Raw genomic sequence first — 121896 nt, 5'->3', positions numbered from 1 at the left:
CCATGGCAGATGGAGGGGGAAGGGATTAAAGATGCAGAGGAGTAGGAATGGGCTGGAGTGAAGGTAGTAGGTGAGGTCAGGAGGCCCAGAGGACACTCCATTTACCAAGCACCGGCATCAACAACAAGCTCAGAGCTGGGGCTGTCCCTGTAGGACGGGGTTGATGGGAGCGATGCCATTACAGAAGGGGGCTCCCTGGTGGCGCTGGAAGTCATATGATGCAGAAAGGAGAGGCCAGGTGCCTGCATGTGTCTGGCGAGTTAGTGCAGGCTGTGAGGAGGACGCCTCAGCTGCTCTCTACGTGGCCTCTCCACGGGGTGCCTGAATGTCCCCTGATGTGGCTGCTGGTTCCTCCAGAGTGAGTACTCCAGGAGAGGACATAATGACACCAGGCCAAGGCATTCACTTTAGTAAGGAGGTGTGACAGTGGGCACGTGACCATGGGGTCTGCTCCTCCTATTGTGAACCCAACAACCAGAAGCTGCTGGCCTGAGAGAGGAATGGAACAGCCAGCGGAAGGCTCATTTGAGCAGGGGGCTTGGACATGACACCTGTGACATTGGGGGACCGTCCTCTTGGAGGCATATACACCCCAAATCAATGGCCAATGCATGATGTACCCAGTGGGTAAAATATGTGAGATGGGAAAAGGAGGGACCTCATTTATCATCACTCCCAGTGACCTACTTGGGATTTGGAGTCTCATATACACAAGTCTGGACTCTGCAGGTTCAGAGGTTTGGGCATCCAAAGGGGGGATACTTCCACCAGGTAATGAGCTATTGCTTATCCTGGTCACTTTGGGCTACTGGTGCCATGAGATCAGCAGACAACTGGAAGAGTCAGCATCTAGAAAAGATCACTGACCCAGACCATGGGAGGAAGTAGGTCCAGTGGGCTGAACACAGGGAGGCAGAGAAGACTCGGTTTGGAGCTCATGTGGGCATCTCTGGACTTCTTATCCTGATCTGAATGGACAGGTGAGTACTGTGGCTCAGGAAGGCATGCTGGCCAGGGGTCAGGGCCCTCAGGAATGAGGCTCTGGGTACCCCACCAGGTCAGCCATCATGTTCAGCACAGATGCTCGTCGGAGTTGAAAGGCATGGAATGGGCAGTAGGTGGGAGGGCGGGGGTTATGAGTGTCAGATACAACCCCGAGGAGAGATACAGCAAGAACAGCTAATGCAAAGACCTGGAGGAAAGGACAAGAACGGACACCTACGTTACGTGGCATGAGGTCTCCATGTGGGTGCAGTCAGGTGGGGCTGGAGCTGGGACGGCAGGAGCTGGAGCAGCTGGGGCTGGCATGCCTCTCTCCCTTGAAGCGCTCTCAGGGCTTCTCCATGTCTCCTTCCCACGTGGCCTGGTTTGGGCTTCCTCACAGCCTGGAGGCTCTGAGCTCCACATGTGAGCACTCCAGTGACCAAGGCAAAGTCTGCCTTGCCATTTCTGACAGCCTCCAATCACACAGGACATTTTTTCTACATTCTGTTGGTTACTAGTGAGTCACAAGCCCACCAGCTACAAAGGGAGAAGACATAGACCCTGTTCTCAATGGGAGGAACATCAAGGTCAAGTCATGTCAAGGTGGGTCCCAGGGACAGGCATGGGACAGAGAAGGTGGAGACTTGCTTGGAGATCATATTCTCCAGCTGTATTTGCTGAATGAGTGGACAAGGTGGCCAGAAGGGGAGTGAGTCACAGCTCTGGCCACGATAGAAAGTGCCAGTCAGGCATTTGGATCTCAGGCAGAGAGCCTACACCACAGATCCCCTGTTCCTGGGTCACGGGGCACAGAGATAATGTCAGGCAACACTCTGGCCCCTCCAGGCTGCACCACGGTGACCAGACACCCTCCAGGAAGGAGACACTGAGGTTGTCATCTCATGTGCATTCTCTCACTGATCCCTGGCTCCCCTATGGCCCTCGCATTTTACTGATGGGCTGCTGAGACCCAGAGAGGTTAGGCATCTTGCCAAGGTCACTATCAGTGGCCCAGATCTAATTCTGAAAGTTTCAGGCCGTCTTGCTCCTCCAATAGCTTTGTGACCTTGGGTAAATCAGGTACTATTTGTGAAAGCCAGCTTTCCTCCTTGAAAGGGAGACAACAATCCCTGTTGCATGGCCCAGACTGGGGGTTTCTTGTGGGGGAGAATTTATCAGGGCAGGCTTCCTGGTGGTGGCACACCCCACACTAAGTGTTGAGTTTTGCAGGGCAGCCTCTGAGTTGAGGAGCCAGTCCAGAGGGGTGGGGTGGCGATGGGCACGATACCCAGTAGGAAAAACTGGGAGAGGTCTAAGGCAGGGGTGAGACCATTGGGGTGAGGAGAGCCATTCCCGGCCAGAGGGAATCTGGCAGGCTTCCATGGGGAGATGGTATTTGGGATTTGGCTAAAGGTGGACATGGATGGCCAGGACACTGCAGATGGGAGCACAGTTCTGAAAGGCAGTGGGCAAGCGCCACCGGCCTGCACTGCCCAGGTGACAGCATCTATGTGAGTGTCACTCCTCCTGTTTTCCTTCCCACTCCCTCCCCCAAGCGGTGGTGGCCCAGTCGGCTCCCTAGAGGCCAGGCCCTGTAGGCAGACTGAAGTCCTCCAGCCCCTGCCTGCTGGCTGGGGGGATGGAGTCGCTCAGCTGGCTGCCTCTGTTCATCCAGCTGGTGCTGCTGTGGCCCCAGGGGGCTCTGCCCACACCCCAAATCAGGGTCTTCGTGGTGCCCCACGGCCACATGGACGTGGGCTGGCTCCACAGGGTGGAGGTAGGTGCCCTGAGTGATCCCTGCACACCTCTTGAAGCTACAGCTTCCTTTTTCTTGCTGGATTCCAGTGTGAGTTTGTGTCCTGGGTCTGCACCATTGGGGATAGTCAGCCTGGGTTCTGGTTCTGCCTCTGCTATGGACCGGCTGTGTTGCAGACCTTGGGGTGGTCACTTTCTGTCTCTGATGTTTAGTTTCCCCACCTGTGCCAGGGAAAATTAAAGGCAGCAGAGATCAGAAGTGTGCATGGGCCTAAGGACGTGGCCACAGGCCTGATCCGGGGACCCTCTCTGCACCCTGATGTCCACTTCTGTAGGCAGGTGGGGTCCTCAGAGCATTTGCACTGGCTGTTCCCTCTGCCCCAAAGGCTTTCCTCCCAGATGCCTGTGGGACTCAGTCCCTCTCTTCCTCCTGGTTGTTCCTTTAAAAGTACCGTCTTTGTGAGGCCTTCCTGGCACCCCTACGTACTCCCCTATACACGTTCCCCCTACTCCCTTCAGTCCGTTTTACTTACCAGCTTGTGGGATGTCTGTTTCCCCCACTAGAGCACCGGCTCCACTGGGCAGGGGCTTCATCCACTGTGTCTACGGACATATTCTCAACCCACGGAGGGACAGAGTAGAGGCTCCATGAATATTTGTTGAATGAACGAAAGAATGAATGAATGAACAATGGCAGGAAGAAAAAGAGGGAAAGACTGATTTCCTTCAGTTTCTGGGGCAGTTGATTGTAAATTATTACCAAGGCTTCCTCAAGCTCTTTTATGGAAGGAGGAATGAAGTAAATAAATGAAGAACTCTCTCTGTGTTGATGTATAAAATACTTTACACGAGACGTTAATAAGTGAGTAGCTCATTATAAAGGGGAGGGGACAGCAAGAGGCCTTGAGGCTGAGTGTTAAGTCTGGTCCTGGGTGCACTGGGCAGCCTCTGTGGGTGGCCACCCACCTGCGTGTGGAGCTGCTGACGTGTAGGGAAGCATGCTTGCCACCCCCAGTTTATAGAAGGGGAAACTGAGGCCCAGAGAGGGTCGGCACTACCCAAGGTCACCAGATACAGCCGCCATGCCTGCTGACTCCCTACCCAGTGCTCTTCGCATTCTTTTAACAAGCATCTCTGGGCACCATGGTGTGCCAGCCTGACCCAGATGGGCAGCAGTCACGGCTCCATCCCTGGGGGCTCCCAGCCTGGGGGGAGGCAGGTAGATATGCAGGAACAACCCGGGAGGTCATTCCTCTCAGCTTCAGCTCTCGACACATGCATCCCCATCATTTCAGCCCAAGCAGGCCCTCTGGGTCCCTGTGCCTCATCCCCTGGGGCCCCTGGACTTGACTGTGCTGTCCCCCCATGGCAGCCTCAGGGCCACCCAGCACGCCCCTCTGGGAAGCTGTGCCTGACCCTGGGCAGGGCTGGCACGTCCCTCTGTCTCTTGAGTGCCACGGTCTGTCTCCTCATGTGTCTCCTCAGGGGGGCACCTTCCCATCAAAGGGGGTCCTCATGTGTCCTTCTCTCAGTGCAGCGCTCACCGTGCATCTGGAACAGAGTGGGCACCGGTGCTCCCTTGTTGGAAGAGCAGTCGGGGAACAGACGGCAGGGCCCTGGGCAGATGCAGTGTGAGTGCCAGGGGCCCCCAGACACTTTGTCACCCTGGAATTTCCTCCTTAGTTCCTGGGGCCAAGCCCTCCGGGAACCCCCATGGGGCTGGAGTGATGGTGTCACCCCTCTCCCGAGGAAAGCATGGGAGCTTATGTCACCAACGTGTATACCTCAGTGGTGGAGGGGCTGACCCGTAAGAGGCAGCACAGGTTCATCGTCGTGGAGCAGGAGTTTTTCCGGCTGTGGTGGGATGGCATCACCCCGGACAAAGAGAAACGCCAGGTCATGCTGCCCTCCAGGGTGGTCCTCACAGGGACAGCCGAGAGAGGAGTTATCTGGGTGTCCCAGGGACGACCCTTCAGGAAACTCCTGGGACAGTGTTCCCTGTGGCCAGGGCTGCCCTTCATAGACCAGGAGGCCCTAAACCCCGCTGGGCTGTTCCCAGGGTGTGTTTAGATCAGGTTTGTGGTCAGTCCCATGCCCAGGAGACAGGTTTGTGTTTTAATTGTGCCCTTCTGGCTATTCATGAAAAACTGCAGCTCTGGCAACCCAGCTGGGCACTCAGCTGGTATGAATGGGGTCACCTCTGACACTGGGCACTGCCGGGTGGCCCTGTGCCCACACCCTCTTCCTTCATTTACGCATCTACATGGCCCCCATGGGCACGGGAGCTGGTGACCCAGCCGGGGGTGCAACAGTCTCGTGGTTTAAAGGCCGGCAGCAGATTAGCTTCACATCACAGGGCGTCAGAGGCCCTGCTGCACGGAGGGGCAGCCTGCGACCGGGTCCTCTCCCCGACCTGCCCGTGTGATCACAGGCGGCGACTGGCCTCTGGCAGCTGCACGTCCCACATCTGTAAGTGGTAGTGACCTCCCCCCTCAGAGAGGCTGTGTCCAGAATACGCGCATGACATAAGCACCTAGGATGCCTCTCTGGAGCTTGTTCCCCTCCAGGCATCACCGTCCTTCAGAACAGTCACTGACGGTGAGGCTCAGAGGCCCAGAGACTTGCTCAAGGTAGCAAAGCTCAGAAGGTGAAGCAAGGCATCTACCAGGTCGCCCTGGAGGGGATGTGAACCTGCAGCCTGTGGAACCAAGAGGACGTGCCTCCCATTTGAGGGCTCTGCCACCTGCCAGGTGCGGGGCTAGGACTTCCTACACATTACTTCATTGACTCCTCCCAACAGCCAGTAAGGTAGGAATACTTACCCGCTGTACAGAGCTGGTCCAGGTTCAGAGAGGGCAGGAAACTAGCTCGTGGTCACAGAGCTTATACCCAACAGGCGGGATTCTGGGTCACATATCCTGACTCAAAGCATAACTCTCCAGGGTGTCCAGTGGGAGGTCCTCACTCCTTTACATGGACACCCCCAAACCCAATTGTCTTTCTCCTACCCCCAGGGTAAGGCATGTCTTGGCTATGAACTGGGCAGGCATCTCACTGGCATAGACCTGGAAGCTAGACTTTTTCTCTACTTTGTTTTGGCTGAATCCCCAGTGCCTGCACAGTGCCCAGTATGCAGTAGGTGTTCATTTAAAACAGTACATAGTAGGTGTCATTCAATATTTCTCAAGTGAATAAACTACAAATACTGCACCTTCAGAAATCAGATCAAAACTGCAGTCTATCAAGGGCATGGTGACCTCACTGTCACAGTCTTTGATTTTATTTGTGTTTCCATCCTTCCCTTCACTCATGTATTTTAAAATTTGTCATCCAGTCACGTGACAAATGCAAATTGAAGAACACTACAAAATAACTAGCCTGTAATCTTCAAAATTATTAATTACAGGAATTAAAAACAAAGGCTTATGAATTTTTGTAAATTACAGGATAATAAAGAAAAATGACATTAAAAGCAATCAAGGTCCTAGATTGAATCCTGCACCAGAGAAAGGACATTAGTGGATCAAGTGGCAAAATTTGAGTAAAGTTCAATAGTAGTGTTATTAATGTTAAATTTCTTGATTTTGATAATTACATAACAGTTGTAATTATGTTGTTCTTCCCAAACACATACTGAAGTATTAGGATAAAGGCATGCTGTTGCTAACTTGTACTTTCAAATGATTTGGGAAAAAAGCATGCTATGTACGTAAAGAGTTGGGAGAGTATTGAGTCAAATATGTAAAAAACGTTAGCAATGAGATAACCTGGGGAAAGGATATACGGGGCTCTGTACAATCCTAGCAAGTTTTCCATAAGTTTGAAATGATTTCAAAAGAAAAAATTTTAAACATATATACACATATACACATATATGTACACACATGTATACATACATATGTGTGTATGTGTGCATATATGTACACACATATACAGTGTCCTGCTTTTGCAGAATAAATGAAGGTGAGGAGTTTGAAGGAAGGACCGTGAGACGCTGTAGCCGTGTCCCCAGCAAACACAGCCAGGCTCAGCTCGGGGGTTGTAACCTGGCTTTCCTTCTGCCCGCAATGCCAAGTTCCGCCAGCTTCTGGCCCAAAGATGCCTGGAGTTTGTCCTCAGGGGCCAGGTCATGCACGATGAGGCTGTGACCCACTTTGATGACCAGATCCTATAGCTCACAGGTTTGATTACCCTTCCCCAGACCCAGGGTTCCTTGGGTCTCCTGTTGGGCTGGAACTGGGTGTCTGAGCCCTGGTCCTGGGCTCCATCTTCCCCTCTAAGCAGGAGACTGTGACCAGTAAAAACTGTGATTAGCTGGTGCCATATTCATGCCTCTGCCCTTGAGTGCAGGGGATAAGAGTGTGGATTCTAGACCAGCTGGTCTGGCTGCATCCTAACTCTGCTAATTCCCAACCCTGTTATCCAGGGCAAGAGATGTAACTGCATTAAGCCTCAGTTTCCTCCTCCATAAAGGAGTTTGATAATGAGGTAAAACCTACCTCAAAGGGTTGTCAAGATTAAATTAGGATAATTCAAATAGAGCACATTGAGTTCAGTGTGTGGGTCCCTAGTGAATGCTCAGCAAAGGTCAAATGCCATCACCCCACCCACCACCTACTCCACCAACCATCTCCAACACCACCATGACCTCCAACACAACCATCATTAAAAATACCACCACTGGATATATGTATATGTGTAGCTGATGCACTTTGTTATAAAGCAGAAACTAACACACCATTGTAAAGCAATTATACTCCAATAAAGATGTTAAAAAAAAAACTGTTGGGGAAGAAAAGAAAAAAAAAAAGAGCCTTGCCAATAACCTCTGAATGCTCAGACCACTCTTCGGAAGCTCCATTAAATGTCTCCAGTTACCTATTAAAAAAAAAAATACCACCACTTCCTCCATCACCTAGACCTTTATGACCACCACCAGCACACCAACTTCTTCTACAACCTAAGTAGCATCACCTCATCCAACACCACAACCACTACTATCACCATCATCACCACCAACACCATTTCAACAACACCTCCATCACCATCACCATTATCACTTTCAACACCACCACTACCATCTCCATAACCATCGTGGCCACGACCCTGACCATGAACACCACTACCTCCAGCACCACTGACACTACCACTATCAACACCACTACTACCGCCAGCAGCACCACCACCACCTCCACCATCGCCTCCGTCATCTCCATCTCCATGCATACTTGCCCTGGGACACAGTCCTCTCCCACTACCCAGTGATTTTCACAAGCAGCACTTCACCCGCCCCTAATGGTAGGCTGATGAGGGGCATCATGATTCTCAGTCTCATTTTGCAGAAGAGACACTGAGACCAAAAAAGGGCAAAACTCAGTGGATGAGCCAGAATTTTCTCCAGGATGTGACTGAATCTCTAGTTCCACCATCACTCCACAAACGAGGAATCGCAGTTACCCCCTATGTAAAACAACAAAATAGTATTGGATGTTGTCTAAGGATCTTCTTAGCATTTTCTCTCCCTGTCCCTCTTTAATCTGGGGTCCCTCACTCATCTGAGTTTCTACTGCCTTATTTCTAGACCTCATTCAACTCTGAGATTTGCCACTTCTGCCTAGAAGGTGGCGTTGCAGACAGAACCCTTTCTTCTCAGACCCTCACATCCTTTTCTTTTGATCATGATGACTGCCACAGAGCCCTCCTGTGTGCCAGGAGCTGGTCCTGTGCCCTCGTGCTTATTCACACCCTAGGAAGGGGGCTGTTACCCCCTGTGGCTGTGAAGGTGGTGAGGCTGAGAGAGTGAGCGTCTCCCACCAGGCGGGGCCACAGGATCGGTACTGAACCTGGTTCCCGGACTCCAAAGTCTGCGGCTTGTTCATTTCGAGCAAGCGCCTTTCAGTTTGAAGCCATAGCAAGGTAAGTGGGGACGTGGTGGCAATCTTTTAGTTATCTTCATAAGAATTTACCAGTCTACTTAATACAGCCTCAGGCCTCACCTCCTGGCCTCCTCCTCGTCCTTCTGCCTCCTGCTGCCCTTGACCTGCTCCAATGACAGCGCCTCCTGTGCTTCCAGGCACAAGGTTTCCTGTTGTTTCCATTCGAACAGCTTATCTCAGACTCAGCTGAGGAGTCTCGTGGTCCGGGAAACCTCCACAGGGGCCACAGTACCTTATCACCTCCCCTCTTCACCCCAAAACTACAGGTTGCCTCTGGCAGTGACTGGTGTCTGATTCTTCTCTGGGTCTCCAGGGCTCAGCCCAGGGTCTGGCCAGACAAGTGCTGGTGGCCATGGAGGGAGGGGATGGGTGCTGACCCGCCCTCCTCGGGGGGTGCCCACAGTGGGGATATCCCTCGCCTCTGGTCTCCGCCCACCATGCCCACCGCCCTGGACAGCCTAGAGCTGACCCTGCAACCCGACCTGCATGACAACTAGATCCCAGCAAACTCGGGTTCCCATCATTGGGGCAGGAGGGGCTGTGGACCCCTGCAGTGTGGTTTCTTCCCAGCGGATTCAGTGAGGCTTGCAGTACCCTCAGAGGATGGACACTCATTTCCTCTCACAATAACCTCCTGTTCTAAGAACAAGAGGTACACGTACTGGCTTCAGTCCTCAGGGATGTCCTAGAGATGGGTATTCTTAGAACACCCCACTCACAGAGGTTGGATTTGAGTCTCAAATTCTGCTGCAACTTACCTGAGTGATGCTGCCCTCAGGTGAAGGTCGCAGATCTGACCCGAGCCTGGCCCAGTAGTGAGGTGCTTGTTAGCTCAGCCCCACTCCCTGGTGGCTGAACCAAGTGCTTTCCCATCTATTCTCTCCTGGTTGCCTCAGAACAGCCTGGTGGCAGGTAGTATTGTTCACAGCCCCATTTTCCAGATGAGGAAACTGAGGCATAGACATATGCAAGTATTTGCATGCAGCCAGTAGCAGAGCTGGACTCCAGCCCAGGTCTGTCCTGGCCCTGCTCTGTCTCTAACTTGAGCCCCCAGGTGCAGGAGGGTGTGTGTAAGGGGGAGGAGGGGTGTGCATCAGACTCTCAGGAGGCCCTTTTCAAACCACTCATCTCTGATGTCCTGGACAACTGCCTGTGATTGTGTCCACAGTGGGCACTGTTTCTCAGATGTGTTGGGTGGGACGTGCCGGAACAGCCCTCACTGCTCCTGGATCCCTTTCCTCCTCCTCACCTTTGTTGATCCCCTGCAGCGACTCAGGAAGGAAGAATCAAGAGGTCACCATGGCCTCAGAGGTCAGGTCAAGATGGTTTCGCAGGTGGATCTCAGGATGATGAGGGTCTTAGGGGGCAGGCACGTTGAGGCCTCTGAACTTCTGCTGCTGTAGCTGGGCTTCTGAGGCATCTCTTCAACCAAAACCCCTGTGACTGCCCGCCAGGGCCAGGGAGCCGTCCAGCTTGCCCTGGAGCTCACTTTCTCACCTCTCCCTGCCCCATCTCCTGCGCTTTGCATCAGGCCAACACCCACCTTAACTGTGGACAGGACATTTCTACACAGTTTTTCCCCATGGCTCAGTGAATAGGAAAAGCTGAGTGTGGGCAGCAGCCCCTGGGGATGCGAGCTCATCCTCTCCTGGAGATGACAGCTCCCCAGCTGGGATTCTCAGCAGAGGCCTGGAAGAGTGGCAGGACACAGAGCGAGGTCTCCCCACCTACCCCATCCTGTGGGAGAGAGCCCAGCTCTGGCCTCAGAGGCCCTGGGGCTCCACTAGCTGTGGTGACAGAAAAGAAATGTCCTGGAGAGGGAAGAACACACCTGGGACTGTCCTGCGAGGGCCCTGCTGTCCTGGGTTATTCCAGCCCAAGCTCTGGCCTGTGCCCCAACGCTCTCCCCCTCCGGGTACCAGTAATCCCCTGTCTCCTGGGTTTTCCCCTCTGTTCCACCTCCCCCTTCTCTCTGTCTCTTCCCAGCAGTATTAAAACGTGCTGAACGTTCTCCTGAAAAGGAGGGAAGCAGGTCTCTCCAGCTGAGGTGGCAGCCACATTTCCTATGTCCTCTTGTCCTCCCCGTCACCTCGGCCCCTGCACTCTGGCCCTGCCCTCCATTCACTGGCCAGGTAGGTCTTGACCTGGTCATTGTGCTCATTTGGACACTGGTTCAGCTGCACTGAAGGTGACTGGGTGACAGTGGTTCAAGCAAGAGGGAAGGTTACTTCTCTCAGGGAGAAAAGTCTGTGGCTGCCGGCTGTTCTGGGCCATTGGGTGGCTCTGCTCCACAGAGTGATCCAGGCGTCCAAGTTGCTTGTGTCTTTTCTCTCTGCCATCCCCTAGGGTGTCTCTGCTCTCCTTGCATGGCTGAAGGTGGCTCACCCCACTGAAAAGCCATCCCAGCAGGGAAGGGGGAAAGGGAATGGTGGGAAGAGGGCAGACTGAAGCCTTGTGAAGGTGACCCAGAACTTACCCTCATCACTTCTAGTCACATCCATTAGTCAGCACCTAGTCACATGGTCTGTCTTCCAAGGGAGGCTGGGGAATGCAGTCTCCAGGTAGAAGTCTATTGTCCTGACCTAAGAGGCACTGTGTGGTTCTGTTACTGAAAGGCAGAGGGGAGAATGTATGTTGGGGGAAGATTAGCTATTTTATGCACCACTCACCTGTTCATTTGCATCTCAGGAATGTTTTCTCTTGGAATCCAGAAAACCTGAGTAACAGTGACTTGAGTCTTTAGGATATTTATTATTTGCTTTCAAAGAAGAGGGATGATTCAGGAATTGATTCTGCACCCCATTGATTTTTCTCATACTCTCATATCCTCTCCCACGTGATCACAGAATGGCTGCCACTGCTCCAGTCATCATGTGGCCATACTTCCACATTCAAGGAAGGAATGGGGTGCAAGGGGAATTTTCTTCCTGACTCTTTTTTTAAATTAAAAAGGTGGGAAATCCTGCCCTGAAACCCAAGTATGCTTAACCCACACATCTTTTTAACTGTAACCATAGCCCATGCTCACCTCTAGCTTCCACATGGGCTGTGAACACAAATATCTGACAGAGGTGAATGGTCTTGTCATGACTAATTAGACCAGTGATGTCATCCCTTGGGTCTGGGTCAGTGTCCCCTGAACAAAGTGAGGATTCTGTGAGTGAGGAATATGGGGCCACTGAGTCGGCAGCCATCAGGCCTGCCCTCCTCAGGCGGCCCGTCTGGGGAGAGGGTGTGCCCTCCACAGCTTACTTCCCCCCCCAGTGTGACGCTATTGACGATCCCCTTCCTCATCCCGGACCCAAGGTCCCCCAGGTCTTCCCCCTCCTCTCCAGCTGCTCCTTCTTGGTCTCCTCTGCTTCCTGCACTCCCTCTGCGGCTCCCACTGGCTCCTGAGGGCTCAGAGCCCCACCCAAGTCCAATTGCCTGGCTGAACCCCATTGTCTGCGCACCAGACCCTGAATCATCCTCCGGCCCACCCTAGCCTCCCAGCAGTCACTTCCCTCCTGGATGGGTCTTGTTTATGGATCTGATTATGGCTCTGTCCCAGAACCCTGGAATCTTCTGGGCCACAGCCAGTGTCCCAGACTGGGGAGCTCATCAGTGAAGGGCAGTTTGACTTAGCACCAGTCACTCGACCTCTCTGAGTCTTAGTTCTCTCTCCTTACAATGTAGACTTCAGCACCCAGCTCTCAGGGTGTTCAGAGATTATATTTGGGGGAAGCCCTTGGGGAACTTTAATCAATGGTTTATCAAGTCTGTGACCTTCTGCAGTCACTCTGACCTCTGGCTCATTGTGGTGGCTTATAAATCATGAATAAAGAATGAATATTTAGATGATGCTGGGATGGAGTCCTTTGTATTAGTATCTATTGCAGCAAGACCCTCCTTGCCTTGTAGATAGCACTCCAGCCCAGGAGAAGGGCAGGGGACCCTGAGGGAGTGAGGGGGTGAGGGGATACCCTCCTGTCAACAGCAAGGCTTATCTCTTTGCAGAAGGACATGGGTTTCTCTAGGAAACATTTGGGATCTGGCCGCAGTTCTCCTGGCAGGTCGACCCATTTGGCGCATCTGCCCTATTTGCCCTGGCAGGCTTCAGTGCCCACATCATCTCCTGGATCCACTGTGATCTGAAGGAAGCCATGGAGAAGCACCAGGTGAGCCACGTCCACTACTGCCGACTCGCCTATGCTTCTCCCCCTTTGTCCACTGCATCTTAGAGCCCCTGCCATTCTCCAGAGCATTCAGGATGCTTGGCGGCTACCTAGGCCATTGGATGTCCCAGGCCCATCCTCTGCTCTGCTGTGCCCTCAGCACGAGTGGCCCTCTCTTCCTGCATGTCTAGCTCCTGGTTGAGCTGCAGGCCCAGCTTGGTTGCCTGCTGCTCTGCGTCCCCTTCTCTGCTTCAGCTGGGCTGGGCTGGAGCCGCTTCCTTCTTTGAGTCTCCAAAGGGACTAGAGCAGACCTGCACTTAGGAAACCGTGCTCAGTGCAGAGAGGAGGTGGCCAGGGGTTCAGGTACCTGGGACATAATAACTCTTCCCACGTGTGGGCAGCTAGTAAGGAATGAATGTAACACTAAAAAACCACAGCAGACGCTGCCTGTCCCACCTACGAAGTGCCAAGCCTGGTGGGAGCCACTGCCCTCTTGGTTTCCTTTAATCCTCACAACAACCCTAAGACATGGTGAATTCGTTTCCTGGGGCAGACTTAAGAAGGTACCAGAACCTGGGAGCTTCCAACAATAGAAACGTGCTGTTCACAGGTCTGGAGGCCAGAAGTCCAAGATCAATCCTGGACAGGGCCATGCAACTTCTGAGGGTGTTACATCTGGTAAGACCTTATTTCCATATAACGTCATATGAGGTACTAAGAATAGGAATTAAATATATATTTTGGGGGACACCATTCAACCCATAACAGATAAGTAGTGCTATAAATATCTCATTTTACACATGGGGAAAATAAGGCCACAAACCTAGGGATTCTGTGCAGGGTCACTCACTCAGGTAATAAACTTCTGGACAACAGTGGTAGGATGGCCAGCCGGAGTTATCAAAGAGGATCTGGGCTCTAGGTAGACAAGAAAAGTAGCTTTTTAATGAGCCCCTTCTGAGTACCACACTGAACATTGCTCACACTTCCTATGGCAGCTTGTTTCTCCTGCAGATAATTCTGTGAGCTGGGTGTGGCTTCTGGAAATTCATGTGCAGAGACCAAATCACAGAGGAGTAGATGAACTGTGTATGGAGCAGGAGCTAGTGCCCATAGAAACAGGGTTTTATCCCTGCTTTGTAACCCTGAGCACTTTTTAACCATCAGAACTTGAAAAATGAACTGTACCCTTAGTGCGAGGTGATGAGCTCCCCGTGTCTGGGGGCATTCAAACAGAGTTTGAGAGAGAATGGCTGGCAGGCCCTGGCAGACCGAGTCCTGCCTTGAGGAGGAGTGGGGTGAGACTGCAGGCAGGCGCCTCCTGGAAGGCAAATTCCTCAACCCCCTGTGGCTTTGGGAGGTCAGGAGGAGCCCGCAGGGGGAGATCTTGTGCACGAACCAGTGAGAGAGAGCAGAGTGCGGGCAGCCACGACACTCAGGTGGGGACTAGGGAAGGGAGCCAGGGCAGCTGTGTTGCCCCTGGGCCCTCACTCTGTTCCCTCCAGGTTTGCAGGCGCTGCAGTTTGTGTGGCAATGGTCCAGGTCCCAGCTGGCACAGCAGGAAATCTTCACACACGTCCTGGACCAGTACAGCTATTGCTTGTGAGCACTTGCCTTGGGCCAGGCCCTGTTCCAAGCACTCTCTTTGTATTACCTCAGCCACAGCGCTCATGGCCACCCCTGAGGTTGACTCACTGAGCACCCATCTTACAGAAAGAGCAGCTGAGGCCTAGACACCCAGCCAAGTTCCCGTGGTACTTGGGGCAGCAACACTGAGCTCAGGCAGCAGCTCCAAGGCCTTCGAGTCTTGGGAACAGCCCTCCTGCGGGCTGTCTGGTTGGACGACCGGGAGTTCCATCCCCTTCTGCCCCTTGGTACCTGTGAGGCCGCAGGCAGTGGGGTGAGCCCCTCTTTGAACAAGGCAGGTTGCCAGGCAGGATGAAGGGGCAGCTGGGAGAAGAGGCCAGGTGGGGACTTACTACCAGGTTCTGGGCACCTGGCAGGGTGATGTGCCCGAGGTCCCAGAGGGCTGAAATGTGGCGCCTTCTGTCCACAAAGCTCTCATCTGCCAACCACTGACCTGTCCGTCCAACTGATGGGAGGCGGAGTTCCCGAGCAGGGTCTGCAGTCTCAGATACACTGTGGCCTTGCAGCGCCTTGCCTGCTCTCCCGGCAGGGTGGCCCCCTAACACTCCTTTCTCTCTCAGTGAAAGGTTTTACTAGGATGGAGAACCTGTCTTCACAGATCCACCCAGGGTTGGGATGTACCCCAAAATGGATGTATCCATCACTCAGGGTAACATCGAATGCTATGCTGACATCCTGGTTTACAATGTGAAGTGATGGGCCACCTGATTCCAGGCACCGTACGTCCTCTGGCCGTGGGTAGGTCGTGGGTCTCAGGCCCTGGTTCCTCAACTCTGCCCAGGGACTGCTGAGATGGGTCCGGCCCCTGTACCTAGGACCACCCTGGACTTGTGTCCACCTCTAACCAGGCCAGTCTCCATCCAGGCAGTGGGCCAGGCAGCCATCCCAGACGCGGCTCAGTCCTTCCCTGCCCCCCTAAGTCCTCACCCAGTCTACCAGCTCCTTCCCCCACCCTGGGTCACCCCCAGACTCTCCCACCTGAAATGCAGTTCCTCACGCAAGCGGGCCGCCAGGTTCTACCAAGCTCTCTCCTCCTTTTCCCTTTGCAATGCTGGGAACAGAAACCTCAGCCTGAATCCTGGCTCCCAACTCATCTGCTCTGAGACTTAGGACCCTCTGAGCCTCAGTTTCCTCATCTGTAAAATGGGATGATGACAGGACCTGCTTCACAGGCTCAATTTGATGTCAAGTGGGAAAGGCATTCCCAGGGGACGCTGCCCAACACCAAGCAGTCGTTGTTGTCATAGCTAAACTTTATGGGGCACCTATTGTGCACCAGGCACTGTTCTATGGGATATGTTTGTCTCACCCATTTAATGTGCCCCACTTGGCCTAGGGCAGTCACTATGGTATACCATTTGCACATGAGGGAACTGAGAGCCAGAGAGGTTAAGGAATCTTCCTGAGGCCACACAGCTACTTAGTAGGGCAGCTAAGAAAGTGGAATTTGTGTTCAGACCCCAACAGATAAGCTTCATAGCCTACTTTCTTTGCTCTTGACTGCCATTTTTTTTATGCTGTTTTAGTTTTTTTGCTGTTTTTGTTATTACATTTTTATATAGACGCATATATTAATAAAACATTTTTTAACCAATAAAATTCTATACATTAGGTCAATAGGCCAATTGGTATGATACATTAAGTCAAAATATATAAATTTATGTAACTTTATCTGTGGTTGAGGCATAAATGAAAATATCTGTAGGCAGTAAAGAAACAAAACAATGAAATATTTACTTTCTCAACAGTTCAAAATAGAATGTGATATTGGCAAAAGGAAAATAGAAACATCTCCCTAAAATAACTTGGGTCCAGATTACAAAATTTTATAAATACCATTGTGTGAGCTCCTACTTCTGATACTGTCAAAGTGGGGTCCTATAGGATTTATAAATCTAGGCTTGCCTGATCAATATATTATTCCAGTGCTCCTTTGTGGAGATGGCTCTGAGCACCCCTGCAGGCCTCCCTGAGATCCAGTCATGACCTTCTCTACGCTCTGACCAAAGCCCTTGACTTGGAATCGGGCAGTTTCTCTGGGGCTGCTTCAGCTCTGTCTCAGGGGGCTGTCCACCTGTGACAGGGAAGGTAAGTTGTTTATCATGCTGTCCATCCTCATCAGTTTTTGTGATTAGCTCATAACAAAATTCAGAAGAAAGGTGATAAATATAGACCTTATGAATTTATCTCTTTAGCCAACCTGTGAGCTGATAAATTCTGAAGGTCTCATCACTCTGGCCACTCATAGGACTAATTTTGTCTGGGCTCACCTGTCAAAACCTAAAGAGAACTTTCTTTGCTCTTATCTTGTTGTACTCGTGAGAGTCAGATAGAGATCTCCTCTGCAAAACATCTGTGAACCAAGAGTTGCAGATTGTAATATATCCAATCAGAGATGGCTGGGCATTAGATTGGGTCCAAGATTTGAGGTACACGTGCAATGCATATGAAAAACTTTATCCATTGTATGATTTCATCTCAGTCAAAATTAAGACTTTGCCTCCCATGAGCCCTGCCTCTTACATATATTCTCACTATAATTCTATTTTATGTATTCTTCTAAATGGCAAAATTTAAACAAAGATAATTTTGAATACTGTGACTATTTGGGGGAACCATTTTTATACTGTAGCTCTCTCTTTTTTATTGAGATATAATTAACATATAACATCATCTTAGTTATAAGTGTACATGATAATGATTCCAGACATGTATATGGAATACATGTATATGGCCATACATGTGTATGGCCACTCCCCATGGGGGACATCACACCCATTGATTCAATCTGCCTTCTTAAATATGGTGACCCTAACCTAATCAATCATCCTTTTTAATGGGTGTCAGGAGACTTAAGAAGCCAGATTGTATTAATGGGGTCAGGAAACCTAAGGGGGTTGATTGATTTAATTGGGGTCAGGAAACCTAAGGTGTTTGGTTGTTTTAATGAAAGTCAGGAGATTTAAGAAGGCCAGTTGATTTAAATGGGTTAACAATATTTAAGGGAGCTGATATAATCAATGGGAGTCATGTGATTTAGGGGGCTGATTGAATCATTTACAGCCCATGATTTGAGGGGACTGATTGAATCAAAGGCAAACACGTGAGTTAAGGGGGCCCTTTGTTTTAAGGGTGGTCAGGAGATTAAGAAGGGCGATTAATTTAATGGGGTTCAGGAGAATTAAGAAGGCAGAATGACTTAGTGCAGGTCTGGAGAGTTAAGAAGGCAGATTGATTGTTGGGGTGGGTTAGGAAACTTAAGAGGTTTAATTAGTAAAATGGGTGTCAGGAGATTTAAGAAGAAGGACTGATTTAACAGGGGTCGGGATATTTAATGGGGCTGATTTAATCAACTGGAGTCACCTGATTTAGGGGGCTGGTTTAATAATAGGAGTCATGTTCTCCAAGGGGCTGATTGAATCAGCCCAAGCACCCACCACACCCAGCAGGACAGCACCTATGTTTGCAACTGTGTATAGAATATGTGTACACAAAGGAACTTTGGGTACTCAATCATATACACGACAGTTTACATACTAGTGTCCACAAACTGTGGGTACATGCACACAGTCTTGGAGGTGAGACTTAAGGTCATAATGTGACCTCAAGTCTTCTGAGAAGTCAATTCCCAAAATTTACAGGAAGGCAATTCCTAAAATTGTGACAGGTGGTAAATTATTTACTTGGTGAGTAAGCATCTTTTGGACTGACAAGATTTAGAATTAAGCACAGAATTAATTTAGAATTAATTCTTTTGAATTAATATTCAAAAGAAGCAAAATTGAGATATTGATATTTTGGGGTTTAAAATCTGTGCATATTTATTATTTTAGGTATTGGTGATAATTAAGAGAGCTGGTCTGCTAGAGAAACAGGTCAGTCTCGCAATTTCGATTGATTTGGAATCATACTGTGTTTATAGACAGTGTTGGAAATTTGTCTAAAACAGGCACAGGGACCTCTCTGAGTGGCTGTGTCCCTCTCCAGCATTGTATCCTGAAATTGCTTTTCACTTTTGTGATTCCCTGTGTCTTGCCTAGCCTCCTTCTACCCATTTATGATTTCCAAATATATACCTGGCATAATGTATAACTTTTTGAAATTCATGTAGGTGATGTAGGTAAACACTCCACTCCCAGCAAGAATTTTCTAAATTGTGGTGCCTATTAGTAATGATTAATAATACAATATTTTGTTCTTTTATTTTGTATTAAACATTATATTTTCAGGAATATTGTTAGAACAAGAAACACTGAATTTGAGAAACACTGTTGTGGTAGGTGGAAAAATGCCCCTCAAAAGATGTCCTGGATTATCTGGGTGGGCCCAATGGAATCACAAGGATCCTTATGAGACGGAGACAGGAGGGTCGCAGTTATCAGAATCATCACCCTATGACTAAAGCAGAGGGTGGAGAGATGAGATTGCTAGGAAAGGGCCAGGAGCCAAGGAATGCAGGCAGCCTCTAGAAGCTGGAAAAGCAAGGAAACAAATTCTCCCTTAGAGCCTCCAGAAGGAACAAAGACTTGCCCACAGATTTATTTACCCCAGTGGCACATTTTGGACTTCTGACCTCCAAAACTCTTTAAGATAATAAATTCTTGTTGTTTTTATCTATCAAGTTTGTGTAATTTGCTACAGTCAGAAGAGGACACGTATCCAATCATCATTAGGATTATGTTGTAGACTTTTGTTAAAGAAACCATTAGCCCTGTTCATTTATCAACTACTGCTAAGTGCCCTTATGATTTAGAAAATGAATTTTATTTAGAATGGAAGAGCTAGTATTTTTTATTACATGCTTTTGGAAGTACGAAAAATTGTTTAATTAAATTTTCATAGTGTTTCATATTTTTCTCAAAAGAGAAAGAAGCATATTGTAATATGTCTACTCTGATTTGATATGGAAGGGTTCTTGCTATCCCAAGAATTAATATCCCAATATTAATTGTATATTTTATTGGTATATTTTTATTAATGAAAATGTGATGTGAATTGGGAGATTGGGATTGACATATATGCACTAATATGTATAAAATAGATAACTAATAAGAACCTGCTGTATAGCACAGGGAACTCCACTTCTCTGTACAGTAGAAACTAACACAACATTGTAAAACAACTATATCCCAATGTGATGTGGACTGTTTGTATCCCCCCAAAACTTAACCCCTAATGTGATGGTATTAAGGGGTGAGGCCTATAAGAGGTTAGGTCATGAGGGTGGCATCCTCATGAATGGGATTAGTGCCCTTACAAAAGAGACATGAGAGCTTGTTCTAGCTCTCTGCTCTCTGCCTTGTGAGGATACCATGAGAAGGTGGCTGTCTACAAGCCAGGAAGAGGGTCCTCACCAGACATGGGATCTGCTGGCACACTGATTACAGATTTCTAGCATCCAGAACTGTGAGAAATAAATTCCTGTTGTTTAAGCCACTCAGTCTATGGTGATTTGTGAGAGCAGCCTGAATGGGCTGAGACATCACATATTACTCTGATTTCACAGAGTGAACAAAGAGTAGGACTTTGTCTCATGGATAACTAATTACTTCTCTGAATTACAGTTTAAGTTTCCTTGGCTTTGGTCCCTACAGTTAGTGTTAGTAATAATCTGTCAATGTATGCATATGATAGTTACCTTTAAGGGACGTATGGAAATTAATCATCATTATCACAAGCTGATAAACAATGTCATAAAATAATATTATGATTAAGAGTTTGATTTTACATGGACTGGGGTGAGGCACTGTGAGCCCACCAGACACCTTGGTGAGCATGAGGAAAAGGCACCCTCTCTGGGTGGAAGCATCCGGAGGGTTCAGGCCATGAGAAGCCAGGGGAGGATGGGTTAGATTTGAGCTGTTATCCATCCCTTGGGTGAGGTGCAACCTGCACAGCCATCTGCCGGAGCCCTGGGAAGGCGCCTTAGAAGTCTTGCAAGAAGCACAATCCTGTAGTGGGAAAATGGTGACCTTGACATTACACAGATGGGGGCTGACTCCTTTCTCCATTGCTTATTAGTAATGTGGCCTGAGCAAGTTACTTATGTTCTCTGAACCTAAAACGGCCCATCTGTAAGATACAGACAGTAATATATATCTTGAATAATTGTGTTCAAAATTAGGGACAAAGTATGTCAAATGCCTGACTCACACTAGATAGTGGTCATTATCATGCAGTATAAGTTTCTCATTTAAAAAATGAGGAAATAGAAACCTCGAAAGGGCCAGGCTCACCTAAGGCATATTAAGAGGTTTTCCGTGTTTGACCTGCAGCCACTGTTGAGCCTCCTTGAAGCATTAAGTGAGTTTGGTGAATTTTTTTTCTAAGTGTGGGAAAAATATAACCATCTCAATGGGCTCTGAGTCTGAGGTTTTACTTTATACCAAATATATACTTACAGCTCTTTCTGGTGATTTTAAAAAACAAAAAGACTTAATTTTCATGTGTGTGTTTATTCTTTTTTATTTCTTTATTTTACTTCTTATTTATTAAAATTTTCAAACATGAAGAAAAATAGAATAATATAATGAATATCCATCATCTGAGTTTAACAATTGTTAATATTTTGCAGAGACTTAATTTTTTGAATAAAGTTTATCTCATATTTAGACTAGGCCATATTAGCAGCAGGGAACCTCTCAAGTCTGCAATTTTGGGGGAAATAAGAGCCTATAAATCACGTTAGTTACTTTGTGGGAGTGAATGGAGAGGTGTCTCCAGGACCCCCGGGGCAGGATGCTATGTTGACACCAGGTGAGGCTCCTAGGCTGCCAAGGCAGGTGGGCAGCTCTGCAGTGAAGCCTGGGTGTGGACCAGAGGACAGGTGAGCCGGAGGGAGGACTTGGTGGCCACTCGGGGGTCTGCAGCTGGTATGATCCAAGATGAGGACAAGTCTTCCAGGCAGTGATCGGGCTCTGACCAGTTGAAAGAACATTTCGTAAATTATTCCACCCTCAGGCTGCCCTGGGAAGGCTGGCAGGGCAAGCAGCAGCCAGGGGGATAGAAGCCCAATGAGCCCAGCCAGGGCACCCTCCCCCCAAGAACCATCAGGATACCAGGGGATGCTTCCCAGTGATCAGGAGTATATGTGTGCCTACCTTCCTCTCCCATAACCCCAGGACCTTCAGGAGAGAGGCAGGGGCAGAGAGCTTATCCGAGGAGCCAGCCATTTTATCCCAGAGAGCCTCAGCATTATCCCTAAGTATAAACAATCAGATCGGGTTAAATTTAAACTGAATCAGGCATTTATTATTAGTTTTTCTTTATTCATAAAATGACCAGATTAACTATAGTCAAAATAAATGAGCTACAATTTCTCCATATCTTTGAGTATCATGCGAGTGTATTGTGACCCGGATATGTATTTTCCCTCCTTCCTTCCTCCCTTCACGCCTAACAAAACTCGCTAAATTCCATATAGGAATCTCTTCTACAGTATCCCTGAGAGATGCCTTTCAGACCGAACCTGATTATCTCCAGCAACGTGAAGGTTGCTACCTGATGGGTCAGGGTTTGAAATTCTTAAGGTGTTACAGACGCTTCTGAAACATTTTGTAAAGCTATAGACTCTGTCACTGGAAAAATACACACTCACACAAAAGCTTGCACTTTGACACCATGGAACATATGCAGCTTGATCAAGGTTACCGCCTTGATAAGGTAATTCCACTATTAGAAGCAAAACCAGTTCACTCTGCCACCGCGCCACCTGATGGCCTGCACAGATCTGAGGCAGTGATCAGGGTGAAGGCTACAGCTGGGCTGGGATAACATTTTTAGTAGCTCACATGCTGTCTCAGTATGAATCCCCACTTCCCCCCAGCTGCTCGGAGAATGAAATCTCTGCAGGGCAGGAATTTTTGTCTGCTCGTTCACTGCTCTACTTCCAGAAGTTTCAATACTTGTTGAATGAATGAATAAATGTACTAAGACCCTCAGATGTTTATCATATAAACTGTTGCCAGAGTCTTGTGTTTATGTTATTGATTTTAAAGAAAAACTGTCAGCAGCACTTTATGTTAAACTTGATAGAACACTGACCTTTCCACTTGTTTTCAAGACAGCACTGCAGTGTGTCGTCACCTTTTGGACCCATCTCCTATCATGTTAACTCTCCCTTCCAGCCATGTGCCATCTGCGTATTTGATGAGTGACATCAGTCTGCTAAGTGAGACTGCAGCTGTGTCTGGGGTGGGGATAGAGGGCTGGAAGGGGCAGAAGAACACAGCAGGGAAGCAGAAGCAGTTAGAACAGAAGAGATTCCATGGAAACTTTCTGAAGCTCAGTGTTAAGCAAAGTAGAGTGAGTCCGAATCAACTGTCATTTTAGAAGAAGCTAATCTGGGGGGATTAGATAACTTTTACTTGGCATGAAGACAGGAGAGCTGGGAAAGGATTCACCCCAGCTGACATGGTGGGAAAATGAATTAAGAGAGTTGTGGACCTGCATGAGTGAGGGTTCTCAAAGAAATAGAACCAATAGGATGTGTGTGTGTGTCTGTGTGTATGAGAGAGAGAGAGAGATTTATTATAAGGAACTGGCTCACATGATTGTGGAGACTGGCAAACCCAAAATCTGCAGGGTAGGCTGGCAGTCTGGAGATCCAGGGAAGAGTTGCAGTTTGAGTCCAGTGGAAGTTTGCTGGCAGAATTCCCTCTCACTTGGGGGAGGTCAGTCTTTTTCTTAAGGCCTTCAACTGATTGGATGAGACCCTCCCATATTATGGACGGCAATCTGCTTTACTGAAAATCTACTGATAAACCCCGTTCAAAAAAACACCTTCACAAAAACATCTAGAATAGTGTTTGACCAATATCTAGGTACCGTGGCCTAACCAAGTTGACACATAAAATTAACTGTCACAGTACCACTCAGGAAAACCTAACACAAAACATCAGGGGTTTATCCAACAGCTGCATTAGAGCAATATTCTAACCCCACTGGGTATTCACATACTTCCAAGGCCCCTTTGTAAATTCATACCTTGTGCTTCCTCCTCATTACTGACTTATCCTGGAATGCCCTTCTCCAACCTTGCTTCCTTTACCACTGGAAAAAGTCTCCTCATCTTTCAAAGTTCAGATCAACTGTCAACTCTGAGACACTTTCTTTAATACCGCATCCCATCCTGAAGCATTAATTCCTTCTCAGGTCCTTTCTCCATGTGCTGTTATAACACTGATCACATTGCCTTGCAATTGCTTGTACACCAAACATCAGATCAGCAAAGGGGTTAAAAATGTAAACTCTGGCTCCAGACTCCCCTCCATTTAATTCCTGACCTCAGCAAGTTATCCAACTGCTTTATGCCTTAGTTTCTTCATCTATGAAATGGGACTAAAGTAGTACTATACCAACAAAGTTGTAGTGAGGACCTAATGACTTACTCTATGTAAAACTTTTAGAACTGCATGTAGTAACCACTCCAAAGAATGGTAGTTATTTTCATTCTTACTGTTATTGTTGCTCTCTGATTCCTGTGTCGTGTGGAAAGACTAGGTGTTTCTGGAGGCCAGGGACATTATCATATTCCTCTTTGCATTCCTTCTAATATTGTGTGGGATATACCAAGGGTCTATAGACATTTCTTGGAGTGTACAGTACCTTATACGTGTCGGGTGCTCTACAATATACAAAGGCTGGCAACATTATCGCCCATTTAAACCTCATTACAACCTTGCGAGGTCGTTAATATCCCCATTTTACAGATGAAGAAACTGAGAAGTAGATATTAAATGAATTGTCCAGTGTCACACACGGCTGGCAAGTGGCAGAGTCTCTAACTCCAAGGTCAGTGAGAAAGAAGTGCAGGGATGCCAGAAATTCGGAAAGTTTTCTTTTCTGGCCCAGGTACTACCCTTCCCCCTTCCACTTCCTTCTTCTTACTGCCAAAACATAGACATTCAGGACTGTGCAAGCTGGAGAAAAGAAAAAGGAGGTTTCCATTCTCCTAAGAACTGATTTTAGGAGAAGGTTATTAATACAATATATCCTCGGCCGTGACCGTGGCCTCTTCTATCTTGGTCTTAATCTCCGGGAGGGGAATCTGGCTGATGGCCACCACAACCAGGTTAGTGGCGTGGGCTGAGGCGCTGGCCACGCAGATCCAGAATGACTCTTCATACTCTTCCTCCACCACCACAAAGCGGAAGAGTTTCTCCTGGAAGTTGGCGATTCGTTCTGTCAGGTCGTGAAATTTTACCGCGGCCGTGAAGCTGGCGATGGCCAAGGCCACGACTCCGCCTGAAACCCAAAAAGGACACCCTCATGCACAGCTCTTTTCCTTGCAATTCAACCACTAGATGTGAGGTGGCTTTTCTGTGGCACAGGCAACAAACTTGCGGTGTAAAACATGCTTAGGGCAACACAAATTTTAAAATGCTTTTAAAAGCAGCAGATAATCCACTGTGTGAGGGGCGAGAGGTGTGGGAATAAGCTTCCTATCAGATCTATTTTGAGTCTCGACCCCGCTACTTTTTCCCTTACCCAGGGTGGGGCGGGGGGGGGGCTGTGCACATTTGGATAAGCTCAGTCTCTAAGTATTTCAGCCTGTGTATGTAGACCTTGAGGCTTATGAGGGAAGAGACAAGAGCATCCTACTGGGCAGATTGGGGGACCAGAACGGAGGGCTAGACTGTTCTCTCCTCCTCAGTTGTCCTCTTTCCAAGCTTAATGATAAGAGGAGATAAGAGAAGGAGGAAAGGAAAGGAGAGAGGAGAAAACTGGAAGGATTCCAAACTTCACATCCTTCCCTTCCCTTCTCATCCTTCCCTATCCTTCCCTTCCCACATCAGACTCTGACCGTCCGGGTTCCCTCTGTTTCTCTTTCTCTCTCCATCTTTCTCTCTCTCGTTCTCTCTACTTTTCTCCTGCCCTGATTTTAATTAATATTTAAAAAACACATTTATTATGCCCTTTGTTTAGATTATTACTTCTTATTGAAGAAAATTTGGACACCAGAGAAAATCACAAAGATGAAAAGACAAATTTGCTTTTTTCCTAAAAGGCAAATATAAACACTTTGAACATTTTAGTATATTTCTTTACATTTCCATCTCTTTAACAAAATTAGTATTATGGTACTTTTACTGCTTTACACTTGATTTTCTTCCCTTACTTGAATATTTTTCCATGTTGTTAAATATTCTGTTAAAGCACCACTTCAAACTGTGTATGATGTTTTATACTAGTGACACACCTAATTATTTTAAGTTTAATTAAGTGTGACCTAATTTCTGGATATCTAGATTGCTTCTAATTTTTTGATATTATAAAGTGCTGCAGGAAACTCCTTTTAATGTACATTTTTTGTGCTCTTTTCCTGTTATTTCCTTAGCATAAATTAATGTTTGGAATTGTTTAATCAAAGGATACTCATATTTTTATGCCTTTTGAGAGTAAAGTTTTGTCAAATTGCGTTTTTTAAAATACTCTTGTCAATAGAGCTTGAGAGTACTGTCTCTCTGAGGAAGGGAATTGACAGAGATAAGCATTTATTTCAAAAGCAGGATGGAGCACTTTCTACATGCCAACCACTGTGAGAATTCAGGCAGAGATAAACAAGTCTAGATGGGAGTGAGCCACGTTTATAAGAAATTCTACAGGATGGCCACAGTCTGCAAACAAAGGCAAATACATAATAATTGATTTACTGACATTACATTCTAATGCATGATAAAACAACATTACTTGTTTCTATACTTTATGGTCATCCTGTATAAAGTAAAATGTAGTGAGGGGTTATTGCCATCAGGATACCTTGACCATTTGACCCGGGTTTTCTGAAATCATTCTTGGGATTTTGTTACTTTCATTACAGGTGATTTTTTCAGTGCCGAACTAAATGTGAATTAATTTCTGTATATCAGATACTCTCCCAAATCAACACACACACACGCGCACACACACACACACACACACACACACACACACATACACTCACACACATCTTTTGTCTTGGAAAATAAGTCACGGTGGTCATAGATGACACCATGGATTAAAGAAAGGACAAAAGGCTTAGACTCAGTTATACCTGGGTTGGAATCCTGCCTCTGTTACTCATTGTTGTGTGACTTTGGGTGCATCTTTTAACTTCTCTGAGCTTCAGGTTCTTCACCTGTAAATATGGGTCTAATAATACCGCCTCATAGAGAGGTTGTGAGGTTTACACGAAATAAGACATGTAAGCCCCCCAGGTCCCTTCTCTTCTGTCCTTTGTGAGGTTCCTTCAGAATCACAGCAGCAGTCCCACATCCTCACTCATCCCACGGTCCCCTCTTCTTCACCCACAGCTCTCTGTCTTCTCTCTTCTCTCATCCCCACCTCTCTTTGCTGCTCTAAGTCCTCAGCCACTCATGCACGCTAATACTTCAGTTCTTTATGATGACAGAGATTCTTCAACTTTTAGTAAAAAGGATATTCATGCCCATATCAAGGAAGTAACAGACCCAGGGAAGTGAAGGCTGAGGTGGGGCATTTTAATTCCTTCACGCCTTCTGCCCACCTACTTGGAACTCAGCCTCCTGATGGCATGGACAGGAATCTCTCTTCCCAGGGGCCTTCCTTACCTGCGAGAACATTCCATAGACAGATGCCCCCGGGGCCGTTGACTGCCTGGTACGGAACCTGGATCATGTTGAGAATGGCAAAGCCCATGCTGACCAGAGCCAGCACCAAGGCCAGGAAGAGGAGCAACAGAATTGTCACGTGGAGGCCTGCATTGAGCTCCTTCACCAGGTGTGGGAAGACTGGGGAGAGAAGACACAGCCAAGATGTCAGCCTCAGAGCTTGGCTCAAGTTCGTACATCCCAGGCTTGCTTACCATGAAGGCTTCAGCAGAGGGGAGTGAGGGCAAGGCAGCAAGTTCTGGGTTTTCAAAAAGCAGGAGACTTCCTGAGATGAATTCATGGCCCCCAGATTTACCACCTATCAGTTGGCCAACAATCTTCTCTTCCTTGGGGTGGATGCAAAATCAGAATGTGCCCCAGCTGGGCATTTAAGTTACATCGGCCTTGCAGCTCTAGGATCTGGTGTGAGCTAATCCATACAAGCTCCAGATGGTGTTGCTTTAGCAAAGGAGGCTGGCAAGAGAATCAGTCAAAGAAGGCTGATCGATCACAAGCTTTCATCTGGGTCAGAGAGTAGCCTTCATTAAATCAGAAAGGTAGAAGTGGTCTCAGGTATATCATGAAGAGTATAGACGGGTGTAGCAAAGTGAAGCCTAGATCTGGCATCCAAAGTTCCAGGTTCAAATCCCACCTTTGCTGATTTGCCACAATTATAAAATATTTAGGATCATCTAAACCCTACTTCTACCCATCTTACAATATTGAGCGGGTCAAGTGAAGGGCATAGGAATAATCATAGTGCCCACTTTGTGGGCACTAATGCAAAGCTAGGAGCATGATTTTGGATTCCTCATAATGATTCAGTAAGATAGACATTAATTCCCTGTGTATGATGGGCATGTAATTCTCATGTTGCACTTTATTAGAATATTAATTTGCCATATTAATGTGGCAGGGTAATTTAGTGAGATATTAATTTGGATTTGTTTTCTCTATATTTCTCTCTATGTGAAGATTAAATGATATATCATAGTAGAGTGTTTAAATATTGTCTAGGAAAGAGTCAGTTCTCAAAAATGGCAACTGTGGTTGTTGCTGTTATTTTACCCTCTGACTTGGGAAAAGTCATGTGACTTCTCAAGCCTCAGTTTCCTCATCAGTATAATGCGGATAGTAATAGTTGCATATGAGTTGAGCGTAATCAACATTTACTGAGCACAGTCAGGGGCCAAGCCCTTTACATCTGTTATCTCATCCAATCCTTATGACAAGGATATGAAGTAGATTTTATTAAACGCCCTTACCCACAGGCTTGGAGACACTAAGTTCCTTGTCTTTGGGCAAGGTGATCCTGAACTCTATCTAGGACCAAAGTCCTATATATCACGTGGTATATAGAGTTTAGAGTCACTGATTTCAGTTATTATAAATGAATGATTTAAAATGATGAAAGCTAAAAAACTCCTGGGCAAACCCCTTCCTCTGCAACTACTCCAAAGTTTCTACTGAATACCTCCTGGTCAAATCTGGGTCCATCTTGTGAATTCCAACCTCCCTGCTTTATTACTTGATACAACTGACCAACCTGTCTTTGGCCCCACTTGGGAGCCAGGACTCAAAGCTTTCCAGGTTCCACTCACTCCCTGACCCCGTCCCGCTCTGGCTCCTTTGCTGGCTCACCTGTCCATTTTTATTCACAGAAGGCTGGTGTCTCCCAAGCCTGAGAACAAGAATTTTTGTCCTTCTTCCTTTGAAGTGTCCTTTCCACTCAGAAGTTTCCAGACACTCCACAGTTACGTCTTTAGTTCTGATCTAGCTTTCTTTCCAGTTCTGTATTTCCATGTATATTTATCTCCATGTGGTTATCTCATCAGCATCAGAAACTTTACCCCAGAAAATGAAGTCCTTCCCACGGGATTTTTTTCTGTAGGACTTCTCTCTTCCATTTCCTTTCCTTACATTTCAGTGTCCTTTAGATTTTTTTTTTTCATTGCAAACTCTCAGCACTTTTTCATTCCAAACATGGTAGCTTATGCCTGATTACCTAATTGTTTCATAATCCTCTTTCTTGCCATGCAATCCTTAGGATACATGACCAGCATAATAATCCTCACCAAACACTTAAAATAGAAAATCATCACCTGTGTGATTGGCAAAGATCAAAAGGTTTGCTAATACACTATGTTAATGAAGGTGTAGGGAAGGAGGCAGTCAAAACTTGTAGGGATATTAATTCATACAATGTCCTTAGAGAGCAATTTGGCAACATCTATCACAGCAATTTCATTTCTAGGAAAAGCACTCGCACGTGTGCTCAAAGCTGTATATATCAGATATTCATTACAGTAGCAAAAGATTGGAGAAAAAACCAAAATATGAGTCAATAGGAGATTGATTTAATAAATTAAAGCACAATCACACAAAGCAACTTTTAAAAAGAATTAATCATATCCATATAATGATATGAACCCATCTCCAGGTGTGATTCAATAAAGAAATTGAGAAATAACCATATTATGATGATGGGGCGAGGGGATTTGGGGCATATGGAGTGATATGGAGAGGGATGGTGAAAGAATACCCAATTCTTAGCTTCCGCAGTAGGAAATGTATTGACTATATTAAAAAAACAAATCTTTACTGGCAAAGGGCTGAATCTCATTCAGCCTCCACAATCATGGGCCATACTCAAGGCTCTAGATCTCCCAGTTAATTGAGATCTTATTATTTTTTATATGTGTCATTATTTAGAAATTCAAATCTTTCCTCACGAGTTTTCATGCATCAGTTCCTTCTATTAATAATTTCTTTAAGGGGTGACTCTACTTTTGCTCTTGTCACACAAGTGCCATCCCAGGAGACCTGTTGCTTGCTTGCCTTTCATATTTGTACCCAGTTTCCAAAAGTTTGAGACACGTCTGACTTAAGGATTACATTTAAGTTTCCAGCTTGAAATCCATGACCATAAAAGCATATGATCCATGGTGACAAGTGACAATAGCTACACATATTGAGCGCAGACTATGTGCCAGCACATATACACTTTCTTTCTTTCACTGCTCACGGCAACCTTCTTTCACTCCTACAGATGCGTAAGTTAGAGTCTTAGAAATGAGAAGTTAAATAGCTTAGCCAGGTCACCCAGCCAGGAAGTTCTGGCTTCAGGATTTTGCCGCAAGACCTATTGCCGGAAAATCAGATAACTTGGATAAGCAAAGATTTAAAAGTTTAATCCTAGTACAGCTGGAGGTCTAGAGGTCTTATTTTGAATTTGAATAAATATTATTACGGTGTACATATTAAAGCTAACTCACTTGAATCCCAGAAGTGATTAATCATCCTGTCAGCAACTCAAATTAGATAACTATCTAATTATTAAGTAATTTGTTTGCTCCCCACTCCAGAGAAGTCCAGCAGTCCCTTTTGCCCCAGCATGGCAAAAATTAATTTTAAAAAAGAAATAATTGATAAATTGGATTTCACTAAAATGAAAAAATTCTGCCCTGCGAAAGACAATGTCAAAAAAATGACAACACAGCCACTGCAATGGGAGAAAAGAGTTGCAAAAGACACATCTGAGAAAGGACTGTTATCTAAAATGGACAATGGTAAGAAAAGCCTGAGATCTGAAGTCAGATCCAGGTCCGGCTGTTGATGGAATGCTTGGGGGTGGGAGATGAGGGGGGAACCAGTGAATTAAAAATTATCAAGCACATACTGTGTATCAAGCACCACATCAGGTGCTTTTACAGAAATTATTTCATTTATTGATTTCTCTGACCCCCAATTTCCTCATCAGTAAAATGGGCATAAATAAAATCTCTCCTCTAGCGCAGAGTGGGTTGAAGGAAATGAACAAAGAGGTGACAGCTTGAGACATTAATGTTTCACTGCCCAGTGCTCATTTACTGCCTTTCTCTTTCCCAGATGGAAAGCTTCCGGAGGGCAGACACTCCTCTGTTTAGTTTATCCCTGTTTTCCTAAGAGCGCCAGGCCCATAAATACTCTACAGTACAGCTGAATATGTGAACACTGCTACATTAGCGTTTGTCCCTTTCTTTCCCCAGCCGCTCAAACTGCTAGATTGATTTGTTTTTATTTCAGAAAGTCTGGGTATAAAAAAGGATCTTAATTATGATTATGCTGTATAGTTCTTTGCTATTCTCCATGATTGGTTTGGAAATTGACTCTCTTGGGTGATTCTAGGGGAGACCCCTATGAAGGTGAGAATTGAGGCTGTTTGTCCACCAGGCCCAATCAAACTTTCCTACTCCAGTTTACAAAGCACTTTCACACCCCCCTTCTCTGCTGATCTGCACACGGGCCCTGGGAGCAGGGATTTTTTTTTTTCTTTCTTTGGAACAACAGTGACAGTAGCAGGAAAATCCTGATTCCAACTTGGGGTTTGGGGGCTCTGATACACCCCATAGCTGCCTCACACAAGTAGGTGGTACTGGCTCTAGGAGCTGTACATCTAAAGGTAGAGAGACTCACCTCTGAGGCTAGAGAATGTGATAACAGATGCGGTGTCCCTGGGTGGCATTGGTGTAAAACCAGCCAAAGCCAGGAGGAACCTGGCCCCAGCTCCCAGTGCAAGTTTTCAAAAAGAATCACATCATGGTTATATACCCTCCTCTGGGACACCACCCAGGGCAGCCAGAAATAAAACTTTCCTGAGTATTATCCTGCTCAGAACTAATATTAAAAAGTCCTTTATGATTCTTACACAGTTCTGATGTTTCAGAGAGCAGACCACGTTAGATGAACCCAGGGGGCTTTTCCCCATAGTCACCCCTCTGAGAAGGAAGAGGGAGGAGGGAAAGGAACTTGTACTGAGTGCCTCCAGTGGGCAAACAGGAAGTGCTCATTTGCTTAGCTTATGGCTTCCAGGGCTAGAGGTAGTTTGCATTTCTGTGAGCTGGGATGGCAGGGGTTTAATTAGCATCACAGTGGAAGGGCCCAGTCTTGTCTTGCCCACCTTTGGCCTCCTCCTTCTGCAAAGCCTGTCTCTGCTTCAGCTGCTTCTCCAGAAACTGTGCTTGTGCTTGGTGACTTCCTTAATTATCCTAGGCCCACCATCTGCCACCCCACACCCTCTGTTATGGGTTGCATTCTGTACCCAGCCTCAAAAAATGTGTTGAAGTCCTAACCGCCATCATCTCAGGATATGACCTTATTGGGAAATAGGGTCTTTACAGAAGTAATCAAGTGGAAATGAGGTCATTAGGGTGAGCCTTATTCCAGTAAGACTAGTGTCCTTATAAAAAGGGGAAATTTGGACACAGAGACAGTCATGCACAGAGGGAAGACCATGTGAAGAGACTTCGGGAGAATGCCATGTATAGAGTGGAGTAATGTTGCCACAAGCCAAGGAATGTCTGGGGCTACCAGAAACTGGAAGAGGCAAGGAAGACTCCTTCTCCTAGAGGTTTCAGAGGGAGAACGGCCCTGTCAACAACCTGATTTTGGATTTCTAACCTCTAGAACTGTGAGAGAATAAATTTCTGTTATTTAAGCCACCCCGTTTGTGGTACTTTGTTATGGCAGCCCTAGGGAACTAACACACCCTCCCAAATGACCCCTCAGTCATTTCTGACAGGAGCCATCCACCTGCATCCTCCCATCCTGGAGGATTCACATCCATCCACCGCCTCCCCAACATCCAGAACTTGCTGAATTCCGGAAGAACAGTAAAGACTACTAGGGTGACACTCTGCCTTAGGAAAGTTGCCAGTCACAGATTCCCGAGGCAACAGCACACAGTGGAGGGTGGGAACTTTAGGGTAAGGCCGACCAGGTTGGGGCCTGGCTCTGGCACTCATGGCTCTGTGACCTTGATCAAGTTGCTTAACCTCTCTGAGCCTCATTCTTCTATCTGGCAGGTTTGTGGAAGATTAGTATAGCATAGGTCACATGTCTGGCATCTTGAACATGAACATTCAGTACAAATGAGTTTAAAAGTACTTTACTGATATTCATTCAACCAATGTTTTTGAATGTGCGCCAGGCACTGTTCTAGGGGCTTGGGATCATCAATGGACAAGATCCTTGCCCTAATGGAGCTATATACCAAAGGGGTGGAGACATAATAACTAATAAACGTAACAGATAAATAAATGATCTAGTGTGTAAGAAGGTGGTTATGATGGTAACGTGGTATATCATGCTATATAATTACATAATTATATGGGCTATTTTTATTATGTTCCCTGAGCACTGGCTTGCTTATTAAAGCCTCTGGAGTATTGCTGCTATTGAATCTATTGCTCCCTTGTTCAAGCTTTGGAACTTCCTTCGTGAGGTTCATTAATTTCAATTCCCTACAACTTACACACTACTGTATATAAAATAATCAACAAGGACCTACTGTACAGCACAGGGAACTTTACTCAATACTCTGTAATAACCCATATGGGAAAAGAATCTGAAAAAGAATGGATATTTGTATATGTATAACTGAATCACTTTGCTGTATACCTGAAACTAACACAACATTGGGAATCAGCTATACTCCAATATAAAATAAAAATTAAAAAAAACCAATTATCTACAACTATTTAAAAAATTGTGCCATTTCCCCCTTTTTGTGTGTGTATTTGTGGTTTTAAAACAACCTCAAACTTCAGAAAAATTGCAAGAATGGTACAAAGAAATTTTTTTTTTCCTTCTGAACCATTTGAGGGTAAATTGCCCCTTCAACCCTGAGCACTTCAGGGTCAATTTCCTCAAAAAGGACGTTGTCTTTCACAACCATGATACAACTATCAAAATCAGTAGGTTAACACTGGCATATGACTGCTGTTTAATCCTGACACCCCGTTCAAGTTCCACCAATTGTCCCAGTGACATCCTTTATAGTAAACTGACCCAGCTCAGAACCAAGTACTAAATACAGCTGTCATCATCCCCTTTTAGCATGTCCTATTTCTTTGTTTTATTTCTTTATTTCTTTATGTTAAGTATGTTTTCAGCTTTTTATGTTATTTTTTTTGTTCTTTTTTTATTATGTTATGTTTTTAACAGAGCTTTTCAATATCCCTGGTCCAATTTAATTTCTGGGTAAATATAAATATTCGCAGAGATATTTTTTCTTGCTATACATAACAAATATATATATCCTTCATGTATATAAATGATGCCAATTTGTATTGTTATATTTGTCAATGGTTCCAGCTTTCTGTCTTTATACGTTTAATAAGACACCCTGGCCAGGATTCTAAAAACTACAGTTATGAAATATAGAAATCATATAATGAATAAATCCCTTATCCCCTTGCATTTGCATTATGTTGATTAATTATGATTTTGTAGGATACTGTTCTCACCAGCAATCTAATTGTATGAGTCTAAAAATGTGCAGAATATTGCCTTTTTTGTTTTGGTTTTTCCTTCCCAGAAGATCCTTCATAAGCTGGTCTTGGATTCCTGCTCTATCTACATGTAGAGCAGCTCTGCTGTGACGCTGGATGGCCGCCCGCCCACGTCAGTACCTGCTCACGTTCACGGACAGCAGCCTTGCCCGAGGTCTCCTTGCCAGGAAACATCCGAGTTGGGCTTTGAACCCAGATAGTCTGATTCCAGAGCCCAGACGCAGAGCCCGTTTGCTTTTTCGCAGACTCTGAAGCTTTTATATAAATAGAAGTGGAAGGTTCATTTCAGCAGGTCGTCTACACCCGCAGGCCACACTGGCTGAGCATACCCAAGTCGCGTGACCTGGGTCTAAAATTTTCCGCTGGGTGACCTCAGGCAAGTTTTGTAACCTCTCCAAGCCTCGGTGTAGTCCTCTGCAAAATGGGAATGTTAATAATTCCTTCTTTATAAATTTGTTATAAGGCTTAAAAGAGACAAACCATGTAAAGCATTTAGTAGAATGTCTGACACATGTAAGCACTCAATATTTTTAGTGATTATTCATAGAGGTAAACTACAAAGATATACAAATCCCTATTTCTAATGTTTCTATAAGCCTCCACAGAAAAGAAAGGTCTCTTCCGGGTGCTGAACAAGATTAAGTCCTTGGCTTACTGTGGATTAAGTCATTATGCCTTAGATTGAAGTGGCACTTGAATTTCGCATTTAGACACAAGCACCCTTACGAATATTTAAAAATAAGTGTTCTAAAGCAGGTTTCGTGCCCCCCAATATACTCACTCGTGAATTGGGACTGGCGGCCCCCGAGCCCGCATTGCCGCACCTTACAACCGCGGAAGAGTCCGTAGTAAATGTCCCCAATGAATTTGACCAGCTCTGGATCTGTGGCATTGACAAGATCAACTCCAGTCTGACAAAGGATTTTCCCACTCAGCCAGTGGGGCACCGCCAGGGCAACGATGATCAGGATGAAGGAGGAGAAGCTGAGTAAAGATGCCAGGCCATACCACGCCTTTTTGAACCATCCAGGCATCCTGGTGGGTGCAGGTCATGCCCCAGGTGTCTGAGCAACAGCGGGGGTCCTTGACATCTTCCAGACACTTGGCAATCCCCTGCTCTAGGGTCAGCTCTTCCAAACACACTGTTTCAAGATTTCAGGTGCATCTCCAGGTCCTCCCTCAGCGCCTGCCTCCACAGCCCATGTTTACTACAACTGCATTGGAAGTCTCTACAGAGGCGTCTTCACCTGACTGGAGTGTGGAGGAGTGCATTACTGAAGGAAGTAACCCTATATCCCCCACTAGACTAAGGTTTCAGCAGAGGGCTTAATTGTTCCTCGGTTCAAGTATTTGAATAACCCTGGTGTGGACCTCTTAATGACAAGGAAGTTATTAGCAGGCATAACCAGGTAGATCTGACTATAAAGAGATGCTAACCAGTCTCAAAAAATGCATACGGTAGAAGGAAAACAAAAATGGAATGATTAGCACTTGAACATTGCCAACAATGCACCGTATCAAATGTTGATCTCTTTGATGCATGCCCTGGCATTTCTTTCTCTAAAATGTCACTGCTGTCAGAATCCCTAGAAGTGTTATTAATACCACAAAATGACCTCTGTTCTCAAGCTTTTTAATTGAAATGTGTAAACAAGGCTTTATGATTCTTAAATTTATCACTGGGTGAATCTGCTGCGGGTAAAATTGCAGCCTGAGTCAGAGTCAATTTGTGACTGTTGGGGAAACCTGGACCCCAACACTTACAGCCCCCCTTTATCTCCACCCTTCCCCCCTGCCCCTGCCTGTTGTGTCATCTGAAACGGGAAAGGAAAGTGTTTTTCTAATGTGTTAGCAAATAATAATCTCCCATCACCCTGCTGGGATCTTTGTCTCTCCTAAGAGTGAAGATCTGTCTTTTTCTTCTAATTTACTGGCACAAGGAATGGAATATTCCACAATTTCTATCTTATACTGTGGCTTTAAAAATTTAACTTTTAGTCTATTGCTGAATGTCAACTTCACGTCATGTGAGACTGGTAACAGTCACTGTCAGTAGCTTTGGGGGCAAAGTGGGGCAGAAGTGGCAGTGAAATTCCTTATTTGGTCACAGAGCTCTGGAGGGAGTTCAGGAGGTTGCCCTGTTAACCAACAGGAGTTCTGGGAATCTCACTTGGAGAGCACAGAAGGGCAGAGAGACATGGTGATGGAAATAGTTTTCTTCCCTCTAATGGGGGTTCACTTCTGTGGTCTCTCCGCAATGAAAATAAAGAGTGTCTCCACAGCTTGTGCGGTGTACAAAGGCTCTTACCATATGCTTGCTCACCCCTGATGGTGCGGCAACCCTTTGTGGTAGGCAGGGGATGTGCTATTCCAGACATTTCTCTCCTGAGAAAACTGGATGTCAGGGTTGGGGCTGGAGATCAGGTCTTTGAAATGCAACAGCTGTCTTCATCACAATAACCTTGACATAGCAAATGTTTTTCTGGTAATGAACAACAAAATACCTATAAAATGCTTAGGAGAGCGCTTGGCACATTAGTAAGTGACCAATAACATTCGTTATCCTTATTGTAACATGAAGCACGCTTTGAGAAGGCAGGCCATGTAATACCTTTGCATCCTATCTCTGCCCCAAATGATGGACCTATGTCAACTTTTGGTGTTTTAGGGGTTAAGCAGTTATCTTTCGAAAAATTCTGCGGGAATCGACGGATCTTCAACAAGCCCATGCTCCTCCAGGCTGAATGGAGGTGTGGTTAGGCAGAACCCTGTTAAAGACTTGGGTTCAAATTCCTACTCTTCTGGGCAAGTGGCTGAGACTCTCCTGTTTCAGTTTCCTAACTTGTCATAGGCTTGTCGTGTAAACTAAAATGAAATGGCACTTGGAGATCACTTCTCGCCGTGCCTGGGTGTTTATTTGGGGCTGGGGCGGGGCAGCGGGCGGGGGATGAGGGGGCGCGGCCGTGCTCGCCGAGGGTGGCTGCGCACTAGGCGGCGGCAGCGGGCTCGGCTCCGGGCGCTGCCGACGCGCGGTCCCTCTTGGCGGCGTAGGCGGCCGGGGCGGAGCGCCACGTTCGTGCTCAGGGCTTTCAGAGCAGCAGAAGCCGAGCCGTAGGAGCGGGATGGCGGCGGTAGCAGGCGAGACGCGCCGGGTGCTGGTGTACGGCGGGAGGGGCGCGCTGGGCTCCCGATGCGTGCAGGCGTTCCGCGCCCGCAACTGGGTAATTCGGCGGGCTGCGGGCGGGCACCGTGGTGACTGGGGCCCAGAGGGACCTGCCGGTGCAGCGCCGGAGCGCGGTCTGGAAGGAAGCTGGGGGCCCCCGAGCACCCCCAGACATGGGTGCTTGCACATGTATGCACACGTCTACACGTCTGTTCTGTCTCCGAGTGCGTGCGTACCCCGGGGCCCGAGGTGCAGGGCCTTTGCTCTCCAAGGAGAAAGGTTCGGGGGCATGCGGCGGCTGCTCCGTCGGCCTCTTCCAGGCCCGGAAAGTCTGGCATGACTCGAGAGAGAACAGAGACGGAGGAAGAGGTAATGAGAGGGAAGGATCTGGAATCACACTGCTTGCCTGGGTTTACTAGCCCTATGACCATGAACGGATTGCTTAACGTCAGCGAACTTGAGTTTCCCCATCCGTAAAATGGGGATAATAATAGTATTTATCCCTTAGGGGAGTTACGAAGATTAAATGAGATGAATGGCGTCGTTGCGCATAAATTGTAAATTGCTTGACTCGTGGTAAAAGCTATTTAAATGTTACCTATTACTGATATATACATATATATTATTGATATATACCTTTGTTCCATTTGCTTCCGTTGTATGTGATACTTTGAAGTCCCGCAAATGCCTTTTGTTTTGCAAAGATTACTTCTACTACTTTGCATAATCAGTAGCCGCTCCCCAGAAAGCAGCAAGGAAGAGCCGAGGTTGTCGCCGAGCCTGTGGCGGGGTCAGGGATCCTGACCCCAGCAGCCACAGGGCTCCGCGCACGCCCACAGTTTCTTCTTGCTTCAGCTGTTTCTTACTCAGGAACCTCGCTCTGGGGAGCTTTCATGGGTGTTTACTTAGCAGCAGCCTGAGCAAGGGTGCGCTGGGACCAGAGAGAAAGGGTGCCAGGCTTTTCTTCTTACTCACAGTCTGGTATAGGAATATGCTTCGAAGGATTCTAAATGCATCACCTTCCCACCATTTACCTGTCTTGGGGTATCTTCCCAGGTCTGCAGCTGTGGATGGTGGTGACAATGGGAACATTTAAGGACTGCCAGCCAAAGGCCAAGCACTGTGCTCCTGCATACTCTTAGTTTCCTTTACTCTTTCCTGTAACTTTAATACAGGGCTCCTGTATCCACCTACATTATAGATACAAGGGCTGTGCTTCCTCCCGGTGGGGGCACTTTGGCCCTTTGACTTGGTGAATCTGCAGAGCTGATTTACCTGTGACTCTCTTGTCTTTCTCTGCCTTCCTTCCTGGGGGCTCCAGGAGGGTGGGGATAGAACCTTTTCGTTGTCTCGGTATCCCCCATGGCTGTGACACAGAAGTAATGAGTGTTTTGAAAGGATGCTGTGTTCTTCAAAGCTTGTGGTGGAGATGCTTATCTCTGGGACCTTCAGACTCCCGGACCTTGGAGCTTTCTGAGTAAGAACCATGTGTCACCTGTGCCAGCAGCTGTAGAATCTTACATTTCATTTAATTCTCACACTAACACCGTTCATTGTTGACAACCCCCATTTTACAGGTGAGGAACCTCTGCAGAGTGGGTGAACGAGAAAGCCGCTATAGGGCAGAACCAGGATTCAAACCCTGATCTGATTTCCGAACCCACAGTCATCCCTTTATGCTCTGGGACAGTGGTCGGAAAACTCCAGTTCTCCGTGGGTTGAATCCTGCCTGGCACCTTTTTTCATAGAGCCCAAGAGCTAGAAATAGTTCTCCATTTTTAAATGGTTGAAAAGAAATCAAAAGAAGAGTAATATTTTGTGACATGTGAACATTATATGAAATTCATAATTCAGTGTCTGAAGTTTAATTGGCACACAGGCCACGCTCATTCATTGATTCATTTACTGTTGTCTATGGCTGCTCTCCAGCTATAATAGCAGAGTTGAGTAGTTGCAACAGAGGTTGTATGGCCAGCAAAACCTAAAATATTTACTCTCTGGCTCTTTACACAAAAGATTTGCAGACCCCTGGTCTAGGGGGTCTCTGCACGATCAGGGTTTGGCTTTCAGAGGTGAGAGTGGAAGAGGAAGAGGTGTTTGGGGGCAGAATGGGCTAGCCTGGGGCTCAGTAAGGGGTACACTGGCTGAAGCCAGATGCCTGCAAAGAGTGCGAGAGGTCGGTTGCTAGATCCTTTCTCTAGGGGGTTTTCATGTAAGCCTCTTATGTGCCTCCACTCCCCGAGTTCCTGGGCATGGATCTTTAACAACTGACTGTCTCTTGACCAAAGCTGTTTTCTCCTTGATCTAGTGGGTCGCCAGCATCGATGTGGTGGAGAATGAAGAGGCCAGTGCCAGCGTCCTGGTTAAAATGACAGACTCGTTTACGGAGCAGGCTGACCAGGTAAGTCTAGAGAAGGCCCTACCGCGCATGTGGTAGGGGAACGCTGGGGAGAGGGTTCCACCGGCTGTGTGTTCTTCCTTTTTTTCAGGTATTATTTGTCTAATTATGAAAGCCATTTGTGCTCATGGAGGGAAATCTGGAAAAAATGAAAAAAACCACAAAGATAAATAGCCCATAATTCATGTCTAGTTAGCTCACTAGCTAGTTCACATTTTGGCCCATTTTCTTGTCTTTCCTATGCGTACTATGTGTTACTAGTTTTACAAGTTGAGATGAATTCGTATTTTATATGTTATGGTCAGCTTTTTTTTAAAAACTTAACCTTTAACTTAGATACTTATTCAGATCACTTAATAAAACCTGTGTTGACATGTAATTTTTCTTTGTGTGGATTGGTCACAGTTTGTTTAGTTTGCACTTAATTATACATTTAAGTTTTTTGCAAGGTTTTCTTTTTTTACCATTATCAAGAATACTGTGGTGAACTTCTTCATCTCTATCTCTATTTATTTAGCATACATTCTAAAAAGTGGGCTCCCTCAATTCAAAGCAAGAATACTAACAAAGCAGGTTGTTTCTAATTATAAAATTATAGGCTTACTATAAAATAAGAAGTCAAACAAAACTATACAAATATATAGGTAAATTGTGAAATACCCCTCTTTCTCTCTGTGATAGTGTCACTCCCCCCGCCCAGAAGGAAGCACTGTTAACAATTTAATGGATATCTTGGTATAAATATCAGATGCTGTTAAGCGGTTCTGCCTTTCTGAAAGAGCTGTTCCCACCAGCTGCATGAGGATGTGCTTTATATGGTTCTCATGCCAACCCTCAGCTATTTCTTATAACAAGTTTTAAAAATTTTAAAAGTAGTGCATGTATGATGTAGAAAATACAGTAAAGCAAAAAGGAGAAGGAAATCATTTCTGTTCTCACGATGCAGTTAGTATTTTGTTATATTTTCTTCCAGTCCATTTCTCCAAACGTATACATGCATACATCTAAAAATTTTTAAAAAACCCTGGGACTTCCCTGGCAGTCCAGTGGTTAAGACTTTGCGCTTCCACTGCAGGGGGCATGGGTTCGATCCCTGGTTGGGGAACTAAGATCCCGCATGCTGTACAGTGTGGCAAAACCCCCCCAAAAAACCCAAATAAATTATGACTATACTGTAACTGCTCATTTGCTCTTCCTAAAGCATCATGGTTTAGAATATAAGGACCCAGCTGACTTATTCCAAAATGTAGATTTTTGTTGTCCTTACTTTTTATAATATGCTCCCAATGTTTCCCATACTTAATGATATTATTGTCTTTAATGGACCTAATAGTAAAACTTGACGTGGCGTCGTTGTGTGTTAGACAGCATACTAAGTGCCGTATTTGCATTTGCATTAACTCAATCTCTGTAAAACAGTTTCTCATTTTATCTTCCTTTTAGAAATGAGGAGTCTGAGGCATAGAAGTCCCTGGTGTTTGCTCAAGGTCAAAGCTAGTAGGTGGCAGAGCTAGGATTTGAACCTGGGCAGTGGGGGTTTGATGTCTGTGCTCTTAACTGTACCTTAAGTTGATTCTCAGCAAAATAGCTTCATGTGAATAAAGTAATGAAAACTAAAACCAAATGCTAGGGAGGCACCTGGGCTTGGATAGCAGCAACTCCTCCAGACGTGGTTCTCTGTAATCAGTGTCTCTCCTGCTCCTTTAGTTGCAGGTTTCTGATGTCTGTATCCCTTTCTGAATGTGAAGTTGTCCGCATCTGAGTCTTGACTATACAGTGCATCTTTACGATGAAGATTGGGAAATGCCTTCGTTATTATAAGCTTAGCTTTTAACATCTTTAACCCCTCCTGTAGGAGACTCTCTCATCCCCCCGTCACTCAATTAAGAATTTCTGGACAAAAACATGACATCCAGTTTTTGTTTCTAAAGCTCCAGAAGAGGAAGTTCAATCCTAATACTCGTAAAATTGGCCCCCTGGATTGGAAATTCACGATGACAGTGATAAGATGAAGAAGTGAGAGAAGTACTAAATCTTTAGAAAACTATTGGGCAGAAAGCAGAATTTAAGGGGAAGGAGTTTTAAAATGCCTCGTTTTAATTTTATTATAAAAATAAAAGACAGAGGTTGTAAAAAAACAAATCAAGCAGGTGCATTGTTGCTGAGGGCTCCATGCTTCCCTAAAAAGTAGAGAGCACAGGTTGTGTGCCTGTACAGAGGTCAGGGGAAATGATCCAATTTCCCGCAGCTGGGATCTGGGCTCTTGGCAACAGGGTATGGCTTAGAAATCAAGGGAGGGGCAGCCAGGGAACCAGGGTAACAGGAGAAAGGTCAACAAAAGCTAAATCAGGATTAGGTGAGATACTTGCCAAGGGATATTCAGGAATCTTCTTAAAATGAAAGCTTTAGGTATAGAATGTATGGAGAGGAAAGATTGGTTTCCATTGCCAAAGCAGTCTCTTTGGAAGAGTAATTTTTTTTTTTTTTGGCTGGGTCTCATGGTTTGCAGGATCTTAGTTCCAGGGATTGAACCCGTGCCCTGTGTAGTGAAAGTGTGGAGTCCTAACCACTGGACCTCCAGGGAAGTCCCTTGAAAAAGTAATTTGAGGCTCGGAAATTGTTAGGGAAAGCAGTCAGAGACTGAAATGTTACTGCTGGGAGAATTATACCATTTACACTTAACACCATTGTGTTAAGTCTTAATAAGATGGATCTTAACAAAGCTATTGAGAGGCTGTGGTCCTTTCAGCCATTCCAGAAAAATATGGTATAGTGGTGAGCATAGCTGCCTTCCAGAAGAATATCGAAAAGGGTCATGGGTAATGATCAGGATTGTCTGTCTTGTCAGACTTTTGTTTTAATAAATTGTAACAAAAGGACATGTATATGTTTTCAACACTTTAAACATTTTAATCAGACAGAAATAGGGAATTAAAATGAACCCCCATGTACTCATTATTTACCAACATTTTGCCATTGACTATTTTTTATTGCTTTTTTAAAAAAATAATTTCTCTTTGGCTTTTTTTTTTCTTGGAGTTGCAGTTAATGGGATGCTTGTATTCCAAGGAGAGTAGAATTGATTATTTCAGATTATGATTCTGTGATTTGCAAAGAAAGTCGGCAAAGAAGTATACCAGAAGGCTAGCTGTAGGCAGTGAAGCCCTAGGTAATTTTTTTTAAACTTTTCCTACTTTATTTATTGTTTTATTCCAGGGATGCATATGTCTCCACCCTTTAGATGTTCAGAAGAAGACTAGGTTGCTTTATAAGAATCACACTGAAATGTAGTCGAGCTTCACTATCCAAATGTCCATTATAAATTGGTCCTGCATCTTATTTCCAAAGTATTAATTGCCAGGTACTGTGAACTGACTTAAAAAGAAGTGAAAAATAAATGGAGGTGACTGTAAAGATGTCAGCCTGTTGAGGTTTAGCTGACTGTTTGTGTATCTTCCCGACCCTTTTATTTCAGGTGACCGCTGAGGTTGGAAAGCTCTTGGGTGCAGAGAAGGTGGACGCGATCCTTTGTGTGGCTGGAGGATGGGCTGGGGGCAATGCCAAGTCCAAGTGTGAGTCCTTTTCTGAGTTAGTCATTTTGCTTTTCTCTTTGTCCAGGTGCGTGGGATGGGTCTATACTATATGTCAGGTCAGATGTTTTCCTGTATGTCTCCCAGAAGCTTTACCGTAGCTGTGAGGTAGGGATCAACACCCTGTTTTACAGATAAAGAAAAAAACTTCCCATAGAAGGGGGTTAGGGCAGAGGGACCTTGAGATGGACGTTTAAAAAAGAGGCAAAATGAAATCAGCATTGTTTCTACCCCAGTCTTTCAGGGCTTATTACTGGGAGTTCGGGGATGTGACTGGAATGGAGAGATCATTCTGAAGATCAAAAGGACTCAAAACTGAGCTTTTGTTAAAGCTGAGTATATTTTCCATTTTTTATTATGAACATTTTCAGATATACAGAAAAATGGAAAGAACAGTTCAATACACACCCTTATGTCCTCCGTCTAGATTCAGTACTTGTTAACATTTGCTATACTTGCATTCTCTTGCTTTCTTACATGTGTGTCCTCTGTTTGTGTATTTTTTTGTTGTTGTTGATCATTTGAAAGTAATTTGACACTTCACTATATTTCAACATGCGCCTCCAAAGATGAAGCCATTCTCCCACGTTATCGTAATACCATTCTCATACCTAAGAAAATTAACAGTGATTCTATAAGATTAATAGTATCAGCTCATGTTCTGATTACCTCAGTTTATTCCATATCTTTCACAGTTGTTTTCTCTAAATTTGTTCCAGTCAGGGTTTATGTACTGCATTTTATTGTTGTTTCTAGTCTCTTAATCTAGAATGTTTTTTTTTTTCCTGTGACAGACTTGGTAGGTCCAGGGCAGTTTTCATATAGACTGTCACCCACACTGAATTTGTCAGACTGTTTCTTTAAGGTATCATTTACCTTGTTCCTCTGTCCCTGCTATTTCCTGTGAACTGGAAGGTAGGTCTAGAGGCTTGCTTAGATTCAGGTTAAATATTTTGAGGTGAGAATGCTTCCTGAGTGATGTGGACTTCACACTGCATCACATAGGGAGCTTACCATGTCATGTGGCCTTCTCCATCCAGAGTAATGCCAAATTTCATGCTTGGTTAAGGTGGTAGGCTGATAGATTTCCATCATACAGCTTCATTTTTCTGTTTGCAATTGTAAGTGACCTATGGGATGGTACTTTGGCATCGTGTATGAATATCCTGTTCCCAAACACCTTGAGAACCCCAAAATCCCAAAACCTAATGCTTATAAGCATCCATTGGTAATCTCTACCTGAGTCAGTCATCCCATTGGGGATTGGAAAATGGTAGTTTTCTAATTCTGTCATTCCTTCTACGTTTATCAGCCAAAGCCATTTAAAAAGGAGTTGATTTTCTGTGAACCACACTTAAATGTGAAATTGGTATTTTGTGTGGTGATCAGGTTGGCAAAACACCCTGATGGCCTTTTGTGTATTTTGGTAACAAGAAGTGATAAATGTGGGTCCATTCATTTATTTTTTTGTAGTTCTTTTTAGCAGGGAAATGCAGTACCTTGGTTGTCACCTACTGAAGACCCCTCCTCCTGTATCAGGAGGGCTCTCTTTCTGGGTCATGGGTGCAGCTTCACTGGGTTCTATGTGTCCTGTGAGGGAGGACGGGGACAACTGTTCAGCTGGTGATGTGACACTCCTTACCACTTATTCCTCTTCACGTCTCTGGAAGGCCAGAGGGTTAAAACACCTGCAGAATGGTTGTTATTTCAGCTTTTTTAAAAAGAGTCTTTAAAGCTGGCATTAAACTTTCAGCCATAAAAAATGAAATCAGCATTGTTTCTACATTGTTTCAATGTAGCTGCATAAAAGCCCTCTTTATGTCCAGATGGTAATAGTCCCTGAGCTTTTTATCACAGATAAAACCTGACTTAGATATATAGGTTCTAATTATAGATCTAATGCCCTTTATAAAGTAGGACAGTGTTTGAATTAAAGCCAGTCCTGCATATTTGTCAACAGTCCTCATTTATTGGCTGACGTTTACCAGTTTACAGGTGAGGAAGTTGAGACTCAGGTGATCATGTGGCCTGGATTCGAACCCCTGTCTCTGACCGCAAGCCCTGGGCTGTTTGTATTAGATCTCCTTGTAGGCACAGAGTGGCCGTGAGGGCTTCCTGGAGTGTCGGGCGCCGTGAGTCGAGCTCACCTGTCATTTTCTTCCCTGTGAATGCTCACCTCATGTGTTTCTTTGCTCAGCTCTCTTTAAAAACTGTGACCTGATGTGGAAGCAGAGCATGTGGACGTCGACCATCTCCAGCCACCTGGCCACCAAGCACCTCAAGGAAGGAGGCCTCCTGACCTTGGCAGGGGCCAAGGCCGCCCTGGATGGGACTCCGGGTGAGCCTCCATTTCCCTGTCTGTGAAATGGGAATGCTAACGCTTGCTCGCTGGGGTTGCTGGACACTTCCGTGAGATGAGGACTATTAAAGCCCTTTACCCTCTCAGGTGCTTTACAGTTTGATGGATTTGCTTCCTTTTAGGCCCAGATTTTTTTAGGGGAAAAACTCCTGATCTTTTCATTTGCATTGTCCTCATGTTCGCGGTGGTGAAGGACTGCTGTAATCTGGCAGCCCCTCATCTTGTTTATTTATCTGTGATGCACCCAGGGAATGAATGGTGTTGCAGTAGCTATCAGCTAGGTAATAGTCACATTGTGTTCACGTGTCCCAAGGATAGTGTGAGCTGTAGAGCGAGAGACGCTGAGGTAGATTCTTCACCCTAGCTGTGTGGCCTAGAACAAATCATTTGTTCTCTTTGACGACATTTCTGCTGTAGTTTCCTTAATTGTAATATAGTGACAGTAATATCTACCTTGAAGAGTAGTTATAAGGTGTTAGAGGTATTAATATGTACAAAGTGCCCAGCACATGGTAAGTCTTATTATATATTCTCATTTAATCCTGGGGTAGAGGTCATTATTATCTTTTTCATTTTACAGATAGGGAAACTAAAACTTAGAGAGGGTAAGTAATTTGTCTGGGTTATGCAAAAAATAAGGTGCAAACGTACATTGAATTGAAACCCTGATCATTTTAAAATTCTGTGCTTTTTTGTTACATCATGCAGATCCAAGTTCCCTTTGCATTTTGTACTCCCTGTGTTAGCTTGCTAGGGTTGCCATAACAAAGTACCACAGACTGGGTGGCATAAGTATTTTTTCACAGTTCTGGAGGCTAGAAGTTCAAGATCAAGGTGTCAGCAGGGTTGCTTTCTTCTGAGACCTCTCTCCTTAGCTTGTGGATGGCTGTCTTCTCCCTGTGTCTTTGTATTGTCCTCCCTCTGTGTTTGTCTGTGTCCAAATTGCCTCTTCTTAGAAGTATACCAGTTGTATTGGATTAGGACCCACCCTAATGACCTCATTTTAACTTAATTAACTCCCATCTCCAAATACAGTCACATTCTGAGGTATGGGGGTTAGGACTTAAATATCTGAATTTGACTGGGGGGCACAATTCAACCCACCACTCTCCCTTTGGGATCGGGCTAAAAGAATTTAAGCAGGGGGTCAGGGAGTTAGCACAGGGAGGCAGAAACTGTCTTATCTCGACTACCTACATTGAACTCTTCTTAAAAAAAAAGGGGGGAGCTTTTTTGGGATCTCTTTAATAAGTGGTAGAAACCTTGAGCACCTTTTTTGATTTTAATGTAACTAACTTAACTGTGAGACTCTTACAAATTAATAATTTCTTGCCACTCATTTTCTTATTATGTTTCTCAGAGCATGTGATCTTACAAGTCCATGGCTATTGCAATGATTAAAGCTGTGCATATGTTAGATGCTAGTTTGGTTAAGATCTGATTTTTATTAAAGGTGACATAGAGCAGAGGTACTAGAAAGTAAATAGAGAAATGAGTAATAGCTTGACATTGAAAAAAAACCCTAGGACTGAATGACTAATTTTTCTGAAGGACAAAACAGTCTTCTACTTGCCTTTGGCTTGTAAATACCATTCTTTGCTTATAGTTTCAGATACTGATTAAGACTATGGGATATGGAACTACACGGGTTGGTTTTGTATTGTGGTTTTGCCATTTAGTTGCTGTGCGATATTTGGCAAGTTACTTAACCTCTCTGAACCTCAGTTTTGTCATCTGTAAAATGAAGGTAAATAGTAATACCTCCTTTATATGGTAGTTGTGACTTGTAAACATCTTAATGGATGTAAATGGTTTAGAAAAGGTATTAGAATCTGTAGTAAATGTGAACTATTATTATTATTTACTCCAGGCTTACTTTTGCTCAGTTACTCTTGCTTCAGATGTTAATAAATTTGTTCATCTTTCAGCTCGTTAGTTAGATGTTGTTAAATTTGAGTCATGAAATCTTTTAACTGATTCGGACCCCAGAAAAATCTGGGGAAATCTGTGAAAGCAGGTGATGAACAGGCTTAAGAGTCCTTCAAACCCAAGAAGACTTGTTCAAAAATAGAAAGTTTTTCACTTGGGAAGATACTGAGAAAACCCTCACCCTCCTGTTTCCAAGGTTGTATTTGTAGACTGTCCACTGGAGCGTAAACTGTATCGAAGTGATGGTGATCACTTTTGTTTACCATTTAAGGATCTGTTTTATGTTTGGAAATCAGTCCTTAGGGACTACACTGATCATTTTGTAATTGGAAAGACAGTTTTAATCTTCTTAATGAAATGCATTTTTTCCATATTTTGCCAATGATGCCCTTACCCGCATTGTGTAGAATTCTGTGGAATTAAACCATTAGGGCTGCTGGCTGCTTGTTTCTTTCTACATCTGATTCCCTGCTTTCATGCTGTTTGAGTGGAATGAAGAGAGAGTCCTAGGAGTTTGCTGGGGACAGGGGCTGAACGAATGAGATTCATGCACCGGTTTATTTTAACTACTGTTAGATCTTCCTGCCATTGTTGGCCTCCTGCCCCTAATTAAACAGAGAAGCCAGGTTTGGTGAAATGTTCTTCTTGTACTTCTAAATAACTTTTTGAAACCTTGACCCTCTTTTGCAATTTGAGGTTACTGTGGAAGCTGTTCAGTGATTGGTTTCTTGGCTGAGCTGTGAGCCCCACCTCCCCCTGGACCTCTGATGCCTCCTCAGTTGTTATTCTTTAAACAGCATGCCTGCTGGGGTTTTTAAGGGCGCTGCTGACCTTTGGAAGTAGTGGTTTTCCGAAGGTGGAGGGGTGTTGACAGCAATTAACCATTCTTTGTTACTGTGATAGCTGCATTTAGTGCACCTACAGCTGGGTGCTGTGGGGTACTTTGGAGAGGAGAGAGACCTCGCTTGCCATGTGTCTGGGGGGGTCGGACGGAACCCTGTCCTAATAAGCTATTGTATTCAATATATAGACTGGATAAACAGCAAGGTCTTACTGTGAAGCACAGAGAACTATATTCAACATCCTGTAATAAACCATAATGGAAGAGAATATTAAAAAAGAATGTATATAGATGTATAACTGAATTACTTTGCTGCACAGCAGAAATTAACACAACATTGTAAATCAACTACTTCAATAAAAAAAGGCATGCCTTACTTCTGTCAGCAAGCATTTGCTGACTGGTGGGAGGAAAGGAAGGCTAATAGGTAGCTAGTATGCCCATATGTCACAATTGCTCAAATGGTATACTTTATTTTTTTATTTTTTGGCTGTGCTGCGTGGCTTGTGGGATCTTAGTTCCTGGACCAGGGATCGAACTTGTGCCCCATGCACTGGTAGCGTGGAGTCCTAACCCTGGACTGCTAAGGAATTTCCCCAGATGGTATGCTTTAAACAAGGAGTTGGACTCCAGGGCATAGCACTTCTATTAATTTGATGGGAAACACTTATGGAAGTCCTACCCTGTCCTGAGCCTAGAATTAAGTACTTTATCCCCATTTTACAGATGGGATAACTGAGGATTAGAAAGGTTTTGAGAACCCGCCTGGATTTCTTTAGTGGTAAGTGGAAGAGCTGGGCTTTGAACCTGCGCAGCCTGACTCTAAAGCCTGCGCTTCAAATGACTGCTAGGTTTTGCTGACCCATTGGGCACCCAGGGTGGGTGTGTGCAGGCTGCTCACAATCAGTTGTCGATACAAGGGTTCAGAACTCTTGCGTGGCTTTTAACCTCTCCATTGGCCTCGGTGCGAGTCTGTGTGTGAGCCTGGGCATATTACTCACCCTGTCCGAGCCTCCGTTTCCTTAGCAATAAAAATAAGATTAACCTCATGGCTTCTGTGATAAATGTTAAGTGCCAGGCAAATAGAAGGTTATGTCTCTTCCACTTTCTCTCCATGGACGTCCCTGGTTCTCTTTTCCCGGCCTCCTCTGGACCCTGGCGTGGTGTTCTTTGGACATACCAGTGGCGGCCAGTGGTCACTGAAATGTTTTCTCCTTATTTCCCAGGGATGATTGGCTACGGCATGGCCAAGGGTGCGGTTCACCAGCTTTGCCAGAGCCTGGCCGGGAAGGACAGCGGCATGCCGTCCGGGTCTGCTGCCATCGCCGTGCTCCCGTAAGTCTCCCCCATCTCTGCCCCACGGCTGAGAGTTCACATGTGTCCTAGAGTCACTCTACACCAGGGGTGCGTGTGTGCCGTCACCTTGGCTTCTGAAATTCACCAGAGGCCCTGAAGATACCTGTTTAGGTTTTGGATTATCCTGGGCTTTCCAGAATGGTTGCTTGGCTGATGGGATGGGTCTCTCTTGCCTCTGTCTTTCTTGTTTTCTTTCCTTTCTTCTATCCGTCCCTCCCTCCCTCCTTGTTAAAAAATAGTTTACACATTTAATTTTATTATTTGTAGTTCTGTCTTTCAAGCCATTATAAGGTCGGTGTGGAAGAGAGACTGTATTAGGTTTGTGGGATGGGGGAGGGGGAGCTTGGGGAAGAATCTGGGAAACTATGGGGAGATGTTTCTGGAGGGATTCCAGGACCAAATGGCTTGTTTCTTAGTTGTGGTCCTATAAAGAGGATGTCTGTCTGCTAGGGGACTGGGCTGTCCACGTATTCATTTGTGGGCTTCTGTGATTCTGTGACTTGGTCTCACGGCTATTTTGAATGATTTCCAAGGCCTGAAGGTTCTTGGGAAAGTCATACATATCTGAATTCTGTATTCCCTTGCTAAAAATTAGAAGATTTCATGGAAAACAGCCACAAAATGAAGGACGAGGCTGTCTTTTCCCCATATTTAAAGGAATATTATGATTACACTTACGAAAGCCTGAGAAATGAGTCTGCCACATTTTACGGAGTGAACGGAGACATAAACAGCAGAACAGTTTACTTTAGTAAAGACACTGTTTTAGAAAAAAGGCAAAACATGGCCCTTTCATTTTGTTCCTGTCTGCCTGAATGGTGGGTTCTGAAGCACTTGGCTGAGTCAGGCTGGGATGTGATCTCTGTAACCGTGGACGGCTTCCTGGCCTCTCTCTGATTATCTTCGTGTGATCTCTCCACGTACTTTCCTGGCCAAGGAGGACCGGGCAGCTGTTGTTCTGAGGGGGAGGCACATGTGACACGCTTATCTGTGTGCTCCGCAGGGTTACCCTGGACACACCGATGAACAGGAAATCAATGCCTGAGGCCGACTTCAGCTCCTGGACGCCCTTGGAATTCCTAGTCGAGTGAGTATCACAATCATTTCAGTGACTCAGCAGCTTCCATTCTCTGCCTCTTGTGGGAGAAAGGACAGGCCCATGTTCTCTTGGCTTATCAGCTGGGTGGTTTGTGAGGGCCTGACCTCTGAGGGCACCTTGCACCTCATTGTCAATATCACGGGGTGGAGGGGTTGATGGTGCCGACCTGAATCCTGGCTCCTCCACCCACCAGCTGGCCAATCTGAGCATGTTGTTTAACTGCTCTAGGCCTCAGTTTCCCCGTCTGTATAATGGGGGCCAGTGATAATTTTTAGGAGGGTAAGACGTGGAAGTGCGTACCAAGGTCTCAGCACTGTGTGTGACCCATAGCAGGGCTGGGTAAGCCCGGAGCCTGTAAACCGTGTTCTGTCTGTTAAAGAGGAGCGGCTGTATGGAGTCAGCCGCTGATCTAGGTGGAACATCTGGGCCCACATGCCTGCATTAGTGCCAAGCCACAAACCCACAGGAAGCATCCTTTGTCCCTGAAATCATATTCAGCCCTTTGTGAGTATGGGTGGCACTGGAAGGTCACAGAGAGAGTGAGCTCTTTTGTGTTTGCCTAGATCTCAGTTTCCCACACTCCTCTATTTAAGGGGGTGTTAAGCATGTGTTCACTGAGCACCCACTCGGGCCAGGGGCTCTGCTGGGCCCGGGGACGATGAGGAATAAGATGCAGGCCCTGCCTTCATGCAGTGGGGACGGACTCGCCCAGCAGAGCCAGTGTCTGAGCCGCTTTGACGGCTGTTTGCACAGGATGTTTCTAAAGCTTGGGCTGAGAAGAAGCTTGCTTCTGGCCTGAGGTTACGTCTTATTTAAATGGAATTGGGAGATATTTGGGACTTCTGTGTTTGGAACAAGCACTTACATGCCAGGCACCGTTTAAGCACTTCATAACCATGATCTTATTAAATGCTCATAGCAGGTCTGTGAGGGAGGTGCCGTCGTCTTTATTTAAGGTTTGGGGGCTCGGAGGCATGGGGAGTGTGGGCCTAAGGAACTTGCCCAGGGTCGCACAGCAGAGCCAGGATCTGACCCGGGCAGTGTGGCTGCAGAGCCCTCGGTCTTAACCACTGTCCCGATAGTTACTCCTGTCTTTGCCGGGTATCGTGCTTAATGCTGGATTTGCAAAAGAAAAAAAAATTTGAAGTTGTGGAAGGAACAACGCTTGAATGGTATTTGCATTTGAGTTTCTTTTTAAAGGCCACTACTGCCAGCAATTCTTGACAGAGACGTTGACCCAGGACCCTAGATGGAACATCTGGGGCCACGTGTGTAAATCAGTGCTGGGCCACGACTGACAGAGGGTGGGCTGGGACAGCCATGCCTTGCCCCAGAGATCATGCTCACCCATTTGTGGTATTTGAAAACTCACGTGACAAGTTGACATAAAGTTGGCTTTGCAACGTCTGTGAGCATGTTACCCTCTTGGCTGTCCATGGTTAGAATGGCGTTTTCTCCCACCCACTCCAGACGGCTGACGAGGAGGAGGGAGAAGTAAGACCATTTATTAGCCTGCCTAAGTAACACATATGCCTCTGCACATCCAGCTGTGACTGGTCTCCTTCAGAGCTGTCCCCTGAGCCCTGCCCCCAGAGACGGCTCAGGACACATGACAGTACCTTAGGGAGTTGGAGAAGCACTTGGGTTTTTGAGCCCGCGTGACTTCCCTTCACTTGTTCAACCCCCAGAATGACTGGACAGCTAAACGTCAGCTGTGGTCCAACAGGTTACTTATCGGCATTAAAGATCCCGGGAGCTCCTGAGAGTTCTCCGACGAAGGAAGGGCCAAGGTCCCACCTGGGGTTTGTGGGAGGGGATGGTATACTCAGCACCAAGGGTAAATATTTTAAAAATGATCAGCTACTTGTTAAACCTTGTGAATTCCTTGTGCCCTTTTTCATTCCTCTCTCCTTAGACGAGGTCTCCCGTCTTCCCCAGGCACGGTTGGTTGCCCCTCCCCACAGAGTTGGTTATTAAATGCCCCATTCCAACACCGAACGCGTTTGATTGTAATAGTCTGTTTTTTCATCTTTTTCCATTGCTTGGCACAGCTGTGGGCGCTCCATAAATATTTGTTAACAAAAAAAATAATAAATTTTTTCTCTTTCGTCTTAAATTCTGGGAAGTGGTCTAACGAAGTGTAAAGTATTGTGCCCATGTCTATCTCTTAGAATGAACTAATTAAAATCCTTTTTAATCACATAAAATCGTACCACCGTGTTATAAAGGATTCCAACAATGCAGAAAAATAGCAAAATGAAAACCTTGCCAAATCTAGCCACTCAGGAATTAGAAGGAATAAAGTTCTGAAATCATCAGGGACCTAGGTTTGTGTCCATGAGGCCTTAGAGGCTTTTTTACAGCTGCTGCTTTGCCCTCACCCCCCACCCGCCCAAGCATGTGTCCAGGTTTTTCCTTTTAAAATGTAAAGCTTCTCTTCTTTGTTCTAGAACCTTCCATGACTGGATCACAGAGAAAAACCGACCAAGCTCAGGAAGCCTAATCCAGGTGGTAACCACAAAGGGAAGGACGGAGCTTACCCCAGCGTATTTTTAAGCTACGTTTCATTGCCTGTGAGGTGCCTGTCAGAAAAGTCAGTAATCTATTAGCGTGGCCACATCCGGCCTTGCATTTTCTGTAATCCTGTTCATGGTACAAGACAGTGAGTCCTATCTTTCTCTCATTTAATGCGCATTTGTTCTCCTAGGACAGTGTAACAGGTTTATGTGAAATAAAAACATGTGGAGCCCACAGATAGATAGCACTGTCAGTCTGTGTTAACCACGGAATTTAGGAGGTCTCAGGATGGCCCCCTCCGCTTCAGCGTCATGTTGAATTGCTTTTGAGGCTCTCTTTCTGTGTCCCTGCCAGTGGCTGTGTCGACCTGACTAGTTCAGAGATTTGTTGGGTCAGGGACATTTGGACCCTGAGTTATTTTTGAATGTTATGTTTATGTCACAGCCATAGTTTTTGTAGCCTCGAATTAAACTGCCATAAAACTCTTTCTGTAGTGTAAGCAAAATCCTGTGGACTCTGTTAAGGTACCTTTTTCCTGTGCATTTGCCAAGTGCGCAAGAGAACTACTTGTGATTGTTTGGAGTTTATCTTCTTAATAAATGGACTTCATTTACTGTGTTGTCTTTAATCAAAACGCATCTTATAAACAGTCATAGATGAAGGTACTAGAATCACAGGCTGCTAGTGGTCTTCAGCCTGATGTTCTCGAAAAGGGGGGTGGATTCAAATCCTGAAGTAAGTGTTCTCAGCACAGTAACAGAGGCACGTTTCCTTCTTGGACGTATCAGAATCTGAAGCTGGGGGGATGGCCCTGTGCATTTAGAAGCAGTGCTCCACGTGACTGATACCGGCCATTCTGATTGAGAATTAGTGGTCTAGTGCACCCCATCATTTTACAGATGAGGAAACTGAGACCCAGAGCAATGACTTTCCATCCTTATGGCCAGTAAGTGGCAGAACTAAGCCCAGAACCCAGTCACCAGATGGCTGCTATTCATAAAGGCTTTTACCATGTGTTTTCTTTTTCAATTCTTAAAAAAAATTTTTTTTATTGAGGTAAAATTCACATAACATAAAATTAACCCTTTTAAAGTGAAAAAACTTGGTGGCGTTTAGTCTATTCACAGTGTTCTGTAAACATGTTCATCACCCCAAAATCCAGCCCCATACCCACTAAGCAGTCACTCCTCATTCCCCGTGTCTCCAGCCCCTGGCAGCCACCAATCTGTTCTCTGTGAATTTACCTGTTCTGGATATTTCATGTAAATACAATCATGCACTCTGTGGCCTTTTGTGTCTGGCTTCTTTCATTTAGCATGTTTTCAAGGTTCATCTCCTTTGGAGCAGCTATTAGCACTTCATTCCTTTTTGTGGCTGAATAATATTAGATTGTTTGTATGTGCTACACTCCATTCATCCGTTCATCTGTTGATAGACATTTGGGTTGTTTCCGCCTTTTGGCTGCTGTGAATAGTACTGCCATGCATATTCCTGTACAGGTATTTGAGTACCTCTTTTCAGTTCTTTTGGATATATACCCAGGTGTGGGGTTGCTCAGTCATCTGGTAATTCTGTGTGTAACTATTTGAAGAGTCTTTTTTGATTCTTGACTCTGCATTTCAAGGAGATATTATCCAACTTTTATAGGAAAGAAGATGTGAGCTCAGAAAATAGGACTCATTTCTTCAAAGTCACCCAATGCTGTGGTCTGAATGTTTTGTGTCCCCTCCAAAATTCGTACATTCATATCTTGAAATCCTAATGCCCAATGTGATGGTGTTAGGAGGTGGGGCCATTGGGAGGTGAGCCCTTATGTATAGGATTAGTGCCCTTTTAAAAGCAGGTCCAGCAAGATCCCTAGCCCTTTAGCCAAGTGAGGACACAATAAGAAGTCTGTGACTTGGAAGAGGGCTCTCACCCAACCTTGCTGGCCCCTTGATCTCAGACTTACAGCCTCCAGAACTGTGAGAAATCAACTTCTGTTTTTATCAGCCATCCAGTCTTTGGTATTTCATTATAGCATCCTGAGTGGCCCAAGACCCCCAGCCAGAGAGCAGTACAGCGGGAAGTCACAGCACCTTACATGCCCACTCTTCCATCTCATCCTCCCCAAAATACCTGAGATAGATGGTTGCCATTTTCAGATGAAGAAACAGTCCCATAAATTAAGTGGCTTGCTGAGGATACAATTAATTTCAGGAGACGTTTTCATTCCATTTAGAAACCAGACCTTATCATTGATTATTTAGATGTGTTTCTTTTCCTTTCCTTAGGCCTTACAACCTGGTGACATGCCAAGAGAATGTAATGGGATCAGGTGTGAGGAAGGTGGGATGTTTTTCCTCTTATGCTTTAGCCAGTCATTCAGCAAGTAAGTTTTGAGTGCCAGCTATGTAATAGGTGCTAATGTATGACACGTAGTGAATGGAGTAGGCAAAGCCCTCTGTCTGCCTTTCACTGAGGGCAGACACAATAAACAATGAAATACAGCCTGAATATAAGTTAGAGTAGGTGAAAAAGGTGTGAACTGTGAGGAAAAAAGAGCAAGGTAAGGGGGTTAAGGAATGTTGAGGAGGTGGGGTTGCAATTTCAGACAGTGTAGAGTTATGGACTGAATGTTTGTGTCCCCCCTGCAGATCCCTATGTTGAAACCCTAAGCCCCAATGTGGCTGAAGATGGAGCCGCTAAAGAAGTAAGTAAGGTTGATTGAGGTGACAAGGGTGGGGCCCAGATCTCATACAATTAGTGTCCTTATAAGAAGAGACACCAGAGAGCACTTTCTCTCTGTCTGTCTGTCTCTCAGTGCACACACCAAGGAAAGGCCACGTGAAGATACAGTGAGAAGGTGGCCGTCTGCAAGCCAGGAGAGTCCTTACAAGAACAAATCACCTGGCACCTTGGTATTGGACTTCTGACCTCTAGAAAATTAAGTTCAGTCCTTTGGGCCGCCCAGTCTGTGGTATTTTGTTATGGTAGCCAGAGCTGACTAAGACGGTGAGGGAAGACCTCATTTGAAGAGATGACATTTGAGCAAATCTTAAAGGAGGTGCAGAAGTTAGCCCCTTGGATATCTGAAGTATGAGTGTTTTAGACAAAAGCCCCACGGCATGAGTGTGCCAGGTATGACTGAGGAGCTTAAGGAGAACTTGGGGACTGGAGTGGAGTGAGTGGGGTCAGTAAAGGAGCCATTGTAGATGAGACCAGAGACATGATCGTGTGGCACAGAGGTTCCCAAACTTCCTAGGTCCATGGTGCCATTAGTGTCTGAGCAATTTTTCATGGTGCCCCTACATCAAAGGAAATACTTAACAGTGGCTTTATAAATAGTTAGATCCTAACAATCTAATAGTCACAGTGGGACGGATATCGCTATGTTAACCTAGGAGATGGAAACTACCCTGTGGTGACCCTGTGAATTCCCTGGGGTGCCTGGTGCACAATTTGAAAATGGAAAATGTAAGGTGGTGTGCATTTTAGGGACTTTGGCTTTGGCTTTTGGCAGCCGTTGTGGGGATTTTGAGCAAAGGCGTGACATGATATATTTTAAAAGATTGCTTCAGCTGTTATGTTGAAGATAATCTTGAGACCGTTGTGATGATCCAGGCAAGAAATGATGGTGGCTAGGGTGGTAGCGGTGGAGGTGGTGAGAGGAAAGTGTATTCTGAAGGTAGAGTCAATAGGATTTCCTGGTGGACTGAATGTGAGGGTGAAAGAGAAGAGTCAGAGATGATTCCCAAGGTTTTTGACATGAGCAGAGGGAAGGACTGAGTTTTTTGCCAAATGTGATGGAGAAGGCTGTGGATAGAGCAAGTTTTGCTGGGAATATCAGGAATGTAGTTTTTTACTTATAGGTTTGCTCTTTCCTATCCCGGTGGTGATGTTGAATTGTATTTTGAGTCTGGAGTTCAAGAGAGAGATCTGGGATGGAGATGAAAACTTGGGGTCATGAGCATACAGTTGGCATTTAAAGCTAGGAGACTAGCTGAGATCACTAAGGGAGTGTGTCAATGGCATCTAGGAGGTGGAAACCACACAGTGATGTAAGCAGGGCAAGTTTAACATGAAGAATTATTGAATAACAAGAAATTAACTATAAAGGACTAAAGAGAACCCCAAAGAATACCTTTTGGCTGGGGGAGAGTACTCAAGGAAAGACACATTTGGAAGACAGACCCCTCCCCAAGGCTGGGATCTGGACCTCATTGGAGCCAGGATGGTTGTGGCTCCGTGGATGGCAGAGAGCTTCGCTGGGTTTCCTGGGCCAGTGCTGCTCTACCGTCACTGGGGAAGCAGGAAACACCCTGTCAAGGTGCAGGTAGACCGAGGCTAGAAGCACTCCCACTGGGGTGCCTTTGAGACTCACTGGGGATCCTGCCCATGGGGTGCTGCCGAAACTCAAGGCAAAGCTGTCCCTGGGAGTGCGGCTTCATGTCTCCCACATGCACGTGGTATCCATGTGGCAGGAGCAGAAAGGAAACATGCCAGAACCAGGAGGAGAAGCCCCTTCTTCTTGCAGGGTTTCCAACACTCTCTGTTGGCAAAACTTTGCGTAATGTCAACTGTGCAGGAAGGGTCACAGGGTCTACCACCATTACTGCAGAGCAGCCCATGAAGGTGACCTTGGAGCAGTGCGGCAAAACACTGGCTGTTATGGACTGAATGTTTGTGTCCTTCCAAAACTCATATGTTGAAAGTCTACCCTCCCAATGTGATGATGTTAGGAGGTGGGGCCTTTGGGAGATAATTAGGATGAGACGAGATCATTGGGTGAAACCCTCATGAATGGGATTAGTGCCCTTATGAGAGTCATGGGACAGCTTGCTTCCCTCTACTCTGCTCTCTGCCTCGGGAGGACCCAATGAGAAGTCAGCATGCTGCAGCTGAGAAGTGGGTCCTAACCAGGACCCCTGATCCAGACATGCTGACCCCCTGATCTCAGCCTTCCAGCTTCCAGAACTGTGAGACATACATTTCTGTTTTTTTATAAGCTACCCAATCCATGGTAGTTTGTTATAGCAGCCTGAACTAAGATACTAGCAAAACATTAAATGTGTGCAGAGAAGATGACCATGGACTGAGCTCTCTAAGATTGGGAAGAAGAGGAAAAATCAACAAAGGACACCGGAAGGAGCAACCAATAAGGCAGAATGTGCAGTCCTGGGAGTAAAGTGAAGAAAGTGTATCGAGAAAGAAGGAATGAACAGCAATGCCAAATGCTGCTGAGAAGTGAAGGAAGATAAAGGCTAGAAACTGACCATTGGACTTAGCCGTGGGGAGTTCACGGATGATGCTGACAAGCACTTTCAGTAGAGCAGTGGGGGTCAAAGATTAGAGTGAGCTTAAGAGAGCAGGGGAGAAGAGGAATGGGTGTACAGACGCCTTTAACTCAGTTAAAGGACTTAACTTTGTTAGAGTCTTCTAAACTTTATCCTTGAACAGAATCTAAAAAAGCCTACTAGGCTTTTGGGTCTGCTTTGTTCTCATAGATTTACTTTATTGCTGAAGCCCTTTCTCGGGGAGCTGATCTGAGGCATGCAATTTGCAGCCTGGTTTATGGCATTTTCTGATTCCCTTCACCTGAGCTCACCTGAGCTCACCTGAAGCGCCCTTGTCCCAGGTGCTCATTTCCTGCCACACTCCAGAGGCTGGCCTCTGCTCCCTCCGCAGATGGGCTCTCACCAGCTCGGAGGTCAGCCTGTGCATTCCTGGCTCCTCTTCCTCATGGATTCTTAAGGGGTCCACATCCAGGGGCAGTTTTTGCAGGGACACATCTTTTCCTCTCTTGAGGTCCTTGCCACAGGAGGAGGATGAGGAGGATGAGGGAGAGGAGGGATGAAGGTTAGATTCCCCTGAACTCCTAAAGCATTATTTTCCATTTTGCATCTCCCCATCCTCAGTGTTCAGTAAATGTTGAATGAGTGGACGAAAGGCAGGCTTGGAGAAGTTAACTAATCGGTGTGCTCCTAGTACGTGATGCAAGTAAGTGATGGAGCCAGGTGTCCACGGATCCCCACCCCTTGTTGCTTGTATGATACCCTGGCTAGAGACATAAGACTGTCATTTCCCTTCCCACAGCCAGTTTTTAAACCATCTTATTTCTTCCATCTGCTGTTTTGTCCACCTCTCATCTCCCTTGTTGCCTCTCCCAGGCTGATGGACTCAAGTGCACCTTGTTTGCATACCTGGCTCTGCCACATGGTAGTGGAAGGACCATGAGCAATGGGCCAGAACTGGTCTCTTTTCTCAGCCCCGTTCCTTGCCCTTCTCTGTCCTGCTCTGTATTGCAGGGACCTGCCTTTCCCAGGCTCCCTTGCCAACTGTCTTCCTATAGGTTTTGGCAGTGGGGTCCCTTGTGGAAGACTGAAGGGGGGGAGAGGGGAGAAACCACAGTATCTCCATGTCCCCTCCTGCCTCTGGTGGCATCTCTGGGGGCAGTGGCATCTTTGGCCATGGCAGTATCACTTCCACAGCCCCAGCTCCCACTGGCCAGCCCCTCCCCTGTGGCTGCCTGCAGACCTGCCCACTGGGCTCTTCTTTTTGACTCTCAGCCCTTGGGGAAGCAGTGGCTTTCCACTGTTGCTAATCTTTGGGTCACCTCACCATCCCATGTTTGGATTCTGGATTTTTCCACCTCCCATATGGCTTATTTCCTTTATTAAATCCCCCCCTGTTTGAGTAGTTTCTGTTTGCTGGCTGGTCCTCATCTGTGAAATGGGAATGATCATATCTGCCTTATGGAGTAGCTGTGGGGATTCAGTGAAATAGTACATGATTATTTATTCTTATTATCATACTTCAGGGGGAAATAGTGGGCCTATTTTAGGAAAGAGTATGTTTTGACTTCTGCATTTTTAATTTGCCTCAAAGTCATTGGTCCTCAAGTTCATTTCTCACCCAAGGGAGGTGGTGGCAGTATCACCACTCACCCTTCCGGACACTCCTGAGGGGCTGAATCAGTGCAGCCGAATAACCTGGGACTGGAGAGAGACCCTCCCAGTGTGACCATGTTCGTTCTGTGGCAGGTCAGCTCAGCCGGGGACCTGGGGAGAGCGGTGCTGCTACTCTGAGCCTGTTCAAGTCACAGCTGTTTACAACCCTAGAAAATGGAAAGGCTGAAGTACTGTGTCTAAGGAAAATGCGAAGGCAGACACTTCATCCAAAGTGCAGCCGAGAGCCTCTCTGGGGGCTTGGAAAGAGGGCTGGGAAGGTTCTGCTTCTGGGTCTCTGTTGGTGGAAAAAAATCGGGGTTGAGTCCAATTTTTTCCCCATAGATCAATTCTATTGTGACACTCTATCACTTAGATTAAAATAAATACCATTTGGGACATTCTAGGGGGAAGAAGCTCCACGGAGGCTAAGGGAAGCACATTAGCTAGAGAATCCTACTCAGCCAGAGGCTTCTGTTGTCTTGGGGTCCAGACCAGCCTGTGTGCAGGGGATTATGGGTAGAAACCTGCTGTGTTTCTAGAACGTTCTTAGCATTGAGAGACTGTGTCCTGAGGAATACTCCCAAGTTAAGCAAGTCCCTTTCTGGCCTCTGCCTCAGTTTCCTAGAGGTACATTTGCTCCATTTTCAGGGAGAATTTCTTACTAAAATTTTTGCAAATTATGTTATATCTCTGGATAAAGTAATTTGGACTAGAAGTCTGACCAAGAGAAAAATTAAATGTCCCACTTCACTGGTTATTTAAGAAATGCAAACTGAAACCATGGGATGGCAGTCGTACTAGGTAAATGCAGGGGAGCAAATTTGCCACGGAAACATGTATATCTTTGGCATGAGGATTGTTTTAGGCTGATTATCTCGAAGAAGAAGAAGATTCAGGAATTCCTTCTTTTACCTCTCCCTTAGCTGCCTAAAGAATTTAGATAAAGGGCCTGTTCCCAGAATAGAGCTACCACCAGAGGTATCTGCAAAGAATATGGGCGGGGTGTGGTGGGAGAGAGATGGAGTTCACTCTGTGTCCTTTGTCTCTTCAGGGCCTAGCAAACATTTGTTTATCAAACATTTTCTTTTTCATCTTCATGTGAATTGTCTTTCTCCCCTTTGAAGTCCCCAACCACTACCCTCAATGTCCTCTTTTGTCTTTAGCTGAAGATGTTATTTAAGGTGAGGGCTTCAGCCATTTTGGTGAGTTACTACTATTTTCCTGGGTCTCTCCCATGCATACATGTTATTAAACTTTTATTTGATTTTCTTCTTTTAATGTGTCTCATGTCAACTTAATTCTTAGACCAGCCAGAAGAACCTAGAAGGGTAGAGGAAAATTTCCCCCCACCGCCACCACAAACTAGCAACTATTTTTAAAGCACGTGCTGACATGTGTTTTTGAACCCTGTTGGTGGGAGGGCCACATAGAACTGTTTAGGAGAGTAACTTGATACTCTATCAATACTCTTAAATAGATAGCTAGTGGGAAGCAACCCACTACAGGTTAGTGAGCACAGGGAGATCAGCTCTGTGCTTTGTGACCACCTAGAGGGGTGGGATAGGGAGAGTTGGGGGGGAGGGAGATGCAAGAGGGAAGAGATATGGGAACATATGTATATGTATAACTGATTCACTTTGTTATAAAGCAGAAACTAACACACCATTGTAAAGCAATTATACTCCAATAAAGATGTTTTAAAAAAAAAAACTTTTCACCATTTGATCTAGTAATCCCATATCTTAGATTCTATGAAATAATCAGAAACAAGACAGAATGGATAAACAGCAAGGTGCTACTGTATAGCACAGGGAACTATATTCAATATCCTGTAATAAACCATTATGGAAAAGAATATGAAAAAGAATGTATACATTGATATATATGAATCGCTTTGCTGTACAGCAGAAATGAACACAACATTGTAAATCAGCTATACTTCAATAAAATAAAAAAAGAAACAAGGACAAGAAATATAACAAATATATGAATTTCTGCATCATTAATTATTGCAATCTTTGAAACAACTCAAAAGACCAACAATAAAGTATTGTTAAGTAATCACTGTAGCTAACATTTATTGAGCACTTTCTATGCTGTAGGTATGGCTTTACAAGGATTAACAAATCCTCACAATTCTATTGAAGAAACTCCTATTTTTAAGTCCATTTTACAGTTGAGAAGAATGAGGCATAGAGAGAAGTTACTCACCCAAGTTTACACAGTTAGGAGGTAGTGAGAGCCAGGATTTGAACAGGCATTTCGACTACAACGTTTGTGTTCTCAGCCACTACACTACAGCAGCCTGCAAATAAGCCATATGATTAGCACAATTTAGTTATGCCAATAACAAATATAATACCATTATCAAAGACCACATTTTCAAACAATTCTTACTGATATGAGACAATCCTCAAGGAATGTGAAAATTATCTGTTGTGGAGAAATAGATTTTTGGTTAATAAAAACTTCTTGCAGAATGCTTTTTTTTTTAAAAAACATATTTATTTCCATGGGCAGAAGCAGACCCAACATTTTGAAAATACTTTTGCAACATCACTTTTTTGTAGTGTTTGTTCTGAATTCACAGTTTTCCTGTCTGATCTTCTAAAACAGACTTCTCAGGAGGCAGATGGAGAGGCTTGCAGTTCAGGAGGCCAATAGCTGGTTAGCAGCAGAGAGGCAAGCAAGTTCTGAATCAGCATTTCAGTCCGTGGGAATGCTGGGCTTTTAGCTGCTTGTGACTTCGAGTGTAGAAAAGGAAACACTCAGATGAGAGGAGTTTTTCAAATGTCCACTTGGTGGAGCTGTCAGCTTAGGTGGAAGTGTGATTGGCTTGCTTACCTGCAAGTAATTTTCAGTGGTGTTTCAATGACTCTTGGAAATTGATGCCCCAGACAACTCCTAGCTCCTTCAAACCCAGATTCTACAATTATAACTAAACAACTTGCAACAAGAAGATGCGTAAGTTCTGGGGATCTGATGCACAGCATAAGGATTATAGTCGATATTGCTATATTATATACTTCAGAGTTCTAAAAGAGTCGATCTTAAATGTTCTCACCACGGAAGAGAAATGATAATTCTGTGATGTGATAGAGATATTATTGAAAGCTATGGTGGTTATCATATTGCAGTATATAAGTGTATCAATCAACATGGTGTACACCTTTAACTTACACAATGTTATATGTCAGTTATATTTCAATAAAAACAAAATCCAAGACCCTAAAACAGTATTTGGTGTGATTATTGCCTATTGCACCCACAGGACTGTAAGCTTCATGGGGGCACTGAATGTCAGGGCTCCCGGAGATACTGCCTTAGTCCTCTTCTTCCTCTAACTTTAGTTAGTTGTCAAAAGGACCATCTAGGGAGCTTATTAAAAATGGATTCCTGGAACCCTCCCCAGAACTGAATCATAGTTGTACGGTAGAGTCATGTATTAGTTGTCTGCTACTGCATAACGAATAGTGGCTTAAAAGAACAGTACTTATTATCTCCCACAGTTTCTGTGGGTCTGGAATTTGGAAGGGGCTAATTTGGGGATTCTGGCTCAGGGTCTCCCATGAAGTTGCTGTCAGATGTCATCTGGGGCTACATTCATCTGGAGGCTTGATTGGGGCTGGAGTATCCATTTCCGGAGGTGCTGGGAAGTTGGTTCCAGGAATGGTACAGGGCAGGAAGGATGTGCTGGGCTAGTTCAGATATGTTCAGCCACACGTGCTGTCTGGGAATGGCAGAGTTTTAAATGCTGGTTCTTTTGTTGGGTGCATCCCTGCTGGAGTCCTCTGACCAGCAACCCTGAATATAGTTTGTTCCTTGAGCAGGTGTAACCCTCGGCTGCTAACCTGCCATGGTTCCCTTCTGTGCTGGGCCACTTTGTCTTTCCAGGCCATTCTCCTGGGTGGTGTCCTTTACAAGATGCCTCGAGGTTGCCTCCTTCTTACATGGCCCACATCTGGCCTGTGGGAAAACATAAGCCTTTGCCTCCTCTCACTTACAGAGAAGGGAAGGGAAGTGCCATAGCTCTCCAATAGTTCTCTCCCAAGACATTGTCTGTCCCTATGCAATCTCTCCTCTGTCACAGACTGGAGGTGGGTGTCCAGGACTCTGGTAATGACTTCCCAGGCTCTCGATGGGCCCTGCATAAATGATCTAATGCTATGTCTGGGCATGTGGGGACCTAGTACCTATCACGTTCTCGCCTGTGGGCATCAACAGAAAAACGGACACACCAGGTCCCTTTCAACATCCTGTTCCATCTCTCCATACTCCAGCGCTAAAGCTTCCTAGGAGCTGCTTCACCCTTTCCACTTGGGTGTCCCAGAGGTAACTTGAACATGGTGTGTCCAAGCTTAGTATCCATCCGTGTCTTAGTCCATTCTGGCTGTCTTGGTTGGCAGGGGCTGAATCATGAAGGATCTTTGTTTAGTGAATTTTGTCTGGCAGGCAATGGGGAACCTCTGAAAGCTTAAAACATTTTTTTCCACTGTGAGGCTTTCCGCTTCCTTGCATTTTAGAAAATCCAAGCAGTGTGAAGAACGTCCACAAGGGGGCAGGCGTTGGCAATAGATGGGAATATTGGTGCGGAAAACCAGCGTGTGAAACTGGTTCAATTTTCTTTTCCTTGTGGGGCCTCTGCTCAGCTCTCTGAGTAGGTCTAAGATCGATACGTAACCTCAATATTGGAGACTAGCTGCTGTGCATCCTGACTTTTTTCTCTCTCCCTGCCTTCCTCCTTTCCTCTCACCCTTTCTCCCCTGCATCCTCTTGTGTACTTTCTTCACTGAAGTGGAAAGTCAGGTTTAAAAAAGTAGTAGATAACTTCCTAAACATGACCAAGCTTGCAACGTCTTAAAAGCCCAATCTCCATGCAAACAGATGACGACACACATACGAGAAATAGCAACAGTTCAGACTGCTAGAGTGTACACAAGCCACTGGGAAAAGGACCTGTTCCCTGTCAGTATGTCAGGAGTCCCTGTAAAGTTCCCATCACCTGTACACGCTAGGAGATGGTTATTGATTCCAATTCAGGTCTCACTGACGTTTACTGAGTGCCTACTGTGTGTCAGGTTAGGTGCTGGGAGATCGAGACTATGTTATTTCACCGAATCTTCACACCAGTAGTTTGAGCTCAGTAGGCCTTTCCCTATTTACACATAAGGCAATTGAATCTCAGAGAGATCATGCCGCTGGCAGGTCACAGAAACATAATTTAAGCCAGAGTTTGGACTTCTTACTCTAGTGTTCCTGCCATTAAACCACACTGGATTGCTTGATTTAGCCCCATCTCCCAACGTGAATATGATTCAGGGGAACCAGTGTGGGGAAGAGAGAGGCAGCTTTTTCTTCTGATGTCAACTAAGCTCAGTGCATAGATGCTCCAGAGGGAAAGAAGAGGCATGAGGGGACAGGGGCTGTCATTGTTCTTTTTGACTCCAAGTCAGTCAGAGGCTGGAGGGCTCAGTCAGGGGAGCAGACTTAAGGGAGCCGAGAGTGAAAACTTCGGCCAACTTGGTGGTCTGTGACCCTTTGCTCAGCCAGGGACTGTCCTGGATAGTCCTGGTGGCCAGCATAGGGCCGGGGTCCAATAAATATTTGTTCCACCGAACTCCTTGTACAGATGGGAAGACAAAGGACCAGGGGTCTGGCTATGACCAGTTTAAGGTCAATGAATGGTAGAGCAAAGTGTGGAACTCTGGGGGCTTTGAGTGTTTCCTTACACCAGTTTTTCAAAGTATGAGCCATTCCATCGGGGTACGTGTACAGGGAGATGTGGGGTTGGACACAGGAGAATGCTTTCTATTTAATAATCATCTATTTTATATAAAAATATATAGCAAGCTTTCAATTCCATGGATATTATGGCCAGGATGTGACTAAATTAGATAGCAAGTAAAAAGTGGATCGATTTAAATGTTACATAAAGAATACACCAGAATAGCCAATACAATATTGAAGAAGAACAAAGTTGGAAGACTGATGCTACGTGACTTCAAGACTTACTGTAAAGCTACAGTAATCAAGACAGTGATGTACTGATGAAAGAATAGACAAACAGATCAATGGAACACAATAAGGAGCCCAGAAATAGACCCCGATAAAAATACAGTCAATTGATCTTTGATAAAGGAGCACAGGAAACACAACAGGGCAAAGATAGTCTCTTCAACAATGGTGCTGGAACAACAGAACTTCCAAAAAAATTAATCTAGACACAGTCCTTACATCCTTCAGGAAATTCACTCAAAATATAGGATCATTTCCCCATTTCATAGGCTTAAATGTAAAATGCAAAACTATAAACTCCTAGAAGATACCATAGGGGAAAACCTAAATGACCTTGGTTATGGTGATGCTTTTTTAGATACACCACCAAACACATGATCCATGAAAGAAATAATTGATAAGCTGGACTTCATTAAAATTAAAAAGTTCTGCTCTGTGAAAGGAAATGTAATAGAGGCGGAGCAGGCACGCAGCTGTTATCGCGAGACCCTGAGCCTCAAGGGCGGAGGTACAGCTGTGCAGGCAGGCAGCGTGGTCCGCGCGGCAGAAAGTGCGGGAAGAGGTGGATTGCAGCCTTCTCCCCGGGGCCCTCCGGGCTCTCTGGCCTTGGGGCCGGCGGGTGAGCTGGGGGGCCCGGGGACAGCCCGAGGGCTGTGTCCTATAGCGCTCCAGGGCCCTCACCACGGCCGCGCCCTGGCCGGGCCCAGGCCTTGAAGCAGCAGTGACCCTTCTCCCCCCATCCCCACCTCGTCGACCTAATGGTGGTGGCGGTCACCATGGGTCACAATCCACGGAGGCCTCAGCAGCTGGAGTATATGGACACTGCCATTAAGGTAACAGTTTCAACCAGCTTCCGTCTCTCCGTTCAATTTTCAAAAACTGGTACAGCTGAGATCAGTTGTCTACTCCTAGGAGGTGGCCAGAGGTCAGGGTTAAGGTGTAAGGACATTGCACAGCATTACTTCAGGTCCACCTCTGTGGTTAGGGCTATTCTCAGAGAAGGGCAGTTGGGAGCTGGGAATTCACCTGATGGGTATTTGCTCCTATTGATCCTATACAAGTGATTCTCTCCAGCTTAAATGAAAAGCCCAAGGACCGGCTAGATCCTGGGTGCCTGGCTCCCTCAGTGATGACGGCTGGGCAGGGTCTGGGGACCTGGCCCTGAGGGCGCCGACAGCTGAGATCGGATCCAGCCTGGGTGCTGGACGAATGCTCCTGGGCCGGGTAACCGGCCCATGCAGCGACCCTCTCCTCTCAGCCAGGGCCTGGACCTCAGAGGGGGAAAGTTGAGCCTTGGGACCTTGCCCCTTCTTGTCAGAACAGAGAATAACCTTTGTTTGGGAGGAGGTTTATGGGAACTCTGTGACCTGACCGTGACCTGACCTCAAAAAAAGGATCTGACACGGAGAGGTTTGCAACAACTAGCCATGCCCCTCCCTCACCTTTCCTATAAAAGGGCTTTGCTGGAAGCTTTCGAGGAGTGCAGGGTTTTTAAGGCATGAGCCACCCGTCTCCTTTCATGGGCGTACAATAGACCTTTCTCTGTTCCCAACTCTGACATTTTGGTATTGTTTGGCCTCACTGTGCTTCAGGCACATGGACTTGTGTTGGATAACAAAAATATCAAGTGAATTAGAAGGAAAGCCACAGACTGGGAGAAAATATTTACAAAAAACACATCTGATATAGGACTGTTAGCCAATATACCAAGAAAACCCTTAAAAAACAACAGTAAGATAACAAACAACCCAATTAAAAAATGGACCAAAGGCTTCAACAGATGCCTCATCAAAGAGGATATACAGCTGGCAAATAAGCATATGAAAAGATGTTCCATATCATATGTCATTAGGGAAATGCAAGTTAAAACAACGAGATATCATCACACACCTAATACAATGGCCAGAATCTGAAACAACGACACCATATGCTGGTGCGGATGTGGAGCAGCCAGAACTCTCATTCATTGCTGGTGAGAATGCCGCGTGGTACAGCCACTTTGGAAGACAGTTTGGCAGTCTCTCACACAACTAAACATACTCTCATGGTACGAGCCAGGGATCACCCTCCTTGGTCTTTACCCAAAGGAGTTGAAAACTTAACGTCTACACAAAACCCTGCACATGAATGTTTAGAGCAATTTTAATCATAATCGCCAAACCGTGGAAGCAACCAAGATGTCCTTCAGTAGGTGAATGAATAAATGAACTGTGGTCCATCCAGACAATGGAATAGTACTCAGTGCTAAAAAGAAGTGCACTGTCAAACCATGACAAGACATGAAGGAAACTTAAATGCATATTATTAAATGAAAGAAGTCAATCTGAGAGGGCTACAGACTGTATGATTCCAGCTATATCACATTTGGGATAAGGCAAAACTATGGAGGTAATAAAAAGATCAGTGTTGGTGGCGGGGGTGGGTAGGAGAAGAGATGAATGGGCAGAGCATAGAGGATTTTGAGGGGAGTGAAAATACTCTGTATGATATCATACTGGTGGGTACATGTCATTACACATTTGTCCAAACCCATAGCACCCTTAGATAAACTATGGATTTTGAGTGATTATGATGTGTCAGTGTAAGTTCATCCTCTGTAAAAAAGGTACTACTTTGGGGAGTGATGTTGCTAACGGGGAGGCTATGCATGGGTGTGGGCTGGGAGTTTACGGCAAATCTCTGTACCGTCCTTTCAATTTTTAGGTAAACCTAACCCTGCTCTTGAAAAGATAGTCTTGAAAAAGTACATTACCTAAAATAGGTTTCCTATTGCTGCTGTACCAAATTACCACAAACTTAGTGATTGAAAACAACCCAAATTTATTATTTTATAGCTCTGGAGGTCAGAAGTCCTAAAATTAAGGGATCAGCAGGGCTGCATTCCTTCTAGAGGCTCTTGGGCACAGCATCCCCTAGAAATTCAGATTATCAGTTATTCCTTTCATGAACCGTATCTTTGATGTTTTATCTAAAAAGGCATCACCATACCTGTCATCTAGGTTTTCTCCTATGCTAGGAGTTTTAAAGTTGCATTTTACATTGAGGTCTGTGATCCATTTTGAGCTAATTTTTGTGAAGGGTGTAATTTGTTTCCTTGCCTTTTCTAGATTCTAATGGTGCCTTTCTTGGCTTGAGGTCCCTTCCTTGCATCACTCCAACCTCTGCTTCTGTTGTCACGTCTCCTTTTTCTGACTTTGACCTTCTCGTCTCCCTCTTATAAGGCGCCTTGTAATTACATCGGGCCCACCCAGCTAATATAGGATAATTTCTTCATTTCAGGATCCTTAATTTAATTGCATCTGCAAAATCCCTTTTGCCATGTAAGGGAACACATTCATAGGTTCTGAGATTAGGACATAAATACCTTTTGGGGACCATTATTCTGTCATAGAGTAGAGATGGTATAAATATGTGGTGAAATTACGAAGGTCTTCTTTGAATGACTAAAGTTTGGGAAATACTGTCTCACATCCCAGCTGCTTCCTTGGAGAACATTTACAGCCATGACACCAGCTTCCTTAGGGATTTGTGTATTTGAAGGGTCAGGTAGAGGAAAGCTTTGCTATCTGAGGGCATAATTGCCTGTTTTTTTTTTTTTTAAATTATTTTACTGAAGTATAGTTGATTTGCAATGTTGTGTTAATTTCTTCTGTACAGCAAAGTGATTCAGTTATACATATATATATACATTCTTTTTCATATTCTTTTCCATTATGGCTTATCACAGGATATTGAATATATTCCCTGTGCTCTACAGTAGGACCTTGTTGTTTAAGTATAATTGCCTGTTAATGAGGGCAGGTCGTGCCATGGGAAAGCCCTTCTGAGAGCAGGAAGATGTGGAGTTTAATTTGGAAGTGGGCACTGGAAAAAGCTGACTTGTTCTACGTAAAAGCATGAGAAGAATTACTGGAAAGGGTGATGCACAGCCTTGTATAGGTGGTGTGAGGCTGAGGTACATTTAAAGAACAGGATGTTGATATTTAATCTAGAGTTGTTTTCATTCTTGCCTTGTCACTCCTTCGTCTGGTCTCATGCTTGGGGCGGGATAAAAATGCTTTATACATGTGTGAACCTGTGCTTGAAAAAAGTTATGGGCTCTCACTGGCCAACATTTTATCCCCGGCCCCTCCTCTTCCCAATTAAGGGAAAGAATGACTTACACATCCAGGTCTTGAGGGACAGATTGTGAACAGAACAGGTGTCAGGACAGTGTTATAGGTTAGACCAAGTAGAGGGACCCGAGAGAATAAAGCCTTTGCAAATATCTCAGGGGAAGTTTTGGTCTTCCTTGTGCATTATCTCAGTTAATCCCCACTAGACACTCTGAGACCCAGAGATGTTATGCAATGGACTTAATGGACCAGCTGGGTCTTTAGTCATGTCTGTGTTGGCTTGAAGGCCAGTTCTCAAATTGGTTGTCATGGACAAACATGCCTGGTTATAGCATTTTAGAGATAGGGTGGTCTTGATGCTAGAGCTCAGGCCCCACCTGAAACTCATTGTTGCATCAATTATATTGTCCAGTATCAAATTTAATGAGTATGCTCTGAAAATTTATAATGTATGGATAACTATGCTTGTAGGTGGGGTATGGGGCATTGTAATGGATATGCACCTGCACTCTTTCCCAAAGCGTGTTCCTAAGAACACCATTGTCTCAGGGTGGTAATAGGTCTTCATGACAAAAAGCGTTCCTACTCAGCCACAAAAAAGAATGAAATTTTGCCATTTGCAGCAACATGGATGGATCTGGAGGGCATTATGCTAAGTGAAATGTCAGTCAGAGAAAGACAAATACTGTATGATCACTTATAGGTAGAATCTAAAAAATACAACAAACTCCTGAATGTAACAAAAAAGAAACAGATTCACGGATAATAGATAACAAACTAGTGGTTACCGGCTAGGAGAGGGAAGGGAAGGAGGGGCAAAAAAGGGGTCGGGGATTAGGAGGTATAGCTATTATATATAAAATAAGCCACCAGAATATATTGTATAACGCAGGGAATATAGCCAATATTTTACAATAACTATAAATGAAATATAACCTTTAAAAATTGTGAATCAATATATTGTACACCTGTAACTTATATAATATTGTACATCAACTATACTTCAATAAAAAAGAGATGGTAAAGATATTTTTAAAGTTTCCACAAGTAAGGAAAATACTGAAAATCAATTTATCTATCCATCCATCCATCCATTTTTTGCCTATCTCTCATTTATCTCTCTATGTATTCCTTATAGAACTTCTTAGAACCTCTAATATGTGCAATGGGAATCTCCAAGAGGGAGATATAGCATGCAGCATTTCCTTGGGGATCAATATCTAGAGAGAATGAGTGCCTGACACAGAGCAGGTGCTCTGTGAATGTGTGCGGCATGAATAAACCAATGGGTGAATGTTACAGATGATGTAAGGAGTTCCAGGAGGGGAAAGAGAACTTCTCTGATCAATATGTAGCTCAAGACTATGGTAATGATCGAATCCCAAAGTATTTATGAAACATTTACTATGCCAATAGCTACCATTTACTAAGCACCTACTGTGTGCCAGGCATGGTGCTAGATGCTTTCTTATATTATCTTTTTAGTTAAAATGGGATCAAGAGATATAATCAGTCATTTGGGAGGGCTTCTGTAGGGTCTGCCGATAGAAGTAAGCTTTACAAGGCAATTGTGGTAGCCCCACAAAGACTTAACATAACCTGCGATCATAATAGGAAGGACTAAAGACCCGGTGACCCTTCAAGCCACTTGAAATACTAGCACTTAATAGCAGAATGTTATGCATAATTAGACAGGACTAGTGTGCAGCTCTTTTAAAAATGCAGCATTTACACTGAATGTCAATATTTCCTTTGGTCAGGGGACCACCAGTGTACGTACATTGTTAAGTGAAAGCAAGCAGCCAAGTTAAATTCTAATTAAATGTTACCATTGTTATTTGAAAAATAACAGGTTAGTGTTGGTGTCAAATTGACTTTTATCAGCGGATGGAATTAGAGCATTTTGTCATTTTAGGGTTGTCAAATACATGTGAATAATGTTGCCCAAGAAGCCTTCCTTGACTTTAGTTAAGGTTGAAACAAAGAGAATTAATATGGTGAGGATGTAAATGAGAGTGTCATTAGCACAAGAAAAGGATTATGTTGTATCTGGTTTTCTTTGAGCCTCTGCAGATGCTTTGTTAGCGGGCTGGATGTTTTCCTGTGCTGTGAATTCCAAATGTAGCTCGTGTTCCTGGTTGGCAGTGCAATGGACAAGCAGATCTCCTTCCTCTGTACAACTTCCCTAAACCGGCTGTCTGAGCAGGGAAATGAGAAGCCTTTCCCCAGGGGCAGAAGGATAAAATATGAAAGAGAATTTGAGTTTTAAGAGAACAGGTACTTATCAAGAGGACAAACTAATCAAGAGTCGTTTTAGGATGGGAAGTGAATACGAGGCAGAGTTTCACATCTACAAAGCTGGCAGGGAGGTGGCATGATGCCAGCACTGGGCATCAGAGATCTATTAGTGGTAACTGGTCAGTCCTCCTGTGTGCCAGCCCTGCGTGGTATCCTGGTGATTCAAGACAGTTACTGCCTTTGAAGACCTTAAGATTCCAGAACAGTGGGGAAGACCTACAATGGAATGTGACTCTGAAGTGGATGGCAGAATCCAATTCCCAAGTCTTTCCGCTTCTATCTATGTGAACTTGGACACATTACTGCACCCCTGTGATTCTCAGACTCCTCATCTGTAAAATGGGAGCACTGACACCTACCTCACAGGTTCTTTGTGGGGATGAAATGATGAACTGTATTGATAGTTTCCTGCACACACATAGCTGGCCTTCAGGAACCTGCTAGTTTCCTTTCTCTGAATGCCTCCCTTCTTAGATTAAAGAATGACTTCGATTGGACCAGTAGGAAGAGGGTTGCATCAAGACAAATAGGTCACGCCAGTTCCTAGTTGCTGATAAAGAATGAGAAGGCAACTCGATCAAGGGCTTTTTTCTCTTCTCACCGGGGCTGACATTTAAGCACATCCCATTCCATTTTTGTGAATGATCTCAGAACAACGGTATTGTCCTGTTTTACTGTCAACTTAAGTCACCAGTGAGTGTTGACATCTTTCATTCTTTTATTCCACAGACATCCATAGACTACATGGGTGGTGTAGGTGAGGGACGGGTGATTGACAGAGAGCTGGGAGGGGCCAGTGTTCTGGAGTCAGGCTACTTATTGATGACATGCTTAGGAAAGTCGCTTAACAACCATAATACATGAAGAATAATTTCTACCTCATAGGGTTGTTACGGTGCTTAAATGAGACAATACACTGTAATGGTTAAATGAGACAATATATGTTGTGTAATTCATCTGTATACAATATATATGTGCATATGATGGAGAAAAAGTTGGTACCCAAATTTACATGTAATATGATAATATATCTTCAAGACTATGAGCTTCTAATGCACAGGCCGTGTCTTATTTGAAAAGCACTGTACTATTGTGGTTAAGTGCATGTGCTCTGAGTCAATCCTGGAGTTTAAACCTTGGCTCCGCTACTTACCAGCTGGTGTTCTTGAATAAAGTATGTGTCTCTGAAACTCAGTATCTTAAAATTGAAAATTAGGATAATGGTGCCACCTCACAGTGTTTTGCGAGAATTCAGTAGTACATAATGAAATTCTGCTGAAGGATGAGGGCACAGCTAGCTGGTAAGAGACTAACCCTGCCAATAGCAAAAATAGCCAAGTTGGAAAAATTACAAAAACAGCTGTTTGAAGGCATCAGAGGACAACCAAGGCAGCAAATAAATTTTGGTAATATCCTATTTCTTGATCCAGGTAGGGGTTACTTAGAAGTGTTAACCTTGTGTAGATTGATAGAGCTGTACACTCATGGGCTTTTCTGTAAGTCAGCTATATTTCAATAAGGACATTTACAAAAATGTGGGATGGATTGTTAGAAGCACTGATTATGGCACTAGAATGGAGTGTGTGCATCCAGATGTTATCTGGTCTTTTTTTTTTTTTTTTTTACGCCCAGGCCTCGTCCTGTCCTGTGCCCTAAACGTAGATGTTCAGTAGATTTCTGTAGAGTCTAACTGAATTGAATGCTCTGTTTTTTCCTGGTGCCTTTTGAAAATCTATTTCCTCTCCTTTGTTTTCCCTCTCAGATACTCACTGGCATATCAATGTCCTCTTCTGTTGTTTATAGCAAGTTGATTATTTTGGCAGAAACTTTAATCGCACCCCTTGTCCCTGGGAGGCATCAATAGAATACTGAAGTTTGATTATGAGGAGATGTAATTTCTCCAATACTATGAAAGTGTCTGTCAAACCCAGGGCTGAGTTTTCAACACACCCTGAACGTGACAGCAAACCCCTGTGTGATGTCCTAATGACCATCCTAGCCAGTCACCAGTGGCTTCTCCAAGCAATGTGCTGTTCTCACCAAATCACACCAAAATCAAGGGCAGCAGATTTCTATAAAGTAGAGAGAATCTTGAGCAGGTGACCATTTTCCATATTCATGGTTAAGCAAAGGAAAACAAATGTTGATACAGTAAGGAAAGATAAGCTGTTTCCTGAAAATGAGTGCACTGCTGTACTTTTCAATCCTTGAACTAAAACACTAAATTGGGAAGAAACCTCACATGAACTTGGAGCTTGGAGGTATTCTGGATAAAACATCTGAAAGCAGGTAGGCTTCATCACCCAATGGGAAGAGGGGTCACAGAGTCTGGGTTTCACTCTAAGACCTTCCACTCACCTTCCCCCCTTTCAGATACTCCCCTTCTGAACAACACATTAATTTCTAGTTCTTCTCTACAAGTGAATTATAGCCCTTTGTAGTACCAGCTTTATATGTAGCTTTATATGCAGCCAACCTTAGAAAGGGGTAAAAATAATAAGAATTGGCCACCTTGAGCAGACTTGGTTTTGCGTCCCACCCCTTCTTTCCAGCCCATCACCCAGGAAAGTTCAGGGTCTGTGGGGTGCAGCAGAAAACTTCAGTGAAAGTTTTAGAGCTCAGTTACCTCCTGCTTTTGTCTCATTTGTTTTTGCTTCTGTACACTCCTTACATCTGTCGCAGCTTACCTAGTGATGCATTTATTTTATTTATTTATTTATTTTTTAATAAATTTGTTTATTTTATTTATTTATTTTTGGCATCATTGGGTCTTCGTTGCCATGCGCGGGCTTTCTCTAGTTGTGGCGAGCGGGGGCTACTCTTCGTTGCAGTGCGCAGGCTTCTCATTGCGGTGGCTTCTCTTGTGGAGCATGGGCTATAGGCGCGCAGGCTTCAGTAGTTGTGGCACACAGGCCCAGTAGTTGTGGCTCACGGGCTCTAGAGTGCAGGCTCAGCAGTTGTGGCGCACGGGCTTAGTTGCTCCGCGGCATGTGGGATCTTCCCGGACCAGGGCTCGAACCCGTGTCCCCTGCATTGGCAGGCGGATTCTTGACCACTGCGCCACGAGGGAAGCCCGACCTAGTGATGCATTTAAAAGATACTTTTAAAAGATTTCATTTCACATTTTAGTGATTCTTCATTGGAAATGCAGTTCAAAGTACCTCGTCTGCCATCCTGCCAGAAATAAAAGTCCCATCACTGTATCATCCAAAAAACAGGCAGTTCTCTCCCCAAGAAGAGTTCAGCTCCACCTTTTGCAATACTTTTCTCTCACTGCCACATCTGTTCACCTATGTAGATCTGGTCATTTATTTATTCATCAAATATCTGCTGAGAGCCTACTGTGTGCCAGGTACTGCTTTGGATGCTGGGACACAGTACAAAACTACACACTGGCATTATCCAAAGCGTGTGTATAGTGGCTACTGAAAATGGGTATAAAATCAAATGTAAGAAAGTCTAAACATCAGGCTTATCTAGTATAAGGGAGGGTTTGTTCTCGAAAGGTCCAACAATATTATAACACCTTTATTTACATCTTGTCCTTTAGTCGGAATTTTGCCAATACATTTCCAACATTTCAGGATGTTTCTAAATTTGTTTTTGTTTTTGCTCATCCATAATTGAACCCACCAATGCTTATGTTAAGCTCATGAGCTTGAAGCTAAAGACTTGCTGCTTTAGACACATGTATAATGATCTCCATCTACATCTCAGTACTATCAGGTTTTTGATATTTACACTTCTACCAGAGTATTAGGATTTTATTATTTTCAGATTTTTACTCATTATATGAGATAAGGATCCAATGTTCTACAACCTTGCCAAATAACATATTAGTTGATCTTTTTTATAAACTGCTTACTTTGTTATGGACACTTTGTTAAGTGAGCATGATTTCATTTAATCCTGGGGTAAGAGTTACATGGCATCTCTGGACCATATAATAGAACTGCATTCTGTTCAGTGAGTTATTTGAGAGAAAGGAAATTTGATGTAGTTGAAAATATCATCATGGCATAATGAATAGTACACAAACAAGATGATTAACATTCTTTCAAATTTCAAATAGAACTCTAGTTATTCCAGTGAATGAATAATCTCTTGATTATACTTTTCAAGTATATAAAGTAAAAATCAGGCTGTAAGCCAACAACTTCTAAGTTCTAATTAATTCGATGTGAATATGTGGGATTCCCTTATTATGAGCCAGATAGATGTGGGTTGAGATCCCCCTTTCCCACTATTACCAGCCATCATCTGGGACAAACGACATAATTCTTTGAACCTCAGTTTATTTGGCTCTACAATGGGAGCAAACATGACAACCTCAAAGTATGGTGAAAAGGATAAAATAATTTATTATTTGTAAAGGGCATACACTGTGAAACTTGGAACATCATAGTTGTTCAAAAAATGCATGGGTCTCCTTTTTATGCAGTCAGGTATATTGTAAGTATTTAATGAATATTTATTGGAGGTTTTGAGTTATGATATTAATAATCAAAATGGGGTATAACATTAAAATAAAATTAGTTATTGAAGTTGGAAAGAAAGCTGAAACCTTTCAAACTTAATTCTTTCTTCCTTTCCTGGTCATGGAACTCTTCAAGGCCAGGTGTCCTGGAATGGGCAATTATTCGACTACTTGCTTTGTTTCTAACTACCCAGCTGGTTAGAACCCCTCTGTTACAGGAACATGACTCCAGGTAAATAAGCTCATAGATGAGAAAAGGAGGGGACACACTTCTTCCTTCTGCTCTGTGCAGTTGAGGTGTCTGATTCAGGAGATGCTGAGGACAACTTTCCTGGCTTCTTAGGTGTGTTTTAGGACAGAAGGCAAAGGTGAGAGAAGCAAGCTGCCTCTTCCCTCTGCCTTCCCTCTGCCAGTTATGTGTAGAGGTTCACAAGGGGAACAGGCTTGATAGGAAGGGCACTTGCACATTTTTAACATATAAAGTCCTTGTGAAGCCTTGGAAGTAGATAGCACCAGAGCTCACTAATACCTGGTTTCTTCTCCTTCCTGGGTCCACAGAGGACAGTGCTTCCCAGCCTCCATGCCTATTAGTGGGGTTACCTGTCTAGTTTTGGCCGAGGGGCTGTGGCTGAAACAGCATGTGTCACTTCTGAGTCAAAGCAAAAGACGTGCAGACATGAAATCTCCATGCTCTCTCCTCTTCACCTTGTCTCAGAGGCACCAGGTGAGTCACCTGCATCATTGAGTAAATGCATTAGTCACAGCTGCCCTGGAGAGTTGCCCGGACCCATAGTGGACTTCGCAAAAGTGAGAAATAAACTATTAAGGTGTTAAGTCCCAGAAATTTATTGATATTTGTTACTGCCTCATAATCCAGTTGATCTTGACCAGCAGAGACTCTTTAGGAGGGTTTCAAATAGGGTGGGGAGCATTCCATGCTATCAACAAAATATCTTAAGATTCTTCCAAACAAATAGTCCTGTCTTATGTTACGGGGGATCAAGGCTTGAGGTGGGAGGTAAGAAGAAGGGAAGCAATGAATCAAGATAAGCTGGAAGAGAATTACAGCATTAAATAGTGCCTGATTATTTCTTCTGGGTTTTGAATTACCATATAAACTTTCTGCATTCCAGAATTCTCAAATAAATTCTGTACTCTTTGCCCAACTCAGAAGAATCCCCCTGAAGACCACTGTTTTCAAAATGCCTTGAAGATTGCTCACAGCAGAAAGCAGCTGAGTGCCTGTCTGTGGCCAGGCTCCTTTTCAAGCTGGGAATGATAATCGGGAGACTTCAAGCTCCCGTTCTTCCTTCACTTGAAGTGAACAAATTTGGCTCAACATGTATGGGTTGTGGGCTTACCACATCCAGTCAGATGTCTGGCTCTGGGATGCAAAGATGAATGAGGCATGTACCCTCCCCTGGAGGAACTCACAGTGCAGTGGGAGAGAAAGATGCAGACATAAGTGCTTCAGTGGAGGCATAAACAACAGAAAGCCAGGGTCTAGAGGAGAGAGAGATTCATTGATGGGGTGAGGGGGGTGGCGGGCATGGTGAGAAGACTATATGTTTGAGCTAGTGCTTGAAGGACGAGAAAGACCTTGACAGCTTTCTGTGAGAAATGAAGAACAGCCAGTGTTGTATCTCTAGCTTTTTGGATTTTTATTTCTATGCTGTGGAAACACTAGTGCAGGAGATGTGCAAGTTGGGCATTTTCAAAGCCGATGTAACCAGAGATCTGGGCTAATGGGAAAATAGTCATAACATTGTCACTGAATGCAAGAACTTGTTGATATATTTTGCTAAATTGCCCTTATTAATGATTCATCAGATCTTTTTTGCTTTCTGCACTAAAAACAATCTTGCTATAGAATTTAACCCGCACGTATACGCACCCAGTTGTTGGCCCTTGGCAGCCTTCCTAAGCAGAGTGTGCTTTCCAGATGTGGTTGTTGACAAGCGAATTTTGGAATTCCACAATAACGAATACGTACAAGGGGGATATGAGGCTTAGAACAAGTCTACAATATACAAAGATCAGTTTTTCTTAAACTGTGGTCCCCAGAACATTATTTTTGGAACTATGAATAGATGTAATAAAAAGGGTTTATGTGGTGTGTTTTAAGTCAGCGCTTTCAGTTCCGAATTCACCCTGAGTACTACTAGCTCTGTCATGGAGCTTGCAGTAATTCTCCTTTGTAGCGGCTGTGATACTCAGCTTTGTCAGTAGAGAGCGCGGGAGAGTCACTGCAGGAAGAAAGAGATGATTTTCTTGGTTCCAGACTGCGTTTGTTTCTTCTTGCTTCTGATGCACCCTTGTCAGCAGCACTCGTTCCCCAGCTGCAAGCCCAGAGCATGCGGTTCCCCAGCAAGCTCACAGCCCCTGACCAGCCTGGTGATCACCTCACACAGTCGTCCTGATGTGGACACTCTGCACTCAGGCTTTGTGCTACCTGCTACCCGGACAACCTTGCAGCCTGCCCCTCTGCTCTCTGGAGGAGTGTTTCCTGCTCACCTTGAGACTGTGGGCCAGCTCTAGCCCAAGGCCTTCTTGGCCATCCAGTGTGCTTCAGCTACAATTTTTCCTCTGAATCCCAGCTGTGGGGACAGGCCCTGTCTTGCAAGATTTTGTCCTTCCTCCGTTACTCTTCCTTGGTCCTAGGGCATTATTTAGAGTTCTCGGTTCATTTTTATAGTTACTCCATTATTATGTTGAAAAATTCTTTATGGTTATTAACTTTTATGTTAAGCTTTCCCTGTTCAAGTTTCCCTGTGGCTTCTGTCTCCTTCATGGCTCTTGACCTTGACTGCACAGCAATAGTTCTTAAACGTTGATTCTCAGGACCCCTTTATACTCCTAAAATTATTGAAGACCCCAAAGAGCTTTTGTTCAAGTACGTTATATCTATTGGTACTTACCATATAAAAGTAAAACAAAACTTAAACACATGTATTTATTAATTCCTTTAAAACGATAAGCCCATTCATTCATTACATGTTAAATCATGTTGAAAAATATTTATAGTTTTCAAACCAGAAGTGTTAATGAGAAGAGTAGAATTGATTTATATTTCTGCAAATATCTTTCATGGCTGGCTTAACGAAGACAGCTGGATTCTCATATCTGCTTCTGCAGTCTCCTGTGATATGTTGTTTAGTTTGAAATTTATGAAGAAAATCTGGCTTCTCACAGATATATAGTTGGAAAGTGGGGAGTATTTAAGATAATTGCGGATATTCTTCTCTGATGCAACACAAAAATTCAACAAGTGGTAGTTTTCAAGAGGTTAGTTGCAATGTGAAATCTGAAATTAAAATTCATTGATCTCTCTTGTACTTTGAGTGTCTTTTACCCATGCATTTCCAATTTCAAAATTGGTCATTTCGAAAATACTGGCTCACTGAGTTATACAGATCTTCCAAGGGGTGACATATTTCATTATACAATATCAGAAAACCACATTCATTAATATTACCACTGATCTCATCAGAAAAAAATCTTTATTAGAAAAATGTCAAGATCACAGAGACAGATACAAGCTTAACAAAATTCAAATACTCACTTGAATACTAATATTCTAATATTAATTCTAACATTAATGTTCTAATATTAATTGAATTCTAATATTCACTGAAGTGTATTATTGGCAAGAAAAATCTCTGACAATTGACTAAGTCTGAATAACCATAGTTTGTCAGTCATCCTTTCAAATGAAAAGAAAGTTTTAAATGAAAGGGTGGCTAATTCAGCTTGCAACTCAAACAATTACAAGTGCCCTTCCTCACAACACAGCGTAGTACTTTGGTATGCAGCAAAAGAGCTTTATGCCCACTTTCCATTTCATCACAAAGAATATTAAGAAGATGTGTACTCAAGGGTGAGATTTAATAAAATTAGTCCTTTTTTCTGTTCCATTAAGTGATAAAGTGAAATTTGTATTTTTTAAAACTATGAGTGCATAGGGGTGAAGAATACCATGAATACTAGTGCAGTTTGGTGTTACTGCTTTGATTTGTGATAAGGACCAGCCGTTTTACCCACCATTACTTTTCCATCATTAATGTAAGTGTCAACATGGTGGAAAAGGCAAACAATGCCTTAGTATTATTATGAAAATAGTTTTGACTTCTTGGATACACTGAAAGCGTCTGAGGACCCACAGGAGTTGAAGACCACACTTTGAGTGTGTTATGCCTTGGTTACAAATGATTACAGAACCTCAGGAGCTTACACTGCAAAGACTCTTTTTTTTAAAAAATAAATTTATTTATTTTATTTATTTATTTTTGGCTGCTTTGGGTCTTTGTTGCTGCGCACGGGCTTTCTCTAGTTGAGGCGAGCGGGGGCTACTCTTCGTAGCGGTGCACGGGCTTCTCATTGCAGTGGCTTCTCTTGTTGTGGAGCACGGGCCCTAGGCACGTGGGCTCAGTAGTTGTGGCACATGGGCTTAGTTGCTCCACGGCATGTGGGATCCTCCTGGACCAGGGATCGAACCTGTGTCCCCTGCCTTGGCAGGTGGATTCTTAACCACTGTGCCACCAGGGAAGTCCCAGGCTCATTATTTCTTGCTCATATTACACGTCCATGTGGAATGGTTAAAGCTTTGCTCTGTGTCATCTTCACTTCAAGACCCAGGAATTGGAGCAGACTGTTTCTGGAATATTGATGACTGTCCTGGTAGAGAGAAGACACAAGAGGAGCTATAAGCTGGCTTTTAAGGCTTCTGCCCAGACATGACTACAGGCAGTGATAACATGTCACTTCCATCCACATTGCACTGGCCAAACCAAGCCATATGGTCATACTTGAGCTCATCAGTGTAGAGATGTATATTCTTCCTTCAGGGAGGGAAACTGGAAACATGGCAAATAATTTTGTAATCTATCACATTAGTCATAAGAGATTAGAAAATATTGCATAATATACTTCTTTCCTGGAGATTCACAATAAACAAAGGCATGAAAGACATGGAGAAATCCTGCAGTAAAGAAACTCTGCCTTTGGTTTAATTGAGAGGAGGGGTGCTGCGAGGATAGTTTAGAATTATGCCCTGGATGCTTATTTCCCCTTTACTCTTTTACTCTTTGCTGTTCCTGAGCTGAGAAAATGCCAGCCTTGACTAGTTCTCTCCCCCAGGCTCAGCAACAGGTGCAAGAACACTGGGGTCATTACTCAGTGACTGACCAGTAGGGCTAAGTGACTGACCAACCAAGGCTCACTCCAAGACTTCCCTAATTCTTACCCACTGCTGTGCTAGTCGACAAGAACCCTGGATGGGACTACTTGTATCCCAAAGACTGTTATTAAAACAACTAATGAGATTTGCCACCATCATAGTTTGGGGGACTTCACAGGTGGGAGTGAATCTGAGCAGAAGTTGAATAGCAAACCTATGTCAGAGAGGGGATGAGCCACCAGCTTCTGGAAGGGCTTCATCTGTGACACCCTAGTCCTGTGACCTGCTAGGGGTCACCACCTGTTGGGACCTAGAAGTCGTCATAATTGTCTTTGGTTGTCTGACACCCTCTTACAGGGCTCCAATATTCAGATAACCTAGTTTTTAGTTCAGACTCCTTTGATCATGATAAATCTTGATTATTGCCTATAGCTCAATCAAGTCCTAACTTCCCTCCAAATCTAAATTAAACCCTTCCCCATACTGGTTGCCCTTTCTCATAGCACTTTGCACAGCACTTATAACACTTTGAATGATCTCTCTCTTTGTGTGACTGTTTCCTGTACATGTCTCTACCTAAACTACAAGCTCCATGATGACAGAAGTCATGTCTCTGGCTTGTCACCGTGCCTAGCTCTGTGCCTGGCGTGTGGCAGGTTATCGATAAATATTCCCTGAATTGATAGATGAGTAAATGAATGGACGGTTAACCCTGAAGTAAGATTTCTCTTTTTGTAGACGTCTATGGCATTTCTTGTTTGCACCATTGACGTGGTACTTATTATTGGAAGTCCAATATCACCCTAACGAGTGCCAATATTGCCCTAATAACTGAACAGTAAGTTGGTAGAAAGTAAAACTCTGATACTTGTAGACGGTGGGGAATATTTGCTAGAATAACCCAGTATATAACAATAGTTTGTTTTTCTTTTCCCTCCAAAATAGTGGAAGCCTTTTGAGATTTTGAGAACAGTTTAGAACATATATATATGTGTATGTATATACATACATATTAGAATTTATATGTATATATATATATATATATTTTTTTTTTTTTTTTTTTTTTTTTACGAAAACCCATTTTGACCTGATCTTTGATGTAACAATGGGGAGCAAGTGGCCGCTGCAGCAGGAAATGTTGCAGAGTATAATTGGACAAATATGAGCCTCCTTTATTTCCACTATTACATGGATCTATGTGGTATCAAATCAGTGGTAATAATAGCTGCAGCTTAGAAATATGGATGCTGAAGCCTGTGAGCAATGGCCGAGAGAGAAACAGAGAATTCCTCTCAATGAGCTGGTGAAATGCCGTGCAGTGTAGCCATCCTTCCACTGTAGCCTGACATATGAGTAAACATGGGAATTAAAGGAAGGTCCTTGAAAAATGTTGAACAAGGAACACAAAACAATTGGATCAGGACAGGGACATTTTTTTCCCTAAGGAAATAGTTCCCTAATAAGGAGAATTGTAGTTAAAGCCAGAATTGCACCGTAGTTAAATATTTCTATTTTGATTTCATTTATAATATAATTATAATATATTATAATATATTGTAATGTAATATAATGGCAAATCTCATTTATAATATTATATAATATTTCATTTAGTTGTATATAAATAAGCTCAAGAAAACTATGTAGTAAACTGTGTGTAATGATCATTTCATTGATGAGTTTACTTTTACTCAATTACTGTCTTCATTGTTCTTCAGAATGTAAATATTGAAAAAGAGCCATGCCAGGATGTTTAAAGGAAAGGACAGGAATTAGAGTGACCTGCCTATCATTTATATTCAAGACTCCGAATGGGCAGAATGGATAAGCTGCACTTCTTTACAGCATTGCACCTATTCATGTTTGGAGGTGCGAAGTATTACATGATTCTGAATTAATTTTTTTAACATTTATAGATTATATCAATAATTCTTTAAGTTCCTTGAAAACTAAGGATCTTGCTTCATTCTTCTTTTCTACGTGGCACCAGTAGAGTTGCTTGGGCTTAATAGGCGCTAGGTAGATATTTGATACTTGTTGACCATCTATTTGGCCCTTTCAACTATTCAAGCCTTTAAAGTGGGCCTTGAGTTATAGCTGCATTATGAAAGGCACTGTGTGAATAGCCAGATGGCTTCACAAATGCCATTTTCATTCCTGCCTTGAACTTTGCTCAGGCTGTTCTCTGTCCTCTCTTCTTGCTTCTCACTCTTCAAAGTCTGGTTCAGGTTTTAACCTTCTCCGTGCAGCCTTTTCCCACCAATGTAGCCCATGGTGATCTCTGATGCTGCTAAATACCTCGCCTGGGTTATTATTTTATCATAAAAAGCTAATGACCTTTAGCGCAGAATGATCAACTTAAATTGTGAATGGCCTCCTGGTTTGACTTGTTTTCCTAAGAATATAATTAGCTTCATGAAAGCTAGGACTAAGTCTCATCTATTTTTGGGCAGAGCTGGACCCGCTGCTCAGCTGACATCATCAGGAGTCAGGTGGCTCTGCCTCTCTGTGTTGGCTTTATTCTCAGGCAGGTTATTTCTACTGGTGACAAGATGACAGATCCAGCTCAGCAACCCTAGTGGAAAGGAAGCAGCTCTTTTCTAAGACTTCCAGCAGAACATCTGGAGCTGATTCTCACTGGTTCAACAAGAGTCATGTGTTCAACTTTGAACCAATTACTGTGACCCAGAGGTTGCAGTGTTCTGATAGGCTGGAAGCTGTGCCCGCCTCTATGTGTTCTGGTTTGCAAGAGATAGTCCCCAGATTTATACCTGTTGGCTTTCCTAAGCGGTTTAGCCTTTACCCTTGTTTCTTTATTTTTAATAAAATATTATTAACAGTGACATTAAAATAAACAAAAATGGGTTTGGTAGACCTCCACTTTGCACTTCTACTTTTTACCATGGACTCCTCTAGTTGTGTGAGAGAAGCATATATAGTGAACAGACTTTTGACTTTAGCCCATGGCTAAACTTAAAAGGCACCCAGTCATGATGATTCTCTAGTCCTGAGCCTTTTCTGACATAAAATAACTAACACCCCATCAAGGACTGCAAGCAAGATGCTTGGAGAGGAGCTGCCAGGGCTTGCTAACTTTTTTGGTCTTGGGTGGTGGTGGGGTAAGTATTCCATGCTGCTGTTCCTGCTGGTCAAGTGGTTTATAGGTACCAGACAGAAGTGCTGTGGCTTGTGCCAGGCCTCCAGCTGGCGGGATCAATGAAATTATAAGTGAGGTTTAAGTGAAATAGTGTGGAGCAAGCATGTGTATAGCACAGAGAGTAATCTGCATGATCTTGCTACCGTGGTTTTTTCAGTTATTGTGTGGTGGAATCTGCAACTATTTATTTCATTGTCAGGTAATACTTTTCTGTCTTATGATGATATTTACATTCTTTTAACAACAATGAACTTAAAAAAGGGAATGTTTAACGAAAAGTTAGAGAATGAATTTCCATTTCTCAAGAAAGTTGATGATGAAGATTAACTTGTACAAGATATTTGTTGACATTTATCATTCACAATGGGGGCCATAATATTTCCCTGACTACATGATGACCAGAGGTACAAATCTACTGGAGTATCAGAATCTACTTCAAATGTTAGTAGTTGTTTTAATAATACTGTGGCTAATAATGATGAATTGATGTGTGCTGTGGCCATAGGTGCTTTTGCATATACTCTGTGAAGCATGGCTCTTCATTTAGATCAAGTGACTTCTCTTCTAAACGAACTTTGCTCATCTTTTTTTCCAGGTTTTCCCATGCAATAGAAAAAATAATACGACAGCTGTTAATGGGTTGACTCCAATAAAAGAACTTTGCAAAGAGTTAAGTGGTGCTAACTTCATATCCATGTCCTGAGATGGTTCAAATAGAAAATTAGTTAATTTCTATAATGGTTTGAATTTTTCACCCAAATTATTGGAAACTAAATAAATTTGGAAATTTATTTTAATGAAGGTGAATCATATGATATTATGGTGACTCTTGTTGTAAATTAAGTTCAAAAGTTCAACATTAAAAGTAAAATTATTTGTCGTAACATAGTAACACAAATACAATTTTTGGTGCCACACAATGCCAAGGTAAAACAATATTTTTACTAAATTATGAAACCATGGAGCAAATTTTTTACTCAGAATTGTTTGATTGTATACATGATTCAAAATTGCATCCAAATAAGCTATGATATTCTACTAATGAAAATAGAGCTTTACTTGTGAAATTTTATACAATTTTTTGTACATACACTGAGTAACTGAACAACACAATTTTTTATAATTAAGCTAATCTCAGATTTAAAAAACCCTCAGAATATCAGGACATGCCTTTTTTCTTAGCTGCCCACTAATAATCAGAATCTACAGACAAGTGTCAACTGAAGTGTTCAACAATTTCAAATTGATTAACCATATAATGCAATTTGGAAAAATAGGGCAGGCAATTTTATGAAAACAGTAAAAATGATAAAACCGTTAATTATTTAGAAAATAACTTTGACATTTTACTAGAGACAGATATGGTTAAGAAACTGAAGTATTCAATGTGTAAAGAATAATTATTCTGCCTGTTATTTTGAATGTTCAGAAAATCAACATAAAGAACATTTCTCCCATTTTACTCTAATGGTCACAAATTTTCTTTTTAGAAAATATTTCTATATCTGTGACTCCAGGGGGAGGGATAAACTGGGAGATTGGGATTGACATATGCACACCACTATATATAAAATAGATAACTAATAAGGGCCTATTGTGTAGCACAGGGAACTCTACTCAATACTCTATAATGACCTATATGGGAAAAGAATCTAAAAAAGAGTGGATATATGTGTGTGTATAAACTGATTCACATTGTTGTACATCAGAAACTAACACAACATTGTAAATCAACTATACTTCAATAAAAATTAAAAAATAAAGTATTTACTTTTGAAAACAGTTTTTGAATAGGACAATTTTATAGGTCCACCAATTGAAGAAAACCAATTTGTTGGTCAGTAAATAAATATTTCAAAAATTATATAGTTGTCATCTTAAAAAATTTAGTCTCAAAAATGCCCCAGTTTGTGACACTGCAGAAATACGAAGGATCATGAGAGATTACTACAAGCAACTATATGCCAATAAAATGGACAACCTGGAAGAAATGGACAAATTCTTAGAAAAGCACAACCTTCCGAGACTGAACCAGGAAGAAATAGAAGATATAAACAGACCAATCACAAGCACTGAAATTGAGACTGTGATTAAAAATCTTCCAATAAACAAAAGCCCAGGACCAGATGGCTTCATGGGCGAATTCTATCAAACATTTAGAGAAGAGCTAACACCTATCCTTCTCAAACTCTTCCAAAATATAGCAGAGGGAGGAACACTCCCAAACTCATTCTACGAGGCCACCGTCACCCTGATAACAAAACCAGAAAAAGATGTCACAAAGAAAGAAAACTACAGGCCAATAGCACTGATGAACAGAGATGCAAAAATCCTCAACAAAATACTAGCAAACAGAATCCAACAGCACATTAAAAGGATCATACACCATGATCAAGTGGGGTTTATCCCAGGAATGCAAGGATTCTGCAGTATACGCAAATCAATCAATGTGATAAACCATATTAACAAATTGAAGGATAAAGCCCGTATGATCATCTCAATAGATGCAGAAAAAGCTTTCAACAAAATTCAACACCCATTTATGATAAAAACCCTCCAGAAAGTAGGCATAGAGGGAACTTACTTACCTCAACATAATAAAGGCCATATATGACAAATCCACAGCCAACATCGTTCTCAGTGGTGAAAAACTGAAACCATTTCCACTAAGATCAGGAACAAGACAAGGTTGTCCACTCTCACCACTATTATTCAACATAGTTTTGGAAGTTTTAGCTACAGCAATCAGAGAAGAAAAAGAAATGAAAGGAATCCAAATCGGAAAAGAAGAAGTAAAGCTGTCACTGTTTGCAGATGACATGAATCTATACATAGAGAATCCTAAAGATTATGCTACCAGAAAACTACTAGAGCTAATCAACGAATTTGGTAAAGTAGCATGGTACAAAATTAATGCACAGAAATCTCTTCCATTCCTGTACACTAATGGTGAAAAATCTGAAAGAGAAATTAAGGACACACTCCCATTTACCATTGCAACAAAAAGAATAAAATACCTAGGAATAAACTTACCTAAGGAGACAAAGATCTGTATGCAGAAAACTATAAGACACTGATGAAAGAAATTAAAGATGATACAAACAGATGGAGAGATATACCATATTCTTGGATTGGAAGAATCAACATTGTGAAAATGACTCCACTACCCAAAGCAATCTACAGATTCAATGCAATCCCTATCAAACTCCCACTGGCATTTTTCACAGAACTAGAACAAAAAATTTCACAATTTGTATGGAAACACAAAAGACCCTGAATAGCCAAAGAAATCTTGAGAAAGAAAAACGGAGCTGGAGGAATCAGGCTCCCTGACTTCAGACTATACTACAAAGCTACAGTAATCAAGACAGTACGGTACTGGCACAAAAACAGAAATATAGATCAATGGAACAGGATAGAAAGCCCAGAGATAAACCCACGCACATATGGTCACCTTATTTTTGATAAAGGAGGCAAGAATATACAATGGAGAAGAGACAGCCTCTTCAATAAGTGGTGCTGGGAAAACTGGACAGCTACATGTAAAAGAATGAAATTAGAACACTCCCTAACACCATGCACAAAAAGAAACTCAAAATGGATTAAAGACCTAAATGTAAGGCCAGACACTATAAAACTCTAAAACACAGGCAGAATACTCTATGACACAAATCCTTTTTGTCAAGATCCTTTTTGACCCACCTCCCAGAGAAATGGAAATAAAAACAAAAATAAGCAAATGGGACCTAATGAAACTTAAAAGCTTTTGCACAGCAAAGGAAACCATAAACAAGATGAAAAGACAACCCTCAGAATGGGAGAAAATATTTGCAAATGAAGCAACTGACAAAGGATTAACCTCCAAAATTTACAAGCAGCTCATGTAACTCAATATCAAAAAAAACAAACAACCCAATCCAAAAATGGGCAGAAGACCTAAATAGACATTTCTACAAAGAAGATATACAGATTGCCAACAAACACATGAAAGGATGCTCAACATCACTAATCATTATAGAAATGCAAATCAAAACTACAGTGAGGTATCACCTCACAGCAGTCAGAATGGCCATCATCAAAAAATCTACAAACATTAAATCCTGGAGAGGGTGTGGAGAAAAGGGAACCCTCCTGCACTGTTGGTGGGAATGTAAACTGATACAGCCACTATGGAGAACAGTATGGAGGTTCCTTAAAAAAATGAAAATAGAACTACCATACGACCCAGCAATCCCACTACTGCGCATATACCCTGAGAAAACCATAATTCAAAAAGAGTCATGTACCACAATGTTCAGTGCAACTCTATTTATAATAGCCAGGAATGGAAACAACCTAAGTGTCCATCGACAGATGAATGGATAAAGAAGATGTGGCACATATATACAATGGAATATTACTCAGCCATAAAAAGAAACGAAATTGAGTTATTTGTAGTGAGGTGGATGGACCTAGAGTCTGTCATACAGGGTGAAGTAAGTCAGAAAGAGAAAAACAAATACCATATGCTAACACATATATATGGAATCTAAAAAAAAAAAGTCCTGAAGAACCTAGGGGCAGGACAGGGATAAAGACACAGATGTAGAGAATGGACTTGAGGACACGGGGAGGGGGAAGGGTAAGTTGGGACGAAGTGAGAGAGTGGCATGGAGTTATAAATACTACCAAGTGTAAAGTAGATAGCTAGTGGGAAGCAACCGCATAGCACAGGGAGATCAGCTCGGTGCTTTGTGACCACCTAGAGGGGTGGGTTAGGGAGGGTGGGAGGGAGACGCAAGAGGGAGGGTATATGGGGATACATGTATATGTATAGCTGATTCACTTTGTTATAAAGCAGTAACACACCATTGTAAAGCAATTATACTCCAATAAAGATATTTTAAAAAATACCACTATAAAAAACAAACAAACAAAAAATGCCCCAGTTTGAAGGATAAATTATGTGGTCATTCTAGGGATGGGCATGATCAGTCCCACTGGAAATCCACAAGCTGAGAACGAGAGATGAGGGACTCTAAGGGAAATTAAGGATGGCTGCTGGGTAGGCAAAACCAACTGTGAATACCCACGTTCCAGATTAGGACTCAGGTTTTCTGACTACACCTTTGATGCTCCAGCAGCAAGTTTCATTTTCCATTCTCCTCTACTCTTTCAGGTTATAACATACATTCCGCTTGGCCCTTTGTTTGCCAGCTCCTTAGGGCAGCTCCAAAGAGCACAGCTTCCTTTAGTGCCCTGACTGCAGCCAAGAGGTTTCTTCTTTAAACATTTCTAAAAACTGCAACAATCATGTCTCAGTTCATTGCAAAACAAATTCATAACGCTTAAATCACTGTTCTTAGCAACGTGAGTAAAAATGGAGCAGCGGCAGAAGCTTCCAAACAAAGCCTCAGGAAAATGAGAAGACTCTAAAGTACTTACTGTATTGTATAAGTAGTATATGTCACCCGCTTCTCCCATTCTCACCCTGTAGGGGTTCCCCACTTGCATAGTAAGTTGTAGCTGTCAAAGCAAAGCAGTCACTCCATTAAGCTGTGACAAAGTGAGAGAGTGGCATGGACATATATACACTACCAAGCGTAGAATAGATAGCTAGTGGGAAGCAACCGTATAGCACAGGGAGATCAGCTCGGTGCTTTGTGACCACCTAGAGGGGTGGGATAGGGAGGGTGGGAGGGAGGGAGATGCAAGAGGGAAGAGATATGGGAACGTATGTATATGTATAACTGATTCACTTTGTTATAAAGCAGAAACTAACACACCATTGTAAAGCAATTATACTCCAATAAAGATGTTAAAAAAAAAATAAAGTAAGGAAAAAAGTGGGTATTGATCTTAAGCAGTTCCATTCTACATATTCAGTATTAATTGAAAGTTATTCCTCTGATGCCACTTAAAAGAAATCTGAGGCACTCTAGAAAATAATGTTTAAAATATTCATTCACGGTTAAGTGAACTCAGAGTTGAGCTTCTATAAGCAAGATATTTAAAAATCTGAACTGGATTTTATGTGAGTGACAGAATGATTTCTGAGATCCTTTCAGATCTCATGGTTCCAGAACTTACCTGCTGATGTGCACGCCTAGGGGTGGACATAGTATATCTCTGCCAGTGCAAGGGTAATGCATTGTCCCTTACCCAGAAACTCCCCTTGTGAAAGCAACTTCTGTTCATTCACTTACTGATTTATTCAATCACTCTTTCTGAGCACCAGGATCTTGATGAGACAGCAATTTAGGTATAACATTGTGCCAATCTGGGTATAATACACCAATCTAGGTATAGACATATACCAATCTGGATATAATAATATTTTGGCTAATGCTTATGTTATGCTGACTACATGTAATGTATTGTTCTGAATGCTTTATACATATTAACTCATTTCACCTTTAATACAGCTTATGAGGGAAATATGATTGTCAATACCTCCGCTTTTCAGAAGAGGAAACTGAAGTATGAAGATAACCTGCCCAGGGTCACATATCTGGTAAGTAGTACAGCCAAGATTTTGACCTAGGAATCCTAGTTTTAGAGTCTGTGCTCTTAATGGCTACTCTATACCATAGCTATGCAGGTTATATTTTCTATCTGCAATAATATCCAAGATGTTCTTTGATGACTTTAAAACGGTTTGTTGAGAATTTCCATCCCCATGGTCTGGAACAAGAACTGAATACAGCCAGTGTAAGGATAATTTTATATAACAACTATGATGCAGTGGACTTTTGAGAAATACTTATTTTCAGTTCCTTTTTCAAAGAATTGGTGAATACCTTTATGCAGAAATGGCTGTCTGTGTAGGTCAGTCAGTTCTGGATTGTGTTAATTTTTTTTAATGGAATGCATGTAGATTTAGGAGTAAGAAAGACCTAGTTTGCTATCCAAGCTCCACCACTGGTTTCCTTACTAGTAAAATGAGTATATCTGTGTCAACTTTGCTGGGTTGTTTTGGGAGTTAAAAGAGACTGGCGTTTCTTGACTCTGGGGACATTCTATCATTTATTTTTTGCTGTAATTCAGTGCCTCACTTAGTGTCTGTTATATCACAGGAGTGTAATAAATATCAATTGAGTGATGAATGAAAGTGCCTGGAACACACTGTATTTCACTGGCTCTCAGAACACTCTTTCACATTTTAACTTCTCCAAATTTGGGGTATGTCCCACAATCAATGGAATATTACAGTAGATCTCAGCCAGATGGCTGCTGAGTTGTTGTTGCCCATAAAGCTATGAACTTGGTTGTTATTCCAGGAGCATTCAAAGAGTGAATATAAGTCCTGGTTGCCATTTGAAAACCTTCCATTGACACCTTTTGGTAAAAGATGCTTCAGCATCAAAATTACAGAATGGGTATCAGTGGTTTGGAAGAATATCCCCACAGACAACAGTACACCACTCTTTCAAGAAATGCTGTATCATTAATGTATTTGATGGCACAGAGGATGATCCTGTATGGGAAGGAAAAATGGACATATCTACTCTGAGTCAAAAAAGGATTAGAAGAGTTGAATACTTAATGTAAGCACATTAAGTGATACTTCAGGCAATTTATCTTGTCTATATATTCCATTTTGTGTTTGTATAGGAATGATGCAAGTTGCGTCCATGTTGAGATGAGTCTAAAAAGAACTTTCAAATAAAATTATAAGTAATAAGGAAGCGTAGTGCTATTTAATTGGCAGTGTTTTTTCTTTTTTAGTGTTGTATATGTTAAAAGGTACATAACATGGTAGGTTTTACAATAATCCCATGTTAGATTCATGAATATGATAGTACAAGCTTAATAAGTTATAGCTATTAATTATTATTTTAATTTAATCATTATGTAGTGGATTTGTATTCAGAACAGATCCTCTAGTATGTATAACCTGTACATGCAGCATATTAACATTTTGCCAGTCAGGAATTTTCTGTTTAACAGTTTACTACTTTCCCACGTGTCCTGTTACCAAGGAAGGGTCTGTGTGGAGTTCAATCCAGAAATATCAGGCCTTCAGATCATGCTGTGATTGTCTACAGTGGGATCCATGTGATGAATTTGCCTCCCACTTTTCTGAGATCTCAAACATGAGGAGGCCAATGGTTTCTAACCTAGGATCTAAGAATATTATAATATGCACATCCAAGTGGTTCAGAAAAACTATTGGACAAAGGAAACCATAAACAAAACAAAAAGACAACCCTCAGAATGGGAGAAAATATTTGCAAATGAAGCAACGACAAGGGATTTATCTCCAAGATATACAAACAGCTTATGCAGCTCAATATCAAAAAACAAATAACCCAATCAAAAAATGGATGGAAAATCTAAATAGACATTTCTCCAAAGAAGACATACAGATGGGCAAAAAGCACATGAAAAGATACTCAATATCACTAATTATTAGAGAAACGCAAATCAAAACTACAATGAGGTATCACCCGACATCGGTCAGAATGGCCATCATCAAAAAATCTACAAACAATAAATACTGGAGAGGGTGTGGAGAAAAGGGGACCCTCTTGCACTGTTGGTGGGAATGTAAATTGGTACAGCCACTATGGAGAACAGTATGGAGGTTACTTAAAAAACTAAAAATAGAACTATCATATGACCTAGCAATCGCACTCCTGGGCATATACTCAGAGAAAACCATAATTGGAAAAGATACATGCACCCCAATGTTCACCACAGCACTGTTTACAATAGCTAGGACATGGAAGCAACCTAAATGTCCATCAACAGAGGAATGGATAAAGAAGATGTGGTACATATATACAATGGAATATTACTCAGCCATAAAAAAGAATGAAATAATGCCATTTGCAGCAACATGGATGGACCTAGAGATTGTCATACTGAGTGAAGTAAGTCAGACACAGAAAGACAAATATCATAAGATGTCACTTATATGTGGAATCTTAAAAAAATGAGTACAAATGAACTTATTTACAAAACAGAAGTAGAGTCACGGATGTAGAAAACAAATTTATGGTTACCACGGGATAAGGTGGGGAAGGGATAAATTGGGAGATTGGGATTGACATATACACGCTACTATATATAACTAATAAGGACCTACTGTATAGCACAGGGAACTCTACTCAGTGCTCTGTAATGGCCTATATGGGAAAAGAATCCAAAAAAAAAAGAGTGGATATATGTATATGTATAAATGATTCACCTTGCTGTACATCTGAAACTAACACAACATTGTAAATCAACTATACTCCAATAAAAATTTAATAAAAACAAAACAAAAGCTATTGGATATTTACTAACTTGGAGGCAATGAGGCTGCACTTGAAAGACTTTATTTCACTTTAAATTTTGAACAATATTTTTGCTAAGTATAGAATTCTAGATCGATACTTTTTTCTTTTAATACTTTAGAGATGTTGCCCCAATGTCTCACTTGCATTGTTTCCAATGAGAAGTATGCTCTAGTTATTGTCTTTGTTCTTTTGTATATAATATGTCTCTTTTCCCCTTTGGCTGCTTTTAAGATTTTAAAGTCCTCATCTATTAAGTCTACCATCTGTGACATTTCTGGGTCTGTCTCTGTCGATTAATTTTCTTCCTCATTATGGGTTATACATTTCTGCTTCTTTGCATGCCTAGTAATTTTTTTAAATAAATAAATATTTATTTTTTTAGAGCAGCTTAGGTTTACAATAAAATTGGGAGAAAGGTACAGAGATTTCTCATATAACCCTGCCCCCCACAAGTGCATAGCCTCCACATAATCAACATCACTCAATAGAATGGTGCATTTTTTCACCAAGGATAAACCTACATTGACAATTATCATCACCCAAAGTCCATAGTTTACCTAAGGGTTCACTCTTGGTGTTCATTCTATAGCTTTGGACAAATATATAATGACATGTATCTACCATTATAATATCACACAGTATTTTCACTGCTCTGAAAATCCTCCGTGCTCTGCCTATTCATCTCTTTCCCTTCCCTACCTCCCACCCCCAGCAACCACTGATCTTTTTACTGTTTTGCCTTATCCAGAGTGTTTTGCCTTATCCATAGTTTTGCCTTATCCAGAATGTGACATAGTTGGAATCATACAGTGTGTAGCCCTCTTAGATTGGCTTTTTTCACTTAATAATATGCATTTAAGATTCCTTAATGGCTTGATAGCTCATTACTTTTTAATGCTGAATAGTATTGCATTGTCTGGATGTACCACAGTTCATTTATTCATTCACCTATTGAAGGACATCTTGGTTGCTTCCAAGGTTTGGTGATTATGATTAAAGCTGCTCTAAACATTCATGTGCAGGGTTTTGTGTAGACATAAGTTTTTAACTCCTTTGGGTAAATACCAAGGAGGGTGATTCCTTGATCATACCATGAGAGTATGTTTAGTTGTGTGAAAGACTACCAAACTGTCTTCCAAAGTGGCTGTACCACGCGGCATTCTCACCAGCAATGAATGAGAGTTCCTGCTGCTCCACATCCTCACCATCATTTGGTGTTGTTGGTGTTTCAGATTTTGGCCATCCTAATAGGTTTGTGGTGGTATCTCATTGTTGCTTTAATTTACATTTCCTTGATGACATATGATATGGAGCATCATCTCATATGCTTATTTGCCATCTGTGTATCTTCTTTGATGAGGTGTCTGTTGAAATCTTTGACCCATTTTATAGTTGGGTTTTTCTTATTGTGAAGAGTTCTTTGTATATTTTGGATAACAGTCCTTTATCAGATGTGTCTTTTGCAAATATTTTCTCCCACTCTGTGGCTTTTCTTCTAATTTTCTTGGTAATGTCTTTCACAGAGCAGAAGTTTTTAATTTTAATAAAGTCTAGCTATCAATTATTTCTTTCATGGATTGTGTCTTTGATGTATCTCAAAAGGTATCATTGTACCCAAGGTCATCTAGGTTGCATTTAGATCTATGAGCCATTCATGCCTGGTAATTTTTGATTGGATGCCAGACATTGTTAATTTTACCTTTTTAGATGCTAATAGTAATATCTGTAGTCCTGTAAACGTTCTTGAGCTTTGTTACGAGATGCAGTTATGTGGAAACAGTTTGCTCTTTTCAAAGATTACATGTAAACCTTGTTAGGTAGGACTAGAGGAGACGTTAGGTCTTACTACTGATGCAGTATCTTTCTAACCACTCTAGCTGATGCCCCATGATGGGCAAGACTGTGGAAACAAACTATTCTTGGCTCTTTCTGAGTCCTGGTAATGATCTATGTACTCCTTTAGAGCATTTATCCTCCCAGTTTCAGGTTTCCTCAAAAGTATCAATAATCAGTTGAAGATTTCATGAAGAGCTTGCACAGATCTTCAGAGCTCTCTTTCTCTGTCTCTATCTCTCTTTGCCTCTGTCTGTCTTTCTGTCTCTCTCTCTTCTCCCTCTCTCTCTCTTTGTGTATGTGAAGTTCTCTACTTTCTGGTACTCTGTCCTGCAAGATCTAGCTTTCTTGGCCTCCCTGGACTGCCAGATTTATCAACTCAAATCAGAGATACTGCCAGGCTTCTCCTATCTTTCCCCTTCCTACACTGCAGCCTGGAAACTCTCTCCAAGGGGTAAGCTGGGGCACTTATAGGGTTTGTTTATCCTTTTCCATGGATTACTGTTCTGTGCTGCCTGATGTCCAAGAAAACTGTAATTTCATATCTGTTTTCCATTTGTTTTAGTTCAGGGCTTTGGATTAGATAAGCCTGGGCTTGATCCCTGGCCATAGTGCTTATTATCAGTATAACAATGGATTATTTATAATTATCCTCATTGACCATGTTTCCTCACCTGCAAAATGGGAATGATAACACCTCCTTTGTAGAGTTATTGAGGGGATTAATGAGATAATGTATGTAAAACACAAAAATAGCTCATATGAATTAAGCAGTTATGTGTTAGGCTTTTTATAGGTATCAAACAATTTAATCCTTATAACAATGTCATGACGTAGGCACTATCATTTTACAGAGAAGGAAACAGGGAGTTTGTATAATCAGAGCCAACTTTCAAACCCAGGCCATCTTGCTCCAGAGCCTGTGTTCTCAAACACCACCCTCTACTGCCACTCTAGTCATATAGCAATTACTTAAGAAATGATAAATGTTATTATCATTCAGGGCCTGGAATATCCAATTTTTATTTGGAATTACAGCATGTTAAGAAACCCTAATTGGTGTAATGATGAATAAAAATGTATAAAAAGAAATATTACTTACATAAAGCTTGGAAATTTAGATATTTCAAAACAAGAAATCCACTGGGGGATACTTCCTCTCCATTTATGCTGTCCCAATCTTAGTATGGGTCTGGGCTATGATAGGCTCATGTGGTTATTTAAAGTAAAATTAATTAAAATTAAATTCTGTTCCTCAATGAAAATAGTTACATCTCAAGAGCTTAGTAGCCCCATGTGTCTACTGGCCATCACATTACAAGGCATTTCCATCATCACAGAAAGTTCTCTTGGACAGCACTAGTCTAGGTCCTTATAGTTTCTCACTCATACTGCCATCTCCTAAGTGATGTCCAGGTTCTTAGTATGCCTTCCTAGTTCATTCAGTAAATATTTATTGGGCATCTCCCATGTGTGAGATATTGGGGGATGCAATGATGAACAGAATCAGACATGGGCCACCTCCCAATTCTTACAGGCTTCCTCCAGCCTCAACAGTCTCCTACAGGTCATCTTCTATTGGCTTCCCAAGGCATCTGTTTTAGAATATAAGTCTGAGTGTGTCTCTCTTCTTGGAACATTCTAGAAGAACCTCTTCCCCCACAAAATAACCTCATTGCTCCTTAGCATGGAGCAAGGTCCTCTAGGATCTGGCTTCTGCCTTCTCCAGCCCTCAGCCTTCACTAGTCGAGGGAGTCATGGATTACCTGCTGCCAGGGGCCCTCCTGGGTGCTGTGACTCCTGACACCAGCGTTTCAGACTGTGCTAAGCTCTGTGGGTGCAAAGCCAAATAAGACCAGTCCCTGCCCTCTAAAGAGTCCACTGAGCCACAAAATATAATATATAATGTGACACACAAGGTAATGGAAGGAACATAAAGCAGGGAAGTTGAGAAATGTTGTTTAGATAGGGGCAGTGGCTCATGGAAGACTTCTGTCTAAACACAGTGATTGTCACATAGTAGACTTTCCGTAGATAGTTGTGGAAAAAATAAGTGCATGACAATAATAGCCAACAGGTATTGAGCACACATTATGTGTCCAGCCTTGTGGTAAGTGGCTTTACATGCATTTTATCACCTGTTCTGCATAACCATTTGTGAGTTATGTATACTGATACCATTTTACAGATGAGGAGACTGAGGCTTAAGTCCTTTGCCCACAGTCACCCTAACTAGTAAGTGCTGGAGCAGCATATCAATCCAGGATGGTCTGACTTTAAAGTTTGGTCTTCTCATCACCGTGCCAAACTCTTGCCCATTATGAATGCAGTAGGGTTTTGTAGAATGAATAGGAGTGTCTCATCTGGACAACCAGGGTGATGGGCATTGAAGGTGGAGGGAAAAGCAAAGATATTCTAAAGGTGTGGCTCAGAGAGGTTAACTAATTTGCTCAAGGTCACACAGTGGGGATTGAGAGTTTGAACATATTTCAGAGAACTCATTAAATGTCAAGGCTGGAGATGATGAAATGAGAAATGGAAGAAGTTTTTCTTTTTTTAAACCCCTTTTTCTCTCCCACTTGCTATGTAAAAATGAAAGGATTATTGATTGGTCAGGCCGAATGTGCAGTTAGTAATAAGATTCCCTCTGAAAATCCTTTAAAGTCTCCATAATTAATTTTATTTGGGAGGTGAGACAAACCATGCATGTGAAATGAGTTAAAATTATTAACAGGCTTGCATGGGGTCCACTGCCTGAGGCCGCCTGGCCCGATGCAGGGCACCGGGATTCACGTCCACATACCGCATCTCCATCGCCCTTGGAATCCTCCTCTGAATCAATTATTGATCACACCCGGGGTTCAAGCAGCCGTCTCTTGCTCAGCCACAGCAGCTCAGCTCTGCTGTGGTTTCTGCCCCTGTTCTTGCCCTGCTGGGTAGAGCCAAGAGCAGGGGGTGTGGAGGGGAGGGCAGAAGCCCTTCAAGTCAGGCTCAGAACCCTCTACCCCATTCTCCCATGTTGCTTCTCTGAGTATATCCAGTGGAAACACATGTGATTGCAGGAAATCTAGCCACCGAGAAGCCTCTTATTGCACGACAGGATAACCTGGTTTAGAAATGATGCATTAAATTCAAGGAAAGGCAAAACTAATCTATGCTGATAAATTTAGAATAGTGTTATCTGGGTGGGTGGAGTGTTGGCTGGGAAAAGGACATGGGGAATTTTCTGGGGAGATTGAAATGTCTGCTTTGATCCCGATGGTCTCCTAGTACAGCTAAAGTTTGTGCATTTTATTGTATGTGAATTATACCTTAAAAAAGAAAGAAATGAATTGTGTTTTATAACCTGTCTTGTTTTCTTCCATTATAGAAAGGTAAATAATAATAATAATAATAATAAATAATGGCTAGCTCTGAATGCATACTTTATGCTGGGCATTCTTCCAAGAGTTTGTTAATTAAAAAAATTATTAAGACTTTATTTTATAAGAGCAGTTTTAGGTTCACAGCAAAATTGAAGTGAAGGTATAGAGATTTCACATATACTCCCTGCTCCCCTCCCCTCCAATGCTCCCCCATCATCAACGTCCCCCACCAAAGTGGTACTTTTGTTACAATTGATAAACCTACAATGACACATCATAATCATCCAAAGTCCATGGTTTACAGTGGGGTTCATTCTTGGTGTTATACATTCTATGGGTTTGGGCAAATGTATAATGACAGGTACCCATCATTATGGTATCCCTTTTTTGTGTTTTTTTTGTTTTTTTTTTTACTGCCCTAAGAACTTCTGTTCTCTGCCTATTCATTCCCCCTCTTCCAATTCCAAGCATTTAGAAATCTGCCTAATCCTCAAAACAATTCTGTGTGGTGAGTTTATATTAAACCCATTTTACTGATACCAAGTCACAGAGAGGTTAAATAATAATCTTGCCTAAGGTCATACAGTGACAGAGCCAGGGCAGGGACCCTCCCCTGCGGTTGACCATTATGCTTCCTGTGACCCTGCTAACCCAGGATTGTGTGCATCATTGACTTACTGTCCCAGGGGACAATTAGCAACACCGTGTCCTCCAGCACCAGGTGGTGAAGCTGGGGCTGGTTGGGGAGAGGGTGATGTTCAGGGTGGAGCTGAGAACTCCACCCCCGGGAGAGTTGATCTGGGTGATGGAGAGGTGAGGATTATGTGCTCCATCCCCCAAACAGCACGCAGTTGGCAGGACCTCCAGCAGAGGGACTGCATGGATGCCAGGGTACAGGACATCCACCCGCAGCCTGGACCTAGTCAGGGCAAAGGTCCCAGACTTGAGTCTAGTGCCGAGAGAGTAAGTGTTGTGGCCCGTAGAGCTGTCACCTCCCGTCACACCACGCTGGCCCGAATATTGAGCATCTCAGGGGCCTCCACGAGGAGCTGAGGACCTGAGGCACCTCCCCGGGGTTTCCTGCTAAAGCCCTAGGACCCTCATTTGTCCAAGTGAGGGTAAGCCTGCCACCCAAAGACTGGGATTAGGATTCCCATCTGCTGAGATATAAAATAAGAAACATATTTTGTCTGAGTGCCACAGAAAAAGTCATACAGGTTACATGGTTTTGCAAAGCATTTTAACAAATGCCATCATTTAATCTTAACAGCAACCCTGCAAGAGAAGGATTATCATTCTCATTTGACAGATGTGGAGAGAACAAAAGCTTAAAGAGGTGGACACTGGCTGAGGCAACGTTGAAATCCAGGAGCCTAACTCCAAATCCACTGCTTGCTTTCTGATACCACGGTGTCAAGGGCATCCTTTGAGGAGACAAAAGAATTGCCCAGAAGTGTCCAATGGGAAATCATCTCGCTACAGTGCTAAATCTAAGGGAGGCTGTCGCAAAGCTCTTATAATAGAAAGGCTCAAGGACCAAGTTAAGATGCGTGAATCACATGGTTTAGTGTAGGAATTTAAAACACACAGTGCAAAGCAAGAGGAACAGTGTGGGTATTTGATGCGTTTAGGACAGGTAGCAAGTAGGGGAGAAGGACCACATTGCCCACACCCTGGTTTATGCAGAGCCCCCATGTCCCATCTCTGCCTGCTTCCTCAGCCTTCCCTGCTGATGGAATGGTTACAAGGAGCAAAGTTGAGTCTGAAGAGGAAGCTTGACAAATGAAAGGTGCCTGGGACCAACACAGTGTATTTATTCTATCGGAGGGATGCAGGAGCAATTACGCCTGGCTCAAAGTTGCAGCTCACCAATTACCCTGATAAGCAGCTATGGCTTTCATTTGGCACAGGATTCTTGGGGCCTGAATGGGAGTCACCAATGGGTGGCTGATTTCAGACACCATAAATGTTGAGTGCCTCGTGTATATTGAATGTATTATGAGTATTTGAAACCTCAGGTGCCTCATGTATATTTAGTGAGTCACAAATATTTGATGCCTCTTGGTCTTTCATCCCTTTCTATGTTCAGTACACACATGCTCTCCTTACTTTATCTATGCTAATGTCTCCCTATGTAACTTATTTATATATACTTAACACATCTAATGAATTCTGCCTGTGTCTCACAAACTATTAGCTTGGCCAAAAAGTTCGTTTGGGTGTTTTCCCACAACAGCTTATGGAAAAACCCGAACGAACTTTTTGGCCAGCCCAATATTTGCTTCTATACTTAGTTTCGTTTATTTCCCTTGTTTGTGTTTCTGATTTTATGTAGCGGAATTGAATATCTTAAATAATACAGCAAACACATTACAAATGTGCAGGGGAGTCTGTGCAAGAATCTTTGTGGGGACTGGAAAGTAGGAGCCTTTTGGACTAATGGATACCCAGAGGCAGTCAGATGCAAGGAATGTCTGTGAGTTTTGGAGTTAGACCTGGACTTGAGCCCAGCTCCATCACTGCTTGGGGCACGTTCTTAACCTTGCTGACCCTGTTTCCTCATGTAAAAAGGGTATAAGTACACCTACCTCCCAGTGTTGTTTGAAGATTTAATAAGATAATGTATTAAGCATTAGCACAAGCCTTGCAAATGCTCTATAACTGTAGTTTTAGACTCTGATAAAGGATTCACCTCTTTCCTGTGCCTTTTAAAAAAATTGAGATATAATTGACATTTAACATTAGTTTCAGGTGTACAACATAATGATTCAATATTTGTATATATTGAGAAATGATCACAATAAATCTAGTTAACATTTGTCATCATATGTAGTTACAATTATTTTTCTTGTGCTGAGAACTTTTAAGATTTACTCTCAACTTTCAAATGTACAATACAGTAGTATTAACTATAGTCATCATGCTATATATTACATCCCCATGACTTAGTTATTTTTTTAATTTATTTTTTAACATCTTTATTGGAGTATAATTGCTTTACAATGGTGTGTTAGTTTCTGCTTTATAACAAAGTGAATCAGTTATACATATACACATATCCCCATATCTCTTCCCTCTTGCGTCTCCCTCCCTCCCACCCTCCCTATCCCACCCCTCTAGGCGGTCACAAAGCACCGAGCTGATCTCCCTGTGCTATGCGGTTGCTTCCCACCAGCTATCTATTTTACATTTGGTAGTGTATATATGCATGACTTAGTTATTTTATAACTGGAAGTTTGTATCTTTAACCCCCTTCACCCATTTTGCCCACCCCCATCCGCAAGCTCTGGCAACCACCAATATCTTCTCCGGATCTATGAGTTTGCTGGTTTTAATTTTTTTAGCTTCCACATATAAGTGGGATCATATGGTATTTGTCTTTCTCTGTCTGACTTACCTCACTTAGCATAATGCCTTCAAGGTCTACCCATGTTGTTGCAAATGGCAAGATTTCCTTTTTTTGTGTGTTGAATAATATTCCACTATCTGTCTATCTATCTACCACATTTTCTTTATCCATTGATCCACTGATGGACACTTAGGTTGCTTCCATGTCTTGGCTATTGTATATAATTCTGCAATGAACATGGGCGTGCGTATATCTTTTCCAGTTAGTGTTTTCATTTCCTTCAGATAAATATCCAGAAGTGGAATTGCTGTAATCATATGGTAGTTCTATTTTTAATTTTTGGAGAAACCTCCATATTGTTTTTCATAGTGGATGCACCAATTTACACTTCCACCAACAGGGCAGAAGGGTTCCCTTTTCTCCATATCTTTACCAACACTCATATTTCTTTTTGCTAATGCCCTTTCTAGCAGGTGTGAGGTGATATCTCATTGTGGTTTTGATTTGCATTTCCCTGATGATAAGTGATGTTGAGCACCTTTTCATGTACCTGTTGGCAATTTGGATATCTTCTTTGAACAAATAACTATTCAGATCCTCTGCCCATTTTTAAAAAGAATTGTTTGGTTTCTTTGCTGTTGAATTGTGTGAGTTTTTAAAATATATATATTTGGGATATTAATCCCTTATCAGATATGTGATTTGCAAATCTTTTCTCCCATTCAGTAGGTTGCCTTTTCATTTTGTTGATGGTTTTCTTTGCTGTGCAGAAGCTTCCTATGTCTTATTAACCCCACTTATAACTCTCCTGAAGAGCAAGGTTTTAGTTACCCAAGGTTACTTTTCCAACCGGAGACTATGACAGAGGTATTTATATTTGTTGAACCCAGAGCAGCCATTCTAGGTGCTGTGTGCCTACTGTGTTGCTATGGTCCCACTGGGGAGGGATGCACTGGTGTTGTGTGGACACAAGTTACATAGTCAGGAGCAGGAGGTGAGCTCTGGGAAGGTTCCCAGGAATAGGTGAGCTCTGAGTTGAAATTTGTAGGCTGAGCAGGCATTGGCTAATTAAAATTGGGAGGGAGGAGGTAGGATGTCCTCCTTTAGGCAGATGGAGTGGCAGTGGTAAGGACTGAAGTCAAGAGAGAGCCAGCCTAACGCATGTTAAAAACCTGCAGGTGCCTCCAGCGAGGGGCATAATTGACAAGTGACTTCTTGCCTCACATGGGCCAGTCCTGAACTATTAAAGGTCCAAAGATGGAGGTAGAGTTGAAAAAATTATATGTGCCTTTATTCAAGTCTAAGGAGTAAGAACTGCAGTGAAATTAGGAAAATGGATGAAGAGGAGGAGTGAGAAGGGTTTGTGATTATGGGGATTTCATTTTTTTAAATGTGTGAGATGGTTCTAGCCTCCAATGAATACTACCCAATGTAATGGGTCTAATTTTATGTCAGGAGGGTGGTAGGAATAGAGGATCTGAGTTGTCTCTTCCAGGATTCTTAGTTAACATGCATGAGGCTAAGAAGACAAGGTACCTATTCAAACCTGGCAATGGTGGAATTAAAAGGCAGCTTCATTTTTTCTCCCCCAGGGGAAAGTAGAAAGAAGGAAGACTTAGCATCACTCGTTCATTCTGATTTCTTCCTGTTGGAACGTATCTCCTGCTCCCTGTTCAGTTGCAATAGAAAGTGGCCTTGAGCGATGGAGTGGAGGTTAGTTTAATGTTTATGTTAATGTCAATAGAACTTTAAAAAATTCTTCCAGGAAGCAGCACTCAGACAAACTCTCTGACAGGTCTGAGATTTTATTGTATTAAGTGTTTCTTCCTGGGGAAGATGCAAGTGACTCTGGTCACCTCTTACCCTAACACAAGCTTTCTTCAGGAAGGGACACACGAAACTTCATTAGGGAAAGCAGAAGGCCCATTACGAACCACTTTAAAATAGCTTTTATTTGGTTGGCCATTTGTTAATTTAATAAAGACTGCATACCCCCAGTGGCTGATACTCAGAAATCTGAGATGTCAATTCCTAAAGGGTTCACTGGAGTAGCTTAAAAGAAAGCTAAAGATGCATATTCCAATTTTTAGAGAGGGAGATGTGTCTGGCTCATGTTCAGAAGGAAAAGGCCATGAGGACCAAGAGAACAGTGGACCCAAAGACACTGTCGGGGGTTGGAGTCCTGACTTTGACGTCTTCAGGTTATGTGACCTCTCTGGGTGACTGTACCTCTCTTGAGTCTTAGTTACCTTATCTGTAAAATGGATATAAGAATATCTTCCTTCTAGAACTGTGAGCATTGAATGAGATGAGGCATATAAAATGCTTAGCTTTATGTTTGCAACACTAAGCCTTTGCCTTCAAGTGAGTTGACACCAAAAGAGGAAAATAAGGGTGTTCTGGGACCCAGTGCACAGGATGGAGAGCCTTGCTAAGGTGGATGACTGTGGCCAGATGACTGCAGCCATGAGCACTGTTCCTGATGCAGGAGTGGGTGGAGGGGCTTGCTGCAGAGGCATGGGCAGAGTGGGAGGGGCCACACCTGGCTAAGGCTCTTCTGCCTTACAAGGAGCAATTTTAGGCAAGAAAGAAAGTCCAGTCAGGCATGTTGGTGAAACTCAGCACCTAATAGGTCAAGGAAAAAGTTCAAGTGCTCTTTGGTGGCAGGGAGAGAGATGGAGCCAAGAGTTGACCGGGAGACTGTGCTCAACTCCAGCATCTCCAGGACAGCTGGAGCTTCAGAGATGTTGACCAGAGGCCATGGTAACCCTGGATGTAGTCGATGTAGTGTTCAGTTTCAGAGTCATGATGGCGGGGGGGGGGGTGTGCCTCTAGGAGTGAGGGCGGGGGTTCAGGCAATGGGTGATCCCCATGGCCAGGTGCATATGGGGAGAAGATAGTGTTAGGGGAAGGAAGGTTAGGACCCTCTGATGGAAGCCAACTCCTGCTTAAAATGAGTGAAATTACAAGTGAACTGCTGAGTCAGTCAGAAAATGCAAGAGATGGTAAAATTTATACTCTAGAAACTGTAGATAATAAAACAATCTAAGAAATGCTTTCAAATGAGTACATTTATAATCTTCAAAGAGATAAAGGAAGGGATAACAACCGGTAGGAAAGAACAGGGCATCATGGCAAAAGAACAGGTGAACCAGAGGAAGAACCAAATAGAGATTAAAGAAACAAATATGCAGTCATTGAAATGACAAAAAGGACTCATTAAATGGTAGACGAAAATATTCAAAGAGATAAGTAATGAAGTGGAAGATAGAGCTAAGTAAATGAGCAAAATGAAGCACAGATATGAAAGAGAAATTATTAGAAAAGGAAGATAGATCAAAATGATTAAAAATATATTTAATAAGAGTGTCAGAAAATTAGACTGGAGATACCAGAGAAGAGGTCCCTCCTCACGGTAAAATGATGGAGAATTTTTCAGTTTCAGAGAAATCTATAAGGTATTAATGGAATCCTTAGAGTTTTAAAAAATATAAATGAAGCAAATTAATTCATAGCCGTACCTTAGAAAACCAGAACACCAAAGAGAAAGAAAAATATTAAATTTTGTAAAAGAAAGAGACATTTATTAAAAACGCATGCTTCTTATAGAAAATTTGAAATATAAAATATAAAGTAAAGAAAAGCATCCTACATAATTCAGTTATAGTCAACTACTGTATTTTGGGTGTACTTCTTTCAAGACTTTTTTTTTCCTGTGAATATCTTTTTAAGAAAGTTTAACTCTTCAAGTACATATGATTTTATGTCCTGCTTTTTCATTTAACCTATCACGAATTACCCAATATTATTTTTAAAAACAATTTTTAACATCCAGAAGTCTCAAGCCTACAGAAATGTTGTCGCAAGTACAGGAAAAAGAGCCTCCCGTCCCCCGAGCCCTTGAGAGACAGTTGCCACTGATGCTCCATCACCTCCAAGTACTTTAGTGTTTATTTCCTACAAATAAGGACATCTTCTCATATAACTACACTACAATGATGAAAGGCGGAAAATTAATATTAACGTATTGCACTTAATCCTCAGACCCCACTTGAGTTTTGTGGATACAAATGGATCCAGCTAGTTCAGAATCACACACTGCATTTAGTTGTCAGTCTGGAACAGCTCTTCCGTCTTTTCTGGACTTCATGACCTCCACACTTTTAAAGATTAAAAGTCGCTTATTTTACATGATGTCCCTCAGTTTGGGTTTTGCTATTTCCTTATGGCTAGATTCAGGTTATAATTTTTTTGGCAGGAATATCACAAAAGTGATGCTATGTTGTCATTGCACCCTAGCAAGTGGCATAGAATTTCAGTTTGCTCCAGAATTGATGATACTCACCTTGACCACTTGATTAATGTGCTGTTGGTCAGGCTTCTCCATGGTAACGTTACTCCTTTTCCTTTTGTAATTAATAAGCATTTGATGGGGAGGTATTTTGAAACTATGTAAATATCCCATTCCTCACCAAACTTTCCTCTCTCAGTCTCTAATTCTCCTTATCTACTTATATCAGAGGGACTCATGGTTTCTTGTTTTATTTAGTGGGTATAATCTACAACTATCTTTTTTTTTTAATGCTAAAATTTCACAGATTTAACCAGTGGCATGCCTTCAAACTGGCTCCTGTGTCCTTCGACATGTTCACGTCATTGTTGGAGCATTTCCTGATTCATATTGTACTTTTCTTCTCCAGTCCTGGAATCAACCACTTCTTCAAGCAGCTCTGATGCCTCTTACTAAAAAAATGACATTTAGAAACCTAGATCTGGACACTAAGTGTTCTCATTGTTTTTAGGATATTGCTGTTTATGGGCATTCTCAGTGGACAAAGCAAGGTGACATATGTATACATACATACACGTACTCTCCCATATATTCACATTTACATCTCTATCTATCTGTCTATCTATTGGAAACCATGCATTCACATCAATGCTTTCAGTTCCAAACCAACAATACAAAATTCATTCTTATTTTCTCCCTTACTGCCACAGAAGGAACTTATACATATTAAAAGGGAGAAAACAAGAATGAACTTTGTATTGTTGGGATAATAATATATTATCCCTAATATGTTTACTTATTCAATCAGTCACCCAGTACGTAACCAATCTCCACTGCAGTAGCTGCCCCTTCCCTGTGCAGATGCCTTCCTTGCCCTACAAGAGCTCACACTCCTGCCTAGGCTGCTGCCTTTACTCTCTCCAGCCCCACGTGGAAGTCCTCCTCGCCCAGCCTGGGCTCAGACACCCTGTGATGTGCTGCCCCTGCCTATGGACAGTCTCTCTCCCAGATTATGATTATTTTTTATTACTGTAACTTTTTTCATTATGATAAAATATACGTAACTTAAAACTTAGCATTTTAACCATTTTAAAGTATATAATTCAGTGGCATTAAGTACATTCACATTGAAGTGCAGACATTACAACGATCCAGCTCCAGGACTGGAGCTATCCATCATCCCAAACTGAAACTCTGTACCCATTAAGCAATAACTCCCCAGTCCCCGGCAACCACCATTCTACTTTCTGTCTCTATCAATTTGACTATTCTAGGTACCTCATATAAGTGGAATCAGACAATATTTCTCCTTTTGTGTTTGGATTATTTCATTTAGCATATTTGCAAGGTTCATCCATGTTGTAGCATGTATCAGACTTTATTAACTTTTAAGGAATAGTACTCTAATATATATATGTATATATATAATATACATCTGTCTCTATACATATACACATATATAAGTATCTCTCTCTCTCTCTCTCTCTCTATATATATATATATATATTACACATATATGTATATAATTTTGTTTATCCATTCATCTATTGATGGATGTTTGGATTGCTTCCTTTTTTGGCTATTGTGAATAATGCTGCTGTGAACATTGGTGTACAAATATCTTTTTGAGTCCTTAGTTTCAGTTCTCTTGGGTTTATACCAAGAGGTGAAATTGCTGGATGATATCGTAATTCTATTTTAAATTTTTTGAGGAACTGTCATGCTGTGGATGCACTACAGTGGATGCACTGTTTTAAATTCCCACCAGCAATGCACAAGAATTCCAATTTCTCCACATCCTAGCCAATACTTGTTATTTTCTGTGAGATTATTTATTTATCTTTTGATAATAGTCATTGTAATGGGTAAAGTGATATCTAATTTTTGTTTTAATTTGCATTTCCCCAATGATTAGTGGTGTTGAGCATCTTTTCACATGATTATTGGACATTTGTATATCATCTTTTGGAAAAATGTCTACTCAGGTTCTTTGCCCATTTCCTTAATGGGTTTTTTGTTGTTCTTGCTGAATTGTAGGAGCTCCCTATGTATTCTGGATATTAATCCCTTATCAGGTTTATTTATTTATTTATTTTCTCTTCCCTCCCTTCCATTCAATAATTATTTATTGATTAATGATAATATAAAAGAAAAGGTACTGGATATTACAGAAACCCGAGACACATCCATAAGAATCAAAGGAATAATATAAAGTGGAAGTAAATTATAAAATTTGCCCAATAATTAAAAAAACATCAATTATGTTATTTCAGCCTTTGCCATTTGATCTTCCCCCACCCATTTTCTTCTCCATTTTCTCTCTTCTTTTAATATGCCTCTGCTTCTACCCATATTTTCATTACTTTTTTTTTTTTTAACATCTTTATTGGAGTATAATTGCTTTACAATGGTGTGTTAGTTTCTGCTTTATAACAAAGTGAATCAGTCATACATATACATATGTCCCCATATCTCTTCCCTCTTGTGTCTCCCTCCCTCCCACCCTCCCTACCCCACCCCTCTAGGTGGTCACAAAGCACCGAGCTGATCTCCCTGTGCTATGCGGCTGCTTCCCAGTAGCTATCTATTTTACGTTTGGTAGTGTATATATGTCCATGCCACTCTCTCACTTTGTCCCAGCTTACCCTTCCCCCTCCCTGTATCCTCAAGTCTGTTCTCTAGTAGGTCTGCGTCTTTATTCCCGTCTTGCCCCAGGTTCTTCATGACCTTTTTTTTTTTTTAGATTCCATATATATGTGTTAGCATATGGTATTTGTTTTTCTCTTTCTGACTTACTTCACTCTGTAGGACAGACTCTAGGTCCATCCACCTCACTACAAATAACTCAATTTCATTTCTTTTCATGGCTGAGTAATATTCCATTGTATATATGTGCCACATCTACTTTATCCATTCATCTGTTGATGGATACTTAGGTTGCTTCCATGTCCTGGCTATTGTAAATAGTGCTGCAATGAACATTGCGGTACATGACTCTTTTTTGAATTATGGTTTTCTCAAGGTATATGCCCAGTAGTGGGATTGCTGGGTCGTATGGTAGTTCTATTTTCATTTTTTTAAGGAACCTCCATACTGTTCTCCATAGTGGCTGTATCAATTTACATTCCCACCAACAGTGCAAGAGGGTTCCCTTTTCTCCACACCCTCTCCAGCATTTATTGTTTCTAGATTTTTTGATGATGGCCATTCTGACTGGTGTGAGTTGATACCTCATTGTAGTTTTGATTTGCATTTCTCTAATGATTAATGATGTTGAGCATTCTTTCATGTGTTTGTTGGCAGTCTGTGTATCTTCTTTGTAGAAATGTCTATTTAGGTCTTCTGCCCATTTTTGGATTGGGTTGTTTGTTTTTTTGATATTGAGTTGCATGAGCTGCTTGTAAATTTTGGAGATTAATCCTTTGTCTGTTGCTTCATTTGCAAATATTTTCTCCCATTCTGAGGGTTGCCTTTTCATCTTGTTTATGGTTTCCTTTGCTGTGCAAAAGCTTTTAAGTTTCATTAGGTCCCATTTGTTTAGTTTTGTTTTTATTTCCATTTCTCTAGGAGGTGGGTCAAAAAGGATCTTGCTGTGATTTATGTCATAGAGTGTTCTGCCTATGTTTTCCTCTAAGAGTTTGATAGTGTCTGGCCTTACATTTAGGTCTTTAATCCATTTTGAGTTTCTTTTTGTGTATGGTGTTAGGGAGTGTTCGGATTTCAGTCTTTTACATGTAGCTGTCCAGTTTTCCCAGCACCACTTATTGAAGAGGCTGTCTTTTTTCCACTGTATATTCTTGCCTCCTTTATCAAAGATAAGGTGACCACATGTGCGTGGGTTTATCTCTGGGCTTTCTATCCTGTTCCATTGATCTATATTTCTGTTTTTGTGCCAGTACCGTACTGTCTTGATTACTGTGGCTTTGTAGTATAGTCTGAAGTCAGGGAGCCTGATTCCTCCAGCTCCGTTTTTCTTTCTCAAGATTTCTTTGGCTATTCAGGGTCTTTTGTGTTTCCATACAAATTGTGAAATTTTTTGTTCTAGTTCTGTGAAAAATGCCAGTGGTAGTTTGATAGGGATTGCATTGAATCTGTAGATTGCTTTGGGTAGTAGAGTCATTTTCACAATGTTGATTCTTCCAATCCAAGAATATGGTATATCTCTCCATCTGTTTGTATCATCTTTAATTTCTTTCATCAGTGTCTTATAGTTTTCTGCATACAGGTCTTTTGTCTCCTTAGGTAGGTTTATTCCTAGATATTTTATTCTTTTTGTTGCAATGGTAAATGGGAGTGTTTTCTTAATTTCAATTTCAGATTTTTCATCATTAGTGTATAGGAATGCAAGAGATTTCTGTGCATTAATTTTGTATCCTGCTACTTTACCAAATTCGTTGATTAGCTCTAGTAGTTTTCTGGTAGCATCTTTAGGATTCTCTATGTATAGTATCATGTCATCTGCAAGCAGTGACAGCTTTACTTCTTCTTTTCCGACTTGGATTCCTTTTACTTCTTTTTCTTCTCTGATTGCTGTGGCTAAAACTTCCAAAAGTATGTTGAATAATAGTGGTGAGAGTGGGCAACCTTGTCTTGTTCCTGATCTTAGTGGAAATGGTTTCAGTTTTTCACCGTTGAGGACGATGTTGGCTATGGGTTTGTCATATGTGGCCTTTATTCTGTTGAGGAAAGTTCCCTCTATGCCTACCCTTATCAGGTTTATAATTTGCAAATATTTTCTCCCATTCCATGGATTGCCTATTCACTCTGTTGATAGTGTCGTTTGGTACACAAAAGTTTAAAATTTTGCCAAAGTCCTATTTATCTAATTTTACTTTTATTGCCTATGCTTTTGGTGTCATATCCAAGAAATCATTGCCAAAGCCAGTGTCATGAAGATCTTGACCTATGTTTTCTTCTAAGAGTTTTATAGTTTTACCTCTTACATTTAGATTTTTGATCCATTTTTTGAGTCAATGTTTGTATATAATGTAAGGTATCCTATATTATTTTAAATGCCTTATAAACATAATTTAAAATAGGAACCAAAGTTATCTTAAAAATTGCTTTTTTTGGACCTTCAGAATCCTTATTTATTTTTGCTTTTATAATTTTATAACATAAAACCTCGAGCATTTCCTAAATTTTGGTACTCCCTGATGTCTGAGCGGCAGGTGGGAGACAGTGTGTCTCAGTTGAAGGCAGCAGAAGGAGCAGAGAACAGGAAGGTCAATGGAGGCTAGAGGCATGGTGGGAGGAAGTATTGTGGGTTGGCTGCATGCCTCTACATCTCTTTCAGCATCAATTGGTAAGAACCATGTCCCCTCCCATCCCCCAGCTTCCTCCTTTAGTCACTGCCTGCCCCTGATTTACAGGTGGCCTACAGAATTTTATTCTACCATGAGAATGATTTTATTCCCCCATGATTATTTTGTGGCCATAGTGAAAGTCATTGGTCCTCAGGGTGGTACCAGTGGTTTCGTTGGAGCCCAGAGGGCCAAGGCCACTTAAAAATAGCCATCCCTAGAGATGTTGAGCAGGGCGAACAGCACGGCCAGAGAGGAAATGGCATCCATTATTTAACCCACGATCTAGGGTAATGATATTTTCCTAAGACATCTCCCAATTAGAGTGCTTAAGGAAGTTCAATTGTAACTGCTTGCCATTCTCTGATTGATTTGAAAAATGAAAAAATATTGCTTATTGCAGACTTCCTCTATAAGTGGAGGTCAGTGGAGAAAATCATAGACTATTGGACAAATAGAGATGAAAGGACCTTGGAGATATCATCTAGGGCAGTGTTTTTCAAAGTTTTTTAGCCACTGGATTTTTTTCCCCAAGTGCAATCAATCGTATGATCAATCCCAATAAATGAATAAAAATGAAAAAAAGCCACCTGCTCAAACTTCTCTCCTCCTTCTGCTGAAAAGCCCATCTAGTCCAACACCCTCAAACTGAGGCTCAGAGAAAGGAGCTGATGGGTTCAGAGTCACCCAGCTTGTGATTGGTAGGGTGGGTTGGGACCAGAGCCCATGTTTCCCAATTCTTAGGTCAGGGCTCCTTAAACCAGGCAAGACGTGGCATGCTCTTCTGAGGTCTTTTGTTCTTCTAGAGTTCAGATGAAAAGAGAAGGAGAAAGAAGCAGCAGATTAATCTGGTACCTTGAGGATATCCTCCCAAGTCAGCAGGGAGTATGACTTAGCTAAGACCACATAGCTGGCCCTGGTGAGAAGGCCTCCTGGCATGGGTTGTCTAAGGGTGCCTCGGGGTCAAAACTAAGGCATCTCCAAGGACTGGGAAAGAGATACCCTAGGAAAACAATGCAAACTGGTCTGAACTGGAGACATGTACAATCAGATGGAACATTCCTTTCACGAGAGAGTCTCCACTAGAATTCCTTTTGCAAAAAAGCAGGGGGATTCACAACCTCCCTTTTGCGGGGTGTGAGAGTGAGTTGGGTGGTAAGGAGACCCTTGTTCTCCCAGCTGGAAGAAGTAAGCCTCCAGCAAGGACTTCCACTCTTTTGGATGTTGCTGTTGGGATGTGGTGGGAGCAGAATGCTGTGCGATGGGAGGGAGAGGTGAGAGGGAAAGGTTTCTGAGCCTCTGTGATGATTGAGAAACTTTAGGCAAAGGGAAGTAGAGCCCTGTGGGCTAAATTTTATAGGGAGATTTGGAGGATGATTAGAGCTGGAGAAGAGAGCTTTTAGCAGTCACTGTCAGAGAGAGAATTTTCCTGGAGAAGAGTAGAGTCCACTGCTGGATGAAGGAGAGAGACAGCATGAGGAGAGAGACTGACCAAAAGAACTCTACTCAGGGCTTCCCTGGTGGCGCAGTGGTTGAGAGTCTGCCTGCCAATGCAGGGGACGCGGGTTCGAGCCCTGGTCCGGGAAGATCCCACATGCCGCGTAGCAACTGGGCCTGTGAGCCACAATTACTGAGCCTGCGCGTCTGGAGCCTGTGCTCCGCGACCAGAGAGGCCGCGATGGTGAAAGGCCCGCGCACCACGATGAAGAGTGGCCCCCGCTTGCCGCAACTGGAGAGGGCCCTCGCGCAGAAACGAAGACCCCACACAGCCATAAATAAATAAATAAATAAATAAATAGCATTCCCTTTAAAAAAAAAAAAAAGAGCTCTACTCAAAGGATATTTAAAATATTTTGCTGTGTATGGAGAACGCACTGGCCGCCTTTGTTGTTTCCTCAAGTGTCTGAGTAAAGATTTGAATTGGTTTAGAAGACTTTTTTTGGATTGCTGGACTCTGATTCCTTGAAATGCAGAAATTGCAACATGCATGGCCTTGATTGTGTTTGGAATACTTATGCATAGTGATCTGGTGGAGATACGAAGGGATCTTGGGCAGAGGACCTTGGCTATACTTGGCTATACTCAGATTTAAGGAATTAGCACATCTCATGAAGCAATGGGTTAACTTGAAGTAGCAATGACCAGAAGCCTATAAAAATATAGTGGTGGAGAGGCTTGTGATCATCTGTGCCTGCTGACAACTGATGGCTGAATGAGTGATGGATGGGCTGAGGCACAGCCAGAAGTCTCTTCGCTGACCCCCTCACTGTCAACCCACTGGGGTTCTCTCAGTCCTCAATCCTGAGCTTTTTCTGGAATCCAGAGTTTTAGTTTTTTTACCCACTCTGCCTTGAGACTTCCATTCGAGTGTAGAGTTGTTGATAGCCAGCTTCTGTTCTGATTGCTCCATGCCCATGCAGGTCTGGTTGTTAAATATTTAGCATATCACCCACAGTTTATCCTACTTCCAAAGTGTGCTAGTGTAAAAATCTATCCTCCTGGTGAACATATGAGATTCTGTTGCAAAAGCTGTTGAAATCTGGACAGTTTGGAGTGCTGGGTGTGTATGTGGGGTGTGACTGGGAGATGGGGGTTAGTGAAATTGACAGACTAGAGTCATAGGAAGACTGCAGGCCACATGTCTATGTTTAGGTTCTGCATTCTTGCCTCACAGGTTTTGGCTGCAAGACCTTGTTTCCAAATGCAAATATGAGTTTCTTAGTAGCCCCTCTAGGTGATAAATAATATGAACAATTTTTACATTTATCACATCTCTTCCCACATCTAGTCTGTGTTTGAAATTACACTAGAGCTGTAACTTCACATAATGGGCGCTCAGACAAGTTTGCCAAATTTGTGAATTAAGCTTTTCTCAAGGGTAATTTTTTGGATTAGTCAGGATTCTTGATTGCAAGTGACAAAAATTCTAGTTTAGGTAAAAGGGAAATTTATTTTCTTGGGTAGATGAAAAGGGAGAGGTATGGCTTGGGGCAACTAAAGCCAGGGACCTTTTTCTTTGGGCTTGACTTCTTTCTGAATATCAGCTTTATTGCTCTTACTACATCTGGGCTTCTTAGGAGGAGAAGGAGCAACAATTAGTAGCTTCCAGATGCAAATTTCCATAGTGTAGCCTAAGAAGAAAGGACCCTTAACTCTAATGTAAGAAAATCTGGATAAGAATTCTGATTGGCCAGATATGAGTCATGGGACCTGGTTCTTGGACCAATCACTGTGTTCAATCAGGTTAAGATACTAAGATTGGTTCAAGATGGATCCAACACCCACCTCCGTGACCAGGAGGGTCAGTCTGCTATGATCCACTTATCCAAGGAGTTGAACTGGTGGGGGAGGTGATGAGAGGAAACTGTGCACTAAAAGAAAAGTGGTGTATTTCCCAGATCACAGCAATGTTGACACACAAAAGAACTGCTGCCCACTTTACACATACAAAATTTAAAAACCAATGGATTGAATTGGGAGGTACTAGCTCAGAGCATTAATTCTATAGATGGGAGAGATGAGACTTAAGAGTCATCTTCTTGGAGAAGATGAGACTTGAGCCGGCTGTTGAAGGTTGGGCAGAATTTGGGTGTAGGGAAGAGCAGAGACAGGGTGAGGGAAAAGAAATAGATCTAATTAAAATCATAAGGATGGAGTCACCACCACCAATAGCTAACATTTATTGAGTACTCAGTATGTGCTCATACCATGGAAAGTACTCTATATGCATCATCTCATTTAATTCTCACAACAACTCTTTGAGACAGTCATTAACGCAAAGGAAGATGGAAGATATGAGGTAGAGAGCAGTGGGAAACATATTTTGCATAAGAGATTTCTAAGCTATTTCTTAACCAAATAGTAGTTGAGAAAAACCAATTCTGCAATATTCAACAAATATTTATTGAGCCCTGATTAGGTCCTAGGCTGTGTACAACTTTGTTTTATAAAATTTAAAAAATTCTCTTGTAAGTTGGCTCTGGTAAGCTTTGCCTTTAATATCCTATATTAGTCAGGTTAAGATAAGGGAAGCTGCATTAATAACCCCCCCCCCCCCCACCAAATCTCAGTGGCTTAAGAAACCAAAGTATATTTCTTGCTTACTCAAGTCCACTGAGCGTCTGGACAACTGTCCAGGACAAAGCTTCAATGGCGTGGCTCCTCCGTCCCATCACAAGGCTTCTGATTCCTTTATGATTATCCCAGCAGGGGAAGAGAGCACAGAGGGGCCTGTGCCAGCAATTAAACCTTTCAAAGCAGACTTGTTACAGGACCCCACCCACCTCCAAGGAAGGTAAGGAAGTGTGAACCTTCTGTGCCTGGAATAAGAAACCTGGCTATGAAGCACACTAGAACTTCACCGTATTTCCTGAATTAAGATACATGGTTATTTTCTTCCTCCCTCGTCTTCCTCCCTTCCTTCTTTCCACCCTTCCCTCTCTCTCCCTCTTGCGTCCCCTCTCCCTCCCATTTGTCTTCAGGATTGGCTCAAGACTTAGAAATAAGTCTAGAAATAAGAAGTCTTAGAAATAACTCTTGAATGTGACTCTCAGAGACATCTGAGGGACTGACCTTTGTTTTAGCTCTACAGCTCTAAATTCAGTAACATCTGGACCAGGTTGCATTGGTCCGGGGAGGCTGAGGGTGATTAATGACTGTGCTTGTGTTTGAATGTACAGTATTGTGCCATATTTTCAATCATATTGTGCATTCCATAACTCTAAGATTGATGAGGTTCACCTGCTCCCCGTGCAGTGGCCTCCAGGAAACAACCAGAGCTGCTCCAGGCTGGGGCAGGGCAGCTGAACCACCAGGAAGTCAGATGTCTTTAACAGTTGTTCAACTCTTAAATGCAAACTGTGGGGAAAGTCTCTCAGGAAATAGGATTCCTTTTTAACGCTTTTTTAGCAGGGTTGGAGTCTCCTGTGTATGATGCCCAGTCTATTATGCATTTTTTTGTTGCTTTGAAGTGACAATTTTAAGATTACCTTGGCAACTTCTTCATCTGATAGAATAGGATCTGTATGTCACCGCTTTATTGCTTGAATGATTTCAAACCCCACTCCTGGATGGTCCTCTGTGGTGGCCAAAGGAAGCAACAGTGACACAAAAGCATAGTATTCTCAACACCCCAAAGAGACTCACATCCATTTGCCTACCATTCGGTAGCACAGATACATGAAACCATAACATTTTTTCTTTTGTTAGATGTATATTGGCAGAATAACATAATGGTTAAAACTATGGCTCCCGCAGTCAGACCTGGGTTTGAATTATGGTTTGGCCACTCACTGACTATGTGACTTTAAGGACACAGCTCTTTGAGCCTAGATTTTCACATTGATAAAAATGGGAGAAATAATAGTCCTGATCTCATAGAATTGTTATGAGTATTCAGGGAGTTAATGCATAGAAAACACTTAGCATAGCTCCTGGCAGTCAGTAAGTGCTCAATTTACATTGGCTTTTATTATTAATAAGTCTTAGGCTGTTCTTACAGATGATAGATGTTAATCTGCTTCTTTGATTAATAAAACTTTGGAAAATGAATAATTACTTAATAAATAATATTTATTTATTTATTTGGATCTATTAAAACCTGGGGGTCTAAGTAGGAGAAATCAAAAGGGGCTTTTGGTGGTGAAAAAAAGGTTAGGAATCACTGCCCTGTACTATGAAGCAGTAGTTGCAAACTACAGCCCACAGGCAAATGTGGCCTCCAGAGGAGTTTGATTTGGACAGTGTTTGTTTTGGGTTTAACTTGATTTGGCTGCTAACGTTTAAGAACCAAAAGGTTCCACATAAAAATTAGCATCTCCTTTTGGGCTTGTGTCTGGCCTGTTTTACTCTTTTACGTTACCTGCTATGGAAGATGCAATAATGGTCCTCCAAAGAGCACCATTATTATGTCCTAATCCCTAGAACCTGTGAATGTGTTAGGTTACATGGCAATGGGAAATCCAGGTTGTAGATGAAATTAAGGTTGCTGTTCATCTGGCCTTAAAATAGGGAGATTACCTGGATTGTCTGAGTGAGTCCCATGTAATCCCAAGGGTCCTTATAATTGGGAGAGGGACGTAGAAGAGGAAAGTCAGAGGGAAATGTAGTTATGGAAGAATGGTTGGAGAGATGCAACTTTGTTGATTTTGAAGATGCAGGAAGAGGCCATGAGCCAAGGCATGTATGTGGCCTCTAGAAGCTGGAAAAGGCAAGAAAAATTTTTTTTTTCTTAGAGCCTCTGAAGAGGGACGCAGCCCTGTGACACATTGGTTTTAGCCCAGTAAGGCTTATGTTGGACTCCTGACCACCAGAACTATAAGATAAAAAATTTGTGTTTATGGGAATTCCCTGGCAGTCCAGTGGTTAGGACAGCACGCTCCTAACCACTGCAGGGGTCATGGGTTTGAACCCTGGTTGAGGAACTAAGATCCCACAAGCCACGTGCATGGCCAAAAAAAAAAAAAAAACACCACATTGTCTTTATTAAGTAAGATATCAAGTTTGTGGTAACTTGCTACAGCAACAATAAAAAAATGAATGCACTGCCATATTCCTGTAGGATAAAACTGTTTTTGCCTGTTCTTGATCTTTATGTTTTGAACCTAATTCTTTTGAGGTGCTTTATAATCCTGGCAAAGACACTAAGCTGAACAGAGCAACAGAAGCTCCCTGACTTTTTGCTACTGGAAAATGTTGATCAGTAAGAGTTCTTGCTACCTTTGATGTCAGGCGTCTGGGCTAGCATCTGTAAAGGACTTTCAGCTATGCAAGAGAATGGTACTTTTGATATTTAAAAAAAAGTATTAAGTGATAATAATTGCTGTGGAATGGTTGTACTCCAGACTGTTGGGATTTTAGCACTGGATTTTCACATGGTTTGGAAGAGTTCAGCATTTTTCTCAAACACAGATTTCCTGGGCTGGATGCATAATACTAGTTAGGAGGAGAAGGTCTTATCTGAGAAGGTAGGTTTTCATTTATCTCTGCATTAATGACCATGGAGACCCTTGGAAGGAACCAGGACTGAGAGAGGCAGGAAGAAACCGAGCTCTTCCAAAGATGCCCTGGAGCAAGGGGCAAGGGCCTTGGGGAGCAGACACAGTTGGGACCCAGATGAGACCCAATTAGGAACATGGAAGGACACGAATCCTATGGGCAGAGTTGCAACCTGGGTACCTTTGGGAGACTTAGGAAAAGACCCTTCTCCAGGTGGATGCATAGGTAGGGTTTCAGCTTCCCCCACCCACCCAGAGGTCTTTTGGGTAGGGCCCAACTTACAGAAATGGATGTGGCAGCCTGGTCTGTTGGGGTTTGGCTGAGTCATAGATGATACTCTTCTCTAGGCCTGAGATCAAGACCATTTCAGAGATGGATGCAGGAGTCAGAAAAATGGAGATATCAATTCTACTTTTGGGTATATACCCAAAAGAACTGAAAGCAGGGATGAGACAAGATATTTGTACACCCCTATTCAAAGCAGTGTTATTCATAGTAGCCAGAAGGCTGAAGCAGACTAATTGTCCAACCACAGATGAATGGTTAAAGAAAATGTGGTGTATACATACAAAGGAATAGTTTTCAGCCTTAAAAAATAAGGAAATTGTGATGCACACTGTAATATGGATAGGCACTGGGGGAGGGGGCGATGCGGAGTTACTGTTTAATGGGCACAAAGTTTCAGTTTGGGAAGATGAAAATGTCCTGAAGATGGATGGTAGTGATCTTTGTACAGCAGAGTGAAGGTACTTAATTCTTTCGAACAGTATATTGAAAATTGTTAAAATTGTAAATTTTATGTTATGGATGTTTACAACAATGAAAAAAAGGAAAAAAAAAAGAAAGAAAGATAAGCACTTCTGCTTTATTTCTAGAGAAAATTGAGTTGGCTGATGAGACTTGGATGTGTGGCCAAGTAGGACTTGCCAGCAGTCTTTGAACTGGTGGCCTTCCTGTGGCCTCCTCGACAGCCGGCCTCTGCTTCAGGGGTAGAGCAAGCCTGAAACCTCCCCTGTGTTCCTCCTGTAATTTCCACTTTGGGCAGATGCGATGGTTCATTTTATGTGTCAACTTGACTGAGCCATGGGATGCCCAGATATCTGTTTAAACATTATTTCCAAGTGTGAATGTGAGGGTGCTTCTGGAAGAGATTAGCATGTGAATTGGTGGGCTGAGTAAAGCAGAGGGCCCTCTCCTGCGTGGGTGGGACTCATCTCATCAGTTGAGAGCCTGAATAGAACAAAAAGGCAAAGGAAGGTTGCATTTGCTCTCTGCCTGACCGTTCGGTCTGGGACATTGATCTTCTCCTGCCCTTGGCACTCCAGTTTCTCCGTTCTCAGGCCCTCAGACCCAGACTGGAATCTATACGATTGGCTCTCCAGCTCTAGGCCTTAGAACTGAACCACCAGCTTGCCCGGGTCTCTGGCTTGCAGACAGCAGATCAGGGAATTTCTCGGCCTCCATGATTACCTGAGCCAATACCTTAAATAAATCTCTTCCTAGATACATATATATTTGTCTTATTGGTTCTGTTTCTCTGGAGAACCAGGACTACTACAGTGGGAGACAGTGGACATTCTCTCTCTTCTACAGAGGCTTATGGAGGAGACAATGAATGCATTCACCTTGCATGTCCCTTAAGCTGTGGGGTTGTGCTTGGCAAAG

At 43.0% G+C, this 121896-nt stretch overlaps 3 protein-coding genes and 1 long non-coding RNA gene across 4 annotated transcripts; 3 read left to right on the top strand and 1 right to left on the bottom strand.

The window, feature by feature from the left end:
* Positions 1-2623: 2623 nt before the first annotated feature.
* Positions 2624-12691, top strand: LOC133092042 (epididymis-specific alpha-mannosidase-like). Its single transcript, XM_061191258.1, is given in 4 exon segments — positions 2624-2761; positions 4489-4635; positions 6815-6920; positions 12672-12691. Coding segments are annotated over 4 exon segments (411 nt in total).
* Positions 12692-24455: 11764 nt separating this feature from the next.
* Positions 24456-35449, bottom strand: CLRN2 (clarin 2). The gene is made up of 3 exons (XM_061191257.1): positions 35197-35449; positions 27046-27225; positions 24456-24721 (listed from the first exon to the last, which is right to left on the bottom strand). The coding sequence occupies exons 1-3, from the start codon at positions 35447-35449 to the stop codon at positions 24456-24458; spliced, it is 699 nt and encodes a 232-aa protein (XP_061047240.1).
* Positions 35450-37456: 2007 nt separating this feature from the next.
* On the top strand, positions 37457-54280 carry QDPR (quinoid dihydropteridine reductase). Its single transcript, XM_061191256.1, has 7 exons — positions 37457-37636; positions 39887-39979; positions 43452-43548; positions 45764-45904; positions 49922-50030; positions 51055-51138; positions 53601-54280. Exons 1-7 carry the CDS (start codon positions 37538-37540, stop codon positions 53704-53706), a joined length of 729 nt encoding a protein of 242 aa, XP_061047239.1. The 5' UTR covers positions 37457-37537; the 3' UTR covers positions 53707-54280.
* Positions 54281-55892: 1612 nt separating this feature from the next.
* On the top strand, positions 55893-61777 carry LOC133092038 (uncharacterized). The gene is made up of 3 exons (XR_009701014.1): positions 55893-55995; positions 56304-56359; positions 60690-61777. It is a non-coding gene; the product is annotated as an uncharacterized LOC133092038 (long non-coding RNA).
* Positions 61778-121896: the final 60119 nt, after the last annotated feature.

The sequence above is a fragment of the Eubalaena glacialis genome, chromosome 5 (assembly GCF_028564815.1).
Source record: "Eubalaena glacialis isolate mEubGla1 chromosome 5, mEubGla1.1.hap2.+ XY, whole genome shotgun sequence".
NCBI classification, from domain to species: domain Eukaryota; kingdom Metazoa; phylum Chordata; class Mammalia; order Artiodactyla; family Balaenidae; genus Eubalaena; species Eubalaena glacialis.
Note: the sequence above shows the minus strand (reverse complement) of the source record. Positions and strands in the feature narration are given on the sequence as shown.

Coding starts and splice junctions, on each gene's coding strand:
- CLRN2 (XM_061191257.1), bottom strand. CDS start 35,449: ATGCCTGGATGGTTCAAAAAGGCGTGGTATGGCCTGGCATCTTTACTC. Junction 27,226..35,196: donor CCGCCAGTCCCAATTCACGA/GTGAGTATATTG, acceptor TTCTCTCCCCAG/TCTTCCCACACCTGGTGAAG. Junction 24,722..27,045: donor TCTATGGAATGTTCTCGCAG/GTAAGGAAGGCC, acceptor TTTGGGTTTCAG/GCGGAGTCGTGGCCTTGGCC.
- QDPR (XM_061191256.1), top strand. CDS start 37,538: ATGGCGGCGGTAGCAGGCGAGACGCGCCGGGTGCTGGTGTACGGCGGG. Junction 43,549..45,763: donor GGGCAATGCCAAGTCCAAGT/GTGAGTCCTTTT, acceptor TTCTTTGCTCAG/CTCTCTTTAAAAACTGTGAC. Junction 50,031..51,054: donor GCTGCCATCGCCGTGCTCCC/GTAAGTCTCCCC, acceptor TGTGCTCCGCAG/GGTTACCCTGGACACACCGA.